The sequence below is a fragment of the Rhinolophus ferrumequinum genome, chromosome 16, assembly GCF_004115265.2.
Source record: "Rhinolophus ferrumequinum isolate MPI-CBG mRhiFer1 chromosome 16, mRhiFer1_v1.p, whole genome shotgun sequence".
Lineage (NCBI taxonomy): Eukaryota > Metazoa > Chordata > Mammalia > Chiroptera > Rhinolophidae > Rhinolophus > Rhinolophus ferrumequinum.
Genome location: NC_046299.1, coordinates 64,010,437 through 64,154,615, shown reverse-complemented (window position 1 = coordinate 64,154,615; position 144,179 = coordinate 64,010,437). Strand labels below are relative to the sequence as shown.

Below are 144,179 nucleotides of genomic sequence, written 5' to 3'. Positions count from 1 at the left end.
AAGGATGGTTTAACAGAACAAAATCAATCAATGTGATACACATTAGAGAATGGAGGAAAAAAATCCACATGATCATCCCAATTTGATGCAGAAAAAGCATTTCACAAAATTTGAAGCCTTTCATGATAAAAGCATTCAGAAAACTAGGAGTGGACGGGAACTTCCTCAAAACAGAAAAGGATATTTACAAAAAATTTACAGGTAACATCACACTCAAGGGTGAAAAACTGACACTTTTCCCCTAAGATTAAAAACAATACAAGGATGCCTGCTTTTACTACTGCTTTTCAACATTGTCCTGGAATTTCTAGCTAAAGCAAGTGATCAAGAAAAAGAAATTAAAGGCATCCAAATTGAAAAGGAAGAAGTAAAACTATATTTTTTTATAAATGACATGATCTTATACATAGAAAAATCCTAAAGAATTCATTTTGAAAAACCTCCTAGAGCTAATAAACAAATGCAGCAAAGTTGCAGGATACAAGATTAACACACAAAAATCAAATGTGTTTTTAAATACCAGCAGTGAACAGCATGAAAAGAAAATTAAGAAATAAATTTCATTTACAATAGCACCAAAAAGAATAAAATACATAGGAATAAATTTAACCAAGGAGGTGCAAGACTTGTACACTGAAAACTATAAAATATTTCTGAAAGAAATTTAAGAAGACCTAAATAAATGGAAATACATCCCATGTTAAAGGATTAGAAGACTTAATATTGTTAAGATCGCAATACTACCTACAGGCACCTACAGATTCAAAGCAATCCTTATCAAATTCCAATGGCCTTTTTGCAGAAATGAAAAAATTGTATCTGATTCATGTGGAATTAAAGAGGTCTTAAATAACCAATACAATGTTGAAAAAGAAGAACAAATTTTGAAAACTTACAATTCCTGATTTAAAAACTTACTACAAAGCTACAATAATTAAAAGAGTGTGGTAATGCCATAAGAGTAGACATAGATTAATGGAATAGAATTGGAAGTGCAAGAAATAAAGCCATACATCAATGGATTGTTGATGTTCAACAAGTATGCCAACACTGTTCAATGAGTGAAGAATAGTCTCTCTAAAAAATGGTGCTGGGACAACTGGATATGAACTTGCAAAAAGAATGAAATTTAATCCTTACATCATACCATATACAAAAATAAATTAACTCAAAATGGATCAAAGGATAAAGGGGATCAAATATATCGTGATGGAAGGAGAACTGACTCTGGGTGGTGAACACACAATGTGATTTATAGATGATGTATTACAGAATTGTACACCTGAAATCTATGTAACTTTGCTAACAATTGTCACCCCAATAAACTTTAATTGGAAAAAAAAAAAGAAGTACATGTAAGAGCCAAAACTATGAAACTCTTAGAAGAAAACACATGGGAAAAGCTTCATGACCTTGGATTTGGTATTGGTTTCTCAAATATGATACCAAAAGCACAAGCAACAAAAGAAAAAAAATAGATAAACTGCACTTCATTAAAAACAAAAACCAAAAAAACCCATTTGTACCTCAAAGGACACTATCAAGAATGTGAAAAGACAACCCACAGAAGGGGAGAAAGTATTTGCAAAGCATATATTTGGTAAGGATATAGTAGCCAGAATATATAAAGAACTCTTAAAAATTGAACAACAAAAAGACAAAGGGCCCTATTAAAAAATGGGCAAAGACTTTAAAATACATTTCCCCCCCAAAAAATATACACAAATGGACAAAAAGCACATGAAAAGATGTTCAACATCTTCAGTCATTAGGGAAATGCACATCAAATCCCACAAAGAGATGCTGCTTCGTACTCATTAAGATGACAACAAAAACAAAAACCCAGAAAATAGGAAGTGTTGATGAGGATGTGGGGTACGTTGCTCACGGGAAAGGAAAATGGCGCAGCCACTGTGGAAAACAGTTTGCTGTTTCCTCCAAAACAGAATCACCATATGACCAGGAAGCCCCCCTCTCAGGTATATACCCAAGAGAATTGAAAACAGGTACTCAAATAAGTATTTGTGCATAAATGTTCATTGCAGCACTGATCACAATAACCAAAACAACCCAAATGTTCATCAATGGATAAAACAAAATTCCATACAATGGAATATTATTCAGCCATAAAAAGTAATAAAGAACTGATGCATGCTACAATGTGGATATACCTTGAAAGCATTATGCTAAGTGAAAGAAGCCAGACACAAATGTTCACATGTTTTACAATCCCATTCATATGAAATATTTAGGCTAGGAAAATCCATAGAGACAGAAGGGAGATTGGTAGTTGTCAGGGTCTGGGGAAAGGGGAAAATGGAGAGTGATAGTTTAATGAGAACAGGATTTTCTTTTGGAGTAATGAAAATATATTTGCGTTTTATAGAGACGGTAGTTACACAACACTGTGAATGTACTAAATACTAATTTAAAATAGTTAATTTTGTGTTATGAGATTGCATTTCAACAAAAGAAGCTTTAAAAATGCGATTATATTTGTCCTAAAAGATCCACTTTTTGCTGTGTCATAGGGTTGTATTAGACAGGATAGGATATACTTGGTGCAGTAACAAACAAACCCAAAATCTCAGTGTCTGAATGCATGAAATTCATTTTTCCCTCCTGCAAAGTGCACTGCAAATCTGATGGCTCTCTAGGGCAACCCCCTTCTAAACTGTGAATCAGGCGTGCAGGCTGGTTTCACCTTAGATTACCATCTTACTACGTGGCCTCTGGGACTACCCAACACGGTGGCAAAGGATAAGGGGGCCAGAGGAGGGAGACGGGCTTTTCCTTGTTTCATCTATGTGTTCCCTTAGCCACTTCTGCGTACAGCACTGCCCAAAGGAAGGGGCACACAGATAATCCGAGAGCATTAAATCTCTATGCCGCTAGGTTAGATGGTAAGGACTGAGCAAGAACAGAGGTGGAAAGTTTAGTTAGGAGCCTATTGCAGAGGCCTGGACCAGATATGGTGGCTTGTGCCGGAGTAGAAGTGGTGAAGATAGAGAAGAAATTAGATTCGATATGTGGTTTGAAAGTAGTGTAGAGAGGATTTGTTGTTGGATTGGAATTGAACTGCTTGGGTTTTAGCCCAAGACATTGGAAGTACAGTGGTTACATTTATTGAGATGGGGAAGCCTGAGAGAGGGACTAATTGTGTGTGTGAGTAGGAGGATATCAGGATATTCGTTTTGGACATTTAAATTTGAAATGTCTGTGGGATATCATAGTGGAGCTGTTGAGTAGAAAGGTGAATGTACATGTTTGGTGTTCAGGAGATAGGTCAGCCTGGAAGGAAGAAAACAGGGAGTCATCAGCATTCAGATGGTGTTTAAAGACAGAGGATAATTGGGATCACGTTGAAAATGAAAGTGGACTGAAAAGAGAAGATGGCCAAAAATTGGGTTCCTGAGCACTCCAAAATTTAGAAGTCAAAAGAGGATAAGGAGACAGCAAAAATGCAGCCAAAGTTTGTTCACAATGTGTCCATTTTATCTAAGTTGTAAATTTATTGGCATAAAGTGTTCATAACATTCCCTTATTATCCTTTTAAAATCTGTAGAATCTGTAGTGATATCACCTCTTTCATTTCTGATATTGGCAATTTGTGTCTTTTTCCCTTCCCCCCTCATCAGTTTGGCTAGCAGTTTGCTTGTTAATCTACTCAGGAAACCAGTTTTTGGTTTCATGAATTCTCTCTCTGTCTCTCTGTCTCCCTCCCTCCCTCCCTCCTCCTCCTCCTCCTCCTCCTCCTCCTCCTCCTCCTCCTCCTCCTCCTCCTCCTCCTCCTCCTTCTTCTCTCTCTCTTTCTCTCTCTCTCTCTCTCTCTCTCTCTCTCTCTCTCTCTCAATTGTATTGATTTCTTTACTGGGCTTCATTATTTCCTTTTTCCTTCTTTGTATTTAATTTGATCTTTCTTTTCTAATTTCTTAAGATGCAAACTGTGATCATGGATTTGAGATCTTTTTTTTTTTCTAATACAGGTGTTTGGGGCTATAATTTCCCCCCTGAGTACTGATATATTGATTTTTCATTTTCATTCAGTTCAAGATACTTTCTAATTTCTCTTTGGATTTCTTCTTTGGATTATATAGAAGTATGTTGTTTAATTTCCAAATATTTGGCGATTTTTCAGATATCAGAAAAATATTGATTCCTAACTTAGTTCCACTGTGGTCAGACTATGTATTGTGACTCATTTTATAGCCTCGAATATCTTGGTAAATGTTCCATGTGCACCTGAGCAGAATGAGTACTTTGGAGCATTCTATAAATGTCAAACAGGTCAAGTTGGTTGAGAATGCTCAAATCTGTTGTATCTTTGTTGATTTTCTATGTGCTTGTTCTATCAATTATTGAAGGAAGAGTATTTAAATTTCAGAGTATAATATGAATTTGTCTATTTCTCAGTACAGTTCTATCAGTTTTACTTCGTATATTTGAGGCTCTCTTATTTGGGTCATAAATGTTTATAATTGTTATATCATCTTGCTAAATTGACCCCTTTATTTTTATGAAATGACCTTCTTCATCCCTGATATTACTTTTTGTTCTGAAATCTTTGTCTGATATTGATATAACCACTGAAGCTTTCTTTTGACTAACGTTAATGTGGTATTTTTTCCCTCACCCTGATGGTTCATCTATTTCTGTCTTTAGATTTAAAGTGCATTTCTTTTAGGCAGTATGTACTTTTGTTATCCAGTTTGACAATCTCTGCCTTTTAATTGAATGTTTAAACCACATACATTTAATATGATTTTTTGATGTGGTTAAGTTCAAGTCTATTATCTTATTATTTGTTGCTATGTATCTCAGCTGTTCTTTGTTCCCTTTTAATGATTTCATGCCTTCTTTAAATGGAATGTTTTATAATATTTAATTTTATCTTCTTTCTTAGTCTATTAGCTCTTTGCTTTGTTATTTCAGTAGTTGCTATAGGGTTTATAGTATATATCTTTAACTTATCAAGTCTACCTTCAAGTGACATTAAACCATTTCACATGCAACAGTGGTTTACAACTGAAAGTGATTTTGTCCTCCAGAGGACAGTTGGCAATGTCTAGACACCAGGGGCCTCTAGCGGGTAGAGGACAGGGATGATTCTAAAAATCCTACAGTGCACATGACGCTCCCTTGCAATGAAAAGTTTCCTAGTCCAAAAGGTCAGTAGTGGTGTGGTTGAGAAATACAGTGTAAGAACCTTATAATAGTATACTTACTCTCCTAGCATTTATGCTGTTCTTTTTGTCAGACATTTTACTTATACATGTGTTATAAATATTATAATACATTGCCATCATTTTTGTTTAAATCCAGTTATCTTTTAATAAACTTAAATAATAAAAAATATGTTATACACTTATCTGTATAGTTACCATTTCTGGTATTCTTTGTTTCTTTGTATACATCCAGATTGCTATCTGGTATTATTTTATTTATTTTTGAAGGATATTCTTTAACATTTCTTGTATTGAAAGCCTGCTCATAATGAATTCTTTCAGCTTTCATATGTCAGAAAAAGTCTTTATTTCATCTTTGTTTTTGAAAGATGTTTTTGTTGGGTGTAGAAATCTAGATTGTTTTTTTTCTATCAGTGCTTTAAAGATGCTGTCCCAATGTGTTCCTACTTGTATGGTTTTCAAAGAGAAATTGTCAGTTATATTTACCTTTGTTCTCTATACATAACATGTCTTTTCCCTCTGACTGTTTTTAAGATTTTCTCTTTCTCACTGGTTTTAAGCCATTTGATTGTGATATGTCTTGGTGTCATTGTCTTCATATTTCTTGTGCTTGGGGTTTGCTAAGCTTCATGGATATGTGGGTTCATTGTTTCTATCAAGTTTGGAATTTTTTCAGCCATTATTTCTCAGACACAATTGGCTCTCCATCCATGTATTCAACGAATCACAGACCAAAAATATTCGAGAAAAAAATGTTACGTTGTTGCTGTGTACTATGTAGTTGGGCTTACAATGGCTATCTCTGTACTAAACATTTATACACTTTTCCCCTTGTCATTATTCCCTAAACAATACAGTATAACAACTATTTACATAGTGTTTACAGTGTATTCAGTATTATAAGTAATCTACAGATGATTTAACGTATATGGGAGGATGTGCATAAGTTATCTGCAAATACTATGCCATCTTATATAAAGGATTGAGCATCTGTGGATTTTGGTATCTGCAGGTAGGTGGAGATACCTCTGTGGCGATGGTTCTGGAAGCAATCCCCATGGATACAAAGAGACAACTGTATTTTCTATCCCCTCCCCTTTCAGGGACTCCAATCACACACATACTAGGCTGCTAAAAGTTGTCCTACAACTCACTGATACTCTTTTCATTTTTAAAATGTATTTTTTCTCTGTGTTTCATTTTGGATAGTTTTTACTACAATGTTAACAAGTTCACTAACCTTTCTTTTGCAATGTCTATTCTGCCATTAATCCCATTCGAGGTATTTTTCATTTTATACATTGTAGTTTTCATCTCGGGAAATTAACAAGGGCCATTTTTAAAAAATAACTTTCTTATCCTCATTATAGATCATGTTTTCCTGCCTCTTTGAATGCCTGGTAATCTTTGATTGGAAGTTAGGTATTGTGAGTTTACTTTGTTGGGTGCAGAATATTTTTTATTATTATAAATCTTCTTGAGCTTTGTTCTGGGATACAGTTAATTTAGTTGAAGACAGTTTGATCCTTTCAGTTTTGATTTATTATTTGTTTGGTGGGTCTGGAGCAGTGCCTAGTCTCAGGTTAATGATTTTGCATTATTGAGGCAAGGCTTTCCTGAGTACTTCTATTATGAATTATGATGTTTTCCAGTTGGCCTGGTAGAAACAGGCACTATTCCAGCCACTGCAAGCACTGGGCATTGTTCCCTGAAATAGTTTTGGATGGTTCTTTTCCCCAGACCCGAATAATTTTCTTACACAAACATGATCGTTGATACTCTGCTAAATATCCAAGGGAGACTCCCTGTAAGTCTTGGTACTTCTCTCACCTCTGTGGTACTCTGTCGTCTGAATTCAACTGTTGTAGTTATCTCAGACTATCAGCTCCATGTTCTAAAGTCAGAGAGTCTTCTGGTTTTGTTTGGTATTCTCCTTTGTGTACTGCAGAACAGTATTCTGTGCTCTGTTAAATGCTCCAGGGCAGTAAGCTGAGGCAATTGTAGGGCTCATCTCAAATTTTTTCCCATATCTCAGGAATCCTTGTTTCATTGCCTCATGTCCAGTGAGTTGAAACCCATTGTCTCAACATATATTTTGACTGGATTTCTGGTTGTTCCATGTGGGAGGGTAAATATGGTCCTTGTTATTCTCTGTCAAAATATGGTTTGTTTTATTCTGAATTTCTCATTATTTCTGACTTCTCAGCATCAAGCACAGCACCGGGAACAGAGCAGGTATTGGCCTTTGGATGGGCAGGTGGGTGGATGGATGGTGTATGACGTATCGGTCAGTGAATTATTGCATGACTAAAGGGGAACATGGTCCAACTGAGCTACCAGGACCAGCACAGGGTGACAAAACTGAGAACCAAGGGCTAGGGAGAGACTCTAAGTTGCTGGGCAGTCAGTAGAATCCACTGTAATAACAGAGAAAAAGCCAACTCAGATTGAGTCTGAGAGCTGCATGGGCATGAGAAGTCGCCGGGGCAGCTCGGTGGTTCTTAACGAGGAAGCAAAGCCAGGGCAGTTAGGACACAGGAGTGTAAGGTCCACGTGAAATCCTGATTTGGTGGGGCTGCTTTTGAAGTTTTAGGGCCTGCTCCTTCCAGGGTGTCCTTCTATGTGCTTCCTTCCAGGGTGCCAGTTAGGTTAGCACCAGCAAGAGGGAACAACCAGCTACTAATTCTTATCTTTGGGCCTTAGCGCTTTTAAACAGATCGGATACTGGGGCCAGCTTGGAGTTTATGAGAATCCAAAATAAGCTGTACTATTTATTTGGGTTTTCTTAATGTAAGATCTTGTTCAACAAGATGGTGCTTCATCTGTAATATTAAATTTTAAAAGCCTATAGTACTTTGAGAAAGAGGAAGTAGAGAGGGAGAGGGGTGGGGGAGAAAGAGAAAGAGGAGAGAGAGACTTAGGAAGAAACATCAGATACAACAGTATTTCACACAGAAATCTGTCTTTCAAAAGATTGATTTATCCCCAAAGTAGATTGATTATCTCTGACTCTCTTTTGTGCTTCCCTACATACACTTACACACACACACACACACCACACCTAAAGCTCGTGGTTGTTGTGAACTTTTCTGGTGGTTTGTTCAAGACATGAAGAAACAGATGTTTGGACATGACTGAGCTGTTTTACCCTTTGAAATACTGGGTTTGTACTGCATGCTCTTTTATAAAATGCCCAAAATTACACACCACTCTGTTGACTCAGCTACTGTATAGATAACCCATTTTACCAACCAGTGAGCAGCCAGGACTAACTAGATAGTGTTTGGTTGCCGTGTCTTAATGAGGTTTAGAACAATCCTCTACTCTTTCTTTGGTAATACTTGTTTTCTGCGTCCTTGGTGACAATTCTGGTTCTCAGGCAGGATTTTTATAAGCTCTTCAGTCGTCTTTGTATTCTCCTCTGTCATTTGATCCTTCTGAGTTCATTTCATTGAAAGTGCCTTTTTACCCCTGATCACTACAATTTCTGTTGGACTTCATGAGGGAAATAGCGCTGTGATTGCTCTTCCTTATCTAAAAGTCACTGGCAACTCGGCACAGAATGGGCCACAGAGAGACACAGGAGCCTCATGAAAGCAGTAGGTCCTGAAGGTCAACAACAAAGGGCCTTTTAATAAGCAATATCATGGGATGGCCCACAGAGGATTTGATCAGTCCTTCTGGTGGTCATATGAAGTGGTGGTATAAACACAGTAGACCACTCCCTGCTTCTTGAAATAATCTCCTTTTTGTTTTTTACTTTCATGACATTCTCTCTTTCCCAATGTTTCTCCCACCCCAGTTTCTCTGTCTCCTTTGCTGGTTTATCATGCTTCACTTTTACATATTGGAGGCTTCAGAGCTTGGTTCGCCTTTTCTATTTACATATTGCCTCAAGGGGCTCTCATCTGACCTCATGACTTCACAGTCCACTTATGTACTGAAGACTTTCAAACTTATGTTCTATTCTGGACCTTTTCCTCAACTCTAGGCTCGTACACTCAGCTGCAAACTTGGAGGTCCAAGAGGTCTCTCAAACATAATCTGGCCAAAACATTCCTCCTATTTCCTCCCCACTTTCCTCCCCATCTGCTTCTCTTTCAAGCCTCCCCTTCTCAGTAAATGGCACCACCAACCAACCAGTGGCTCAAGCAAAAGTTCTTAGATGCATCTCTCATTCTTCCTTTTTTTAACCCTCCCATCAAATCCATCATCAAGATCTGTCGGGTTTATTCTAAAGTACATACCAAATCTGTCCCTGCTCTCTGTCTCCACTATTTCCATCCTAATCTCCCTTTTGGATAGTTGCAGAAGTTGCCAAATAGTCACTTGCTTCTACTCCACCCACCCCACTCCCTGCCATTGCCACTATCTACTCATCAGATGGCTGGCGAGGTGAAATTCTAAAAATGAAAATCTGATACCATTCTCTTACCAAAAACCATCCAGTGGTTTTCTATTGCAACCAGCAGGAATAAAATTCAAGCATGGAAGAGCCTGTAGCTCACAAGACCCTACATGATCCAGCCCCCACCCACGTCTTGGACCCATATCACCCCCGTTTCCCCTCATTCCCTCTACTCGCTGCCCTGCTGCCCCTCAAATAGGTGGAATTCACTCTGACCAGAAAGCTTTCCCTCTCACCTCACCCTAGATCTTCTCATCGCTGGCTTCCTCTTGGTTATCAGGCCTCATCTCAATGATCGTCTCTTCAGAGCAGCCTTTCCTGACCACTCGGTCCATGTTCCCTCCCAGCTGTCCAGTCATAGTCCCTCTGTCACATAGTACGGCATTCACCACTGGCTGACGCTATTGCATTTATTTATTTGCTTACTCATTTATTGCTTGTCTTTCTTTCTCCATTAAAATCTAAGCTGCAGGAGAGTGGAGATTGTATCTTTGTTACTTGCTGCTGTGTCCTCAGTGACTAGAACAATGCAGGCACAGAGTAGGAATAGTAATTATTCATTGACTGAGAGAAAGATGAGGAAACCAAGGCTCTGAGATATTAACTCAGTTGCCAAGATGCACATCCATGACTTAGCCAGAACACTGGGCCACGTGTGCTGCTGCCTTGCTCCAGAGCTCATGCCCTTTTATACACTCAATGGCTGTCATGAGGAAGAGTTTCATAAGCCTCTCCTTTAGCTGCAGGCATGGACAGGGAGCATGCACATGGCCCGGGAAACAGGGCCAGAAGTAGGCCCTGGCCAAAGACTTCTGGGACCAGCCACTTGAGGGAGGGGGCTGTGTGCCCAGGACATTGGATATTGCAGCAGAGTCTGTGGAGTCAGCCAGGTAGCCAGCGGCACGCAGCAGGGTCAGCAGCGAGTGTAGTGGGCTGCAGATCTCTGGGTGTGGTTTGGGTGCAGCGCTGGTGCGGTGTGGTGTGGTTTCTGTGGGGACACTGCTGCCACAGAACTTGGCTGTGTACAGTGGGGGGGCTGGCTGTTCTCTCGGGAGGCTCTGTCTCAGGAGGAACTGTCTCAGGCTCTTGGGCATGTTGTCCACTAACAAGATGGAATCAGTCAGCAAAGCAAAGTTGGGTTTCAGCGTTTTGGGTTTTTAAAGAAACCTTTCAAAATCAGGAAGTACCTGGGAAGGCCATGGTCGGCTTGCCATGTCCCCATGATTCCCCGAGGAAGAGGCTTGGCATTTTTGGCAAGGGTGGCAGGGGTGGAGACATCTGAGGTACTGAATAAAATAGACATCCCTCTAAAAGGGACTGTGATTTATGAGGCCAGCACCATGGCCTCCAGACTTTCCTTGACTGAGTCTGGGGATAATTACCAGGCTGGAAGGAAGGGACATGAACAGTTTTTCAGGCTCCAGGGAAGAAAAGGCTGTGTGTGAGTAGGTACAGATTCATAGCAGAAAGGAGGGGAGAATTATAGCTAAGGACTAGCGCACACGATCTGGTGACAAAGCGGGGTGGAGAATTGGCAGCTCGGTTGGACACAAAGCCATTCCAGACTCTCTTCTTCAGTCTTGAACCTTCAGAAGGTCCTGCCTTATTGAGCCCCTGTCCTGGGTGTGCTCTGTGACCCCCGTTTCCCAGTCTCCTAGAACCTGGTGCTGCATCCCAGGAAATCTTGGTGGATGGTTTGTTTGGATGGAAAAACAGCCTCCCTGGGAGCTTCATTTGAACAGAAAGAAGGGGGATCCTGAAGGGAGAAGGAGCATGAGCCCCCAAACCTTCATTTCCCCCCACCCTACACCCCACCCCAAGTGTCCTCGCAGAAACAGACCCACATAGGTCAATAAGCCCCCAGTGCAGCCATTTTTCTATCATTTCCCCTCCACTGGGCCTGATGTGATCAGGAGCTGCCCCTAGCTGTGCACCTGGGCAGCTCCCGTTTGCTGCTTCTGAGAGTACCCAGATCTGACAGGTCATAGCCTCATGCTTTCTTAGTTTTATGATGTCAAAGATGACTCATTAGGTCGATGCCAGCTTTACTGATTAATCTTATTTATGCACATGTCTTATTTCTCCCTGAAGGTTTGCTGGGAGCATTTATTTCTGCTACGGTAGGAACAGAGCAGCATTGCAAATTGCAGACGTCATCTCTCTGGCCCTCCACACTAATTTCTTTCAAATGACACCAAGGGGCCAATATGTTGCACACACACCTTTGTTTGGATGAAATTTTTGCTTCATTTCTAATCATGTGTGTAAAAAGCTCTGGTTTGGGTTTGTTCAGACCTTTTGGGCAGGGAATTGATCTCCAAACCATTTCCAAATTGCTTCCAGTTTGGAATCTTGCTGAGTCTGGCATTTTCTTCCCTGGACCGAAGGCCTCAATTCCTTTATCAGTCAGAAAACAACACACACCATACTTGCTATGAATCCCAACCCTCATCCCCAATAGGATTTTAATTTTTTAAAAATTAAAGCTGTGATCTAAGGCTGTGAGCCTAGTCCACCCTTCAAAGGCATTAATTGTTTGAGAAGATTTTGTATTATTTTCTTAAATTTTGTTTTGTTAAGTTGGGATTCTATCTGGGACCTTTGCTGAATTCTGTACTTTTCTCCTCACTCCCTACCTGTGTCACTTCTTAGTTGACTCAGGCTGGAACAGTCAGCTACAAATAAAATACCACCTTTCTTGAGTGGGAAATATGAAACAGTAACTTTGTGAAAAATATCACCACTGGACCCAACAATTGTTATTCTGGCATGCAAGACAGGTCAAGCTGCTGAGAGGGAGATAACCAGGAGGTGGAGAGAAACGTAAGGAAAGCTAAACCTAGGGGGACACTAAGGATGAGAATGAAGGAGCAAAGGAGCTTCCCCAAGAGGGGAGGAGTCAGAAATGCCTCCCCTAGTCTGGAGGTCCCAGGGGCCGCCTCTCTACCTGTGTTAGGTGCCCAGGAAAGTGGGGTGACAGGTCTGTTCCTGGCCCACTCCTCAGGACCTGGTTCTGGTGGTCTGAGGAGGGCATGGAATCTGTGTCCACAAAGCACATTGGACCAGGCTTTGAAAACCACCGTGCCAAGCAAAGAAGAATGTCAGGACTCCAGAGGCAGAAGAAAACTCTCTGGCAGACCTGTCTAAGGCCTCATGTGCTGGCCTTTCATCCATTCCATAAACACCAAACAGAATCACATCTGAGGCACTGTGTTAGGCAGGGAGGGTATGAGGTACAGCAGGTACTTTCTAGCTCGGCCCTGGGGCTGTGTTAAGAATGGAACACATACTCAGGCCTTATAACACAGTGTGACACACGCCCACACTGTGGGAGCCTCACGCTGTGTTTTAAAATCATTATTTATGGAGCATGGGAGGAGCGACTACTCAAGTGAAAAAATGAGTGCCATACTTACAAGGTTGGACAATTAAGTTCGTGAACTCACCCTAGGAAAAGTGTTACATACCTCATTGCTGAATATCACTATGGTCACCTTCCAAGTACTCCCCTTGGGAAGCTATGCACCAATGCCAGAGCCTAGTCCACCCTTCAAAGTAATTTTGGAACTCTTTTTCTGGAATGGCCATCAGAGCCATCGTTGTATTACCCTTGATGTTCTGAATGTCATCAAAATGTTTTCCTTTCAATATTTTCTTTATCTTTGGGTACTGAAAGAAGTCATTGGGGGCCAGATCAGGTGAGTAGAGAGGGTGTTCCAACACAGTTATTTGTTCACTGGCTAAAAACTCCCTTACAGACAGTGCCGTGAGAGCTGGTGCCCTGTTGTGATGCAACAGCCATGAATCGTTGGTGAAAAGTTCAGGTCGTTTTCATCTAACTTTTTCATGCAGCCTTTTCAGCACTTCCAAACAGTAAATTTGGTTAACTGTTTTTCCATTTGGTATAAATTCATAATGAATAACCACTCTGATATCAAAAAAGGTTAGCAAAATCGTTGTAACAAGTTCGCAAACTTAATTGTCAGACACACACACACGCACACACACATACCAGGGGTGTCAAAAAATGTATACAAGTGGACACTTTGGTCAACATTGCTCAAGCAGTAATTCGCCATAATCAGAAGTGTCTGGACACTGATGGTAACCACTTTGAACACCTCTTGTAATTGCAGAAGTCAAACGTGACTTGTATTCATCTTTTGTTATTGGTATATATGGAGTATTAAAATTTTAATACAATTTTTTCCTTTCTTAAAAGTGTATACATTTTTTGGCATTCTATGCATTATATGTATGTATGTATGTATGTATGTGTATGTGTATATATATATATATATATATATATATATATATATATATATCCCTTATTTACTGTGTTACCTTATACAACTGGAGGTGATTCTAATAGCTTACTTGATTGGTTGACTGAAACTTGGACTCAGTGCTGGCCTACATTTAATGAGGTTGAGATGCTAAAGCTGCTCTGGCATAATACAGAGAATGGAATTTAAAGGCTGGATAGGTAGGAATGTTGGACTGGATTTACCATGTATAACCTGTTCCCCACCCACGTTCCTGGAGAGGGCCTTGGAGACGCTCCCTTCACTGATGCACTGAGAACTACATTAGTGGTCAGAACACCTGCGCCCTTTAACAGCTCTGTGGTTGCTTTCTTTTGTAGATCAGCTATGACTGTAGGGGATACTGACATTGAAATGTGCTCTCTGGTTTCAATAGGGATGAGATTGCAGACCAGTAGAGGCCAAGAGGCAGCACTTAACTGTCAAAGACACATCCACTGTAAGGGGCAGCAGGAATGCACAAGCAATCAGAATTCCTTGACCCACAGAGGTCTTTGGCCGTAGCCAATTGCAGATGGTGTTTCTAAGAATGAAATAGATGGACAGTCTACTACAGTAATGCTTGATCTGTATAACAGGAAAATTTCTAGGTCTGGTAGCTAAAATCTGACTTGAGTCATAACCTTTCAACCTATTTTTAGATCTAAGGTGATTCCCACGCTGAGAGCCCCGTGAATGAAGAAGTCCCTTGAAGAAAACCCTGAATCATTGCCATAAACACTGTAAACATTACTCCAAGTCTTCTCCACAGACACCTACTAGAGTGACTGTGCATTTGGGAAAAGGAAATTCCCATATCTCTCTAGGAATACTATATACTGACTCTGGGGACCCAAAATACTATAGTGGCCCCACAGTCAGAGTGGGGGTTTATGGTGTTCAGGTGATAGAGAGGGAATTTGAGCAAAAGTCTGACTCACAGTGGGCTCAGTTGGCCCATGGACCAACTCTAGGGTTGTTTTTCAAGTTTTTGAATGTATAATTGGATTAGACATACTTACCCACATGTTATCTCTGACCTATGAGGAGAGGACTGTTATGATAAGGATGACTCACTCCAAGAGTAAACCAGAAGCCTTACTACATGCTTGGGAGGACTGCAGAGATGAATACTACCATAAAAGACTTCAAAGGAGTAGCAGTGATTATGACATCCATATATAACTTACCAGTGTGGCCTGTGCAAAAGTCAGAAGATCTTGGAATGTTGTAAACTTAATCAAATGGTGACTCCAATTTCATCTGCCATCCCAGATATGTGGCATTATTAGAAAAAGTAAACACAGCTCCTGGTATTTGGTATGCAGCTATTAACCTAGCTAGCACTTTTTCTCCATACCAATTTATAAGGATCACCAGAATTCATTTGCTTTTACCTCACAAGCTAAGGTAATACCTTCAAATTCTTGATTCAGAGCCATGCCAATCTCCTGCTCTCTGCCATATTATTGCCCACAGAGACTTTAATCATCTTGACACTTGACATAACACCACACTGGTCTACTATATTGACAGTATTATGCTGATCATATCTGATGAGCATGAACTAACAAGTTCTTTAGATGCCTTAGTAAGATATATATATATATATATATATATATATATATATATATATATATATATATATATATATATATCTTAGAAGGTGGACGATAAAAATAATTTCTGGTACCAATTCTGTATCAGTCATGGTTCAATCAGAAAAGAGAAATCACATTAATTTGAATACAGAGAGTTTAATATAAAGAATTATTTAACAGGAATGGCATGATAAGGGATTAGATAGTAAAATGAGTAGACCACTCTAAAGAACACAGAAATACTAGATATAAGGAACAGTCAACACTCCTAGGGATGCAGTAGTGCACCCAAGGAAGAGGTCCCCTATGACTGGGAAATCATCTTAGAGCTGCAGGGTCCATCCCGCTGGAGATGCAGCCTTGCCTTCAGTCAATGGGTTTCGGGTTCCAAAATTGGCTCGGGTGCAGAAACTGGGCAAAGGATTATATTATGAGCTGAATGTTTGTGTCTTTGCCCAATTCATGTGTTGAAGCCCTAACCCCCAATGTGAAAGTGTTTAAAGATGGGGCTTTTGGGAGGTGATTACTATTAGATGAGGGTGAGGCCCTCATGATGGGATTGATACTGTTATCAGAAGAGACACAGGGAGGAAAGGATTCTAAGATGGTGATATAGGTAAATGCTGAGCTTGTTGCCTCCCATGACCACATTAAAATTACAACTAAATTGTAGAACAATCAACCTTGAGAACCATCTGAAGTGTAGCTGAACAGAACCCCCATAACTAAGGTATAAAGAAGAGGCCACGTTGAGGCTGGTAGGAGGGGCAGAGATGTGAAACGGGCTGACCCTACACTGACGGGTACTGGTTGAGCATCAGGAGGGATATCTCTGTGGCAGAGGTCACCCCTGAAGAGTGAGGGGTCCCAGGCTCAACTACAACAGGAGAATACATGCAACACACACAAAGGACACTCCTGGAGCACATAGCACAGTCATCAGGAAGACTGTGCCACTGGGTCACACAGGACACTTACTGTATAAAGCCACCTGGTGAAGACTGAGAGATAGGAGATCTATCTAATACATAGAAATGAACACAAAGAGACAGGTAACATGAAGAAACAAAGAAACGTGTCCCAAATAAAAGGAGAAAACTTCAGAAAAAGAACTAAATGAAATGGAGGCAACCAACCTACAAGAGACAGAGTTCAAAACACTGCTTGTAAAAATACTTAAGGATCTTAGTGAGAACTACAACAAAGAGATTGTAAGCATAAAGAACATAGAAACCATAAAAAAGAACCTGTCAGAAATAAAGAATACAATAACTGAAATAAAGAATACACTAGAAGGAATCAACAGCAGATTAGATGAAGCAGAAAACTGAATCAGCAATTTGGAAGATAAAGTAGCATAAAACACCCAATCAAAACAACAAAAAGAAAAAAGAATTTAAAAAAATGAAGATAGTTTAAAGGATCTCTGGGACAATATCAAGTTTAACAACATTCACATCATAGGTGCGCCAGAAGGAGAAGAGAGACAGCAAAGGATGGAGAACCTATTTGAAGAAATAATGACTGAAAACTTCCCTAACCTGGTGATGGAAATAGACACACAAGTCCAGGAAGTGCAGAGAGTCCCAAACAAGATGAATCCAAACAAGGCCCAAACCAAGACACATTATCATTAAAATTGCAAAGGTTAAAGACAAAGAGAGAATCCTAAAAGCAGCAAGAGAAGGACAACTATTTACCTACAAGGGAGCTCCCCAAAGATTGTCAGCTGATTTCTCAAAAGAAAATTTGCAGGCCAGAGGAATTGGCATGACATACTCAAAGTGATGAAATGAAAGGACATAAAATTAGACTACTATCCCCAGCAAGGCTATAATTTAAAATTAAAGGAGAGCTTCCCAGAGAATAAAAAGCTAAAGGAGTTCATCACCAAACCAGTATTACAAGAAATGTTAAAGGGACTTCTTGAAGAAGAAGAAGGGGAAAAAGAAGAATGAAAAGAAGAAGAAAGAGTAGAAGGAGAAGAAGGAGAGGAGGAAGGAGAAATATGAATAAAAAAATGGCAGCAACTTCATATCTGTCAAAAATTGCTTTAAATGTAAATGGATTAAATGCTTCAATCAAAAGATAGGGTAGCTGAATGGATAAGAAAACAAAACTCTTACATATGCTGCCTACAAGAGACTCACTTCAGATAGAAAGACACACAGAGACTGAAAGTAAAGGGATGGAAAAAAATCATTTCATGAAAATGGAAAAAGAACAGGTGGACAGTAACACTTAATACCAGACAAAATAGACTTTAAAATAAAGGCCATAACAAGAGACCAAAAAGGACCCAGTAATCCCACTTCTGGGTATTTATCCGAAGAAACCCAAAACACTATTTGAAAGGGTCATGTGCATCCATATGTTCATTGCAGCATTACTTAAACAATAGCCAAGATATGGAAACAACCTTGGTGTCCATCAATGGATGAATGGATAAAGAAGAGGTAGAACATATATACAATGGAATAATACTCATCCATAAAAAAAGAATGAAATCTTGTCATCTGCAACAACATGGGTGGACATGGAAGGTATGCTGAGTGGAGTAAGTCAGACAAAGACAAATACCATATGATCTTACTTATATGTGGAATCTAAATAACAAAATAAACAAACAAAACAGAAACAAACTCGTAGATACAGAGAACATTTTGAGGGTTGCCAGATTGAGGGGGTTGGAAGGTTGGGTGAAAAAGGAGAAGGGATTAAGAAGTACAAATTGGCAGTTACAAGTCATGGGGATGAAAGTATAGCACAGGGAATATAGTCAGTAATATTGTAATGAGTATATATGGTGTCAGGTGGGTAGTAGATTTATTGGGGTGATCAACCTTGTAAGTTATGTAAATGTCTAATCACAATGTTGTACACCTGAAACTAATATAATATTGTATGTCAACCGTAATTGAAAATTTTAAAAAATATTTAAACAAGGAAAAAATATAAAATGCTGCTAAACAAAGTCCCAGCTTACTTCACTCACAGAGTAGTTGCATATCTGGAAAATTCCTTAGTTAAACTGTGTAAAAGGACTTTATGTTAACATGGAGTTCAGGTTTAAGCCCAAATAATTATGAGCAGGTTTTTCATGTATGATAATGTCTGGGGAAGCATCTGAAAGTCAAGTAGGGCAATTCTCCCTTTTGTGTCCTACATATTGAGAAAGTCAGAATTCTGGACCCCTCCCCACTAAATGCCCATAGTGTGGCCCCATCATTGTGCCCACTGCTCACCTCTATGAGGACTGGGACATTAAGGGGAGCCCTGTGAAAACATGCCAAAGGTAAGCAGAAAGTAGGCATCCAGCATGCTTCCAATTTTTTCCTTTTTTTGAAGGGCCAGAAAACTGGAACAGTTCGTGTAGAATTAGTTAATAAGACTCACCAAAATGGTGATTTCACCAATTTGCAAATTGCACCCGGGGAAGAGGAGCTCTCTGTGGCCTCGTTTCTGCTGGCCTTACACTTCTGCTAAAACATATCACTCGCTGTGTGACATTTTCATTATTTACTGCTCCGAGGCTCAGAGAGCAAAGCAGCCAGGCTGGTCTCCACTCACTCATTCATTAGTTTTAATTAAACCCTCTAATTTCATTTATGCTGCCACAAACAGATTAACGACTTGCCAGCAAAGAACAGGAAGACTTAAAATGCATCTTGAGGAGACTGTGGGTCTCTAAACACAGACCTCGCAGAAATGAGGTGAGCGGTTGAGTAGGGGCTCCTGCCAGGCTGCAGGAGGCAAGTGTTTGAAGCTTCACCACTTGGTACACTTGGGATTGACAATAGCTCTGAGGTCTGTTGTTCCTGCGGGTTGATTCATATCTCTATATCTGCAGTGACTGACAGTCCTAGTGGCTATGGGAGAGGGGACAGAGCAGAGTGGCATCCCGTGTCCCTGGAGCGAAAGAGCCGAGTGTGTAGGGTGCAGCAGAGATTGTGTTTCCCAATAGTAGGGGAAATGGATATTGACCCAGCCAGCTCTAAAACAGTCTGATGAGTGCAGTTAAGAACAGAGAGCAAGAAGGACTGACTGCAGCCTGAAGGTGAGTGTTGGGAAAGCTTTATGGAAGGCCTGGGCTTTGAGCTAAATCATGGAGGACCCATAGAATGTCATCATGCGGACAACCTGAAAAGAAGAAGGTCCTGGGCAGAGACTCAGACATTTATTTCTCCACTTTCCAAGGGCTGGGCACATTGCTAGCTCCAAGTATGAGGGCGAGAAAACTGAATGAGAATGAAACAGGCTGCATTGAGGAGGTTTGATCCAGCAATGTGCAAATGTGATTTTTCCTCCTCTAATAACCACTACCATCAACATTGCTTTTTCAGGTTATTTTTCTGTTCCTGAGAGTGGGAAGGAAAGAAAACTTGATCCCTTGCCAGACAATATTATCCAGGTCATGTCTGGTATTCTAATACAGGGTTAAAACCTTTGTGTCCCTTCAGGCAAATATTCAGCTTATTTGGGTGTTAGGATCGTCGGGCCAGATCTTCAGAAGCAATGAGCTGCTGGCAGGGGTGAGCACATGGCCTATCCTCCCTCCTAGGCTCCCCTTCCTGCCCAGGTTTCTGTGCCCATGCAGGCCATGTGCTGAGGTGGTGTGAGGAACGGTCCCACGTAGGGGCCACCTGCTTTTGGTGGAAGCCGGACTGGCTCTCTTTTTGCTTGTTCATTCCTACGTCTCCTTCGAGGGCTGGCAATCTGTGCTGACTTCAGAGTCCCCATGGATCTCTGCGTTCGTAGGGGACAGTGCAGTGACTGCTGGCTGCCAGTCTCTTTGTGTAAATGGCAGGTCCTTTCTGGTACCGTGAGCCCTCAAAGAAGCTATCTTGTCCACATCTCTGGCACTGCGCATTGTGACAGCCATCTGGGTCACGGTCCGTATCAGTTAACTTTTAGTACATAAGAAAGTACTCCAGCACACAGTGCTTGATACAACTAAGATTTATTAGATCTCACAATTTTTTGGGTCAGCAAGTAATTTCTGTGATCTGGGTCAGCTCCACTGATCCCTGAGGTCAGTGAAGGCTCAGTTCTCAGTTGGGGCTGGCTGGTATAGGATGACCTTACTCACATGTCTTAAGTTGGCCTGATGTCCACTGAGCTTATTTACATGGCAGCTGTCACATGATTGACAAGAAGAACAACAGTTCAAGCCCCAAGGCACTAGAAAGTTTTTAAAAATTGTTTTATTGAAATGTAATTCACACACCATACAATTCACTTTTAAAGTGTAAAATTCAATGACTTTTAGGATATTTGCAAAATTGTTCAACCATTGCCACTGTCTAATGTGTGTTTTTTTTGTGCCTAGCTTCTTTCACACAGCATGATGGTTTCAAGGTTCATCCATTCTGTAGCATGTATCAGTCCTTCATTCTTTTTAATGGCAGAATAATTTTCCTTAGTATGGATATACGACGTTTTGCCTATCCAGTCATCAGTTGAAGGGCTTTGGGATTTTCCCACCTTTTGGCTATTACAAATAACACTGCTATGAACCTTCGTGTTCAACTTTTTTGTGTGGACCTTTGCTTTCAGTTCTCTTGGTTGTATACCTAGAATTGCTCAGTCAGATGGTAACTCTATGTTGAATTTTTGAGGAACAGCCAAACTGTTTTCCAAGCAACTGCAGCATTTTACATTACCACTAGCAATGTATGAGGGTTCCAATTTCTCCACATCCTCGCCAACACTTGTTATTTTCCATTTTTTGATCACAGCCATCCTAGTGGGTGCAAAGTGGTATCCGTTATGGTTCTGATTTGCATTTCCCTAAGGAACAATGATGTTGAGCATCTTTTCACAGTTGTACTTGTTGGCCATTTTTATGTAACTTTTCATAAATGTTTATTCAAGTCCTCTGCCTACTTTTCAATTAGTTGTTCTTTTTGTTGTGGAGTTGGAAGAATTCTTTATCTATTCTGAATAATAGTCCCTTATCAGACATATGATTTGAAAATATTTTCTCCTGTTCTATAAGTTGTCTTTTCATTTTCTAGATAGCATTCTTTGATGAAGAAAAGTTTTTAATTTTGATGAAGTGCAATTGATCTATCTTTTGTTGCTGAGCTGTTGGTGTCATATCTAAGAATCCATTGCCAAATACAATGTCATGAAGATTTACTCCTAAATTTTCTTCTAAGAGTTTTATAGTTTTCGCTTTTTCATTTAGGTCTTTCAGTTAATTTTTGTATATGGTGTGAGGGGGATTCCAGCATCATTTTTTGTATGTGAATATCCAGTTTCCCAGTACCATTTGAAGAGACTATTCTTTCCCTATTGAATCGCCTTGGCACTCGTGTTAAAAATCAATTGACTATAGATATGTGGGCTTATTTCTGGACTCCCAATTCTATTCCATTGATCTATGTAACTATCCTTATGCCAAAACAATATTTTTAAATATAAATTTATCATGTCACTTCCTTCCTTACTTAAAACCCTCCAATGGATTTTTGCACTTGGAATAAAATCTAAATCCCATGCCTAACTTATAAAATTCTAGATATCTGGCTCCTGGCCACAGTGATCCAATTTCTAATCTTTAAATTTTCCAAGTTGTGCTTGCATTACCTTCTTTGCACTGTTTTCTGTCTAGAATCCTCTTCTGGCTGATCCCCATATAGCGATCTTTCTGTCATTCAGACTGCAGTTGAAATATCTCCTATTCAGATACTGCTTCACGTCTATTAAAGAGCCATCCCAGTTACTCTCTAACACGATATCCAATTTTATTTTTCTTAATAACATCATTACTTTATGTTTTTATTCAATGCATTTATTTTCCCCTCTTTGCTAGAATGTGAGTCCCAGAGGAAAAGGGACCTCGTCTGCCTTGTTCACCTGTGTCCCCCACATTCAACAGAGCACCTGGCTCTTAGTAGCCACCCAATAGAATGCATCTGTTGAAATGAAATTACCCAAAACCATTATGTAGTCAGTGCTTTCTCTAGTGGTCATTTATTGAAAGCATTTTCTTAGATTCAGCTGCTCAAAGGGAGCTACACTGATAATGAACCAACAAGTGAAATTGCCCCACAATGTACAGCATACTAAGATCACAGGATTCCACTTTCTTTCTACAATTTTTTTCTGCAATTATAATAGATATCCTGTAAACATATCCATGTCATCAGGTTATTCTTACTGTTGCTAAATTCTTTGTTATGTTCCTACTCTCTGTTTCCACTGACATGAAGAATTGATCAATAACTTTTCTTCTCATGTGTTCAAAATCATCATAGTTCCCTTTAAAATCTCCTTAATGTATAACTGCAGATGTTAGTTACAATGCTGGTCACTAATTGTACAATTACACAGAAATAGTGGAGCCTGGAGCCTGCTAAAATCAGGGCACACTGAGATGAACCTGTACCTTCTTCCAAAGTTTGAGCAGAGCTTTGCTCATATACACATCGGTTCTCTTCTTTTTTATATCAGCTTTGGAGAGCAAGGTGTTTTCTGGAGATTATCAAAATGACTATAGAATATTAGGGAAAAAGCAGTGCCAAAAATTAATTAGCAAGTGATTTGAGAAAAAGTCAGGACAAAGACAAAGTTGGACAGAATATATAAAACAATGAGATTACGAGAGGCACAGAACACCATGGTAGAGGTGTGACCCCAAAGTAAGGAGACTATTCCTCACCCACACCCTGTACTCCCCAACACACACACACACACACACACACACACACACACACACGAATGGAATCATATGGTTTTATATGTCCATTGCTTTTAAAATTATTTGCTTATTTATTCAATATATATTTAGCATTCGTTTTTCTTGTGGTTGGCAACATAATTCTAAATAATATGCTTTCAGCTCTGTTTTTAGATTTATCAATTTTGCACAGTATTCAGTGAATTTCCAATATATTTCTACTGTATTTTTTATTAGTTTTTCCATGTTTACGGGGAATGGAGAACCACATTGGCACATTGTCATTACTCTGAAGTTTTGAAAAGTGAGTCAACTTAGCTCTTCTGCTTTGTAAGGGTATGAGGAGAGTTTCTTACACTGAACTCCAAATAGAAAGTAAAGGCACAAGGACGATTCTAGTCATATGTAAATGAATTAATATTTGTAAAGCACTCAGGACAAAACCCAACTCACAGTAAGGGTTCTATAAGTGCTTGTTAAGTAAAATACATTTATTATTTTTCCAAAGCAATCAGTGCTATAGTAGAGATATTAGCAATACTGGTTTAGGGATGCCAGGGAGATGCAAGGGCCTAATTCTGTTTAGAAGGTCAAGGAAAGTTTCAGGGAAAAGAAAGTTTGGGCTGAGTTTGGAATTGGTAAGAGCATTCCAGGCAGACACCCATGTGCAAACTCACATAGGTAGGCCTGAGAATAACAGGTAGGGGTGTGCTGGGAAATGATTCACTGTCCCCCTCCCACCAAAAGCCCAGGTTCATAGTTTGTCCATTCTTGTAAGTAAATGCTCTTACAGGGTCAATTTCCAGGTACTAACCCGAGGTCACTGGAGGAGAGTTGGCTATGGACTGAATTATATCGTTGTCCCACTACCTGCCCCATCCTGTCAAATTCATAAGTTGAAGCCCTAACCCCCAATGTGACTATATTGGAAACAGGGCCTGTAGGAGGTAAAGTTAAATGAGGTCTTAAGAAAGGGGTGGGTCCTAATCTGAAGGAGCTGGTGGCCTTATAAGAGACACCAGAACTTTCTTTCCATCATGTGAATACACAGTGAGAAGGTGGTTGTCTGCAAGCCAGCAAGCGTCCTCACCACGATTGAATCAGCCAGTACCTTAATCTTAGGTATCCCACCCTCCAGAACTGTGAGAAAATAAGTATTTGCTGTTGAAGCCACCCAGTGTATGGTTTTTGTTATGCCACAGATGCCTAAGATAGTTGGGATGAGATGCACACAATATGCTTCTTAGCCAGTAGGATCTGACTGCAGAAGGACCACAAATAGTAGAATAGTAAGTAGTTTCTTAAATCTTGGGCATTGGCATCTAGGGAGAGAACAGAAATGATGCAAAAAAAATCAGATTGGGCAAGATAGTAAAATGGCTTGCCTAGCGTGTTATACAGCTTAGATTTTTACACTGTAGGGGTGGGTCTGAGGCAGAGGAGACATGATCTGAGGAGCATCTGAAATCCCTCTGGCAACTGAAAGAAATGTCTGAGTAAGGAAAAGAGTGGAGTTAGGAGACTGGTTGCAACAGTCAAGGCAACTCTTGAAGAAGGGATAGGTGGGTAAGAGATAGAGGCACAACAGATGGAACTAGGGGACTGAGCAGATGTAGGGAGGAAAGGAGAGGTCTTGGCTGACATCCAGAAATCTATCTAAGTTTGTAAATGAGTAATACAAATAAGTTACTAAAATCCGTTCCTTATATTTTGTCTTTGTCTGTTCAGGCTGATAACAAAATACCATAGACTGGGTGGCTTATAAACCACAGAAATTTATTTCTCACAGTCTGGAGGCTGAGAAGTCCGAGATCAAGATGCTGGCAGATTCAGTGTCTGGTGAGCCCATTTCCTGGTTCATAAGCGGCCATCTTTTCACTGTGTCCTCACATGAGGGAAGGGGCAAGGGATCTCTCTGGGGTCTCTTTTACAAGGGCATTCATAGGGCACAAGCGAAAAGGGGGGTCCTGAGTATTCAGGTGGGCACAGGAATCATCAAAATCTGAGTTAATGCTGCTAATGTGACCTTATTACTACTCTGAAGCTAAGGTCAGGAGAAACTTGGCTTAGAGAAAGTATGCAGATTCTTTAACTAAATACAAATTCACCTAAAAAGCTTTATTGAATTAATAGTGACTGAATCATCATGCCTTTTCTTAATTAGACGGATCCTAAAAGGGTAATTACAATTCTGTGAGGTCTGATGCATGTTTTGTTTGATGTTCCAGATCCACTCTCCATCTCTCACCCTGCCCTGTGCCCTAACAGGCTGAGCTGTATGGGTATCAGCAGGCTTTCTTGCTTTCTGGCTTTCAGTTGGTTTTGACCAGTGGGAGACACCAATAGAGGAAATAATGGGGGATATTGAGATCAGAGTATTTGTTTCCCCAGCCCCCTCTCGCTGAGTGGCCATCGGTTGGTGCCTATCTCTTCTCTGGTCAAGTGTTCTTTTCCATTCAGCTGTTCTCTTCTGAACCTGTGTCTTCCCATTACAAAGATTCCCATAACAGAGAATTCCCATAACAAAGATTGGGGGGCTTAAACAGTAAAAGTTGTATTCTTATACCTCCGGGGCCAGGAATCTGAGATCGAGGTGCTGGCAGGGCTGGTTTCTTCTGACCCCTCTCATTGGCTGGTGGATGACTGTCTTCTCCCCCACATGGTCTTCCCTCTGTGTGCATCTGTGTCCTTATCTCTTTCTTATAAGGGCACCAGTGATATTGGATTAAGGTTCACCCTAATGATTTCATTTTAATTTAATTAAAAGTATTTAGAGTCTTTAAAGACCCTATCTCCAAATACAGTCACATTCTGTGGTCCTGGGGGTTAGGATTTCCACTGAATTTGGGGGAATCAATCCAGCACACAACAGATGGGAACAGCTCCTCGCTTCATGCCAGCCTCAGGGGTACTGTGCTATCCTGAGTTTTCCTAAACCCTGCCCACGCCTTTGTAAAAAAATTATTAATTCTACTCAACTCCCCAGTTTGAGTGTACCACCTGCTTCCTGTCAAAATTCTTCCTGATACATGGGGGATTTCCAAAACAGTACACATTAAAAAGGGGACCTCATTCTCAAAATGGTTGGAAACCACTATGTATCTGGGGGAAATTCTGCTTTCAGATTTAAGTATGAAAACTAGTATCTCACCAACTACCTTTCTATTATCAGTATTTCACTCAAGAGACCAAGAGAATTCTCTATTCCCATTTCCAAAACAAGTTATATTTTCACGTGGGATAACAGGAGGCTTATGTACATCAGCTAACAGGAGAGAGACGGTGGTATTACTAAGCATTACCAACTCCACTGCCAGTCTTCAAAAAGAATCAGGCACTTCCCTACCCAGGCGCCAGAGATCCTTCCCACTATTCCCTTGTCACTCCCAGAGGACCTTTCTGCTTCTGGAGCCTAGAAAATCCACCCTCTCCCAGTGTTGGAATCCCTGGGCTGAGCGCTGTCATTGGGTACAGCTCCCACCCATTAGGTCTACTCCTTCCTCAGGTGAATATTAATTTCCTTCCTTTGTTCTGAACCTATGTGTGGGCATTTTGTTTCTTCAAATTCTCCGTACCTCTTTGATCTGAGGACAGATATTAAATGATGGACTCACCAATGCAATCACGACATTCATAAAAGCCCACTGTGCACATGCACCGCCCCAACTCATGGTGTGAGTGTGCCCGTGCGCGAGGTGAAGAGCGGGTAGAGCTAAGCCCTCCCCCTATTTTTCTCCTGCTCACAGCCGTGCCAGATGATCAAGGGAGGTCACAATGCCTCGGCGTGTGGCTACAGACACGTGCGGAGCTCAAGACAGCTCCCTTCCCTAAACTTATTTTCTCTTTGGAGTTCACGGTTAATTGTAAGCATTTACATTCGCACGGCCTACTCGAATACCTCTCTTTCTTTCTGGAAACACGTCTTTTAATCCTTATAGCCGCCTTACTACAGAGCCATGTTCACTAGGAGTAAAGTGACTGTCCCAAGCCACACAGCTGGTCAAAATCCGAGTCGTTACTCACACCCTGGTCAACAAAGGCGGGGCCGCATCCTACCCCCACGTGGTCTTGCCCGCGGTGCCAAAGCAACCCAGCAGCCCAGCGCATGCGCTGTAGGCTCCACCCCCGCAAGCCTGTCAGGTCACTGTTGGGGGCGGTGCTTACGACGGGCCCAAGACGCATGCGCCCTGGCCGTTCCCAGTCGAAGTTCTCGGCTGCGGGCTGTGGCGTCTCCGGGGCGGCGCTTACGGCAGGCCCAAGACGCAGGCGCCTTGGCTTCTCCCAGCCGAAGTTCTCAGCTGCTGCTTGTGGTGCTGGTGTCTACGTTTCCGTACCGGCGGCCGCGGGGCCCTGGGGTGAGTGTTGGCGAGGCGGGGTTGAATATCGGGCGGGGAATGTCTGGGTCTCGCTCCGGCTCCCCAGACAGCTGCGACCCCGCTTCGTGTCGAAGAGCCCGTCCGCGCGGAAGGCCGGGAGCCGGCTCTCAGTCCGGGAGCGCGCCTTCCGTGCGGGCCCACCTGCGGCCGGAAGTGACGATGCGGCGCACGCTCACCTGAGGTGGCAGGGCCCCCAGCCTCTGGCCCAGCCCGGGGCCGGCGAGCTAGCCACGAAGCATCGACTTCTTAGCTCTGCGTCAGGCCCTGCGCGCAGTGTCAGCTAGCCCCTGTTTGATCTACATTAAATACCAGAGTTGTTATTTGAAAGAGAATCGGACTAAGTACCAGTCAGGCGCGTTGGGCATTGATATAGTCAAGTAGGAGTATGTGAAGGAAGACTGAGCAGTCTGAATATGAAGGCTGTAACGATTTCCCATGTAGCATCCATCGTCACTGCTGCCATCCTCATCCACGCCGCTGTCACTTTTCACCCAGATCCTCTCCCATTATCTCCTTGTTGCACTGTTTCCTCCAATCCGTTATCGATACAGTAGCCCAGGTGGTCTTTTACAAACATCAGTTGGGTTATGCCACCCATTATTACCGTGTTCACAACTCTTCAAAGACATTACAGTTGCACCTGAAGTAAAATTCAGGCTGTGTTTTTTCAGGCTGTGTGTGATCTGGTCCCGGCTACCCCATCTCTTCACTTATGCCCCTCCCCGGCTATGTATGTATGCAGCCAAAGCTCCAAACCAGAATCTGTAGTCCCACGGAAACCTCAGTTCTCAAAGAGGACAATGACGATATTGGCTTTACAGATGATTTAAGCCTTGCAAAACATTAGAAGATATTTTGTGAGATTTGCACAATGAATGGAGTCCTTATTATGTCCTTTAACTTAGATATTTATGTAAAATAAATTGTCACTGTGCTCCAGCCTTCTTTTTTTTTCCCAAATGCACCAGCTCCTACCAGCCTTAGAAATTACACATATTGTTTCTCTGCAAAACGTTGACTTTTGGCCTGATTAACTACTATTCATTCTTCAGATACTGGCTCAGATATCACTTAATCAGTGAGGCGTCCCTGACCCCACACGTACCTCCAGTGTCAGGTTCCTCTGTTATTTTGTCATAAAAAATCCTGTACTTTCCTCTTTCACAGTTACATTTGTGTGTGTGTGTGTGTGTGTGTGTGTGCATACAGAGGGTGCCAAAAATATGTATACACATTTTAAGAAAGGAAAAAACTATTAAAATTGTAATACTCAATATATACTGATAACAAAAGATAAATACAACTCACATTTGATGTCTGCAATTACGAGAGGTGCTCAGAGTGGTTACCATCAGTGTCCAGACACTTCTGATTACAGCGAACTACTGATTGAACATAGATAACATCTCTTAAAATGTGTGTACATTTTTTTGGCACTCCCGGTATATAGTTTTAGTACATATTTATGGACTAAATATGTACATGTATACTTGTGTAATTCTTAAAAAATGGTCTTAGAGACTAAGCTCTTGGAGACAGAAACAGTTAACCTAGCACATTGCCTGGTGTAATTGACTCTCAATAAATATTTGTTGAATGGATGATTTATTTTACTTCTGACTCTGTTTACCTTCTGACGAGAACCAACTTGTTCTCAGCTCTCACTCCAGGAAACATTCTCCTTGGTCCAGAGTCTCTCTTCAAGTGGCTTCTTGATGTCTTCCTTTCTTTTTTTCATCCTTCCTTCCTCCTTTCACTCTCCCTCCCTTGTTTGCCCTTCCACTCTTCCTCCTCTCGTCTCTTCTGGCTGGATTATTTTTAAACCTACCCAGCTTGAACCCCCAGGTCAATAAGTTGAACTGTTCTCCTCTTTAGCATCTTTACTCCATGCCCCTTTGTCTCCCTCTGCTGCTTCTGCTATGAAAATCCCTAAATGTGACGTATCCCCTGGCCTGTTAATTACTGAAGGAGGAAATTTTACAGTCTTGGGGAGAGTTGGCAGTCTATGGTTTTGGAAGGAGCAACCGTAGGTAGACCCTCCATACCTGTCACCTATGTTTGTTTCCCATTAGCTTTTCTCTTCTACAGAACATTTATTCCAGAATCTTGTTCTTCTCAAGTTTGTCCCCCGATTCAGAAAATGCCCAAACTTCCTGCCTTATGGGATATTTTCGGTATGGTTCACCTCATCTTCTCTCCTCTGTAGCTACAAATTTGCTGGAGTCAGAGAAGGATGTATTGTGCCTTCTGTTTACTTCTATACTTGATCTTTTTCTGCTGCTGTTTCTTGTGTAACATTCCGTGTGGGTTACGTCCCTACTCCCTCTCTAGCTATTGCATTCTATAGTTTTTCTAGACCTGACTTTCCTCCCCCCACCCATTTTACTTTATCATCCCAGCTGTCTCTCTTCCATAGGCAAGCTCCTAGAAGAGTAGGCTACCCACGTGTGGCCTCTGTTTCCTCATCTACTACTTAACTCACTACTGCCTGATTTTTGTCCTCGTTGTTCCATTGAAACTTCTTTTACTAAGATAACCAGTGGCCTGATAATTTCGAAATTCGCTGGATCCTTTCTAGTTTCCGTGTGTGAACTTGCCATATCATTTCCCACTTTTAACCAGTCCCTCTTCTTCCTTTTCTTTTATTAGACGTTTTCTGCAAACATCATTATTTTAACCTCGTTTTATACTACAGTATTATTATTTCATATTTTTGGTTGAATTCATGTCTTTAACTGAATAAAAAATCCTTGCATATGTACAAATAAAAATGAAAATAATTATTAAATTCCAGCTAGTATTAAGGCTCTGAGCCAGAATCCTGCCCTCTCTTGAAAATGGAGACTAGTTAATGATAGAGCACTAAGCTGATCCTTTCTCCTGAAAATATTCAGAAGGCCCCCAAATGGAGGAACTGTCTTACTCTGTTCTCTTTTAACCTTTTCAGTGGTAGCTGATTCTTACCCTCTGAAAGGATCTCTGGTAGCTGTCATAGCCTTGGGGTCCCTGGGGCTGTCGGCTCTGGTGATTCAGCCACATCTCTTTCTTCTGAGCCCAGGTTTGCACTTCTGGGTCCTGGATGCGTTACTGGCGGTTCATAAGTGCGCCACCAGCCCATCTCCCTGCTTCCTATCTGCTTCCTTCCTGAGATTTCATTTTTGTCACTGAATTCACCAGTGACTCAGTTGTCCAGACCAGACTTGTTATTTAAGACTCTGAACCTGACTTCCTTTCAGCACATACTGAGCACCTCCTGTGTATCAGACCCTGGGCCAGGTGTTCAAATCTTAGCTTGTACATCTTTCTTGAACTCCAGACCCAATGCATTGTCCCTTCCTCTCTGTCCACGTGGCCTCTTGTCCGTGTCTCTTCTACAGATCTGCCCCGCTGTGGTGTTGCTGACACGCTTCTCCTCCACTAGAGAGTGAGCCACTCAGCTCAGGATGGTGCCAAGCTCCTGGCATCTCCACAACCCAGTGCTTGGCCACTGCGATCATTTTATTTAATGAGGAATGAGTGGGGCTTATTGGGGGGACTTGTCATTTCATAGAAATAAAGTTTCAGTGCTGAAAGCAACCTTAGTTTATTCACAGTTAAATTAACAGCAATGCTGTCTCTTGGTCATTGTGTTGCTTTTTAATCTACTTATTAGATAGAGTTATACAGGCAATATAGTGAATACATTTTCCTTCAAGGAGTTCCCGAGTACTTGGAGTAAAATGTGAAAGTTCCTTTTTATTCCTCCCTGCCCCTTCTGCTTTCCTTTCCCAATTATCTATAGATCACTTTGAATGCATTCCATATACACAGATGCAGATACGCATTTTTCAACATAAATGTGTTCATACTGTGTGGCTTTTTTCACTTTGATATCAGTAGCACTGAATATGCTTAATGCCTATATTAAGTTATTAAAAATGTGCTATAATAAACATGCTTGTACATATGTATTTCTCTGGAATAAATACCTCGTGCATTTTAAATCTTAATAGATACTGCTAAATTGCCTCCCCAAAGAGCTTTACTAATTTATATTCTCACCAGCATTGTGTGAGGGTGGATTGTCCTTGTCTATACTGGATATTATCCAGCTTTATGTGTTTGTCAACCTCCTGGGTAAGAAATTATATCACGCAGTGAAATGGAGTTATTTTTGAGAATATTTTTATTTTTCTCAGATTCTAATTTGAGTGGTAGTGTGATTATATCTTGTTCAGAGTTTTTGTTCCTTGGAGTAAATGTTCAACCTCAGAGTTTCTCGTGTCAGATTCCTACAGAAGCTCTCTCCGTACAGCACTAAATCTAAATCTGTACATTCCAGTTAATCATGCCACTGTGATGTAAATCATTTGTGCCTTAATGCAGTGAAGACACTGACTGGGAAAGCAGCAGTCAAAGCACTTCAGTTGATTTGGAGAAGACTCTGGGTGTCACCCAGGATGTCCTTTGTTGATGATACTGCATTTTTTTCTTCTTTTCTTTTGGTCAGTTTTTCTTATTTGTTGTCAGAACTCAAGAAGATAGATTGCTTTTAAGAAAAATAATACTTGGAAACTTGAGATTATTACTTTTGAGAAATCAGTCTGCTTTATAAAATATTTAAGAAATTATATAACTATCAATTTCATATAACCAAAAGGCTTATTGAAAAAATGTTTTCCTTTTAGATAGTCTGTAGAGGATGGCAAATGACAAACTGCCCCCCTCAAGTCAAACTCAGGAGCAAGACTGTTTACAGAGGCAGTATGTCGGTCACATTGAAGAAGCAACAATGAAAGAAGAAAATGCTGGCGGTGTGGGCATGGAGGACAGCCTCCCCTCTTGTTCCTCTGCTCATGGGCCACCTGCTTCCGCTGAGGGGTGTCCGCTGGAAGCTCTGAGGAGAGGGCCTGCCCCACTGCACATCAGCAGACGTCAGATCCAGGCAGTGGAGCCGAGTGCGCAGGCGCTGGAACTGCAGGGGTTGGATGTGGATGTGTACGACCAGGACGTGCTGGAGCAGGGTGTGCTTCAGCAGGTGGGCGGCACCATCCCTGAGGCCAGCCGTGCTGCCCAGCTCGCCGATGCGGAGAGGGAGTGCCAGTCAGTCCTGGATGACCTCACGTGAGTGTGGACCGTCTTCTCTCTGATTGCAGGGTGGTGTTTACAGTGATGGACAAATTCAGCTAGTAGCGGCAGTGTTCCTGAAATTGAGGAGAATCATAGGACCTCTTAGTCGGAGGATGGAGTCAGTAATCAGCAAGGGCAGTTCTCGACCTCATGTTCGAACCTCATCCCTTTCGCTTGGACCAGTGTTGTACGTGGTAGTTAGGGTCTCAGTGCAGCTCACGGCAGCCTGTCGATGTGTTGTGTCCCGGACAGAAAGAAGTGAGTGACCCAGAACCCACAGCGTGTGCACAAAAGTGTTCTCAGGAGAAGTGTACCTACAGTTCTGATAAGTTTTGCTCGAGATTCGAGGAACATATCTGCCCCCTCACATTTTTCTCTGTCCTGTAGTTTCTTTCCAGTTTTGTGTCCCTAAATTGAGTGTGCCAGTCTTTTGGTGATTTTTCAGATTTGTACTTCTAGAAATAATGAGAACACCTCCCTTCTTTTTCCTTTCTTCTGTCCTGCTTTTGACTCTGTAAGGGAAGATGAAGTCTCATGAAGATTTCCTTTGTGTTTTAGAGGAGAAACAGACAAGGGCTCTGTTGAGTGGAACACGTTGGTGGGGTGGGGGTGGGGTGGGGGAGGGCTGGACCTGGGCTAGAAGGCGGGTGGGAGGATTGAGCTCACTCCCTCCCCATTGCCAGTCTTCCCTGCCGTGGCCAGTGTGCTAGGCAGTGTCAAGCAATTAAGAAAGGGAAGGAGGGACTGGGTGGAAAGATGGTACAGTCTTAGAGGGACGCTGCTGGGGGAGGGGAGGCACTAGTATAGGTAGCTGCTGGCACTTAGAGGATATGTTTTTTGTTAACACGTTTCCTGGTGTGTTCTTTTGGCCTCTTGAGTAGCAGGTATTCTTGAATAGTTGAAGTCTAACCTTCAGGTGTGAGGACCTCAACTCTATAATGAACACACCTTTTACATTTGACTTTAGAAATGTGCTCACTGCTTGCAGAGGTGACAGCAGAGTCACAAGGCAGCTAACTCTAGATGGGTGGTGACACATGGTGCTTAGACTGCCAGTAACTAGCATTGATAACATCTTTTAGGCTGAAATCCATAAAGGATACAAATAGCAAATTACCCAAATGTGAAGATTGAATTTGTGGTTTGAAAATTAGGAGTTATAATTCTATGGTGTCTATTTTAGGAGAAAGGTACTATAAATTGAATTTTTTTCCTTCATGCTACAAAGTGTAACGCTACAGCAAATGTGTCTTCTAGTCATGTGGAAGAAAAATGTTGTCACAGGTGTCTGACTTATGTAAGAAAATGTTTAAGCATTTTTAGTACTTTTCCAAACTTCGGGAGACTTCCATAATGGGCTTTAAAAACCTTGTTGATAATGGGGGAGGCTGTGCATGTTTGAGGCAGGGGGTATGAGGGAATTTCTGTACCTGCCTCTTAATTTTGCTATAAACCTAAAACTGCTTTAAAAATCGTCTTTAAAAAAATCCATGTATTATGCATTTTTTTCATATAAAAGGGCCACGTATTCCACATTGTTCTAGCACAGTCTCTTGACTAAAGTAGACATTTAAAATGCTTATAGAATGAATGAAGCAGCTTACAAAGGGGAATGAGCTGCTTTAAATAAGTCAGATAAAACACCTTAAACTTCTAACAACTCTTCAAGTTCTATTTGTGGCCACCAAGAATATGCATTCTGGTTTAGTTTCTTTGATCTTTCAGTTAATAAATAAAAGGGACATGTTTTTAGTATTTCTCTATATTATGCTATAAAAAATGTTACCAGAGTGGAAAATAGACATTCTATCTTATTTTTCAGGTCATGTACGGCATCTCTAAGGCAAATCAATAAAATTATTGAACAACTTAGTCCTCAAGCTGCCACCAACAGAGACATCAGCAGGAAACTAGATTCTGTAAAACGGCAGAAGTATAATAAGGTGATTCCAAATAACACATTATTGCATTTTTGAAAAAGTCATCATTTAGGCTCATTTAATATTTAGGAAGTGTTCTGTAAAGTACTTTAAGATAATGTTTCTAATAGAAAATTTTGAATTCCTTTCTGTATGTTTACTTTTTCAGCTGTTTCCCTGTAACATCCTCTGTTAAAGAGTATTTTTAAAAAATCACACACACACATACTCCCTCATACATATTTGAGAAAAAGTTACTTTTTTGGCTTTGCGTCCCTCCTCACTGTATACTTTCATAGCCTTCCTAGCTTCACTGCTTTCTTCTAGCCAGCTGACACTCCTGGGTGTGCCAGCCTCCACTCTGTCACCTTGTCTTGTGTGAACTTTTTCCTGCTTAGCTCCTGCCTGCTCTGATTGTGTACAGTCTACTTCCTGTTGATATAGCCATCACCCCTCATATGCTCATGCTCGCTTTCTGAGAAGCTGGCCTTATGTGTTGCAGTCATCACTCAGCCTGGGTCTACACTTATAGAACTTAAGTTAAGGGTAGGGAATATCTGTTACTGATGACATTGTTTTCATGAGGTTTGAAACACTGTGTAGGATTTATGTATGCTTTATGAAAATACATTGCAGTAGATAGGAATGACTAGTTTTGATCATTTTGTTTTGATCATTCATCCAAAATGACTCATACATGTCCTTTTTCTTGTAATTGTTTCATTATAGTGAGTAGAGTCTCTGTATCTTTCATTTAAGCTCCACTAATGGGGTATGTAGAGACTCAGTTCCATCTCTTGCTTTCCACTCACCAGTCCTATTATCTTCCCCACCCCATCTTCTCTCACCTCCAGAATAGCAGCCCAACACACAGCTAGCAGTGGCTTGAGGCAGCCGGGGTCTCCCCAAATCAGAGAGGGGGCACCTGGCCGCTTGTGGGAGCCTGTGGGTTAATGTGCAGAGACCTTTTCTGACTCTGGGCTTCCGGTGGGCTGGGGTTGAAGGGAGAGGAGAAGATCAAACGAGGCTGCTTTCGGCAATAATCCAACTCAGTTCTGTATTGCTATCTTTGGCAGCTCTTTGATGTTTAGAGATAGACTGTTCAGAGAGAAAAGCTGTTTTCAATGAAATTTTCTTGAGAAAAATTGGAAGAGAAAATGAATGAACAAGTTGCCCCACAAGCATATTTGGTATTCAAACATTCTTGACCTTAAGAAGAACCAGGTACCACAGGCCTAGTTCATTGGGGAGGCCCTAGGAATGGCCCCATAGCTGAGCTCTGGTGATGGAGAGGATGACAAGTCAGAGAGGAGTCTGGGTGAGTGGGCTAGAAGGATATACCTAAATCTATGTTCGTTTTAAAGTTTTGTGTTTGGGTGGAATACTGTAAAGGACAATCATAAATATGGTAGGTTATCAAGGGGGACTGACCTTTTCAACTTTTGAACATTCCTGTTTATGTTTCTTATCTCTACAGCCTATTGAGCTCATAGCCCATTGGCTCTGAGGTCAGAAACGCAGAGAAGTGTGGTGATTTACCCAGCTGTAATTGGGGACCCAAATAGAGCAGTTCCGCCTCCCAAATCGGCAGTCAGTACATGTGAACGTCAGTGCTCAGCACATGGAAAGCTGTGTGCCGCCCAGTCAGGGGGGCGGCGGAGGCGGATATAGATAGATACCTGCCTGAAGGAAATGCTCTGCAGCCTGCTTCCTGCTAGAAAAATGGCAGTTGCTCAAATAAGGTTCTCTATAATAATTGGAGTGTATGAAATTTCTTTTATTTTTATATTGCTCTCAAAGTTTTAAATTTTGTAATGCTGTCTTTTGTGTTAAACCAGAAATCGCTTCATTGCTGTTTTCTGTGTTCAATATTTACCATTTAAGGAACAACAGCTAAAGAAGATCACAGCAAAACAGAAACGTCTGCAGGCCATCCTCGGAGGAGTGGAGGTAAAAGTTGAAATAGATCACGCCAGTCTGGAGGAGGAGGATGCAGGTGAGGGTTTTGGGAACAGTGTCTCTGTGTTCTTGAGAGGATGCCTGATGCCCGTAGTCAGTGGAGGGTCTCTCCTCAGTCCCAGCCTGGGCGGTGAGGACCATGTACATTTCTACACCTGCAGAACCAAATCCTTTTTAAGTCACATGGGGATTTTAGAGAACGAAAGTAAATTTTTAACTCAGCCTGCTATTGGCTGTTGGCACACATTTATTATTATGTTTAATAAATCAGAAATCTTAACATTCTTATATAATTTCATAAAGACAACTGAAATCTCGATTGAATGACATTTTGTAAGCCAAGCATCGTCAATCAGCATTCATAGAATTGCTTTCACACATCTTTTTGAGATATTAGGCAGGCTTTCTAAGCATCAGTTTTGTTATTTAAGAAAAGACACCTTCGTTCCAGTTATACTGTGGCATGATGTTTAGATCACTGCCTTGGATGGGCGTCTTCTGGGAAAATGCATCAGCTCTGAAGTGGAATCTCTGTAGTCAGTGTGTATGTACATGTATGTTTAGAAATTGTTGGTAGCTGTTCGGTCATTTACTACTTGAAATATAGATTAAGACTTCTTATTATTTAAGCTCTTCAAGCAAATATTTTCTACAAGCTCCAGAAATTTATTCAATAAGACAAGAGAATTATGAAGAATTAAGGCAATAGAAAAAATATCAGAGAGATAGATGTGCTTTTAAAGTTTAATCTCTCAGAAATTCATTGGGCCTATGGCTATGCTTTGTGCTGCTGAGGTACCATATTTCTCATTGGTAACAGATTTTCTTGTCTGGCTGCCTGAAACTTGCTGCTATCTTTTACCTCCTGTTGCTTCTTTGGTAAAACGTTGCCCAGGATTAATAGTTATTTCTCTAAAATCCAAAAGCCTCTTTCACCCTTGCTCCATTTGGCCTGTGTCAGCAACTGATACTTCTGTGCCTTCTGGGATCGCTGTCTCCTGGTTTTCCTTCTGGTTTTCTGACCATTTCTGTTCAGTTATTTTTGGCCAGCTTTTCTGGCTTTATCTTTATTTTTTTTTTTAAATATATAAAAAAAAATTTATTGGGGAATATTGGGCAACTGTGTTTCTCCAGGGCCCATCAGCTCCAAGTCATTGTCCTTTAGTCTAGTTGTGGAGGGCGCAGCTCAGCTTCAAGTCCAGTCGCCATTTTCAATCTTTAGTTGCAGGGGGCGCAGCCCACCATTCCATGCAGGAATTGAACCAGCAACCTTGTTGTTGAGAGTTCACGCTCTAACCAACTGAGCCATCTGGCCGCCCCCTGATTTTATCTTAAATGTTGATTATTCTCAGAATTTCTTGCTTATCCCTGTTGTTGGACCTCCCAGAGTAATCTCATCCTTTCCCCAAGGCTTTTGGGGGCACATCGGTTCTAGTATCTTACAAATCTGTAAACCTATGGCCTTGCCCTTGTTCTGAGCCCCCGGTTCCTATTATATCTCTACTCGGGGGCATCAATTTGTGGTCTCCCTGACCGCCTTCCTCCACCCTGTCCCTGTACCCTGCTTGGAGAGACAATGAGCAGAGTGTCCAGGAGCCCAGGCTTGGTGTGCCCCAGCCCTGTTGCCCAGGCATAGACCTTGTCTGCAGCCCTTCACATTTCCAAGTCTGTTCTGAACCCATGAGACAGGCCTAAGTATGGTAGGCCTTCATTTCTCTTCACATGCTTCCCTTTCCCATTCTCCATTTCAGAGGTGGTTGTGAGGATTATCTCATAAAGAATCCTTTCCTGGAAGTAGGTAGGATACACTTTGCAACAATTGGCTTTGCTCCTCTGATCTGCGATGAGATGAGGTACTCATTATCTCCTTTTCTGTTAAATATTATACTGGAAGTATAGTAATGGAAGAAAAATAAAAAGCATAAGGATTGAAATGAGGAAGTAAAACCATTATTATTCACAGAATGCATGATTGTTTATGTAGAAAATCCAAAAGACTCAATGGATAATTTATTGGAATTAATATGTGAATTTAGCAATATCACTGAATATAAGGCCAATATGTGAAAATTGGTTATATTTCTATATACTAGTAAAAACAAAAAATAAAATTTAATAAAGATGCTAATTATAATCAAAACCAAATACCTAGAAATAAATCTTAGCAAAAAATCTAGTTTCCTGCAATGCTTTCTACAAGAAAAACTAGAAAATATTACTGAAAAATTAAAGAACACTTAAGTAAATGGTGAAACACACTGTGGTAATGGATCAGAAGATACAGTATTGTAATGATTTCAGTTCTACCCACCTATATTTGGGGGGGGGGCACTGAGTAAAGGGTGTGGGATGGAAAGTGTAGGTTGAGGGGTAGGAGGCATTAACAAACTGACTCTAAAATTTATGTACAAGTACACTGGGCCTAGAATAGTTAGTTAAGGCAATTGTGAACAAAATAGCAAGACCTGTTATCAAACTCTAGTAATTAAGTCACTGTGGTAATGGCACAAGGAGAGACAGACAGACCAATGGAACAGAAGGGAGGGTCCAGCAAACAGACCCAGCTATGTATGGTCAATTGATTTATGACAGGTGTGGCAGTGCAGTGCTGTGGAGAAGAATCATCTTTTTAATAATTGTGCTGGCTTCATCCACGTGAATCGAAAATGAATCTTGGCTCATTACACCATTGCAAAATTAATTTCCAAATGGATTGTAGATCTGCATGTGAGTGGTAAAACAAAGCTTTTACAATGTAATGTAGGAAAACATTTTCATGATCTTGGGCAAACGCTTAATGAGACACAGAAATGCTCACTGTTAGGGAAAAGGTCTGTTAAATGAACTATATTACAGCTAAGGCATTCTGTGTGTCAGAAAAGAATGAGGCAAGCTGCAGAGTGGGAAAAGACATTTCCGCTACGTGTATCAATCAAAGGACTCAAATCCAGAGTGTAGAAAGAACTAAAAATCTTCCTTTTTTAAAAAGGCAGAATGCCTATGAGAAAAATGGATAAAAGACTTGAACATTTTCTTCAAAAGAAAAGATCAATAAATCTATGAAAAGATACGATAGTTCATTAGTCATTAGGAAAATACAAATTACACTGTTAAGTAGTACTGCTACATGCCTACTGGCATAGCTGAAATGGAATGGCAAGAATGGGGACTTATTGAAATTCTCAGATTCTGTTGGTGGAACTTAAAATTGATAGAACCATTTTGGAAAACTTTGGCAATGTCCACTAACACTTAACCTACCCAGAGAATTATATACATATATACCAGAATATTCATAGCAACATTATTCCTACTAGCCAAAACCTGGAAATTACCCAAATGTCCGTTAACTGTGGAACAGAAATGAAAGATTATAGTGTAGTTATATAATAGAATACTACCAGCAGCGAGAATCAACAAACTAACAATATTCAATAATAAGTGTGAATCTTACCAGCATAATGTTGACTAAAAGAAGCCAGACACAGGAATATGAACATTTCCATTTACATAAAGTTCAAAGTCAGGTGCAACCTGTCTATACTGTTTATAGTCAGGTCATTATCTTGGGGTGGGGTAGAGGCTTGGAGGTGCCAAGAAGGGCACATCTGGGGCGCTAGTAATTTCTGTTTCTTGATCTGAATGCTAATGCATGGGTCTATTTCTTTCTGAAAATTCACTGAGCTGTACATTTAGGATCTGTGCACTTTCTGATGTATTTCTTTCTTCAGTGCATGTTTAATGAGAAACTGGCCATGTTATTATTAGCCTACAAGAAACGTAGATTTCAGAATATGGATTTCTTCCTGTTAAGCCTTACTTGTTTTGGTATTTTGGTGATAGGTAAAGTAATCTTGCCAGGGATTAATTTTAAATAACAGAAGAGGGATGATTTCTGTGTGACTTTATATTACTTTGGCATAACTTCCAATTGTAGTCCATCTCTTTAGCCAGTTAAGTTCACACGCCTAACACAGGGCTGTTCAGTAGACCTTCTGCAATGATGGGGATGTCTCTCTCTGTTATCCGTTATGGTAGCCATTAGCCACATGGCCATTGAGCACTTGAAATATGACAGGTACGCCTGAGGAACTGAGTTTTCAACTTAAACTTCAATAGCCCCACAGCAACTATCATATTAGGCAGTTCAGGTCTAACATTTCTGTTTTACGTGTTTAGGTGCATGCTGATTCTTCAGATGTCTGTTTCATTTTACTGTCTCTTGAGTTTCACTCCACCTGAATGCTGATGTTAGCAGTGACATGGAAATTTGGGAGAGGGCTTCCTCCCAGGTTACTCTTTAATTGATAAGGAAACACAGCTAAATATATGTCTCTCTGTATGTTACATATAACTAAGTCTGTCTTTGGATGCACACAGAGAGAATGTATTTATAATGCCGTATTTTAGAAAAGGTTCTTGAGAAATCACTTTTTGGAGCAGGATTATATTACAGTGGCATGATGAATGCTGTAATAAATTTGACTCTATTTTTTATAGATAATATGCTTTAGTACATTGGTATTTTTTTAATATGAGTTATCTGTAGGTACCTACTGTGCACTGAACAAATCTGTATACTCCTGGAAGGTTTCACACAGGTGCCCTGTGCATTGTTGTTCCTCTTTCAGAAGCGGGGCTGTCCTGCCTTGGCAGCATGCTCATGCCTGTTCAGGAGACTGCGTGGGAAGAGCTCATCCGCACTGGCCAGATGACACCTTTTGGGACTCAGATCCCTCAGAAACAGGAGAACAAGCCTAGAAAACTAATGCTCAATGAAGCCTCAGGCTTTGAAAAGTATTTGGCAGATCAAGCTAAATTGTCTTTTGAAAGGAAGAAGCAAGCTTGTAAGAAACGGGCAGCTAGAAAAACTCCAGCCTTGGTGACTTCTGAACTCAACCCAATGCTCACTGAAAACGAACCAAACAAGAGAAGCAGAGTTCTCTCAAAAGCAGATAAGCGCTTAAAAAAGCACATCAGGAAGCTCCAGAAGAAGGCTCTTCAGTTCCAAGGGAAAGTGGGATTGCGGAAAGGAAAGAAACCCTTGGAGTCTAACGTGCGGCGGCAGGCGGAGGGAGACTCTGAGGGTGAAGAGTCCGAGTACTTTCCCACGGAGGAAGAGCTGCGGGAGGCGGCGGGGGCTGAGCTGTCAGATGGCAGCGACTCTGAATGGGGGAAGTGGCAGAAGAAAGTCAAAATGCAGTATATTGATGATGACTTTTTTCCAAGTTCTGGGGAAGAATCTGAAGCTGCCACAGGAGGAAGAGGCGGTCGGAAAGTAGTGAGATGCCGAGATGATGGAGATGAAGCTTCCTACAAGCAGCGGTTAAGGTCAGTCTGCAGAAATAATGAGATTGGACTGCTTGCTTTAGCTCAGGCTGCAGGTTTATTACTAAACAAGAGTTCTAGGTCCAGCTTCACATGTTAGATGCCCATTGATCCAAAGGTTGGATTTCCTGCGGCCTTAGCCTGCTAGAACCAGCAGATCCCTTGACTCCTCCAGAAGCTGACCTCACTCAGATCTGGGGGCAAGTCCAAGAAGAAGAGCCGGGTGGGGGGTGGGGAGCGCGGGCGCGAGGGGAAGGACTGGGGCAGGAGGCAGTGCGGAGGCTGGAAGCATGGGCTGTGTCATGTGCCTTTACACCCAGAGTGGCCGCCCTGTGACAGAGGTCAGCAGAAGGAAAACGTTGGCTTATGGAGTGTGTGTTGGGTGGTTTTGTTTTTTCTTTTGAAGCAGGAAAGTAATTTTAGAGGACTTTCTTTCAAATAAGAGCTGAGATTTAAGCTTTAGCATATGCAAGAATAAACTTGCTTTCTTAAATCCTCCCTCCTTGTCTTGAAAAAGTTGTTGTCTACAGAATTATAAAGCTCTCTCATGCCAGAAATGTACTTCATATGTACACCTTTCTTGTTCACTCTTTTTTCGTGCTAGAGACTTTCTTTGGCTTTTATTTCCGTGACTTTGTCAGTGTATGATGCAAGTAAGGTGTAAGACAGAAAGGAAGATGAGCACGTCGCTTGTAGAGTCAGCATGATGCTGCCACAAACCTTCTATGAGCCAGGAACAGTGTGTGGTGCAGGTTTTTCGACCTTGTCTTCCCAGCACAGCAGTGCCGTGGCTTCAGTCTCACACTTCAGCTTACCAAGAACGCCTTTTAAATGTTTGCTCCCGGGATGGCTTTTCCCCAATTCTCGACAGGTTTTTCTTGTTTCTCAACGTAGGGAGACCTAGTTAATTTATTGTGTGTGTTTTAGCTTTCCAATGACCTGATCTTGATCTGATCCTTTTTCTTCTGTTACTTAACTGCAGATGACCCACATCGACTGCCATATACATTCCTTTTTATATTTTCGCTGTGATGTTTGACCGAAGTCGAATGATATTTCCATGCTGCTGACTGCGGCGTTCGACTTGACCCCACGAGCTCAGTGTTCCAGAAAGGAAGTTTAGGAAAGCAGATGTACATTTTTCTATATTTTTGTGTTTTTCAAGAATGAATAACAATAGGAAATTTTTATACTTTAAAGTAATCATTTATTTTAATAAAGTGTAGCACCGTAATTGTATTTACTTAAAAATACAAATAGTGTAGTTATTTTCTGTGAATTTTTGACACATTTTGGAGAACAAACTTGAAATTAGTTAACACAGTGAAAAGGTTAAAGAAGATGCAGCATAGTTCTTTTCACAAATAATTTGAGGACCTATGACCTAAATCCAGTTGTTAGAGCTGTTACACTGACATTGTAGTGGTATCTTACGTAGTAATACGTGGTTGAGGAGTGACTTAAGTTTGCCACTTCTCATTGCAACTTTAAAGTTATTTTGCACGTTGAATATCTGAAACTTTTTGAGGGATACTGCTCAATATTCTTGAACAGTGAGCGGTATCAGTTTTTTTCTTAACTACTGTAGAGAATTAATAAGTGTTAATCTCAACATATTGACTATAAATGGAGCAATATATTTTTCCCATTAAATTGGGTCAATATTAAGTATATTTTAAATATATCAGTATTTTGATCAAGAGCAATTTATTTTGATTGAATTTTTAATATGGATTTAGTTTAAATTTTAAGGTTTTCTTAATAATGTTAAGATTGTAAAACAATTTATTATTTCTAAAGCCATATCATAAGTCAATTTTTTGCTAAAGTTACAGTAAAACCTCAAATGAATTTCAAAAATATCAATAATGCTAATCGCCACCAAAATACTATAGCTCTTAAAATTTTATAGCTACAGTTATTAAGGCTGTTAGACTGCAGATATCCACGTTGAAATGTTTGTGCTACATCTCCTCTGGTACTCTTTGTATTGGGGGACGTTAAAAGAAAATAAAATACTCACCATTGAGAAGTATATTAAGAACATTTTAGAGCTGCCAGTCACTCTTTATATTTTGTTACTTCTTGTTGTTGATCTTTGTAGACAGATTGAAATTGTAATGGCATTCTCTTGGGTGAAGGAAAAGACTTTAGGATTTCTTATTTTAGCAATGGTTTGATGATGGATGATCTGAATAAAGCCCCATACATTTTACAACATAGAAAATGAGTTTTTCTTAACGGTTAGAATTTTGGCCTATGTACCCAGGCTGTGCATCTGTTTTGAACTTAAATATGTATTAGTCATAGCCCTGTTAATTATAATGTTCTTTACACTCTTTGAAGTGAAAGTGGGTGACATCCCCTTTACATCTCATCCTATACATCTCATCCCCTTTATTCTCTCAACGTGAAAGTCATAGGTTTTTCATCAGCTCTAGGTTAGTCCTAACTAGATATCTTTGTTTTTAACTAATGCTCCGTGGAAATTTCCTACTAGTCGTTTTTTAGAACGTAACCTTTTCTGGAACTGGATAATAGCACTTAGATCCTACTTTCTGATTTAGCTCAAGACCTCAGATCAGTCTTTGAAGTTTTAACCATTTATTAAACTTCCCATGTATTTTCCCTTTCCCACATTTTTGTCCTGCTTCCTTCTTTGTACTAAATTGCATTTAGAGGCTGTCTCCTCAGTGTGTCCCCTGATTTTCATACCTCTGATAATGTACCAGGACGGCTGAACTACTTTTTAGAAGTAAGTATTCTGTCAGTTCTTACATGTTAGTGGTATGCAGATCTTACAAAACATCCATTATTTTTTAATTTTAATTTTGTGGTACCAAACTTTCCATTAGATACCCTAATATCTCGTAGTAATGAGGTTAAGCTCTTAAAATGTATTGCTGCTTTAGAAAGCTTGGGTCTGGGAGCCCTAGGAGCCAAGTAAAGACTTAACAGAAATAACACATTTTCAGTGTTTGAGTGATGTGTGTCTCTGATGAGCACTTACATGTCACTTATGTCGTCCAGTCTGTACAGCCAGGACAGCCCAGAGATGCCTAGAAGACCAAACATTCCACATGTTTGATCACATTCACCGCAAAGTGATCAAAGATCAGCGGTCCTTGCTGCCTCTGTTCTCAATTCCCAGTTGAGACAGGTCAACTGCCATTGCTTTGTGTTGGCTCTCACTGCATGAATGCATGTCTGCATTCTAGGACTGGCTTCTAGGGTTTCCGGCAAAAAACTTGCAGTCTTTTAGGGCACGTGGACACAGAGAGGCCCTAACCAGTGTAAAGGGAATAATGAATTCACACGGGGTGTTTGGGGAAGACTGTGGCGGCGGTTCATCCCAGCACAGGGCTGTGTCTGTTGGCTAGTTCTGATGTGTTGTTAGGGACCTTAGGATGCAGGTTTAACACTTGCCACATTTGTCTAAAACTTCAGGTGTGTCATTGACAAGGAAAATGCTTGTTTTCCTTGGAGGTACATTATTTCTTCAGGGGTCTCGTTTGGATTGCCTTGGTTACTGGTGTGGTGGCAGTGGCCTGCAGAGGCCCCGTTTCTAAGCTGTCTGCTTCAGGACAGGGAGCGCATAAGCCCCCGCCTCGTTCAGTTAACCCTGGGCAGTGGTAGTCTGTTCAGGGGGAGACAGAGGTCCTGTGTGGGTTCCCTGGGAAAGAGTGCACCTCTGGTCCATGAGTGATGTCTGCGTTGGGCAAGGGGGTCCTGGGGGAGGCATCAGTATTCATGCCAGCTGTTTGCCAACCTTGAGATAGAACACAAATAAATGTCACCCACTCTGGCTTCTTTCCCAGCAGTGGTCAGTGCTGCTTGGGTCAGACTTGGGGTGTAGGTAGGGTTACATCCTGAGTGAGAGGGTGCACTTCCAAATAAGCTTTGTCTGCTGCTGGCACAATTTGGGTTAATGTTTATAGTTTGACTTAAACCATACCCTGAACCACTTGCTCTTTCATTAGCCAGCCATATTGTTTAACTTGCTAACCTAATAGCCTATATTTCCTTGGCAACAAGCACAGACTAACAAAGGTTCCCAGCCTGCAGGCTGGCTCTGCAGAATCACCTGGGAGCCCGGCCGGTGCAGGTGTGGAGCTTAGAAGTCTAGCATGGGGTTATCAGGTGGCAGTTTTAAAAGGTGTTCCCAGGTGATTCTGATGCACTGTCAAATTTGAGAACCAGTTGATGTATTTAAGTCGACGTATACATTCTTTTCCTTTCTGAGGTTGTAGCTTTTGGCAGACTTGGTTTGTACGTGGTTTTCAAAAATCCGCTTTTATGTACCCTGTAAATTGTGTTTACATAGGAGAGGGCCTGGAGAGGAACTTTGGGTCAGTTCCCTCAGTTACATGCAGTACTGTCGTGCGGGGACCCTGCTTGCTGCGCCATTTGTTGTGCAAGGCGGCCTGCAGGGTCTCTGGTCCCGCTCCCCACATAAGAACGCAGGACATGGTGAGGCCAAAAAGGAACACCCACGGAGCCATAGGTAGGGGAGTCATACCACTATAATCTCACTAGAGTCTGGAGCCACACGACCTGCAACCTGCTGTCTGCTTCTCTGCCTGCCAACCGACCCACTCGGCTCAACTCCCGATTTCTCACCAACCAACGCAGCCGCGGCATTTCTATCAGTGGCTAATGGCTAACTGGATACAGCTGATGGCCAACTAGTCACAGCTGACGGCCATCTACTACCCGAGCCAGCACCTTTCCACGTGAGGCCGAGAGCCTGGAAACTGCTCTCTGGGGCTCTGTCCCCACAAGTACCTATTAGATCATCTGATTCCTATTGGGGTGTGTGCTTCTGAATCACCGGAGGAGTGTCTTCAGGGCTCAGCCTGGGGCGTCTGAGGCAGCAGGTCAGGGGCGGGTAGAACCGGGCTCTGCATTTGCTCTTTGACCGTGTGCCCACTGATTCCCACTGATTCTGAGGTGAGGTTGATGGCACCCTTCATTGTCATAGGCCCTTGATGTTCCCATTTAGGAAACCTTTGAGGCGGTTGGAGTGAATTGTTGGTAAGGATGATGGGATTTGAGAATGTAGTGCTTCTTTTCTGTTCTAGTCAAAGTCAGCTTGGTATTAACCTTGGACTCAGTCCCCCCTCCCCTCGCCCTACCACCATCCCCAGTCAGTGAAACACAGTAGAGTTCAGAAACAGACTCACAGACTCTTCATAGATGGTACCGGAGTCTTCTCAGATTTTGTGGTACTTTGGGCCAAGCAGCGGAGGTCACAGCCTGAAACTGAGTTGAGTTGGTACCTCCGAATGGTTTGTAGGCTTCCCTGCCACCCCCTGCCCCTTTCACATTGATGAGTTCTTGTTTTTCTATAGTAAAATTGTAAGATGAAAATACTGTCATCTCTATTTGTTATTTTTCTGCCTGCATTCCAGTCTTTGATCCTACCGAGTTTCCCTGAAAATAAGACCTAGCCGGACAATCAGCTCTAATGCGTCTTTTGGAGCACAAATTAACATGAGACCCTGTCTTATGTTATATTAAGACTGGGTCTTCTATTACAGTAAAACAAGACTGGGTCTTATATTATAATGTTTGCTCCGAAAGACGCATTAGAGCTGATTGTCCGGCTAGGTCTTATTTTCAGGGAAACACGGTATGTACGAGTATACATATCTCTTGTTTACGGCAGTTACAGTAGGCAGTACAAACCCTGTATGTTGGCCATTTCAAGTTGATCAGCTTGCCCGTGATTGCACTGCTAAGAGGTAGAACTGGGACTGGGATCCAGGACTGGGTTGTGTCAATGTCATCTTGCTTCCATCTGTGGAATTAAGTGGAATGTGCAGTATCTAGATGTGATCACAAGGTGGTGCCAAGAATCAGCACGTAGCTGCCTCCGCCTCCCGGGACAGGACACCCAGTGGAAACCCTAAGCCAGTGAGGGGGTGTGGGGAGATTGCTGGGAGTTCAGACCTGACAAGTGTGGTGTGGATGCGGGTAGAACTGGCCTCAGGGTCTGGTGTAACCTGAATCCATAGTCATGATGCCTGTTGATGTAACTGGTTTTTAATACATTTTTGACGTGAAAGATTTTTTTTTCTTCTCCTCTATTTTTTACTTTGTTTTATATGAATTTAAAGATTAAGAAGGCCTGATGACCCCATTCATTATGTAAATCTTACGGAATATCTTCTAATATTCAGCAAGGCTTCATCATTTGGGAAAAACGCTCTGCACTGTCCTCCCCCTGAGCAGGGGGGCTTCTGTGGCCGGGGGTGAGTTGGGTCCTGATTTGCAGGGTTGCATTGTGTGTGTGCATAATTCCAGAAGAAGGCTGTCAGTTTTCAGATGCTGAGAGGGATCAGGCCAAGTAGGATAAATGTTGAAAAAAGTCTTTTGGCTTTGGAGCTTTGGAGGCCTCAGTGGCCTGAGCAAGGGTGGCACTAGTGGGGGATGGGAGGAGGTCATATGAGAACAACAGTGATAGGTAACATTGAGTGCTGACCACTTGGCAGAGCTTCAGGTTATGTGGGTTCATTGGTTTAATCCTCACAGACCCGTAGGAGATAGGGACCTGAGCCCAGAAACATGAAGTAATTTGGAATCTGAAGGTGGTTTGGGTCAGGGGGAGCATCTGTCAGCTTGGTCCCATGCCGTGGACTCAGAGGAGCATTTGTGGTCTCAGCAACTGGTTTCGCCCATCACTTGATGGTGACCAGCTGCACTCTCTCTGCAGGTTCCATTTCTCACCTGAAATACTCCTAAAGGCTGTGCCCCTATAGAACCACTCTCCTAGTTGCTCTCTCCATTTTATTGTCTTCAAGGAGTCCCTTTCTCTTCCTTTCGCCCATAGCTGCCTCCCTTCACACTGGAATTGTCCCTTTTGTCTTTCAGTTGGGTCTTTGCACTGGATGAAGACCCAGCACCTTCAGGTCACACTTAGGCAAAGGCCAAATTACGCTGGAGAGCTTGATTTGCTTGTACCTTAAAAACAACACCAAAATCATTTGATCTCTGAAAATCTGAACTTAGTTGAAGTTTAATCTGGATTTGATCCAGAAACCTAAATATAATGATTTGAAGATTGTTCTTATGATCAGTTTCTGGGAGTTAACTTTTTTCTCAAGAAGTAAAACTGTGTTCCTTTTTTGTTTTCTTCTACGAATCTGTGTTTTAAAGAAAAGAAAAAGTGACTCCCTTAAGGAATTTTCTTAGAGAGCATCTTGGCTGCTTTTAAATGATGAAGCTGAAACACAAATGAAGACTAATTCTGCTCTGTGCTCTGCATACACCTCATTCTCAGCTCCAGTGCATAATTGTCTGCATCAGTCTTAATTTACTCTGTGAGATCGGGACTCCTAAGTGAGGGTATTTCATCTGCTCAGATGTGCCAATTAAATCCACCCAGATAGACCATAAAAAGACAGATAAGAAAAGTAAAACACCGAGTATCTCAATTTAGCAAATTAGACTAATCTGTAAGGGATTCCTAGCTGTCTGAAATAGAAAACCATTGCACTACAGAAATGCAAACTATATTAAATACCCAGCTTGGTGCCTTGAATATATTTTTAAAAATCAGATTGTACTCATTGCGCTTCTGTTGTAGAAGTTCTTTCATGGAGTGGAGAATGATAAGTGGAGAATGATCTTCAGGTTGAAATTTCACCCCATGTTACACACGATTTAACTTTATAATGTGTGGCTTTTCCCTCACGGTCAGTATAGACCTGAACTGCTCCAGGCTTAGTGGCCCTTGCAACGTAAAAACAAAAACGAAGACAGAGCAGTAAGGTCAGTTTTGAATTTCAAACAGCTCAGTATGTGACTTCCTTGAAGTTTTGGAGAGGGCATGTTCATTTTATTATTAATAATATGTGATTTCAGTTTACTAATATTTGACAATTCCTGTTAATAGGTATAGTTTGCATTTTTTGTGGTTTGCATAAGCAGTTGAGTACATTGGTTTGTTTGTTTGGTATTAAATATATCTTATGTGTTTGTTCAGCCCAGAGTATCTAGTAAAAAGAACTGCTACACTGATTTTACTGTTATGTGGAAGAGTTGGCAGGTGTCCAGTGAAAAGTCAGTTTTGACTCTACCTGCATAATATTGAGGCAGGGAAGAAATCACGTCACGGTACAAAAATGGCCATCTTTCTCCTCCTTAAACTTTAGCACTGACATTTTTTGAGACAAATTTGAATTGAAGCTTTAGAATTTGGTGTGCTCTTGTACAGTTTTCATTGTATAGCAATTAAAGAGGTGATTATTGACATATGAGAAAAGAGGTCGTTGTAGGGAGTTTGAAAAATACTGTTTGAGAGGCAAGATTATGTAACAGTACAGACTCTGGAGCTCGATATCTGGGTGTGAACTTTAACATCGGTGGCCTCGGGCAGGCTACTGTGGATCAATACTACTACCTGCCTCACAGGGTTGTAGGGATTAAATGGAGTAATGCATGGAGAAAACTTAGTGTCCAGCACACAGTCGGCTTCAGTAATTATAAATCATTTTAGTATTTTCTGACTCTAAATTTAAAAAATATATGCATAGTGTGGGTATATGGATGAGTAGTTTCAAAACACAACTTGTCCAGGGCTAACTTATGTTACTTAAGGAGGTGATGTTTGGCGTAGGGCTTAGAAATCACAGGTCATGGACTCAGAATGCCAGTCTCACTTGGTAGCTCTGAGATCTCGTACGTCCATCTCCTCATCCATAGTATGAGACTCATAGCAGTGCCATCGTGAGGGCGACATGAGGATCACACGCGATCATACCTGAGGTGTTTGGCACGTGTCAGGCACTCAGTAAATGTCAGCTGTTCGCATTATTTGCATGCCCGCTAGGCACTACAAAGATTCCATCAAGCCAGTCAGAGGGTCCATGAGAATCATGAAGAAGGCCTTATAAATATTGATATATATGAAAAGGTGACTTCTCTCCAAAGTAAAAGGCAGTTTCACAGTCGGTATTAGTATGCATAGCTAAATCATTAGCTGTTATAAACTTAGTTTTGTTGATGTTTGGCTTTTCGTACCTTTCATACATTTTTTATTAATACGATCAAGTCTCCACTTAGTGATAAAGTATCTATACTTATAGGTACATTATCAACAGTTGTTTGGGGAGAAATAACCAGTTCTATCTCCTTTGACACACTAGGAGACACTGGACACCTGCCCAGGGGGCATTCTTCAAACTTCACATCGTGTTCATTGGTTCTAAGTGAGGGTAGGCCAAGATTACACTTTGGTTCCTCACAGTTCTCTCTGTTCTAAGGTCAGTGTTCCAGATCCTTCTGTTGTGCCTTGTAAGGCTTGATTTTCACACTCCTTGCTGTCCTAGACAGAGAGCATGTCCTACCCAGAGTGGTCTATGGTAATCTTGATCTTGGCTGACAGTAAGGGTGGAATAGCATGATGGCCTTTAGACTTGGGGCCTGCAATTGACTCCTGCCTGCCCAAGACTGCAATAGGTATTTTGCCATTTATTTTTCATTCACATTTAACCTACAATTGACTAAAACTTCTCAATTTTACTTTTTTGTGTAATCCTGCCAATAATTACAAGGTAGTATCTGTCATGTATGTAGTATAAAAGAAAAAAAAGTTTCCAAAGGGTATAATACATATATGATAAATTTAGTTCTATAAGAATTTAATATTTAGCTCATTTTGTGGTCAAGGAGACAAATGCAGTGATTGTTAAATGATGTTTCTTAAGTGTGGACCTCGCCTTACCAGTTACAGACCTGTAATGCAGCTCTTTGCCTACATCCAGTGTTCACTTCTCAGTGGGTATCTTAAGTCTCTGTTTTTTACTGGGTTCTCCTCTAGTGGCTGCCGCTGGAGACTATAGGAATTAGAAAATCCCCCAGCGAATAATACACTCATGTCATTTTATTTGGTTGCAGCTGTGACTATTACCTGTATGGATTAAAGAAAAGGAAGGTGGGAACATCAAAAACATTTTTTTCTTTCTACTAATGTAAATATAGTTTAGGGCTAGTTAAACTTCTTTTTTCCTCTATCAGAAGACTAATTCTTTCATAGAAAGTTTAATCTTTTGCCTAGCCTTTTCCACCTGGTTCTAAGGAAGCATGGACCCAAACTCAGGGCTTCTAATTCTTCCCATCAGCTGGTATGCAGAATCCAGTTTCAAAGTGAATCCACTGGGAAACCCCCAAACAACGGAGCTCAGGACTTGAAAATAACTTGAAAAATTTGTTTCTTATAAAACCTACATTAAGAATTTCTCTGACTTTGCAGTTGCCCTCTGCCATGGCTGTCTTTGTAGTGGACCTGTACCATGTCTATCCAGTGGACATAGCCAGGAGTAGTACCTTAATATATGTAGGAGGAGTAGGAAGTACAGCAGGAGGTAGACTGTACATGAGATAGAACAGGAAGTTTCTTGAATCCATTTCAGATGACCCACTTTGACCATTTTCAAGGCATTCTTCTCAGACCCTGATGTTTTCCTTATCCCTAGCCCAATTCTGAACCTCATTCATTCATCCATTCATTCATTCAGTATCTGTGGTGAGGTGGGCATTATACTAGTCTGTAGGGATATAAAAATGACTAAGGAAGTCTCTAATCTCAAGTGGCTCCCAGTCTTAGAGAGAGACAGATACGGATTTCAAAAGATGCTACCACTTGGTGAGCATTCTGGTGGACACACCAGATGTGCTCAAGGTGCCAAGAGGCTGGGGAGGCACCTCGAGGATAGGATGCCTCACTGGTCAGGGCTGCTTGGGGGGAGGCCTCAAGGATCCACGGAGTGTGTGGATGTGTGTGTTGAGGGGAGGGAGGCTGAGGACAGCACAGGAATGCAGATGCACAGAGATGAGGAAGCCACGGGGTATGACATGATGGCAGTTGGCTGTGTTTTCCCGCTTATGTATGTTGAAACACCCTTGACATGCTTGAAGTTCTGTTTTGAACATAAATTAACTTTAAATGGTGGCAACTGGCTCTCAGGTGTATTGCTAGGGTTCCACTGACGAGCTACCCCAGTAGGTTACCACTGGAGGACGTGGTGTTCCTGATGTGGTGCAGCTGGGTATGCTGTGCCGTGCTGCTAGCCGTCTGGCCCCAAGTCCAGGATGCTTCTGATCGATCATTACAGCAGGATCAGCCCCAGGCCCTGCGGCCTGGACCAGGTTCTCGTTCCTGCGCGAATGTAGCGAAGCCAGGGAGTGTTTCCTCTGCCTACATCTGATTGGAACGGAAGTTTATGTTTATTACTGGGTTCTCTTCTGAGTGGCTGCCAGTGGAGTGAGCAGCGGGCTGACTGCCGTAGTTGTGTGAGGGAGAGACGCTGCCAGGAGCACCATGCCCACTGGTTTTATGTGGCTGCAGCTGTGACTATTACATGTGTGGAGTTTTTTAAATGAGAGCGTAGAAAAGAGGAAAAATTTATTTCTTTTCCAAAAACGTAAATATTGGACTACTTACTGCCTCCTTCCACTTTTAAAATTAGTCATTTGGCTTATTTATTGAAATAATAGAATTGAGACATTTTAGCCATTTATGATTTTTAAGATTTCAGATCACTTGGGCCTGAATCTTATTTTTCCAAACCACCCCAACCAATTTTAAGTCATTCTGTGTCTAATTTTTGTTATATCATATAAAAGACAGCCATATTTCATGATAGTTCACTGTTTATAAATCTGTTGCAGAATTTTTAAACTGAGATATTCTAGCAGGTACCTTCTGATGGCTGGTTTTTAAATTCATGGTGATCGTGTTATTCATAATACTTTACTGAGCATCCATTGATGAACCTTCCTCGTTTTTGTACAAATATCCATGTTCCGAGCGTTCTCTCAAACTTTGCGGTGCGTTGCATTACCACATGCGATTGTTCTGGAGTGTGTATTACCTTTGCTTCCTCTTCTGTAAGTGATCCGAGTCATGTTCCTGCCTGGGGTTGTGTGAGGACTTCACACCTACACGTCGGATTACATACGATACATTAATTGGTGTAGCCCTTACTATGTTATAAGCTCCCGCTAATGAGTGCTTTACATGTGATGATGCTTCGTGTAACCTCCCCAAGGTCCAGTGAAGTGGATGCTGTCGTCCTCCCATCTCACAGTTGAGGAAACTTAGATGCTAAAGACATTATTTACTTGCTTGGGTTAAGGAGCTGAAAAACGGCAGTCAGGATTTGATTCCAGACCACCCGAGTCCAGGCTTTGATTTTTTTGGCCTGCTTTTACTGCGTATGTCAAGCCCAGTTTACTCATAGCACAGAATCCCCCTTTATACCTGCTGGCCAGACAGATCACGCAGCCTGCCAGGCTGTAGGACGAGCGGGTTAAGCACAGTACAGAGAGCATAAGACCCTTGATGACATCTAAGGTTGGAGCAGCAACTGTTTCTCTCAGAATTCAGGTGAGTCTGGCTCAGGTGAGTCCTCCACACCCCAGTGTACCTGCCCTGTGATCCTCGTCAGCCGCGCTTGGCGCTGCTCTGCTGCAGTGGGCGACAGGCAGGCCTGTATTTGCTGGCAGGCACAGGAGCGACTGCTGCTCTGTCTAACACAGCAGCACAGCCTGAGCCCATAGGCATGTGATTTCATAACCTGGTCTTTTCTGTCTTGAATATGTGTATGCGATTCTACTCGGGCGATTTGTCTTCACAATGATACAAATACTTGTAGGCAATAATGATTTTTGCCCACCACCTTTAGTCATCCTTTACCCAAACTGAATAAATGTTTGTCTCTTTTCATCTTTATGAAGCGGAAGACACTGAAATGCAATCGTTTCTGTAGCGGCTTATGTGGTTTCCTAGGTGCTGTGTGTTCTGTGGTGATATGATGCTGTATATTTTAGGAGGGAGGGAGGCAGAAGGAGGAAGCTGAAACCCTGTTGATGCAGAGTGATGCGGTGGGAAATTTAACAGCCACAAAGATTTACTGGCTAAGTCTAAGGAGGCAGCTGTCATCTATCAATGAAGTTTACTACGTGACCTTGTATGTAATACATTTAATGACCTGTTGTGCCAAACTTTGAAAGACAGTATCTTCCGGTGTGTTTCTTTTTCTCCCTGTAAAAAGTTATCTTAGAGTAGTTGTAAAAGGAAGTATTTTTAAGTGGCTGTGCTAGTTTTTGTGATTTTTTTCCATAAATTTTTATTATACATAAATTTGCTAAATATAACTACCTTTTGTTATGCAGATGTTTGGTTCTGAGCTCTGATAGTAACAGTTTGGTTACTGAGGAATATCTCATCTGAAATTGCTTGTTTGCTAAATTTCAGATAGTGAGTAGCAAGAATTCAGATACATACACACACACACACACACACACACACACACACATACATCAAGAAAATATATGTACATTGTTTTGGTTTCTCAGTTCCACCAGTAGGTACCTATGTATCCAGGTGTCTCGGCTTTGGCATTTGAGACTGTTGACATTTGAGACGAGGTAACATTTGTTGTGGAGGACTGCCTGGCACATCGTAGGGTGCCTGCAGCATCCCCTGCGTCCACTGCTAGATGCTAGTAGTATATCTCCCCTCCCCCCGCAGTTGTAACAACCAAATATGTCTCCAGACGTTGTCAGATTACCCTGGTGTTGTGGGGGATGGCGGAGGATGGCCACTTTGCCCCTGGTTGAGAACTGCTGCCGTAGGCCATTGCACGTAATTAAATTTGTAGGTAATGTGAACCTCAGAAGAATAGCAAAGACTGTTATAGCCACCTAGAGGTACTTCGTTTCATCAATTGCATGGAGATGATTTTTAAGGAAGAAAAATACAAATAAAAGGAAGAGATTGCCTTTAGAAGTTAAGCACAAAAAGGTCATTCAATTTTTACATAAAAAGACTACCACATATTAAACCTTGTAGTTATATGAAAGCTATTTCCTTAGCCTTGGCCCTAGGCTGCCTCTTCCATTGGCTGTCCTCTGGAAATTACCAACACTGCTTACCTATAGGTCCTCTTAGTATCTCGAGAAGTGGTTTTAGATCATCAACTCGTTTTTCCTTATTGGTTATAATTAAATTCAGCTAACCCTTCTTTTTGGTACTTTGAAGAGATGGAATTTTCAGCAAGGCAGGAATTTATCAGAGGGTGTGCTTTACGGTCCTCCAGCAGCTTCCTGGGTGTGGTTGCCTGTCACTCTGTGTTTGGCCTCCACTGGCTTGGTAATCAATCCTGGAAAACACACCATCCGTTTAACTGGGCAGTGTGTGCCATATTATTCCTCCATTTTCTCCGTTACTTTCCCTCTATTATTCTTGCATGATGAGTGACGGATGGATAAATGCCTTCTTAATGTTGCTGTTCTCGTTCCCTTCCTGTGAGCTTTTTACTTCAGAGGCATTTCTCTGTATTACTGCTTTAATTCATTTCTACCATTTTGTGAAATTCAAAGTCACTTGCATGCATACTGGAAAAAGTCATCCTTTGATTTTGGAAGTTAGTAGAATGTGAGGCTATTGACTTTTTTTTTTTAACTCGTGACACAAGTGTCCATTATAGTTACATGAATGCAGAATTAGTCTGGCTAAATGGCTGCACCTTCCCAAAAACCTTGGTGTGTTGCTAAGACTTTCAGATCTTTAGACATTTTTTTCTGTTATACATACATAGCATTACTCCTCTGAAATATAAATGTTCATTTTATTTTATATCTGAAAAACGTATTGCTAAATTTATGAATTAGATTTTATTTAGTGAACACATTTTTTTCCTCAGTGATATAATTATTAGTTCCTTTATATATTACCATTAAGTAATCAATATGTGAATCTGATATATAGTAATTTTGACCAAAAATTTGCTTTATGTTTAAGATACTGTGCTGTTTTATACTATGACTATCATATCTTTAGCACAGAAATAGTAATTATAAATAAAATCTGTTGTTTTGTTATATTGCCCTTTTGGAGATACTTAGTTATATTGAAATTTTCATTGAATCTTTTCTGGAATTAAGTTCATATATTTTAGGAACTAACAGAGAAATTTTCCCTTAGGGTGTGCCAGAGGAGGAGCAAGTAGTTTTGATAATGAAATGGGACCTTACAAAAATATTTCTAGTACAGCTATAATAATTCAAATAAGAATTGAATTGAGAAGGAAGGAAAAGAGAATTCTTCTTTTTCTTTGAATATCAGTGTTTTGGGTAATGATGGCAGCAGAAAGCTAAAAGACCTTTCTAATTTGCCTGTGTTTTCCCTGTGCACTATCTAGAATTATCTATTTTAATCTGTTTTGTAACCAAAGTAATGGAAGTATGATTTTTATTTTTATGGTAGGAGATGGAACAAACTGAGACTGCAGGACAAAGAGAAGAGTTTGAAGCTTGAAGATGATTCTGAGGAAAGTGATGCTGAATTTGATGAAGGTTTTAAAATGCCGGGTTTTCTTTTCAAAAAGCTTTTTAAGTATGTGTCATGTGTTCTTTCCTTTATATCTGTTATCAAGCCATTGTGTACAAATTACTATTTTAGGAATTACATAGCAGTTACCTGTGGGCCTTAAGGTACTTGCAGCAATTTATTGCAGATACAGATCCTGTCAAATGAAATTGTAGCACATGCCGTTCATTACAATTAGATGATAATAAATTGCCTAAAGTGCGCATTGGGTGTGTTTGTAAACTGATGAATCTGTATGGACCTGTCTCAGCAGACTAAAAGCAACACATTTAAAAACCATCTACATTGAGTTGTTTTTTTGTTCTTAGTAATTTTAAGGAACCAAACCTCTCATTTCTTAAATCAGCTTAATTAAGAGAAGTTGTACATTCAAATCAATATTGGGGAGGTTTTTTGTTACTTCTACGTGGAAATAAAAAACTGTTGAGATTACTTTCTGAGTGCCCTATATTGTACCTAAGGGTATAATACTTTTGAGCTGACCAAATGCGCATCTAAATATTTTATGTAGATGTTCTAATGTCAAAAGAGAAGGTACAGGCAAATACCTTCAGGATTAAGTTGCTCTTTGAAACGGACTGTGTTTCACATGTGAAGTGGCCGGGCCTTCCCGATAGCGTGATACATGCATGCCTGTCGCCTGCCAGGCCCGGGCTAGTCGCCCATGATGGATGTGAAACTGGGGCACAGCTCCAGTCTCATCACTCCTGAGACTTACTTAACCAGGTGCTTGAGGAAGTCCTCTTCACTGCACATAGGAAGGTAAACCATTAAATATCTTCTTTCTGCCGCTTGGATCATCACTTAGTTGGGTGCAGGATGCAGATTTCTTCGAGATGGTTACATTTAATCTCCTTCATAGATTCAGCTGTGCAAGATGTTTGTTTAAAAATAGCATGCTTTTTATATTTCCTCTCAAAGAGCTTTCATTATAGTTTTAATTTTTCTCCGGGTGGGGTCGAGGGGAGACAGGGAATAGTTATTTTATCCCACTAAACATATAGGAAAGTTGAATTCTAAAGATATGAAGTGTCCTGATTGGACAGAAAAACTGTAAAGAAATTCAAGTCTGAATCTCTCCAGTAATTTTTGTAGATATTTTATGGCCCAGAAAGGTGGCTACTTTGTTTATTGCATTTCCCAAATGAAAATTAACTGTGGAGAGATAAATAAATACAACATTTATTGCCAACTCTTCATCTTCTCTAAAGTGATTGCTTATTAAGGAATAGGCCAAACAATATCAGTGTTGTACTAGCAGAAGGAATACCCAAGTTGTAGATTAAATTTATTTATCAAAGAAAGGATACTTCTACAAGTGATTGGGGAAATATCCTTAAGACTCAAGTTAAACATGCATTTTTGTATACACGTGAAATGTTCTAGCAAAGAAATTTCAGTTACAACCAAACTTTACTTACTAAGAGTATATATGACTCAGTATATTGACTGTTAACCTTATTGTAGTTAATGTAAACATGTTTTTCTTTTAATTTATCTTAATTGCACATTCTTGGAAAGTATTTTGTTTTCATTTTTCATCTTTCAAAAACAGGATTTTAAATATTTCATAAATGTTTTAAAACTTCTGTTCCTTTTCTTCTGCTATATGAAAAAAAGTAATAGGATTGGATAGTCTCCATTTTCCTTTTATGATTAAGTTTTAGCCAGGCCAATTTAATTTTAAGCTGTAGATATATTTTTACTGTATTTACCGCACTCTGTGGAATTAAATTAACAGGGTATTGTTGTACACAAGGGAGTCAGAAGGTACAATTATCCATTTAAGTGCTATTTTCTGCAAGATCATGTTTAACTTTTAAAATTCTGTTTTGAAAGTTTGCCCAGCAAATGCATTCATCTGTGTAATTTAGCAATCAAATGACAAACTTCACTCTTTTGACCTTACTTTTAGCTGCATCAGTAAATGCAATCTTGACTTAGTGTGACAATGCCAAGATATACCAATTACCTGTGGTTATTTTGTGATGCTTTGATCGCAAGGGTAGAGCAGATTATAGTAATTTCTTCACTATGGTACAATAGTTTGTAAAAATCTTTTAACTTTCCCTGAAGAGTAATTTTTATATGCTTAGCAAAGGTTCTGAAAACAGAATTTCATAACCTGCTTTCATTTAAAGTATATAATTGTTTTACGATGTTTGTTATTAGGAAATTAAAGCAACGAAAGCTAAGTCAGTCAGTCAGGGGCACTGCTGGAAGCAGAACTCAGGCGCCCTAAATTCTCATCCAGTCACACGCGCCTGCCAGCCAGTGTGCTGGTGCAGTCTGCGGGCCTTTAGGAAAAGAAAGAGTCATTCCTGCCATCTTCGTACATTGTCCCCGGTTGTTTTAGGGGATTTCCATGTAGCGATGTGACTTAAGGGGCTGCCTAGTAGATATTTTTCCTTAAGTCATTTCTTTAGTGTTAATCATCTTCTTACAAACACACAATGCTCTGCGATTCGAACACCCTTGGAGATTACATTTGTTAGACAAGGAAACACCTAGCACATTGTTACTGCCTCTGTTGGGTCACATAGAATCCAAATGTCCTAACTCCCTCCCATGTTCCCTCTGGGATAACAAACCAGTCACCCTTTCTTCTTTCATGTTTCTCCATCGCTCCTCTCCAGACTCTTCCCACTTTATGTTGATTGGCCCCAAACAAAGAGAGGTGTTGGACCCATGTTGGGGGGAGGCAGTGCAGTGCAGGAAAACACTGGAATGACCCCTGGGAGATTTTGGTCCCTGCTCTGCCCAGGGAGCTGGCTCCGTAGTTGTTCTGTACCTTTGTAAAAGGAGGTCGGTCCATTGACTAGAATTTGGTGATTCTGGAAACTGTACAGTAGTCTCTCTCCCCTTATCCCAGGGCCATATGTTCCAAGACCTCCAAAGGGTTCCTGAGACCACAGATAGTACCAAACGTTCACCTTTTCACTTAAAGGAAGCACTTTACAGCTTCTCTTTGGACTATCCGAATTGCCAGCCAGCATCAGTTGTTAAGTAAAATCAGGGTGACTTGAGCACAAGCACTGCGATACCATGACAGTGGATTTGGTAACCGGTAAGGCTACTGAGTGACTAACGGGGAGACGCTGGACAAAGGGATGCTTCACGTCCGGGTGGGATGGAGTAGGAAGGCACGAGACTTTATCGCGCTACTCAGAACTGTGTGCAGTTTAAAACTTACGAATTGTTTATTTCTGGAATTTTCCATTTAATATTTTCGGACTGTGGTTGACTGCAAGTAATTGAAACTGCGGAAAGCGAAACCACTCATAAGGGGGGACCACCGTACATCATTTTTTTTGGGAGAGTTTTTTGAATACGTCTTTTTCCAAAGCTGAGATTAGGCTAGTGTAGCCAGTTCACAACCAGCTTTTATTCTAGATGTGGGTTTCTCATCTGTAGCACAACTGATATTTGGGGTTGAATAATTCTTTGTTGTAGGGACTATTGCTGTGTATTGTAAGATGTTGAACAGCATCTCTGGCCTCTACCACTAGATGACAATTGCTCTTTCCTGGTTGTATCAACCAGAAATGTCTCTAGATATTGCCAGATGTCCCCCAGAGAGCAAAATAGCTCCCTCCATTGATCAAGATTATCTCTAAAATGGTTTGGAATCAGAAGTTCTGGATTTCATTTCTGGCTTGCTCATTTTTTTTTTTTTAATCAGTGTGACCTTTAACCTCTCTGTGCCTTTGTTCCCCAACTATAAAATGGGCTGAACGTCTCCCCACAGAGTGGTTTTGAGGCTCTATGGGCCTGGTCCCTCCTGGCAGTAGGCTCCTTAAGTGGTAGCCTTTCTCCTCTGATTACATACCACTTGTTAATAGAACGTGCCCTTCTTCCCGAAGTAAATGATCTTTTATCCAGACTACACTTACTGTGTTTGGATTTTTATTCCTTTTTTTCCAGGATTTGTATTTGAAGTGTGCAGTATAATGAGTAAACTTAGTAAAGCAGCAAAATTCTCATTCAAAGTGTTTCTTATTTGATAGATAATAATGGCAACAGCTAGAGTAAAACTTTTGGAATTGACTTTGAAGAATACTGGGGGAAAGTTAATTATGACACATTTTACTGTGAAAAGATTAAATAAAACTAGTTCAACAAGGACTGAAGTCCATCATGAGATTTTAGGTGGATGTCCCATGTACCAAATAGTAAACATTTGGGCAGTAAAACAGCAAAACCACTTTCTTTTAAGGTGGAAGGCTCATTAGTCTTGGTATTTTATTTAGAAAAAAAATCCTTTGGATTTCACTGTCTTTTAACTTAAGTGTTTTCTGCTTTAGATTCCGTTTTAATTGTGCATACAGTCTTTGTACCAGTGAGAGTTAAAGCTTTCACTCTCAAAAATTCTTTTTGCATTATTCCTTTTTTAAACTTTATTTTTAGATTATAGACTAAATATGCTATTGGCAGAGAAAGGAAAGGAAAATACCAACTTTTTTTTTGGTAGAGGGACTGTGTTATTTCTCTTTGACTTGTATTCCTTATTTAAAATTTTAATACCTCTGATGTTTTTGTATCTATGAAAAAGTCCTTGAATCAAGTTCTGTTTTAAAATATTAAAAAGACCTTTTGTATTCTTGAGTCTTTAATCTGTTCTTTTTTGCATCTGCTAGTAATATGACAGAATCACCTGTTAGGTACTAGTTTTGCGAGCAGCTCTTTTATTTAGGCTTGTTTATGGCCTTAAAGTTTAATTTAATTTTCCTGTAAAAAGATAATATGATTACCAAGTGACTTTTCAGCAATATATACTGTAAATTGTGGTATTCTCTGTCCTGCTTTTTGATGCTGTTTACACCTTTTTTTTCATAGAAAAGTTATTGGAACTTAAAAATCTAAAAATATTTGAGATTTTTTTTCATAAATATACTAAATGAAAGATAATAAGTTATGCTTGTTTACCAAGCTATTTTTAATGTTGAAAAAGAAATGAAATAGTCCTTAATTACCCCATCTATCAGTTTAATTAGAAATGTGTTAACATTCTGTAAAGAAAAATTTGTGATTTTATGTCTAGGTAATCAAAAATGTATGACCTTATAAATATAATACTCATGTAAAACACACATCCAGCATGTTTCTCTGACTGGTACTAGGACCTAGCCAAATGATTAATTCATGAGTACTTTCTGTTATGATCTGTATTACCCACCATTTGCCATTTTCTTTTTCTTGTTGGTGTTTGTTGTTGTAGGTACCAGCAGACAGGTGTTAGGTGGCTGTGGGAATTGCACTGCCAGCAGGCAGGAGGAATTCTGGGAGATGAAATGGGATTGGGCAAGACCATCCAGATAATTGCCTTCTTGGCAGGTCTGAGCTACAGCAAGATCAGGACTCGTGGTTCAAATTACAGGCAAGTGCTCCTCTGCAGACTGTCAGTCTGTGGAGCTCAATTAATATTTCATCAGATGTATTGCTGTGGAGGAGGGTTTTGTGAATTATTGATGACATTTCAATTACAATATTCCTTTAATTCTTTTAGTGGGGGACATCAAAGGAAAATTTTTACGAGACAATGGAGCTGTAGGGCAGGAGAAATTAAACATGTAACACTTTTAATGAATTCCAGGCATTGATGCTTCATTTTGCAGATGAGCCCCACTAGATATTTTGGGTCAATACAGTGTCTAAGGTTAGCTTCTGCAAATGGATTGTTTACAAACTCAATTATGTTAATATCAATAGTTTACACAATATGGAATTTTAAATTAGACATAATACTTTTAGTCCCATTTATTAAATTTTATATTAAAATATTTGTTCTGGCAGGAGACCAGGTGAGCATTACAGTAAGTACAAAGTCTATTCATGGGGAAGTTGGAGCTTTGGAGAAGCCATTCTCCCAAATTTCTTTTATAATCAGTATGCATGAGAGTGTTTATAGATAGCGCTTTTTTTTTTTAATGAAGTTACTTGTCTGCTCGCTATGCTTTCTACCCTCTTCCCAATCTTTAAAGATTTTATATAAATTCTAAGGCCAAAGCCTAAATGACTATCTAAAATGATAGAAAACTATGTTTAGATTTTAATCTTGATTCTCTTTAGGAATTTAAATAAACTATTAAAGCTGTAGTACTCTGAAAGAGTAAGCATTTAAACTGTGTTAGTTCGGTATGGTAGGACTGAAGTACTTTATTTTGAAATTGGTACAGTGACTGTTTCCATATTTGAGCTGGACATTGGCTTTATGCAAATCAGTATTGGTAAAAATAATGCTAGGTGAATTATGTGGGCTATTTAATCTTGAACCCAGTTAATCTGAGAGCTTCTTAGATTCCAGTAGCCTTATCTCATGAGTAACAAAAGGGAGATGTTTAGCGGATGATTATGTCCTAGAAACTTCAGGCACTCCCTAGATAGGATTGGGACCCGCCTTTAAAATTGTGTCAGTGAGCCTGAGGTCAGCGGCTGCAGAGAGCTCCTGGGCCACACTCTGCTTCATCGGCTGAGAACTGCTTAGTAGAGACCATAGACTGCTGAGTGAAGAAGTTTTTTTCTTAATCTTCAGAGTTTAATGCCTTTTATTATTCCTTACTCTTTTGTTAATTTAGCAGATCAACAGTTCTCATGAGGAGTACTGAAGTTTTGGAATATTTTAGGAATATTTATATAAGTGTAGGAAGGAAAAGAACAGCATATTACATGTGGTTTGGAGATTTTAAAATACTAAATATTTTGTTGTTATTACAAGGAAGTTGTATTGAAGCAGAGGTTTTTCTTTAAATATTAGAATTCTGTTACATTTTGCCTAGAAACATGAAAACATTTTAGCTCAAAAGAAAAGTCGGAGTTGAAGATGGGCATTTAGTGTTTTCTGTGACTTCATTAGCATTTGTAGAAATGCTTCTCTATCCTAAATAAGCTCTTCAGTTAGCTTGGCTCTGGAACTCTACGTGGGTTTTTCTTTCTTTCTTTCTTTCTTTTTTTAATAACTAGAAAGTCCCAGGCTGCCCCAGCTAGTTTCTAGGACTGTCTTTCTTTCCGTAAATGATTTCTGGGATTTTCTTATTTCCCATCTCTTTCCTCCCTTTCCCTTCCTATTATAATGAAACTTGTGCCGAATCTAATACTCTGGGCCTAGGAAGCCTAAAGTCATCCCTGCAGTGTAGTTTTGATCTAAAAATTAAAACATGCTCTCTTGAGTAGTGACAACTCTACTAGGAGTGAAGTCAGGGCTAATAATGAGCTGCTGTAATCAATTAACTATCAATGCTCATAGCCTCTTTCCATAATGAAATGGTGTGGCATGTTGGCCTGTAGCCCAGATTGTCTTCATTGCAATAGTCCTGGTACAAGAGCTTCCCAGAACGAGGTCATACATCAGCCAAACAACTGGGTTTCTTATGAGTAGAGGTGTGCCGAGGAGCTTGGGCCCTCCACTTCCATGTGCCAGAGCAAACTGTGTCACCTTTTCTAACAGTTTTATAACGTGTTCTTCTCTGAAACTAAGTGAACTTGGAGTTCTCCTCTATGCTTATGTCCTAAAGAAATAGTCAGAAGAATACTCAGTGAGGTTCAGATGAAACCGAATAGTCAAGTGATGGGAACCTGCATTGCTTCACTGGCAGTGTTTGTTTCCTCTGAACTCTTGCAAGCTGTAGATTTTGGGGTCCTAATTTGAGATGGTTTTAGTGTTGCAATTTTAAAATCTCTGAGATACCAAGAAGAAACTTCATGGTAAAAGAAAATTTTTTTTTTTAATGTATTTTCTATGTGTGTGTGTTTTTAAGAGGGAGAAGCATATTACATGTGGTTCATAAAAATCTATGCTGGTTATTGTGTTCCTAGTTTATAGTGTACACACTATACTCTTTTCACTTTGCCATTCATGTTATAACGATGAGCCCCCTAAATGTTATGGTGGAGAGGAAATAGGTGATTTATCTTTCAAATTCCAGTTAATACTTTAGAGTCTTGGATATCATTTAGTAAACTCCTAATTATAAATAAATGATCTGAGAAAAGTTAAATATGTCAAAGGTAAATGTTTTATTTTGTAATGCCTGGTAAGTTCTGAGCTATGATAGATTTCCATCTTGCAGATTGAAATATTTGACCCTGGAACTATTGGCTTGTCCTAAATTCATTAGATAATCAATGATAATCAGAGATGAAAGGAGTGGTAGCCAGTTTGGTAATTGATGCTAATCACTCCAGTACAGTTAGCCATTTCTTTTTCTACCCCCTTTCTTCTTTCCGCCTTACCCCCACTCCGGTTCAAGCCGTTGTTTCTCAGTCTAGTGGTGTAGAACACAGCTCCCTGGCCCATTATGAGCCTTGCGCTCCCCCTCACTGAGGCATTTGGTCGCCAGTGGACCGCTCACGGCAGCTCTCGCCGGCTGCCGGCCGCTCATGCTGGCCACCCGCCACTCCTGGCAGCACTCGGCAGCCCACAGCAGCACACAGCAGCTCATGATGGCTGCTGGCTACTCACGCTGGCACACAGTAGCCCACGGCAGCACACAGCAACCTCCGGCTGCTCACGGCAGCCCAGCTCCAGGGAGAGCCGTTGTTCACAATCTTAGCTGTAGAGGGCGCAGCTCACTGGCCCCTGTGGGAATCGAACAGGTGACCTCGGTGTTAGGAGCACAGGCCCTCCAACCACCTGAGCCACCCGGCTGGCCCCAGTTAGCCATTTCTAATGGCCATGTCATCAGTATTGAGGGTTGGAAAGCCGGGGGTGGGGGGCGGGGGGTTCAGCTGATGTGACTGTTAATGGATTTGATTGTCCTTCTGTGGTTCAGAAACAATGCAGGTCTGCTCCCAGATTCCCACTCAGTGTGAAAACCTCCTTAGTCTTCTGTTGGGGGAGAATGGCAGAAATTAAAGGTCGTAATAAGGCCCAATAGATATTCAGCCAGAATAAAACATTGGCCTTAAATGGCAAAGTGTGAATCATCATTGTAGAAGTTTGCAGAAAGCATGTCATAAAAAAAGAAAAAATGCTGTATAACCTGAAAAAAGCATATATTCATACTTATTTGAAAGTGAGTTTAGTTTTAACTATTTTAGCCAGGTTTTTTTGTTTTATTTGTTTGTTTTGTTTGTTTACGTTCTTCAGGCATGCCTTTGTTTATCAATTGTCAGAATAATGAATTGGGGCTCTAGCAACTTCTACTGGTGGTCACCAGTGAGCTATTCGCTACTGTTTTGGGGGTGGAGGACATCTTTTTTTTTTTTAAATTAGTTTCAGGTGTACAAAGCAATGTAATAGTTAGACATCGAAACCCCTCATAAAGTGATAACCCACCCCCCAAGCTACTACCCCGCTGACATCTTATATAGCTGTTACAGTACCATCGACTATCTTCCCTATGTTGTACTCCACACCCCATGACTATATATAACTATACATTTAGTTACAGTTGACATTCAGTAGTATTCTACTTCAGCTCTTTAGGTGTGCAGCACATTGGTCAGGCATCTACACAGTCTGTGACGTGATCCCCCTGATAAGTCCAGTGCCCATCTGGCACCTTACATGATCTCTACAACATTGTTGATTATATCGCCCATACTGTATTAACTATCAATTTGTATTTCTTAATGCCTTCACCTTTTTCACCCTGCCCCCAACCCCATTCCCCTCTATCACTCTGATAGATCTAACACCTCTCTGGCACCATACCTAGTTATTACAATACCATTGATTATATTCCTTATGCTATAACCTACATCCCCCTGACTACTGTCTAACAACCAGTTTGTACTTCTTAATCCCTTCCCCTTTCATCCATCCTTAACCCCCCTCCTATCTTAAAGAAGTCCCTCTAAGAGTCCTTGTAATACTGGTTTGGTGGTGATGAATTCTTTTAGCTTTTTCTTGTCTGGGAAGCTCCTTATCTGTCCTTCAATTCTAAATGACAGCCTTGCTGGGTAGAGCAATCTTGGTTATATGTCCTTGCTTTTCATCACTTGGAATATTTCCTGCCACTTCTTTCTTGCCTGCAAAGTTTCTGTTGAGAAATCAGCTGACAGTCTTATGGGTTAGCCAGGTTTTGATTGGTTGTTTCCTAATCCCTGCTAAGCGCATATTGATGATAACTTTGTTCCCCTTAGAGGATATGGAGAAGCTGGTACATTTAATCCTTTTAGAAAGGAATATTGTCTCGAAAGCACCACTGGCAGAGTAACGCTCTCCCCAGGAAACATCGAGGGGACCTGTCCTTGGAGAGGGGCAAGCAGGGCACGGGAATTCTGCTGGAAGTGTCGGATTCTTTTGCATCCTCTGGCTTGTGTAGTCTAAGCCCTTTCTGCAGAGGAGAGGGCAGAGACTGTAGCTGGAGGTTGAGACAATATGGAAGTAAGTGGGTGTATTTTGTCTCATTGGAGTATGAGGGTAAGCCTCACATAAGTTAAGTCTCATTTTTCTGTTAGAACTACAAGATGTTTTTCAGTTGTGCAAAAAATTATTTTTAATATTTCAAGCACTCTTTGACTTACTCGAAGTTAACAATTTTTTTTAAGTTCAGGAGTCATTTGTAGGTGTAGCAAGAAAATAAAAATCACCCATGATCCCCCAACTTAGAAACACTCTTAACATTTCCATGTGTTTTCTTCCAGCACTTAAAAAACTGTTTTCTTTTAATAAAGCCAATACCCATTGACTGTGGTTTAGGCATTGAGATCATTTGAAGAAAAGGCTGTCTCTGCACTCAAGGAGCTTAGGAAGGACCTAACACACAGTGACAGTAAGGGTGATATGTGCTATGATAGGGTTAGTACGGGGTTCTCATAGTGTGGTTGTACCAAGGAAGGGTCCTTAGCCCATGTGGAGAGAAAAGGAAAGGGAACACTAGAGAGGAGAAGCCGAGGTCTGAAGGACAAATAGACAGTAGCTGAGACCAAAGGGTAAGAAGGAAGTGAAGCCAGAGCTGGCAGGCGGAGTACTGAACCTCAGGGGCAGGTATTGGAGAGGTGAGGCTGAAGAGGTGAGCAGAGTTCTGATCCTATGGTCTGATAGGCCAGGTTAAGGTGTTTAGATTGTCCCAAGAACAGTGGGCAAAACATGCAGAGGCTTTTTAAGCAAAGGGGTGAAGCATTCACATTTTGCATTTTTGAAATGATCATGCTAGAAAGGGCAGTAACCTAGGTAAGAGATGACAGTGGCCAGAACTGGAGTGTCACCAGTGCAGATGGAGACATAGGATGGTTTTGGGAGAGATTTAGGAGGTCAACGTGACATGAACTGTATAGGTTGGGTAGAGTGGAGTAAAAGAGAGGCAGACCAAGGATGAGATCTGGATTTCCAGTTTGGGCAGCTGGAGAAGAGGTGACAATTCTTTCCTTTGTATTAGGAAACATGGAAGGAGGACACGATTGGTGGGGGTGGGAGGGTGAATGACATGTGGTGCCGTGGGGACATGTAAGTGGATTTCAGCCAGCAATTAGACATCCAAGAATATGGTACTTTGGAGTTCAGGAAAGAGATGTGGACTGGAGACTGGGTTTAGCATCATCAGTGTAGAGAGAGTAATTGAGACTGGGAATTAACGAGGTAGCATCGGGAAAGTGTGTACGGTGTGCACCTAACTTCAAATACTCAACATCCGTGTTGGGCAGAAAACAGTCAGGGAGCAGGAGAATGACAGTTTAAAAGTGCCAGTGACTATTCCAGAGTGAGCGAGGGGTAGGCCTGTGGGTCTGCAAGTGTCCTCAGCCAGTTGCCTCCTACAGCATGAGCTGAGCGTAAATCTCATGTTGTAGAGATTCCCAGAGTCATTGTGACATGTTTAGCATTCATCTTATGCGCTGACTGGCACCCAGCTTCCCACAGGACTGCAGCTGAAGCAGCTAGAGTCATGACTCACAGCAAGGCAGAGGGACACCTATCCCATTGTAACAGAAAGGCAGGGGAGGACAGATGGCACAGACTTAGTCAGGCACCTACTGTGTGCAACACACCAGGGTATTTTGACTGCAGGTAAATAAAACCTGGCCTCTAATTAGGTTAAATGTTCATAATATGTGTGATACACCTAGAAACTTACAGAGGAGGTGGGCTGTAGATGCAGCATGATTAGTAGCTTAGCAGTGTCTTCAGGTACCAGGTACTTAAATTCTCTCCTAAGGCCAATTGTCCTTGTGGTTATAATATCTCTCTTTGCACTGTAGCCCAACTGCCCAGCAGCCACTGGGCTGTTTCCGTGTTCACATGCAGCAGGACAGACCAAGAGAGAAAACTCCCCAACCTAAAATGTACAGTAGTCCCCCTTTATCTGAGAGGGGTGCTTTCCAAGACCCAGTGGATGCCTGAAACCTTGGATAGTACCAAACCTTATATATGCTGTTTTACCTGTGATAAAATTTAATTTATAAATTAGGCATAGTAAGTGATCAACAATAACGAAATAGAATAATGACAACAATATACTGTAATAAAAGTTCAGTAAACGTGGTGTATCTCTTCAAATGTCTTACTGTACTGCATTCCCCCTTCTTTTTCTTGTGATAATGTAAGATGATACAGTGCCTACATGATGAGGGGAAATGAAGTGAATGACATAAGCATTGTGAGGTAGCGTTAGGCTATTCTAAGGGTGACCTGAACAGAAGCACTGTGATACCACGACAGTCAGTCTGATAACCCAGACGGCTACTATGTGACTAGTGGGTGGGGAGTGTGTATAGTGTACATACACTGGACAACGGGAGGATTTGAGGACGGAGCTGGATGTCGCGAGACTTCCTCACGCTACTCAGAATGGTGGTGTGCAGTTTAAAACTTAGAAATTGTTCATTTCTGGAATTTTCCATTTAATGCGTTTGGACTGAGACTGCAGAAAGGAAAACCGAGGGTAAGGAGAATACTGTCATCCTCCCTTGCACTGCGCGAGCCAGTCTCCCAGGCTCCTGAGTGGACTAGTGAGCGTCACCGGGGCCGTGTGTGCTGACAGCCCTCTGTGTCTCCCCACCTCGCTACAGCCAGACTGGTCAGAGTCCCATGCAGCTCACGTCTGGGAAGGAAGAGGGGTACCTGCACAAAGTGGGGTTCTGTTAGCAGGGAGAGAGAGGACGAGAGGGTGTGGAGATGGTGGCCATGAGCAGTCTGTCAGCTTCCTGTGTGTAGATACATTAGGGTGATTCCATCGGTAATCTTGTTTTTTAAAAGACTTATTCTGAACATTTTCCCAAGTTTTTAAATACTCTCCATTGTATTTCACAGACCCTTGTAGTATTTACTGTATGGTACTGTTGTAAGCACTTTACAGATATTAACTGATTTAATCTTTATGTAGCCCTCTCTGGTCAGTGCTGTTATTATTCCCACTTTAAGATGAGAAATGAGGCTCAGAGAGGTTAATGTGCCTAAGTTCACAGTCTGTGTGGGTTCAGTCCCGGGCAGGGCCTCTAACCACTAGCCTGTGCTGTGTTAAAGAATGAGATGATTTAGTCAACCCTTCTCTTATTTAAGGATGTTTAGATAGAAATCGCTCATCAATAAATAGGAAAAATAGACCCACTTTTCCCAGTGTCAGGAGTGCTGTGGTATGAATCCAGTACATAAGTGTTTCTTTGGGATTGTGAGCGAGCATGTGACGGCCGTTGTTGCGGCTCTTGCTGTGTCACGCTCAGCTGCTTTCTACAACGTGCAGCCTGCACTCCATGGGTGGGCTTTCCACTAGAAGCGGCCACTGTGATGCTCCTCCCCTTGCTTTTTATCACGTGGAGAAGAGAGTGGCACCATACGCGAAAGAGCAGGCTACAGCTTTCAGGAGACTGGCTCTGGGCATTGGTCCAGCTCCTGGTATAATCATGTCGCCTTGGACACGTCACCCTCCAAACCTTGGCCACGGCATTTCAGTCCTGCTGACTTCCCAGGACTGTGAGATTGAATTGAAATTAGTTGAAATTCTGTGGGTGAAAACTCTTGGTAGACTGTAAAGGCTCAAACAAATCGAAGATCTTATGTTCCCTTAGGTGAAGATACACTATGTAATACCCTCACTAATCTGCAGTAAAGGAGGAAAAAGTATTTTTGTCGCATAATTTTTGTTTTTGTTTTACTTTAGACATTATATTTTAATGTATTTTCTGGTATTTTCTCTTAATACCTGCGTTTACTAACAGATGAATGGGATTGAAGACATTTCTCTTGGTTGTATTAACCTCAATACTTTTTCTTTAAAGAAAATATCAATAGATTTCCATAGCTAGGATTCTCTTTTTTGAGCTGTTAAGTTTTGTTTGTTTGTTTCTTTTTTGTTTTTTGGCACTTAATCATCTATATGCTGTCATTCATGGTTGTGTTTTCTTCTTGGGTGTTTTGGGTGCAGGTTCGAGGGGTTGGGTCCAACTCTAATTGTTTGTCCAACAACAGTGATGCATCAGTGGGTAAGGGAATTTCACATGTGGTGGCCTCCGTTCCGAGTGGCAGTTCTACACGAAACCGGCTCCTGTACCCACAAAAAGGTAACATTACGACACTTCAGAACCTTTTCGTTTGTTTTGTCTTAAAGCCCTCCATTTTACATGTGTTTTCTTTCATCCATGTATTTCTCAAATGTATGTTTCTCGTCTGCATTGAAACTTGTTACTGATTTAATTAATAGCTCTGTATTTTGAAAACAATTATGAATGTAGGCTTTATCATTCAGAGTCCCTAGTGGTGCTGAGACATGTTTGTTGTCCAGTGAAACCACTGGGCATGGCCTGAGAGCGTGAGTGGGACCGTGAGTCAGGGGCCTACATAACAGTTAACTGGCTAGATGGGGGCACTAGCAGCTTTAAACAGTTTTAGGAAGGTGGATATAAAATGTCATGTAATAACTCTTAATTGGCAAATGCATTTGTTAATATGCTTTTCAAACATACTTTTAATTAATAAAAGAACAACCTATCATTTTGAGAATTTTACAATTTGCATTCATTGCTTTTTAGTTAAGTTGTTTTTTGTTCTCTGAAATCTTGATCGTCAGAGAACTGTATCACTGTGTTTTCATAGTTGTATTTCCTCACTTATTCATAGTTTTAGCCACATTATCTAAAAGGAGGTTTAATCTATGCTCTTGTGGATAACATAGATATATTGTATTATGCTTTTTTATTTTCATCTCTGTCTCACCATCTAGACCACAAGCTCCATAGAGTAGGGATTGTGTTGTCCGCATTTTTGTATCCCAGGTGCCCCCTAAGCATTTGCTGAGTGAATAATAATTACACATTTTTACTGTGGGTTTGCAGGTTGTTTTATTGACAAGAAGTGGCAGTTTATTATGAGTTCTTTCTTTCCTGCGTGTTTGGAGCTCTTGAGTGAGCTCTCGGGTACCCTATGAAAGAGCTCGTAGTGAATGCTGGCCTCGCTGAATTAGACACGTGTGAGTCGCTATCCTCCAGTGTTCCTTTAATTTTGCCAATACTCCTTTCCTCCAATTTCCCATCTGTTTTGCTATTGCGAGTAAGCAGAACTTCGATAAAAGTGAATCAGGAATATCTATAATTTAGTAGCTCAAGTTTGGTGAGATGGAATCTTATACTAGCTGTTGTCAAAACCACTGACTTTGCCCTGAATTTTAAATGATAAATGTAAAGTATACTGAGTTAAAATATAAATGCTGTGATCAAAAAAAAAAAAGATGTTTTGAGCAGCATAGTAACAGTTTAGATTTTTTTTCTAGTCAAAAGAAATTGTTGTAATCATCCTGTTATCACCCTTGTAAACATTTTTTATTCCGTTTTTCACTTCCATTCTCTGTTGACATCTTTTAATTGTATTGTTTTGTATTGTAAATTCTGTAGCTCGATTTATTAGTTGATGTTGTCTTTAAAAGGCAAATTTTTCCTATGTTCTTTATCGTTTTCTTTTGGGCTAGTGAAGTGTGTATATTTCACACCTTCACTTGGAAGTGGCTCACCTGCATTCCCTCTGTAATTATAACCTGAAGAACTACCTTCGTGTAGACAAAATACATTGACTTGTTAATGGAAATAGACTGACATTGGTCAGTGTCTCTGTGATGCTTCCTTAACTTGTTTAGGGGGAAAATCTTAGCAAACAGATATTTTACTCTTGTTGACAATGATTCCACCTTCTGAGGTTGTTTTGCAGACACAGACACATGGATGCACATGATTGATTGCTCATATTTTTTTTTCAGTGCTTTACAGTTCACCAAGGACTTTAACTTGAAGTTTCCTAACTTTTGAGGAAAAGCGGTAGACTTGTGTTTTTACTCTCACCCTTAACTCTTTCTACTGTTCCTTTTCCGTTGTAAAATATGTCAGATCTCTAAAGATGTAAGCTGTCAGGCAAAGGATCAAGATGATGTTCTCTTGCATCATTCAAACTATAGTCTCAACTTAGAAACACAAGCAGTTTATTGTTTATTAAGAATGCTAATGTCATTTTAGTAATTGTGATGATGACACATCAAAAATGTGTTAATTCCTTTGCACAGACCTTGTTAGTAACACTTCCAAGATCAAAACTCTGGCTTCTGGATTCAAGCACCAAAGTGCTATTTGATCCTTCTGCTCTGTCCCTTTTTATTTGTATGTATAGACCTTTGTCCCCACCTCCTGCTCACCTGTTGGCTCACAGATGTGTGTTAGATTGCAATAGACTATGTTTCTTAATCATATTTCAAATATTCTGCCAGTGTCAGTCTGGCCTCGGAGCCGCGTCTAACGTCTGACTTCCTTTTCATCCTTGTCAGCTGCGATTCCTTTGCTTCGTGGGAGCTTCCTGTGCCTGCTGGCTGTCCTGTCTCCATGTAATAGTGGCTCTGGCATAGGGACTTTCAGTGCTGGGGAAGTAGAGAAGAGGATTTCTCTTTAAGATACTTAAAAGAGCAATAATGCCAGAATTGTTCTGCTTATTATTCAAGTGGGTTATCTTTGTTATCCTAATGATTTATTGTAGCTGATCTGACTTAAAATTTTGAAATTTTTGCATTTAGAGACCATATCAAATGATCAGTTTCTGAGTGAAGCTCATCTATCATTCTGCTTCCCTAAATAGCCTTTTAGCTTGCCACCTCTTTTGACACTTGATCTTATGTTATCTTTGTTAATATTCTCTTTAGAGCAGAATTTAGAATTATCAAATAAACACCCAGCAACCATGCAAAAAATATGTGGCTGGTATTCCCAACCTACCAGTCAAATCAGATAAAAGACATCTTAGTCTTCTGAATCTCCTTTTATGATCAGTTGAAATCTCAGTTAACAGGAATCAAAGATTTCCCCTTTCTTGTTATGTTTTGTGATCCCTTTTTCTAACATAGAAAAACTTGATGTGTGAGTTAGTTAATACCGTGCTTCCCCGAAAATAAGACTTGGCCGGACCATCAGCCCTAATGCGTCTTTTGAAGCAAAAATTAATATAAGACCCAGTCTTATATTATATTATAGACCCGGTCTTACATTATAGTAAAATAAGACCACGTCTTATATTAATTTTTGCTCCAAAAGACGCATTCGAGCTGATGGTCCGGCCAGGTCTTACTTCCAGGGAAACACGGTATTTATTTGTTGCATAACTGCAAACATAATATTCCAGGTGTTTGATGCTGTTAGGGCTCTAAAAACACGGATGTGTTGTTTTTAACTGACCTTGAAAAGCTAACTGTTTTCTTGGGGAAAGAAACAGTTGTCATTTTATGTCCCTCCCACCTTTTTCTTCTGTGTAGGATATAGAATAGTTCAGATAATTCAAAGAGTTTTATCTCGTTTTTATTAATTCATGGCATTTAGAGGCTTACAAGTGGGAAATGTAATAATGGCATAAAGGTTTAAAGCATAGATTTTGTAACTACCAGACCAGGGTTTGAGTCCCGGGTATGCCATTTTACAGCTTCATGACCTTGGGCAAGTCACTTGGCTTCTCTGAGCCTACTTTGATCTCCTGCAAAATGGGATTTTTTTGGTAATTTTATTGGGATTTGTTGGGTTAATATGTGTGTAGGAAAAGGTTACGTTTACTCAGGTAATTTTTACTTAGAAACAAAGAATATTGTAGACCTCTTCATCTTAGTAGTTGAGAAAAGAGGCTCCGACATTGTGATTCATTCAGTATAAATACATTGCGGATAGAAGGTTCACACCTGCTTTATCAAAAATGTGCATGGTGAGTTACATATAGACCTTTTTTCTCATGTCCAGATATATTTGGCCCCAAATGGAAACAATGAAATAAAATGTTAAAATTCTTTTGGGGAACTACAAGGTGTGATAAAAGAAGAAACACACAAAAACATGGGCATCTAATGAAACTATCATTGTGTGTTCTTTAAAAAGGCCTGTTTTCTGAAGCACTAAAGTAACAAGATTTGGCTTTTAAAAGCTGGAATGAAGTCAAGTAAAAACATAACAGAAGTAGGAAAGGGCCACACGGTCCCTCAAGCATCCTAAATATTTCAGACCCGTTCCAAGTACACAAATGACTACGCAGAGTGAGGTAGTTCCTATTAACTTTAGAGATGGTGTATATACCTAATAGAAGAAATAATAGATGCTGCGCTCGTTCTGTGAGGTGTATTGTAAAATTATGTTGCTGGAGCCCGTTTTTCTTCATCGTCAGCACAAATCCTTGTTTATTAAAGATTTAGCTTGAAGGAAATTTTAATTAATTACAGGTGCAGCAAATCCTGCCTGGGAAGCTGCCGTGCTGTTTGCGTGAGTGGCCTTCGCATGCCGTGCTCCCTGCGCTCCCGCTGCCTGACAGAGTGATTTATGGCTGTGTTTTCCACCAGTCCACTGTTTGCCCTCTAGGAGCGATTGGTCTCCTGAGCCCCCGTAATAACAGCAGTCCTTTCACAGACATCTTTTAGTGACAACAGCACTGCATTCAGTAAGTCAGGCTAATTGCAGATGTACCCTATTAATTGCAAAAGCTAGGAGAGGTTACATATTTTACAAGCTTTTAATTTGAAACCGCCCGAGATGATTTGTCTTAAGTGTTTAGATAGAGACGTCCATAATATTCAACAATTCACCATTATTGAAACTCCAGCCTGGGCAGTTACAGAATTCTGAGATTGAATCAGGTGAAAACAGTCTTAGATGTGTGTTTACCCAATGGCTGTTAAGTAAGTGGAGGTTATCTTTTCAATGGGGACATTTTCAAAATTTTCTTACCCCTTTTTATAAAAGTGTCTTCTTAATTTTTGTTCATCATTATCCATCTATAGCGAACATTACAGAGTTTTTCAAATAAACTTCAGTCCTTAAACATACAAGAAAAGCTGAACATCATTCCACTGGTATGTATTCCAGAGGCTCCGTATCTCACTTGTTTAACTTGGTGAAGTGATGTCCGGAATCCAGCTCAGGGTCATGTTCCTGGGAGGTCAGTTGCATGACCACGGTGAGTCTGTGATCCAGCAGCTAGGAGTTCTGCGGAGCACATTTGCAGGGTTTGGTTGTGACTCAGTGGATATTTTATAAATAAGAGTGGTAATTTAACTTCTGCTATCTTTCAAGCCACACACAGTTGGAGTTTGCATCTCCCCTTTCTCTGTGCATACAAAGAGCTCTGTGCCTGGAGGAGAATGGGGCATGGAGCATTCCGGGTTTCTTTCTATCCTCTCATGCCCTACCTGCTTCATGGCTTCTAGCAGCCACTGCTCTTCTGGAGGAGGCATGGGGTAGAGTTGGGCTAGCTGCCTGCCCAGCATCTCCATGGAAAATTTAGATGTGCAAGAACTACTGAAATCATCACCGGCTTCTAAAAGTCCCAGACTGGTGTGCTGAGGGGCTTGGGGTACAGCAGTGCACCTCCTGGCAGCCTGCTTTCCGGCGGGGCCTGTGGCGGTGGGGTAGCGCTGGGGGCAGGGAGGAGTGACGCAGGCCAGTCCTGTTTGTGCGGCTGTGAGCCCTGAGGTGTTTACAGCTGCGTTCATCATAGATACAAAGTCAGGTTAGATAGGTGTATGGAGCAGGCACTAGCATTGTGCACAGGGAGGTGGCAAAATGGCGGTCCTAGTAATAACGCAGCTCTCACCTGTCGGGCCTTTCCTAGGTACCAGGTAGCGATGGCAGCTGCTCTCTGAAGTGTTACTGACTGAAGTGTCCAGTGCATTATGACATGAGAACACAGTTTCCTCCTCTTTGTTTTTCTCTTTCAAAAATTTCCCGGCCCTTGTCATACTCTTTTTTATTCTATTGAATTAAAAAATATTCTAATCCTAGTTTGTTAAGATAATGTCATTTTTGAAGATGATGGAGTTTATAAAATTTGTATGATTGTGATTACATGAATTATTCTATTGGGTATCCTGATAGTTATATACTCTTATATTCCTGTAATAAGCCTTACTAGGTTAATATATTGCAAGATTTTATTATAAAGTAATGGCTCTCTAATGTGTTGTATCTGTCAGTTTTGAAAACAGGCTTTTGCTGGCTTCATATTAATGATTTGGAATGCATTTTATCCTTTTCTCTATTTTGGAATAGTTGAAATAACAATCAATTCCTCCTTCGCTCATGAAATCCTCTGGGTGTGGTAGACTTTTGGTGGGAAGAGCATAACATCTTGTCCAAGTTCTTTAGTATTGGTCTGATCGGGTTGTCTCATTTTTCTTGAGTCAATTTGGTAATTTATTTTTCTAACAGTCATCCTCTGTCAGATGTTCAGTCTTTGGTTAGACTGCACGTGGTGGGGTTAGCATTTGTGTTCTCTGCACCGCCATGGCCCTCCTTTGACAGCTCTCGTGCTGTGCCTCTGAGTCTCTGTTCTTTGGGCTGACTTTTCAGAGGTTTGTCTGTTCTGGTTGGTCTTTTCAAAGACTTACTTAGTTTTTTGCTTTATCAATTCTACCAGGTTTTTTTCTTTAAGATTCACTAACTTTTGTTTTTATCTTACTAATTCTCTCATTTTCCTTTTTTCAGCAGCTTGCATTGACTGCCGAGTTTGATGTCAGCCTTTTTGAATAGAGTGTAAAACATGAGTATTCTTTGTGTGGGCTGAAGCTCTGCTGATAGCTAGGAAAAGGTGCTCACTAATGGTGATACTTAGATCCTTTGCATCTTAATTTTTAAATATTTTGTTTCCTTTAATGTTACTATCTCTCTTCTGATTTGTCAGACTCTGAGAGTCAGGTCCCGTGAAGGCGATGGCTCTGCCACTTTGTCAGTGCAGCTCTAAGGAACTTGCTTTTGTTTTGTTGTAGTGCTTTTTGGTAGGTAAAGTTTCACAGCTCTTCTTTCTTTGTGTTGTCTCATTTAAAATAGAAATCATCCCTCTTTTTTCTGTTTCCTTCTTTTCGTCTGATATTTATTATTTCTAATCCTGCCCTGTTTTTGTTTGCATTTCCTTGGTATATCTTTTGATAATTCCCATATTTTCTACTTTCCTTGCCAGTCTACTTTGGGTTTCTTTTAATTATGAGACTGTTTTTACCATACTTACCCAGTGAAAAGTCTAGCTGCTGGTAACCCACTGTCATATGGCGACCCCTGACATGTTTAGTCTTTTTTGCCCTGTCATAGTTTAATAGTTCTACAATCTATTTATTTTTTCATATTTATGCCAAAGTAGCAACTGTTAATCAGTAAGTGGGCATGAATGTTTAGCAAATATCTTTCAACCAATTGCGGTTAAGAATTAAACACTATCTGTCATCCCGTTCTACACCTGGACAGGGTGAGATTTTTAGTTCTCTTGTATTTTCCCCTATTTTCACTCTAGGTTTTGTTAAACAAAACCGGAATTATAGCAACACTTAAAAATATTTCCCTTTTTAGATTTTGGATCCTTTCTTAGCAGTGTTTTAATATTTACTTAATTATTGTTTTAATAATTTATTTTGAGAACTGGTGTATATATTACGTGTAATTTTCCCTTAAGTTTTTTTTCTTTTATAGTAAAGTAAGAGGCAGTGTTGCCTAATATTTAGTTAATACTAGCTTTGGAGTTGGCTGCCTTTCCACATTCAAGTCCTGACTCCACCACTTACCAGCTGTGTGACCTGATATATTATTTACTATCCCTAAGACACGGTTTCCTCATCTGTAAAATGGGAGTTAGTAACAGGACCCCTGTTCTCTCTCAGAGTTGCTGTGGCTGTGACGAGTTTCCTGCTGAGGAGGTCTGTTATCTGCGGGCACAGCTTCCGCTCATGGAAAGGGACCATGTCCTCTTCTTAGTGACCGTACCCGCTGCGCCCTCTGGGTGTCCCATACTGTACCTCGCCCATCTCCTGCTGGTTTATTTTCTGTCCTTGCCTGTCTGAAGGTAGAGTTTGTTTTTCCTTTCAAGCGTGACTGCTATTGTAGTTCGGATCAGTGAAGAGTTCCAGGTTCACTGCTTCCCCCAGAACTATGGAAAGATTTCCCTTTGAGTTTTGACATGTTTAGTGTTACAGAAAAGATGTTCAACACTGATAGAGCCTTTTTCCTCTCCAGAGAATCTTTTTCTATTTTGTTCTGAAGTTATAGCATTTTCTCTTGTTTTTCTTTATTTTTGGAATTCAGACAGCTCGTAGGTATATGCCTAGGTCTATGTCTTTTCAGGGTTTCTGCCTGACACTCGGGGATATTTTGCTCTGTAGACTCAAGTCTCTCCTCAAAATTTTTTTCTGCGTTGAAAAAAATCATTGCTTTTAATTGTTTTTTCTCTATCCTCCTGGAATTCATGTGATAAATCGTTAGAGCTCCAGTATTTGTCTTTCTTATCTTCTTGGCTTTTCTCTCATTTTCTTGCTTTTGTTTTCAAATAAATCACTTTCCATCTACCTTGTTGTTCTAAGTTTAACAAGGATTGACACAAAGGATGTTTTGGAAAAATAAAAATTAGGTAAATGTTTATATATTATAACTTTTTCTGGTCTTCTTTTGAGCCCCCTTCCCCGATAGTGGATATGTTAGTCAGTGTTTGCCATTTAGAGATACATGAAACATACAGCAAACTTCCATTGCTGATAATGTACAATTGTAGGTATTATGTTTGTATACATATTTATGAAGTGCTTTGGATTACATCACGATTGGAAGATTGTCATTTCAAGACTCATGCTTATTAACTGAACTTCTTATTTAAAACTGGCTTTACCATTTTAGGAGAAACTAATTCGAGATATTGCTCATTGTCACGGAATTTTGATCACTTCTTACTCCTACATTCGCCTGATGCAAGATGATATTAGCAGGCATGACTGGCACTATGTGATCTTGGACGAAGGACACAAAATCCGAAACCCAAATGCTGCCATCACCCTTGCTTGCAAACAGGTATGACCTCGTATAACAAGGGGGATTTCCAGGTGGATCGTAGTATTTAATTGAGAATAAACTCCCTGATTTTAGTAAACACTTATGGAATCTTTTCTTATGCCTTTGCATAAGGAATTTGAAATACACATTTTGCCTTCATGTAGAAAATTCTTTATTCTTGCCCTTAATCATGTTTTTTTAAAAATTCTAATTGTTCACATTACCTAATATCTCTTGTAGGGATCAGTTGTTAGAATGTAACCAAATCCAACTCTAATCCATTGCATTCAGCTTGAACAATAAGAAAAAATTCTTCCCAATTTTTTTATCTGTATGGAATTGAAAAATTTAAATTGCATAAAATGTTTATGTTTTGGAGGAGACCAAAATGATACGTATTAAATAACAAGATTGCGTGGGAGTGTTTTGGGGTAGGGTTAGTGACCATCTGTTAAGAGGTAAATTTAATAAAGAAATATTTTCTTTCCCAAAATAGTTCCGCACCCCTCATCGCATCATCTTGTCTGGCTCACCGATGCAAAACAACCTCCGTGAGCTGTGGTCGCTGTTTGACTTTATCTTCCCAGGAAAGCTGGGCACATTGCCTGTGTTTATGGAGCAGTTCTCGGTCCCCATCACCATGGGGGGGTATTCAAACGCCTCCCCAGTACAGGTAATGTATTAGGCAGGTAACACTTTCGGCATTTCAATATTTCAAATGTTCCTGCTCAGTACTATATACTCTGTAGCCAAGTTATTCAGAATATTAGGGAGATGACCTAATATCTGGTAAAAATCACAAAATTATTTTTGCTTGATAGCTCGGATTTTTCCAGATAAGTTTTTAAAAATCATGTGAAATATTCAAGAGCAGTCAGAAATTATGAGATAAGAGCGAGTCAGTTCTGGACAGCATATAACAGTGCGAACTGGGGTAGTGCATCTTATAAAGTAGTCTGAAGGCTTAGAAAAGAGGAAACTGGAGGGGGATTATTCAGGGAAGAGTTAATGAGACACGTATTCCTTATTCTGATTCTGGGAAAACAGGTGGAGGAGAACGATGACATTCTAGATTAGGGTAACAGTGTGGAGGCAGCCGCTTTGTGTGGCCATGGGCAGGAAAGAGACACACTTGACTGGACTAGAGATGCTGGTGGGGGAGTAGAAGGTGAGTTGAGGGTTCCGGCAGTGGGAGCCTTGAGAGGGAGGTAGGGAGCTCAGGCAAGGAAGTGTCACTGAGGGTGTCTGAGCAGGACCCTGGGACAGGGCTGTTCTCAGAGAGTCACTCAGGCTGTGGGTAGTTGTGGGAGGGAGGCTGGTATTGAGACACCTGCAGGAATCATGAGGACCTGCACCTGGACCTGGGTGGTGGTCCTGAGAACGGAAGTGAAGAACAAGGACCCTGGGGGGAGAGCAGGGACCCTGGGGGGAGGGCATTTTTTTTAAGACAGAACAAACAAGGTGTAGAGGCTGATAAGATAAAGAAAATGGGGTAGGGGGTCATGCTCTTACTGCAGCTGACGCCTGAGGTTTCAGGCCTGGGTGATCTGTAGCATGCGGCTGTCACAGACAGGAACATCAAGAGGTGAAGCCGACCTGAGGGCAGAGTCCAGCCAGGGTGAGAGGCAGGGTTTCTGCACAGCTCTCAGGGGGCCTGTATCTGCCAGGTAGTGCCTGAGCCACAAAGCTTTTCACCAAGAAAGACGTTCACATGTTTTGAGGTACTTAATTAGAAAAATAATTTTAGGCATTTATAATTAGAGGATTGTCAACAACAATTTTAATACCTTTTACATTTTGAGATTGAATGATTTTCAGTTAACTTTTGTAGGGTCTCTCTTCCTCCACTGAATCACTGTTGTTCTGCATTTATCGTGTTCTTTTTTTAAACTTTTTATTTTAAAATAATTTCAAACTTAACAGAAAGTTGCAAGAATCATAAAAAAGAACTCCTATGTACTCTTCACCCAGATTCACCAACCGTTAGCATTTTGCTAACATTCTGCTACATTTGCTCTAGCTTTCCTTCCCTCCCTCACCGCACCTCTGTATATGCACATAAATTTATAGTATTGTTTTCTGAATCACAGTGAGCATGTTGCAGATGATGCCATTTTCCTCTAGATCCTTCAGGGTGTGTTTCTAAAGAACAAGGACATTCTCTTCCATAACTACAGTGTAAACATCAAAATCAGGAGGAAATTTAGTATCGATATAATTCTGTGATTGAAAGTATATGTCATTTATATCTACCAATTCTTCTAGTAGTATCTTTGTCTCTTTAGTCTCCTTTAGTCCGGGACAGTTTCTCTAATCTTTCTTATGCCTTCCAATGACCTTGGCAGTTTCAGAGACCATAGGCCTGTCATTTTATAGCATGTATCTCACTTTGTTTTATCTTCCATTCTTTGTGATTGGATTCAGAGTATGCATTTTTGGCGAGAATGTCACAGAAGTAACCTATCTTTCTCATTCTTCCTATCTGGAGGTACATGCTGTTGGCTTATCCCTGTTGGTGGTATTAATTGATGGTGGTCTAATTACTTGGGTGAGGTGCTATTTGCCAGATTTCTAAACTCTTCAGACATACCATGTCTCTTTTGGAGTTAATAAGTCATTTGTGGGGAAATACTTTGAGACCATGTAATATGGCTGTTTTTTCCTTGAGGTCCTTGTTTCAGAAGTTTGTGCACTTTTTCCCTTTTTAGATTATAAGGTCCTTGGGAGCAGAGGTGTAGTTTTTATTTGCTCCTTTCTGTTTAAGTCCATGGCTGCCACACATTATTGAATCCCAAGAAGATAGTCTGTCAGCAGATGTTTATTGTGTCAGGCTGGGGCTAAAATGATGGGAGATGGCCAGCGACTGGAACCTTTCTGTGAATAGTATTCCCAGTCCGTTGCGGGGTTCGTAGAGGGAAAATAAACATGATCATAATGCAGGGTAATAAGATCTGTTATCAGCGATATACAGTATCAGACTGTGGGAGTCAGAAAGGCTCCTGAGGCCCAGACGGCTATGCTAGGACCTGAAAGGTAGGGGGAGGTGAGGAAGAAGAACAGTAACTATTATACCACACGTGGGGACTGCTGCTTGGGTCTGTATGTTAAGCTTGTGCAGAGGATTTTAGAACTAAAAAGAACCTGAGGAGTCATCTAATTGAACCTCCTTATTTCATGCTCAAGGTTATTGAGACTCAGCATTTTGGTGACTTGCCTAAGATCACACAACTCTGGAAGGAGCAGAGCTGGGTGCACTTAGGACTCTACCTTGTCAGGAATCGGAAGAAATCGTGGGCATGCTCAGCTCGGTATCCATTTTCCGCAGCACTGCGGAGTTGGAAGTGACAGAGAAATAAAGCTGCATTCCCCCTCCCATGGTTTTTTACTCACAGAGACAAGGACAGGAGAATCAGCTTTATTGCCGGAAGCACGGGATTCTCTAGGAAGGTTGGACTGGGGAATGTGGCTTGACATCAAGACTGAAATAAGGTTTCTTAGTCTTTCCTGAATTCCTATCCTCACCCCAGCCTAGAGCTTAAGATCTTCCTCTGGGGAGAGTTGGGTGTGACACACAGACCCAGACCTGTCCCCAGCTGTGCTGGGCTCTGACCCTGGTGCGTTCACCGCAGTGGCTCAGGAGCAGGGGAGCTCCTAGAGGGGTGGACGAGCAGGAGAGAATAGGCCGCCCAACAGCCCTGTCCTGGTTTTCCAGCATCACCAACCAGCTCACTGGCTCTTCGGGAGGAGAAGTGTGGGTAGAGGTGAGGATGTGAGGACAATTTCCTTAAAATACTGTGCATATTTTTAGGAAGAATTTAAACAAGTACTTGCTTCTTTGGTGAGACTATAATGTCTTGTTAAATTCTGAAACTTAATCCTCTCTGCATTACAACCCATAATATGTACCTGTCTTAATGGTAATTTTTATCAATATCTGAATGATACATTTATGGGGTTACCTGTAACTAAAAGTTGTTGATTAATTGAGCTTCTTTATTATTGTCTGCTATTCCAAGTACAACCTTTTTTTTTATGTTTACATACGCACATACACATAAGATAAACCACATGTATACATACTTGAAGTCTTCTTAGGGTCTTTTAAAATGTTTCTTTTTTACCATGTTAATTCTGTAACGTGATTTTTTTCTGTATTACGATCAAGCTCTTTTTGTCATTCATTTCGCAGCTAACTTGCTTAAGATTAAACTTTGGTTGCATTTTTTCTTGTTCTATTAAATAGTAATTTACTAAGTTGTTAAGCCTATTTAGATTGTTTTTTAAAGTATCAATAATTTATTGAATTCTTTGTTTGCCCTTAAGTGAATTGCAGAGGGAGTGGTTTCCTGCGCTGTGGGCCTTTGTGTTTGTATGTACAGTTAATACCCATCTCCTGTGGCTGTGCTCCATTACAAAACCAGCTGCTCCATTGTAGGCTGGAGTGACCTTTCATTTCTGGACTCACAGGGCTTTTCTTGATCCTACTCTTCTAAGTCTCCAGTGGGCAGTGATCTCTGCTGATTATCTGGTTGCGTCCATTGCTGCAGCTTCCCCCAGAGTTGGCTTTTGATCTTCAGTCTTGCAGGGTTGCAGTTCCTTTGTAGCTTTTGGAGAATACAAGATTATAAGCAAAGATTTGTTTGAAAGCATTATTTTTTCCCTAGAGGGTGGTTGAGAACCAACTAAATCTTGACCTTAGGGTTTAGCTATGCAGTAATTAAAGAAAGTATAGAAAAATAGGGCACAAAATTACCAGTGTTTTTTTGTTGGTACATTTTGGTTAAGGTTTTTTTTTACTGATATTATGATGAAAGCTACCACCTCCTGGAGTATATTTAACTTACACTAATTTTTGCAAAATGGCACCATTTTGCAGCCATTTCCAACTACAGTCATTGGTGATTCTTTTGAAAATTCTTTTTTTAAGCATTGGAATCAGTTGAGAGGTAAGAACAAACACATTCCTTAAACATGTGGTAATTGTTTCTTCTTTTCTCTTACTAAAGGTTAAAACTGCTTATAAGTGTGCGTGTGTCTTACGGGATACCATAAACCCATATCTACTGCGCAGAATGAAGTCAGATGTCAAAATGAGTCTTTCTTTACCGGATAAAAACGAACAGGTCTGTAAATCCAGGAGTTACCAAAACACTCCTAAAACACGGGCGTACCTGTCTATCTGCTCTGCTTTTCATATGCAGACTTGGTGAGACTAACTGGTGTCTCAGGTGCTGTGGGGCAGGCCGATCTACATCCCTATGTACCTGTATGTGCCAGGTGAGCCCGCTGTGGCATCTGCCCTCAGGAGGACTCTTCTCTCATCCACAGGCTTAGCTCTCTCTTACTACCACACGGATTCCCACAGCTACTCTTCTTGAACTTTTCCATTTGCCTCAAGTCCCCAATTCATTCATGCTACAAATTGTACTAGGTACCAGCCACATGCCTGGGAGATAGCAGTGAGTGAAGCAAACACTTGTTCTCATTAAACTCATGTTTATTTTTGAGGAGAGACAGTCAAAAATAAATATATCAAGTGGCCGGTGGTGGTAAGTGTGGAGAAAACAATGAGGCAGGGTAAGGGAGATAGATAGGGAGTGCTGAGGGCAAGGATTTGGGGAACCAGGCTGTTATAAGGGACGGTCAAAGAAGACCTCTGATAAACTGACATTTGAGCAGAGGCCTAAAGAAGGTAAAGGAGGGACTTATAGGGGATTTTGGAGGAAGAGCATTCTAGGTGTATGGAAAGTAGGGGTGCGTTTGTATGTTTGGGGACCAGCAAGGTGGCCAGTGTAGCTGGAAGGCAGCAGCAAGGAGAAGGCTCAAAGGAAGCGGTCAGGTCACCCGCCAGATCACCAGAGCCCACAGGTCGTGGGGAAGACTGGAGGAGATTCACAGGAAGATACCGAGCAAAGCAGTGATATCATCTGACTTCAGTTTGCAAAGAATCATCGTTTAAAATTCCACCCTAGTGCTCTATGAATAGATGAGTGCACCTCCTATTCAGAATCTAGGAGAGAATGCACTGCAGATTTTGAATGCTGAAACTGTAAAGGACCTGGGAGCTCTGTCATCCAGGCCCCTTTCCGCACTGCCTCTTCCCTCCCCACCAGAACTCACCTCCACGTTTAGGCCCGGGTCTTAGCATTCCCCCTCACGGGTCTTCCCTTCCTGCAGGTTCCTTAGGACACAGCCCTCTGAGCTGCGGCTAATTCTCAGTCAGCCAGCTGATGTGGTGTTTATGTGTCCTTTGTCATCTCTCACTTACCTGCTTCACATCCTCATCAGTTAGAGCAGTTTAGTGTGGCTGGTCTTCCAGCCACGGGCACCCTCCTCTCCATTCAGCTTTGCACATCGTTGCTGGATTCATTTTTCCAAGGCTTGTTTCCCTATCAGCATACCTTTGATGTCCCTCTCCCCACAAAGAAGACTGATTTAGCTGTTTGGGTCGACTTATTTTCACTGGAATTCCTGAATGCCTCTTCCTCTGTTCCATGCAATAGCTGTGGTACATTGCTTCCTGTTTTTAAACATGAGGCACTTTTCCCTCCCTTTGCATATGTTGTTCCCTCCAGCAAGCACATACACACACAAGCTCCATGTGAAGACCCCACAGGCTCCCCACTGGAGCTCCTTGAGGTTAGCATTCTGTTTTCAGACTCGGCATGACACCTGGAACGGTGATTCACAGACACTAGGTACCTGGTGAATAACTTGTCCAATTTGCTTGGTGATTGAGAGGAGAGGCTTTTCTGTTGCCATTTTTAAAGGATTGAAATGTGAATTTAAGAAATTAAGAGTTATAAACACTCAGGTTCAGGTCAGAAAGATTACTCAGGGAGCATCTGAAAGCATTGGAGGGAAAGAAAATGGAGGCAAGTGGAATGAGTTAGCCAGTCCCTGTAAATTCCTCAGGAGAAAAGCTGTGGACCTGAGCGAAGGCGAAGATGGGACTGGCAGGAGGAGGCAGAGGGCCCAGAGACTCCCAGGTTTCTCACGTGGATGCTGGGACGGCTCTGTTGCAGCAGAGGCTTCAGAAGGACACACAACTCAGAGGAGACAGCTGATGAGTTTAATTTAGCTTACTATATTTGAAGTGCGAGGGAACATCTCCTTGCCCAAAAGGCAGTCATAAATGGGTTCAGGACTGAGGAGAGTTCTAGTCTGGGTGTCGCTATGACCTGTGAGCAGGGAAGGTGTTCAAGTTACAAGCAGGGGTGAGTTTGCCCAAGGAGTCATGTAGAATGTGAAGAGAAGCAGCCCAGGGAAAGGGCAAAATTAAGGAGAAGGTAGAAGAGGAGTGAGCTGGGAGGACGAGAGGCCCAGGTGGAGACGCAAGGGGTGGGTCAGGGAAGTGGAGCCCGGAGGCCCTGAGCACCCAGTGTGGCAGCTAGGAAGTTACAGTGACCTCGTCCATCACAGTCCCAGTGGCACCAGCGGAAGTGCCCTCCTGGCTTGTGCTGGGTTCATGAGTGGCTAGAAGGCAAGGAAGTAGAGCTGGTTATTGTACATGATACTTTCAGGAGTTTTCGCCCTCGAATATTGGAGAGTGTAACGGGTGGAGCTATGTCCTAAGGAAGGTGAGTGGGTTTTCACATCTGGTGGGAAGGTTGAAGGATTGCCTTTGATTCCATATAGGAACCTATTCCTTTGAGACTAAAGGAAAATAAGCTGAGGCAGATGAAGAAGTAGATAAAAATTTTAGGGAGTGAAAACTATAGAGAATCATGCCTGATAGCTTCAGTTATTTTTGTTGTTTTGTTTTTGTTTGATTGTTTTTAAGTAGAGGTTGAGACAGAGTTGGGTGGGTGGCTTGAGGGGAGTAAGGAGTGTTGTCACAGCCATTCTGGGTTTGCAGAAGGTGCTGGACAGGGAGTGCATAGAGGGTTCCCTTGGAGACCAGGAGCAGGCAGTGGCAGGACGCCCCCCTGGTGGGTGACATTCTCCAGCAGTGCTCAGTGATTAACTGGGAAGGAGGAGAGAAGGCAGGTGGTTGAGTTAATCTACATTTGGGAGTTTCCAGGGCAGTGGCAGTGGGTGGCAGGGGTGTGACTGAAGGACAGTTCCTTGGGAGTATGACTAGCCAAGGAGGACAGTTGAGCCATGAGGTGGCGGTGGTGGACTTGGAAAACGAGGAAGGTTGAGAAGCAGAATCAGAGCACAGACGGCATGGAGTATTTGCTGCAGTTGGGCTGGCAGGGTGGGGTTGCTGCCAGAGAAGAGTCTGGAAAACCTGTGGACCTGCGCTTAGAACTCCAGGAAAGGGGGCGTGCAGGCGGAATCACGGGCCCTGGTCAAGTTTGCACATGGGAGACAGTTGGGCGCTTGTTGGCTAGGGTGGAGGAAGGTCTGTCTGCGCACCTAGCCCTGAACTTGCCTGTGAGCAGGAAACCAGGCTTCGGGGGCTGTGAGGACTGTGGGGTGCGGACCAAGAGATGGATGGATGACAGAAATGGGAGCTCGTGAGAGGAGGGCGCTGCGCTCACTATTCACCTCACAGATGTGGCTTCATTTGGGTTCTTTGAAACAAGAGATACATTGTTAACATTGCGTACATGGTGCTGTTTTGATTAGAAAATTTTGTGGGTATTTTAATAATTTTATTCTGTTAAACTTCTTTTGAAATGACATAGTTTCTCTCTCTTTTGCCCCCATAGGTCTTATTTTGCCGTCTTACAGATGAGCAACATAAAGTCTACCAAAATTTCATCGATTCCAAAGAAGTTTACAGAATTCTCAATGGAGAGCTGCAGGTCAGCCTACTGACAGAAGCCAGAGAAATGAATTGTGGACCAAGGGAAGTGGGGAAAGAAAGGAAACTAGTACTAGTCAGGGTTCACTCTTATTCTTGAAAACATTACAGTGCGAACCTTCACTTAGTTTGGAGCCCTTCCAGAAGTGAGAGAACCCACAATTGAATTTCAGCACATCCCCTTCTTGTCTATACTGCAGCTGTTACACTTGAATCCAGCACTGTGTGGTCAGGTGGAAGAGCAGTGCTGGACAGCAGGCAGGGCCTGTAACAGTGAGTCCTGTGGGGCTACCGACCCTGTGACAAATGTCGGGAAGCAGCCATGCACTGCTGGTGTCGCAGGCGCAGGGCGGAGGAATTAACGTCATAAACTTCTCCGTACCGTCATTTCAGTTATTGGCAATAGTCAGCCATCTATGTGGGTACATGTCTGTTCAGTAAGTATGCGTAGTAGGTTTTTAATCAGCATTTAAGTCAAAGCTTCATGTAAATTATTCAGCTTCTTTGTGTTCCAGTATCTTAAAATGGGAATTGTGTTTTACTTATCTGACATGTAAGAAAGACTCTCGTAGTCTTTGATCTGTCCTCACTGGAGGTATAGCTGAGAATGCTCCAGGATACACACTGTCCTGCTTGTACACAGACGTAGATGAAGAGCTAGATGCGGGTCACATGAATGCCACCTGTGTTTCATGACACCTGCACGCTTTTTCTTCCAAATGAAGTAATTTCAATTCTTTTAACCATCCCTCACAATTTCTTACTTTGTCTTTCATTGGCATCTATAGGAGGTTTTTAAATCATTCACATCTATTCGTCTCCTAAATCGCCCCTTAACTTATCTTCTTGTGCCTCTAAGTCGTGCAGCCCTAGATGGTCTAGATCAGTACTATCCAGCAGACACAGAATGCAAGCCACATGTGTGATTTAGTATTTTCTAGTAGTCATGTTAAAAATTATAGAAAAGTAAAAGCGTGAAGTCAATTTAGGTAATATATTTTATTTAACTGGATATATCCTAAATATTTTAATATGTAATCAAAGTTATTGAGATATTTTACTTTCTTTTTTTCGTAGTAAGTCTTCAAAATTGGACACAGTTGACCCTTGAACAACTCCAGGATTAGGGGAGCCACGCCCCTCCCCACCCCCCACATAGTCAAAAATCTGCTTTTAACTTTTGACTTCTCAAAAGCTTAACTATAGTCATCTTTTGGTATTGGTTCCACGACTCCCCACAGATGCCAAAATCCAAAGATGCTCAAGTCCCTCTTATAAAATGACGTCGAACATTGCATGCAGTCAGCCCTCCACATCCACTGGTTCCCAGCCTGAGATCAAAAATACTGTTTTCAGTCAGCGGTTGGTTGAATCCACGGATGCTAAACCCATGGATATGAAGGGCTGACTGTACATGTGTTTATTGAAAACAATTCAGGTGTAAGAAGGTCCTCGCAGTTCAAACCTGTGTTGTTCGCGGATCAGCTGTGCTTGCCATTTGTGCCCCATGTCAGTTGGGCTTGGCCACACTTCCTGAGCTCTTAGCCGCATGTGTTACTGGGTTGGACAGCACAGGGCTGGGGGAGGAAAATGAGTCACAGACGGCTCTTTGGGGAGTTTTGACAATGTTCCTGATTTATTCAGATCTTTTATTGTCTGTCTGTTTAACTGTTGTTTACTGGTTAAAACTATCATACGCTTTGATTCCTGGCTTAATTTATGATTTATATTTTTCTGCTTGAGCTTTTATGCTGGTGAACTTGATTTGGTCACACTTTGAAAGCTGGGAGAGATGCAGTCCTGCTGGGCAGGGATGGTGGGCTCTCACCCCGTCTGTGTCCTGCTCAGTGAACTCCCCTTCAGATCTCTCCCATTTGTGTATTTTCCATGCAGATACATTTTCTGAGATTACATTGTATTAATGTAAAAGTAAGTGGAACTTCTTCATCTGTGTTACAGACCGAACAGCCTCCTTCTCTTCCTTCCCGGGGAATGTGATTTTACATGGGATAATCTGAGTGCACATAATTCTTTTATACCATAGATTTTCTCTGGACTTATAGCCCTAAGAAAAATCTGCAACCACCCTGATCTCTTTTCTGGGGGCCCCAAGAATCTCAAAGGAATTCCAGAGGATGAGCTAGAAGAAGACCAGTTTGGATACTGGAAACGTTCTGGGAAGATGATAGTTGTTGAGTCCTTGTTGAAGATATGGCACAAGCAGGGTCAGCGAGTGTTGCTGTTTTCTCAGTCAAGGCAGGTGAGCATCAGTCTCAACAAGTTGGTTCTTTATGACTTACAGTCATTAATTCAAAATATGGGCTATCGTCTAAAATGAGGATCCAAAAGCAGATCTTCCCACTGATACTGAGGTAGCAGCCTGCAGGTCTCTTTGGGAGCTTGGATCCTTGTCTCGAGTTCGTGCCCAGAAGTTGGCTTTTAAAAAAGGCTTACTTTCCATGGAATTCTGAGCTGTGGTGAGTTTGGGCCTGAACTCAAATCAATGCCCAGCTATTTACAAAACATGTAAGAATTAACAATAGGGAAAAATAAAAAATACTCTTGTAGCAGTTATATTTATCTGCTTTAAAGCAGTTATATTTATCTGCTTTTCATTTACGCCTGGTGGGAAGTTGTGACTGTTTACACAAATGTAGAAGCACTCACTGGGGTGTGTATTTGATTTTTAAACTCTTATCCCCCATCCTTTCCCAAACAGATGTTGGACATACTTGAAGTATTCCTTAGAGCCCGAAAGTATTCCTATCTCAAAATGGATGGTACGACCACAATAGCTTCAAGACAACCACTGATTACGAGATACAATGAGGTAACGGGGACGTAAGAGGAGAGTCTGATGGGGTACTGCATGCAGTGGGCGGGAAGGAGCGTGTCCACACACAGTGCTTTCTTCTGGACTGGTCTGTGCGGTTCGGGATCATTGGTTGTGTGTGTGTGTTTGTGTGTGTGTGTTTTTCTTGAAACCCAAACTTTTAAATATTACTGATACTGATAATAAAACTAGGAGCTGTGAGATGGGATCTTGACTAACGAAGGTCTCTCAGACATAACCCGTTCCTTACATTGGGAACATTTTCCATGTGTGAAATAGGGAAGGGCAGTGGTGAAGAACTCTGCTGAGTCTTAAAGGTGCATATTAAGTGTTGTATGTTTTACCTCTAGGACACATCCATATTTGTGTTTCTTCTGACCACTCGGGTGGGTGGCTTAGGAGTCAACCTGACGGGGGCAAACAGAGTCATCATCTATGACCCCGACTGGAACCCGAGCACCGACACACAGGTCTGTTTCTTTTTAAAAAGGAGTATATTGGTGACATACAGTTAACCCTTCACCAACATGGGTTTGAACTGTGCGGGTCCACTTATATGTGGATTTTTTTCAATAAATACAGTAAATGTATTTTGTCTTCTTTATGATTTTCTTGGTAACTTTTTTTTCCTCTAGCTTACATTATTGTAAGAATACAGTATCTAATACATATAACATACAAAGTATGTGTTTATCCACTATTTATGTTAAGCTTCCCATCAATGGTGGCCTATTAGTACAGTTTTGGGGGAGTCAGAGGTTATACTTGTGCATAGAGTGTGACTGTGCAGGGCTTGGCGCGTTGCTCAGGGTCAGCTGTAGTTTACGGGCTGGCACTTGGGAGTGGCCTTAGTGCTCGTGCTGGCTTCACCATGCACTTCCCATCTTGGCAGTCGACTCATCTTCAGCGTGAGGAAGACACCCTCCAGCATCACAGACAGGAAGAGCCCAGCAGTCTGTCCATAGCATCCATTGCTAGTTGTGGGCTGAAAAGAATATGTGACCTTAACAAACACACATGCTTTTTAGGTGGAGATATTGGTACCTCTTTGTCACCTGCCTGTGTATCTTCCTTAATAGGCCTCAGGTGGGTTTAGCCTCATTAGCCAAACTTCTGACTTGGGAGTGGAAGGAAGCAACCAGCTCCCTATGTTTCTTTTATTCATTGCTTGTCATTAGGAAGGGCCCTTGTTGAGATGTGTCTCTCTGTCTTAGGCCCGGGAGCGAGCGTGGAGGATAGGCCAGAAGAAGCAGGTGACGGTGTACAGGCTTCTGACTGCGGGCACCATTGAAGAAAAGATTTACCACCGGTCAGTACACGTGTCTGCCCGCTCCTTGACTGACGACTGCTTTCCTGGCTGCAGTGTGTGCAGGATATAGAAAGACACCACCAGGAATTTTAAAAAGTCTTTCCATCTTGGAGCAATTGTTTCCATAACTTGAGGGATAATGTGCTTTTTTAAATTTTTGATTTGTTTTTGTATTTTTTCATATTAAAATAAGCCTAGATGGCTTATTGTAAGTTTTTATTTTATTTATTTATTTATTTATTTATATATTTTTAAATAAATTTATTGGGGTGACTGGTGGGTAAAATTATATAGGTTTCAAGTGTACATTTCTATAATACATCATCTGTATATTGCATTCTGTGTTCACCACCCAGAGTCAGTTCTTCCATCACCATATATTTGACCCCCTTTACGCTCTTACCAACCCCCCTCCCCCCTTACCCTCTGGTAACCACTAAATGTTGTCTGTGTCTAAGAGTTTGTTTATTTGTCTTGTTCGTTTGTTGCTTTCAGTTTTATATCCCACATATCAGTGAAATCATATGGTTCTCTGCTTTTTCTGTCTGACTTATTTTGCTTAGCATTATAATCTCAAGATCCATCCATGTTGTCGCAAATGGCAGTATTTCATCTCTTCTTATGGCCAAGTAATATTCCATTGTATGTGTACCACATCTTCTTTATCTAATCGTCTATTGCAGGACACTGATTGTTTCCATGTCTTGGCCACTGTGAATAATGCTGCAGTGAACATCGGAGCACATACATCTTTACAGATAAACGTTTTCAGATTTTTGGGTCAGATACCCAGAAGAGGGATTGCTGGGTCATATGGTAATTCTGTTCTTAATTTTTGAGGAACCTCCATACTGTTTTCCATAGTGGCTGTACCAATTTACATTCCCCCCAGCAGTGTACAAAGGTTCCTTTTTCTCACAATTAGCCTCCACAAAGGGCTAATATCCAAAATATATAAAGAACTCATACAAGTCAAAAACAAAAAAACAAACAATACAATTAAAAAATGGGCAGAGGACCTGAACAGACACTTCTCCCAAGAAGACATACAGTCAACAGATATATGAAAAAATGCTCAACTTCACTAGCTATTAAGGAAATGGAAATCAAAACCACAATGAGATATCACCTCACACCTGTTAGAATGGCTGTTATCAACAAGACAAGTAATAACACGTGTTGGAGAGGTTGTGGAGGAAAAGGAACCTCATACACTGCTGGTGGGAATGTAAACTGGTACAGCCACTATGAAAACAGTTTGGAGTTTCCTCCAAAAGTTAAGAATAGAATTACCATATGACCCAGCAATCCCTCCCCTGGGTATCTACCCCCAAAATCTGAAAATATTTATCTGTAAAGGTATATGTACCACTGTGTTCATTGTAAGTTTTTTAAAAATGTTTTTGACCCTGATCATTTTTCTACCTTATTAAACTTCAAGGACTGCTTATGTGTAGACTTCGTAGTATTAGAGAGAAATGTTCCTACCTACTATCTTCTTTCAGAAAAATTTTAAGAAGTGACAAAATTGAAACGCTAACATATTGGTATTCAAGCACAGCACACAATTGTGGTTACTCTGGGTGTTTTATTGGCTTTGGCTCAGATGCATCACGGAGAAAGGTTGACCCGGACACCAGTTGTTTTCCTCCGTCTTTCTCTCTATAATGACTAGGGGATTTAAGCAAAGGTAACTTCAACAGTAGAATGGAGATATTGCCAACTTTGCCACCTCCCCTGCTGAAGACTTTACTGTTGAGCTGCATCCCAGCTCCTAAAGGGAGGCCTCTGCTTTCCACCATGCACTGGGCCACGCGTGGGATGGTTCATGTTCTTCAAGGGCCTTGTTGTGAGAGGGCTGGAGACAGGTCCTTAGAGGGAGAGCTTCCTCTTAGAGATACGCGCCTTAGCCTGAAAAATAAGTAATTAGGAAGGGGCAGGACTACTTTATGGAGATACCCAGGCAAGTGATGAAGGTGTAGTGCTTCAGCATAGAGTATGGATCAGCCGGTGGAAGCTGGTGAGGTGACTCCAAGGGAGAACTTTGCAAAGCCCAGGTAAGATTTCCTCATCACAGGAGGGTCCTGCTAGGGCAGGGCAGACGACCCTTGTCCAGGCGTTAGGAGGCTGACTCCTTCCAGCTCAGAGAGGCTGAATCACATGAATGTAAGTGAAAAGGTATTTCTTGAAATGTGATTAATCTTGGAAGTTGCAAAACCCCACTGGGTATAAATACTAATACAAGGCATGATCAAACAGTATGGTGAGTGTTTAAATTAAAAAAAAATGTATTATAGTAAAAGAAACATTGCCATTAATGCCCCTCAAAATACTCCCCCTTGCTTTGAACACACTTATCCCATCGTTCTTGCCACTTTCTGAAGCAGTTCTAGAAGTCCTCTTTCATGAGTGTCTTTAGTTGTACTCTCATGGCTGCCTCGATGTCCTGAATCAATTCAAAACGTTTACCTTTCATGGTCATTTTGACTGGGGAAGAGCGAGAAGTTGTATGGTACCAGATTTGGTGAATAAGTTGGATGAGGACACATCGTAATGTTTTTATTTGACAGAAATTGCCATACCAGAAGCCATGTGTGACATGGAGCCTTTCCGTTGTGATCACAAAATACGGTGAATGCTGCTGCCAAGTGCCATTCAAAGGACAGGCAAGGATCTTCAATATGGGAAGTGGCTCATCGAACCTTAGTAACAGTGTGTGACAAGTTTCAACTTGTTCAGTGCAGTCAGCTGTGTGTGAACTACAGTTGAGAGGTGGTGTGTTTTGAAGTGTGCCGTAAATCATCATCGTGAATATGCTCCGTGTCACACATTGCTTCTGGCATACGGCAATTTCTGTGAAATAAAAATATTACGGTGTGTCCTGATCCATCTTATTCACCAGATCTGGTACCATATGACTTCTGGCTCTTCCCCAAACTCAAAATGATTCCGGACATTGAGGCAGCCATGACAGCACAACTAAAGACATTCACAAAAGAGGACTTCTAGAACTGCTTCAGAAAGTGGCAAGAAGGATGGGATACGTGTCTTTGAAGTGAGGGGGCGTATTTTGACAGGAATTAATGGCACTGTGTCTTTTACTGTAATAATTTTTTTTTAATTTAAACATTCACCGTGTTGTTTTATCACACCTCATAATGTATTATTTCTAACTTAAATTCTGTAAAACATGGGATGTTTTATGTACTTCCTGCATTGCAGTTTTCTAAGAAGTGTTGGGGATTCTTTAGACATCCGTAGAGCTCTGGTTATCATCTCTCTTTTACATTGTTGTATAATTAGAATTTTGAGGTAGAGCTAAATATTATTTCATACCAGTTTAATTTTTATTTTTTAGACAAATCTTCAAGCAGTTTTTGACAAATAGAGTGCTAAAAGATCCAAAGCAAAGGCGATTTTTCAAGTCCAACGATCTTTACGAGCTGTTTACTCTGACTAGTCCTGATGCATCCCAGAGCACTGAAACAAGTGCTATTTTTGCAGGTATTAACATAAAATAATTTAACTTAAAGGAGTAAATTATGTAAGAATTATGCAATGTAACATTAGTGTGTTTTTCCCCTTTGTAGGAACTGGTTCAGATGTTCAGACACCCAAACGCCATTTAAAAAGGAAACTTCACCCAGCCTTTGGAACAGACCATAATGTTCCAGTATGCAAAATGTTCCCTGATTCTAATGCATATGCAAATGATGCCACATCATTTGAAGAGAAATCTACAGCTATAGGAACTGACGTAAATGTAGTAACTTCTAATCAAGGTGACTCTTTGAGAGATGCCCCTCTAATACCCAGTTCTCCAATTAGCAGTGTTAGACTTGGCGAAGAGACGCATGTTGTGTCTAGACAAGAGGACTCACCGGTGCTGAGTGGGAATGGGGAGTGCTCAGATTCTCCAAGAATCAGCAAAATGTACAGGACATCTGGTGAGGAAAGCGTTGATGAAAAAAAAGGTTTTTCTGATCAAAGCGAAAGCTGCCAAGTTCAAACAGAACCCCTTTGGGAAAATGAACAAATTGAAAATAACTTTTATAAGCACAAATCAAAAACAAAACACAGTGTGGTGGAAGAAGAGACCCAGGAGAAACATCTGAGGCCAAAGCAAAAGCCTAAGAACTCCAAGCGTCGACGAGACGCCAAGTTTGAAGGAACTCGAGTCCCACACCTGGTGAAGAAAAGGCAGTACCAGAAGCAAGAAAATGAAAACGAGAGTGAGAACAAGGAACAGAACAATGATGATTATGTTTTGGAAAAGCTTTTCAAAAAATCAGGTAACCTTTTTGCTGACTTTGCCACAGGTGTGCTAGGAGCAGACTTTACTGACAGTGCAGGGTGGGCTCTCAACTGGAAGGATTCTTCTAAAATTCCATTTTGAAATGTGTAATTGACATTTTTGAAAATTATATTCACCCCTCTTTTTTGAAGACCTAGAAGAATTTGAAACTTTGGAGAACAATAGTACTTATCACCATATGCAGGAGAGGTGCGATGCTTTAAATGGGTCCTGCCTGAATGTTAGTAGAAAGTTTCTATACGTAGTGTACTGATCTGGTTTTCCAACCACAGGAGAACAAGTAACATCATGGGGACAGAGGCAGGGGTATGGCCAGGGGTGGGTACTCTGGAAGCAGGAAAGCTGATAGCTAATTTCAAGGCAGAAAAATTAGGAAAGCAGACTCAACGATTGCAGGGGACCCTGGAGGACAGGCGGTCCTGTATGGTTAGTCATCCCTGGGAGAGTCATGTTGCTCAGTCGTTGGCAGTCATTGTGTCCACAGTGTGATGGCCTCGAATTCCAAAAGATTGCTGCTTATAGGTCTCTGTTCAAGGCAGATTTATGTATGCATTCCAGAAAGAAACCATCCGGGCTTGATGCTTTCTTGTGAAATAGTTTATTGTTAACTTTCTCTATTTTTTCCTGCACTTACTGGTCTGTTTTCCTATTTTGGAAATTATCTGTGTTGTCTAGTTTTCAAATTTATTGGCATAGAAGCATAGGAAATACTTCTTGTAGTAATTTTTTTTTAATTTGCTTCTGTTTCAAGGTAATTTCCCCCTTGTCATTTCTAATTTTATATATTTCCCCCATTTTCTTCATCAAGTTAAGCTAGTGGTTTGTTTTGTGACTTTTGTTTTTAACAAACCAGGATTTTGATTTACTAATTAGATCCGTGATTATTCTCTACCTCATTAATTTTTGCTTTTATCTTCATTACTTTTTTCCTTGTGCTTTTATTTTGTATTTTGGTGAATTTTTTTTTTTGGCTTTATTTTTATAAAACTTTTTGACTTGGAAATTTAGTTCATTTTTATTGATACAAGTATTTAAGGCTAAGAATTTTCCACTGATAACTGCATTAAATTCTTCTGATATATAGTGTTTTCATGGTCAGTTTTTAGAAATTCTATAATTCTAGTTTAGATTTTTCCCTTCAATAAAGAATTTATTGAAGGCTTTTGAAGTATCCAGATAGTAGGGAAAAGGTTATGTTGAAGTTGTGATCAAAGCATTATGCTTCCGTTATTATAAAACGGGTGGTAATAGTCTCTACCTCATCGGGTGGCGATGAAGGTAAATAGCAACAACGTATGTAAGTTCCTGGGTCATGGTGGTCCGTCGTCGGTAAGTAGCAGCTAAAAATAGTCATTATTTTGTCCACCCACAACATGCTGGACTGTACAGAAGAAAAGATATGATTGTGTTCGATCTGAAATAAATAACATGCTTATTGTTGCCTTGTTGCTAGTTGGCGTGCACAGTGTCATGAAGCACGACACCATCATGGATGGAGCCAGTCCCGATTATGTGCTCGTGGAGGCGGAGGCCAGCCGCGTGGCCCAGGAAGCCCTGAAAGCGCTCAGACTGTCTCGCCAGCAGTGCCTGGGAGCAGTGTCTGGGGTGCCCACGTGGACCGGCCGCAGGGGGCTTTCTGGTGCGCCTGCAGGAATGAAGTAAGAGATGCCCCACTCCCCTGTGAACTGGGCTGTGCTCCAGGCTTGGCCTAAAGTCCGGGTGGGCGTGGCCACCTTCTGTTTTTCTGCAGCAGTAGAAGGTATTAGGGAGGGATTGGGTCAGCCTACTTGCCTGACTTGGGAAACATTTTTAATCTTACTTCTTACTCACTTTCACCCCCTGCTTTCTAAAGCTGATTTTTCGAAGAAGAAGTGATCTGTTTTGTTTAAAAAGATGTTAAAAATAGTAAGAGATACAGCATCACGATTAAACTTTAATAAGATGATTAGCCAGTTTTCAATAATCAGTAATTACTGAAGGAATGCTGTTGTCTAGTAGCAGTCAGTAATTATTGAATGCTAACAGTGTACTCTTTCAGGAGGGTTTTCCCACCTGGGATTTGAGGGTAGTTTCCACATCATGTTGAACAAGGATATGGAATGGTTCTTACGCCAGATGCAGCAGTTACTTCCCCGGAGAGTAAAATATAGGAATCGAAGGGGATAGAACAGAAGTATCATGGCTACGAAAGAAGAACCATGCAACAGAAAAGTTTTCCAGGAAGAGTTTAGTTGTTGAAAAGGCTTTTCATCTCTTAATCACAAAACAAACACTTAACTACTGTGATTCTTTCTCTTATTTAGGAGTAGATTTGGTCAGAAAAGGAATTCCAGCTTCTCTGGACAGCAGCCTTCGACATCGCCAAAGGAGAAATGCCAGGTAATGTGATGGCCTGTCCGCTTCTCCTGGGTGAGGCTCATTGGATGGAATCACCATAAAAACTTAACCCGATTCCGATGTGAGGAAAGTCGCCAGCGTGATGACACCTGTTATGTTGTGTGCTCTGGTTTCCTATGTGCTTTCCTTTGAATCTAAAGGGCAGCTAACTACATGAAAGGAAGTCTTTTACTCAAGCAAGTTCTGTACCGTGTTTCCCCGAAAATAAGACCTAGCCAGACAATCAGCTCTAATGTGTCTTTTGGAGCAAAAATTAATATAAGACCCGGTCTTATTTTACTATAATATGAGACCGGGTTCTATATAACATAATATAAGACCGGGCCTAATATAATATAATATAATATAAGACCAGGTCTTATACTAATTTTTGCTCCAAAAGACGCATTAGAGCTGATTGTCCACTTAGGTCTTATTTTTGGGGAACAGGGTAGCAGACTCTCCGTTTTACCCTCAGAAAGTTAGCACAGGGATAGGTGACACGTAAGTTGCTGCCCACACAGCCTGCCCTTTCCGGTGGTGAAGTGCCAGCTCCAAAGACCACTACCCTCTGGAATACAGGTCTGGAAAGTCGTCTTGACTATTTACAGTTCACTGGCTCCTGGAGCATTTTACCATCTCAGTCTGTCCTGTCACTGGCCGTGACTGCCAGGCCAGGCTCCTTCTGTATCCCTTGTTTGGTCTTTTCTGGGTTAGGATTATGTTACTGATAAAATGTGAAAACTCCCAGGTGCAGACTCCAATTTCAGATTACACATATTCCTGAACACATTCAGGAATACAGAACCTTTGTTGTTTTAAGGAAACACACATGAGGTATGACATGGGAAAGAGTAAAAAGATTGAAAGGTGAAGAAGAAAAAGAAGTGCAGCTGTGACTTCATTCCTTATTCCACAGTGCCTGCCTAGGTCACGGTAAATTTAGGAGGAAGAGCAAGAAAAGGCCCCCGAGCTCGTGCCTCCTAGAGACCATTTCCTAGATGCTGTCTCTGGAAGCCTGGTCCCCACGCATCTGCTCTCCTCCATTCATGTCACTCAGAAGGTGACCAAGTGAATAGTGGAGTTTTGGGTTTTTTAAGGACATATTCTTTAGTGGCGGCTGGATTTAGACGCTTGATTGTCCTCCTGCCCTCTCTTAGACCCATCTCATTCTTTCCCCATCAACTTCACCGCCCTGGCCACATGTGTTGTTTTCTGGGCTTCAGAGCCTCTGAGGAACCGAGTGGGACTGCAAACTAGAATCTAAGCATATCAATGCAGTGGTCTTCTTTCTTCAGGATGGCACCATGAAAAAAGATGGAAAAGAGAATGTTGTGGAGCATTTTAGTGGAGGAGTGGAAGATCCAGAGTCGACATCCGGGGCTCTCCCCTCATCCTCACTGTTGGCTAAAATGAGAGCTCGAAACCACCTGATTTTGCCAGAGCGATTGGAAAATGAAAGTGTGCAGGGTCAGGCCTCTGTCCCCCTGTCCGCCACCACGGAGCACGACGCCCTTCTGGTAGAGATGAGAAACTTCATTGCTTTTCAGGCCCAGGTGGACGGCCAGGCCAGCACGCAGGAGATCCTGCAGGAGTTTGAGTGCAGGTTGTCAGCTTCACAGTCTTGTGTCTTTCGAGAGCTACTGAGAAGTCTGTGCACTTTTCACAGAACTTCTGGTGGTGAGGGGATTTGGAAGCTCAAGCCGGAGTACTGCTGATCAGCACTTCTAAACTGTTAATTGACTTTTTAACGGACATTTCTGATTATTAACCTGTGCTTAATAATCATGTTTGTCCACAGGTTGGCTACATTTGCTACTTACTTTGAATGATAATCTACCTCATAATTAAAACTTTAAGGAAGAAGAAATTCTTTGAAACTTAAAAGTTTTAGAAAGACTTGGGTTAATTTTGTTTTGATACTGTGAATTATGTTGTAAAATCGGGGGCCTAACAGTTAATCCTTGGAACACATTTGTTCCTTTTCCCAAAAGATGTTGTCGGAACACATTGCTGCTCATGTAGCAGTTTGTAGACCAGAAATCTCAAGAATTATTTTTATTGGTGCTAAAAACGTCTTACATTCAGTCAGACTTGTTCAATAAATTAGTTCATCAGTATCTGAAAACAGCATTATTTTTGCTAGATAGCTTCTTTAAATGTTTAAATTTATCATTTGCCACCCCAAAACGCTCAGATTTGTTATCTTTTAAATCATATTATTAATTGCTTTTAAATAATCTTTTAAGGTACTGTTACAGTGGGAGGTATTTATGTTAGGAAAGTGTGAAATAGCTTGGTAATAAATGATAAGATGTGTTTGCCGCAAGTTGTAATGTACTCAGTTTACACTGGCTTTACTTTAAGCAAAATCGTTTTCCCCCCTACAGTGACTTGGTTTTAGGAAAATGAAATGTGTTATCTTAAAGAACAAAAAAAACAAGCAGAACCAAAATTACAGATAAAACAACACATACACACGATCATCCAGATCTACGATCATTCCCACCCCGTGACCACTATTCCAGCACACTCTCTGCTTCTATGCTGGGAGGTAACTTTGACCATTTATTATTTTATTCTTGGTTTGCTTTCCTAAAGATGCTGATTGCTTCATATTAGGCAGCACCATTCTCCTTCTGTATTATCTTCTGTCCTGTTGTTTCCATCTCTCTTTTTCGTTTGCATTCACTATGACTCCTGTTTAAGAAGTTTGGTGTTCAGTTGCATCTGTTCTGTTTCTGTTATTTATGTATTTATAGTTTGGTGATGGTAGTGTTTTGATTATCAATTTTTCTGAGCCCTGTTTTTCCTGTTTCCTTCTCACTTAAGATCTCAGCTCTGAAGTCTTGTTTTCTTACATTTATTGTATTCCTTACATTTTTTCTAGAGCTGTCACAGTGCATGCAGTTTGTTTCTTGGATTTGTTTTCTCTGGCTTGCTCTTTGTCCTGTCTTTGATTTTTCCATGTCATTCCTGCCTTCTTCCCATGCCATTTCTTACCTCTTGCTCCTGCTGAAAGTGGGCAGCTGCCTCCAGATCTGTATGCTCTTCCCCAGGACCCAGAGAGAAGGGGTCTGGGCTGGGGGTCGAGGAGAGCCTCTGCTGGACAGCACGCAGCTCTGGTTGGACGACTTGGGCTTTACCTTTCCATCCTGAGATTGTGTTCAATAGCTTGGGCCAAGGATCCTTCCCCTTTGGCACGAGAAGTCAGAGTTGGAGTCGTGATTACCACCAGGGTTTTCTCCTGCTTTTTTTTTCAGATTCTGGCTTTTTCTTTTTTTTTCCTTTTTTCTGTTTTTAGAGTGACTTATTACATATTAGAAGAGGAAGATAACTATTATTTTCCTCATTTTGCCATCATTATCTAGAAGTCATAGAAGGGATTTTTAAACAGCTCAGTAAATTCTAAACTTGAGTACTTAGGCTCAGAACGGAGTCAAACTCATGACTATTTTGTTTCTGGGAAGTCCATTTTTCATTTTTATTTTTGTAATCATTAGCCTTAAGAGATTGTGTCCCCCTTGTTCAGATTGAAGTACTGATACAGGTCACAACTGTCAAGGGTTTGGACATCATCTTATATTGTCTGAAGTCTAAACTGTACAGAGCTAGAGAAGTTATAACCTTCTCGTCAAGTAGCAAATGCCATTAAAAGTTATGATGCAGTAAAAACAAGGTGGTCCTCACTCCAGTTCTTGCCTCAGCCTGCCACTGGCAAGCTGTGACCATGTGTAGGTCACTGCCCTGCGTGTGTCTCGGTGTGGCTGTCTGTAAACATTGTCATCATTCGTCCGGGTGAGGGGTTGAGTGCGTGGGGGTTGGGGGGGCGACTGAGAGAAAGATGCTCTAAGTGTAATGGTTTGAACAATATAGAGTACCTTATCCATTTAGATAAAATCTAATTTTAGTCTAATTAAAGCTTTGTAGTGTCAGTAGATTTAATGAGTTTAACATATTTATCAAGCTACAAATAAAGGATCTTAAAATGTGAATTTTTTGTAATTCAGTTAATACATAAATAGACTAACATTTAAAAATTTTTAGTCACTGTTCTGCCTCCCCCCATTTTTGCTCCTGTTACAGAAGTAAGTACTAGATTTGGTGAGTATTCGTCTCAGCTATTTTCCATGCATTCACACAGATGTGTGGCAGAGACTGCTGCTGTAATGTTCATTTTCTCCTCCTTTTGCAGACAGGATTCCCACATTTTATATGAACACGTGGCTGCTCAGCTAAGGACTTCTTCTCAGCCTCCCTCATCGTTCACTGTGGCCACATGACCAGGCAGTGGACATGCATAGTTCCAGGTTAGGCCCTTAGCTAAGGAGTCGGTGTGCTCTCTTCCTGTCATTCCCCTTTCTTGCTGGCTGAGAGGCCAGTGGGAGCTGGGACAGAGACATGGGATAGACAGAAGCTGTGCTGAGGATGGAGAAATTGGCCTGCCAACCTTGAACTGCTTTCCTTTCAGCTTCTAAGAGCAAAATAAATTCCTGACTTGTTTAAACCACTGTCTTTTGGAGTCTTTTAAAGCAGCTAGCTTTGTTTTATATGCATGATTTACATAAGTGGGATTGCATCATTGTTTTACAACTAACTTTTCACTTAATGTTATATGCATGATATCTTTTCATTCCTGCAGTTGTAACTCTACCTTCATAATTGCTGGATTAAAAATTATGTGGATTTTTAATTTTAATGGCTGTAATGAAACTTTCCTTCAATTCACACTCCATAAAAGGACCCATTCTCCACAGCCTTGCCAACAGTAGGTAGTATCTTGGGAGTTTTTTTTTTTTTTTTTTTTAAACCAATCAGTGGTTGAAAGTATCTTGTTGTAACTTAAATTTCCCTGATGACTTTTAAAAGCCAAACACTTTATGTTTTTGGTCATTTGTAGATCCTCTGTTGTGTGTTGCCTGTTCATGTCATATTAGCTTAGTTTTACTACTGGTTATTTATATTTCAGGGTTCCTCCCCCCCAAACAAAAATGAAAAGGCAAATTTCCCAACTATTATTCAATAACCCATTCTTTTTTCCACTTCTTTGAAGTGCCAAGTTGATCATATGCTCAGTGGCCTCTTTCTGAACAATGGATCTAGATGTCTGATCTACCAACTACAGATGTCACTGTCATTTGACTTTGTACTGTGTTTTGCTGTTTGTAGGCAAGTTCCCCTTCTTTTCCTTCTTCATTGTCTTATTCTTGTACATTTTCTGTTGCAGGTGAATCTTAGCTTATCAGCTTATTAAGTTCCACTAAAATTGTGTTGCTCTTTTGATTGACATTGCAGTAGTTTACCCGTTAATTCGAGGATAATGGACTTCTTTATAATTGATGTGACTTTTCCTATCGTAGTGTTACGATAGGCCTCTGTTAAAATAGTTTATATTCTTGCGTAAAATTTTAATAACGTCATTCATAAAGGTCTTACACATTTCACATTAGGCTTATTCCTAGGTATTTTATAGGTTTTTAGTTTTGGTTGGGAATCTTTAATTTTACATAAAAATCTGAGGAATTAGAATATCCATGTATTTACTTTGTTTATGATGGCATTTGTTATACAGAAGTTTTAAATTTAAATATAGTAAAATTCAGCCTATCCATGTTTTGTTTACTTATTTAAGAGCTCCTTTAATAACCTGAAGTCATGATTACATTCTCATAAATTCTCTTGTAAATTCCATATGGATAGTTGATTTTCCTAGTGCCTTTTAAAAAAATAGCTCATCCTTTTCCTCCTGATTTGTAAAGCCACCTCTATCATTATATCCAATTTCCATGTAATTATAGCAATGTTCCTGGGCTCTGTTCTGTTAAATACGTCCACTTACCTAACTTTGCCAGTAACCCACTGTTTTAATCAATGTGGCTTTATAATTGGCTGTCATATGAGATAGAATGATTCCCCTCATCTTTCAAAAGTACACTAGTTCTTGCATCTTTGTTCCATATAAATTTTGGGATCACCTTGTCATATTTGGATTTTGTTGTTTTCAAAATTGTAATGACTGTACAGATTGCTTGGGAAACATTGTGATACTGAGTTTATCATCTATGAATAGGGCATATCACTCCACTTATAATACATATTTATTACAAAGACATAATTCCATTATGTCTTTCACTTACATTTTATAAGGTTCTACACAACAACCCCCCCTCCAAAAAAAAAATTAGTTTCCAGAAATAGTCTTAAGGGCACATTGCAAATGAAGAGACATTTAGTCATGAAAATATACTAAATCTTGGTAGGAACAGTTAGAGTCTGGGACTTTTCAGCCAAATCCATTCCTCTCCTCACTCCTCTCCGTCTCAGTGTGATGACTGATGCTGTAATCCAGGTGGGTTTAGCCAAGAAAATGGGGTTCCCTCCCTCAGTCCCCAGTCAAAGGATACAGCACCTCACTGGCAGGGGCATGCCACCAGCATTTGTCATCCTCTCCAGCTTCAAGGTCCAGGAGCTAAATTCATGGAGTTAAAAAGTATAATGACAAAAATTCACTGGACGGGCTCAGCAGTGGATTTGAAACAGCAGGAGAAAGATTCAGCCAACTTGCAGACAGATTGATAAAGAGATTATGCTATCCAAAGAAGAGAGGAAAAAAATACTGAAGAAAAATGTACAAAACCTCAGAGAAATGTGATACACCATTAAGTGCACCAATGTATGCATAATGGGAGTACCAGAAAGAGAGGAGCAAAAAGTAGAAGAAAAAATATTCAAACAATGGCTGAAAACTTCCCAAATTTATTGAAAAACATCCATGAAGCTTAATGAACTCCAAGCAGGATAAATGCAAAGGGGCACAGACACATCATAGTAAAAATGCTGAAATCAAAAACAAAAAGTCTTGAAAGTAGAAAGTGAAAAATTGTGTATCATTTCCAAGGGAACCTCGACAAGATTAATAGTTCTCAGAAGAAATGATGGAGGCCGGAAGGTAAGGATAACACTGAAAGTCTCAAAGAAAACAAACTGTCAACCAAGAATCCTGTATCAAAGGTGTCATTCAAAAATGAAGATTTCACCTTTCTGAGAAATAAGACTTTCTGACATAAAAATAAAATTTGTTGCTAGCAGATCTAATGACATACTAAAGGAAATTCTTCAGGCTGAAAGTGAGTGACTTCAGATAGTAAAGCAAACCCACATAAAGAGCTTTAGTAAAAGATTTTGTAGTAAAAATGTCATTATAGACAACACTATAAATGCATGTTTTTCTCCTCTAAACTGATTCAAACAGCAGTTGTATAAAATCATACATATATATTGTATTGCAGGGCCTGTATACATACAGAAATGTAACGTGTAACATTTGCCAATAACAGCTCCAAGGAGATGGGTGGGAGCAAAGCTCTAATGAGCTAATGAAATGACAAATGATAAAGTAATATAACAGTGTAATGTTGGATTTGTAACACTAACATGTATCACTATAATACCTCAAAAACCAGGGAAAAGGCAATAGAGCTATATAAGAGTATTTCTATACATTATTGGGGGTAAACTAGTATAAATCTATAATAGATTCTGGTAAGAGCTATATGGTAAACCCTAGAGCAACAACCAAGAAAACAACAAAAAATAGTGGATAAAATAATGAAAAAACTACATTGGAAAGTATTCCTTCAGTGTGAAAGAAAACTGAAAGAGGACAAGAAGAACAAAAAAGTCATGAGACAGAACAAAAAATAAAGGGGCAGATATAAACCCAACTATATCGATAATAAATGTGAATGAATCAAACTCCAAAAGTCAGATTGGATTAAAAAAAGATCCAACTCTTCTGTTGTTTACAGATGCACACACTAGATTCAACAACACAAAAAAGAATGGAGAAAGATTTGCAAACAGCAACCACAGGAGAGGTGAAGTGTAATACTAATATCAGACAAAATAGACTTCAAAATGTTAGTAGAGATAAAGAGGGACATTTTATAATGGTGTGCACCTACATAACATGAAAAACAGCACCAAAACAAATGGAGTGAAAACTGGCAGAAATGAAGGGAGAAATAAATAATAGTAGTTGTAGACTTCAATACCAGATCTTCAATAATGAATAGAACAACTAGGTAGAAGATCAACAATGAAATAGAAGATGTGACCAACATGATAAGCCATTGAACCTAACAAATCTATAGAACATCCCACTCAACAATTACAGAATACATTCTTTCCAAGTACACATGGAACATTCTTCAGGATAGATTGTATGCTAAGCCATAAAACAAACCTCAGTAAACGTAACAGGATAGAAACATGGCCTAAAACAATAAAACTCTTAGAAGAAAACATAGGACAAAAGTTTTATGACACTGAATTTGGCAATGATTTCTTGGATCTGACAGCAAAGGCACAAGAGACAAGAAAAAGACATTGTACATGAAAAAATTTAAATTTGTGCTTCAAAGACACTACCAACAGAATAAAAAGGCAACCCACAGAATGGGAGAATACATTGTAAATCATATATCTGATAAGTGATCAATATTTAGAACATATAGAGAACTCCTAAAACTCAAAAACAACAACCAAAAAACTAAAAAATGGGCAAAGAAATTGAATAGACACTTTTTTCCAAATGGCCAGTAAGCACACAAAATGATATTTAATATCACTTAGGGAAATGCAAATGAAAATTACGAGTATCACCTCACACCCATTAGGATAGCCATTATCAAAAAAGAAAAAAAAAAAAGCATTAGCAAAGATGTGGAGAAACTGGAACCCTTGTGCCTTGATGGGAATGTAAAATGATACTGCCATTATGGAAAGCAGCATGGCAATTTCCAAAAAAAGTTGAAAATAGATTACCATATGATCCAGCAATTCCATTGTTGGGTATATATCCAAAAGAATCGAAAGCAGATTCTCGACATATTTGTGCACCCATGTTCATAGCAGTATCCACACTAGCCAAAAGGTAGAAACAACTGAAGTGTCCACTGGCAGATGAATGGATAAACAAATGTGGTATATGTATACGGTGGAATATTACTCAGCCATGAAAAGGCATGGAGTACTGATGCACACTACAACATCATTGAACCTCAAAAATACTTTGCTCTGACAGAAACCAGAGACAAAAGACCACATATTGTATGATTCCATTTGTAAGAAATGTCCAGAACAGACAAATCTATAGCGACAGAAAGTAGATTGAAAATTACCAGAGACTGGGAGTTGGGGAGTGGATGCAAAGTGACTGTTTAATAGGTACACAGTTCTCTTTGGGGGTGAAGTGCTTTGAAACTAAATAGAGTTAGTTGGTGTTTGCACAACACATGAATGTACCAAAGGCCACTGAATTGTACACTTAGAAAAACTTTCCAGGTGTTCAATAATGCTTTAAGTCAATTTTGGTAAATTAGATTTTTCTAGAAAATTGTTCATTTTGTCTAAGTTTTCGAAGTTGTTCCTTTGTGGATAGCATCTGTTTGTCATTAGTGGTCTGCATTTTCTCTCAGATTTGTGTGAATTTATTTTATTCTGTATGGAACTTCTGCTTCTGAATCTAAGGATTCATGTTTTTCAACAATTCTGGAAAACTGGAGGAATTATTTCTTTGAATATTGTCTCTTCCAGGTTTTCTCTACTTCCATCCTTCTGGGACCCTTTCTTTCGAATCTTCTGTTTAAGCTATCCATATTGAATTTAATATTTTATAACTATAATATTTATTTCCAAAACTGCTTCTTCCCCCCACCCCAACTTCCTGATTTTGTTTCACAATACTTTTTACAGAATTTTTCTTTTATGGCTATAATTTTAAACATAATACCCTGTTTCCCTGAAAATAAGACCTAGCCGGACAATCAGTTCTAATGCATCTTTTGGCGCAAAAATTAATATAAGACCCGGTATTATATTATATTATATTATACCCGGTCTTATATTAATTTTTGCGCCAAAAGATGCATTAGAGCGGATTGTCTGGCTAGGTCTTATTTTCGGGGAAACACGGTATTTAGAGTCCCCATCCAATTATTGTCTTGGCTGAATTCTTAGTATGCATCCTGTTCTTTGTTGTATCTGTTGGCTGTCACTCATAGTGGATGTTTTGTGTGTGTATTTATAAAGCTGATGTGAGTACCTGTGGATGTAAGTCTTCCTCATCAGCATAGTGGTTTTGCATTTGCTGATGTCCTGTGGTATTACCAGCCTGGGGCCAATTTTTGTCTTAATTTCTTGACTTGCAACTTCCTGGATCACATGGTGGTGTAAATTTGAACCCTAAGCCCACATGAGCTAATTATAATTATGAATTCCCAGAGAGTGGGTGTGGGAGTGTGGAATGAGGGGGGTAAAAGTCCCCACTAAAAATCCAGGCCCAAACAGAAACGCTTCTTTGTCCCAAGAGATAGATCCTATTCTAGCCTGTTGGTTTCTGAGGATTGTGGCTGCAAATGGAAGTCCCAGTTCTGACACTTTTTCCCTTGTCTTTTATCCATGCCTTGGTGTGAAATCCAAACTATTAGATTCCAGAAACAGCACTTTACAGTGAGCATGGACCACGCCGTTTTTCAGTTTCTTTCTCATTGGTGGCCTGTGGCAAATTACTTTGCTAAGATCTCAGCTTTTTCTTATGTTATATATCATTTCTGATTGTTTACAAGGACTTTTAGATAATCTTATCTCTTACACTGCTGAAATAATTACATTTTCTAGTTAGGCATGTTGTGTAAAGGGCTTAGAATAGTGCCTGGCACAAAAATAAGAACTACGTGTGTTAGCTGTTGCTATTTTTATTGTCGCTGTTGTTACGATTATTGTTACTGTTAAATTAACTTTATAGTTCTAAGAGTTTGCCAGCTAATTCACTTATATTTTCTAGGTATAGCAAGTGTCATCTACAAATAATGACAGGATTGCCTCTTGCTTTTTGATATTATACCTCTTTTTGATATTATTACCTCCTTTGTCTTACTGTGCCCGATGTTTTCTTACTTAGCTCAACATTAGCCAGGATTGATGAGAACCATGGCCACCTGTGTCTTGTTCCTACATGAATAATGCTTCCCATGTGACAAGCAGATTTTCTGTAAGTTTCTGGTTGATACTTTTCCCTGTGTTCCTAGCTTGCAAATTATTTTTATAGAATGAATGTTGCATTTTTCATTTACATTTACTGAGATGATAATACTTTCCTTCTTTAATCTCCTAAAGTTCTGAATTGGATTAATATAGTAGATGTAGTTTTTGCTGAATGTTTTCAGTCCTGGGGTGGAGTTGGGGATCCCTACTTGGATCATGATGTATTTTGCTTTCAATACACTACTGGTTTTATTTGGCTGATACTTTATCAGATTTTTAACTTCTAGGTGCATAAGGGAATTTATTCTAGTTTTTTTCTCTCATCTTTTGATGTGTGTGTATGTGAGTGTGTGTGTGTGTGTGTGTATGTGTGTGTGTGTGAAGGTTATTCTCTTTTTGGAAAATGATTTAGGAAACTTCCCACCTTTTTATGTTCTAAAAAATGTTCATGTAACATGGAATTATATGAACATTTGCTAGAATGCTGCCTTTGGGAAAATGTTTCAGCTTGGTCTTCAGGCTCACTAAGTTGCTTTTCAGCAGTGTCAATTCTGTTACTCTGTCTATGCTTTGCTGTTTTTCTTCTAATTTTATAAAACGCATTTCATTTGTTTCTAAGATTTGTCATTGGTCCTTGTTTCATAATACTCTGTTCCTTTGTCTTGGAGGGATTGGGCTTTCTTATCCCTCAATTGTGTTACTGATATGGAAGATCTCCTGTGGCTTCCTCTGGTGGCTTAATTTTCTTGACTCCTGTGCCGCAGTTTCACCACTTTGGTACTTCCTTCTTCTGGTGATGGTTGTCCTCAGCTCTGGTGGTTCTTAGTTATGTCCCTATCGATACCTTTGAACTCCCTGTTGGCCTGTGCATGATGCTCCTGTTTATCCCAGCGTGCCTCCAGCGCTGTTGAGAGAGCTGGACTGTGCTGCTGGGAAGAAGTCCAGAGGTGGGTCTCAGGTGCGTGGGGGCTCCCCCTTTCTCCAGGTTGCTTCCAGCCCGGAGGCGTGGCAAAGCCCTGCTCTCCAAGCACCATCCCCACAATGGCTCAGTGGGTTGGGCAAAGGCAGGGGAAGGATGGGAGGGATGGGAGGCGGGGAGAGAGGACCCAACCCCTGGCTGATCCTAATGCAGTGACCTCTTGCTGCCCTCAGAACTGCTGCCTGTGGGCTCAACACCCCTCGCCCTAACTCGTCCCATCTTGGCAGCCGCCACCTGCTCCATCTGTGCTTCCCTTCTTGTCCTATCCCAGTCTGTCCATCAGGGACACTTCGTAATTTGTGATTCACAATGGCATATATATATATTGTGTGTGTATGTATGATACATATGTATATACAGAGGGTGCCAAAAAGAATATGCACATGTTAAGAAAGAAAGAAACTATTAAAATTGTAGTACTCAATATATACCAATAACAAAAGATGAACACAAGTCACGTTTGACTTCTGCAATTACAAGAGGTGCTCACAGTGGTTACCATCAATGTCCAGACACTTCTGATTACAGTGAACTACTGCTGGAGCATAGGTAACATCTCTTAAAATGTGTGTACATTTTTTTGGCACCTCCGGTATGTCATACACTGTATGTGACTATTTTTATATGTGTCTGTATTTTGTCTGGAAGGGGAATTAAGCTTTTATGCTCAGAATGTCATTTGATCCAAACTTCCTATAATGACACTGATTTAACTTCTTTAACCTAAATGTATTAACATTTAATTCATGTGAGTAAATTTTAGAACATACTTCTAATTTCAGTCTTACTTTATGGCGAAATGGCAAAAGGTGTTTTTCAGAAGTTGAATTTCACTTTTCCATTCAGTGTCTTCCCTTGCTAAATCACTAGGAACAAACATTTATGCAAAAGGAGAAGAGGAGGTCACCTCCTGACAACCAGGTCACACCAAGGGGACATTTTATATTTCCAGTGACACAAGTGTCAGAAGTGAATGCAAACAAAGTAACTAGAGACAAAGAAGGACACTAGCATTTTTAGCCTATTGGATAGGTTTTAATCCTCAAATTAACGGTTGGAGTAGAATTTTGAAATTTTTTTATTTGGAGAATAAAAACTGCGTTTTCCTGAGCAAGTAACCTGAGTCTAAAATGGAGAATTTTTTTTTTTACTAAAAATAGGAATGAAATTTTGGAGGTGAAGAATTTAAAGCATTACCGCATTTTGCCATGTATAATGCACTCCCGTGTGTAATGCACACCCATGTTTTTGGCTCAAACTTTCAGGGAAAAAAATCTTTCACTTTAATTTTTTAATTCAAATTTTTATTTATTTATATTTAGGCACTGTTTTTTTGTATTATAAAGGAATTTTGGCATTTTTTAAAACATTATGGTATAAGAAATTTTATGTAACAATTGCTAAACACAAGAACAGATACAAGGCAGAAGACATTATATGTACTGGGAACAAATTTACAATATTTATGCATCTGTAATGATGAGCGAGGAAAAGAAAGAGGAGGACACACTAGAGTGGGATTAATTTGTTTAGCAATATCTAATCTAGCAATATGCAATAGCAAAAGACAGGCACTTAAAAGAATGTGCTGATGACAGAAAGTAAAGGTAGTTAATACTAAACTATATACATTGATAACAATGTCATGTCAAAGGAGTACTCATACATATACGTTTAAGAGATCCCATCATATGTTTACTATTGGTCAAAAATCACTTGGCTAAATACACAAATAGCAGCAGTAAGGAGTAATCAAAAGCAGTAATAAACTCTATAGGATAGTAACTATTATAGTAGATGCCAAAGGCTCACCAAACTGTAGTATAAACAACAGTGGAAACAGAAATCAAAACCTTGCCAGGTCTGCAGCTGGGAAAGGTGAGGCATCTCTCACTGCAGTTTGCTAGTTCCCAAGAATGCTGCTGCTGTTGCCGTTGTTGTTGCCATTGTTGCTGGAAGTTAGGGCATCTTCTGATGTTGCAAGTTGCAAGCTGCATACAAGTTTTCAAAATGCTAACCAGTTCTCAAGAAGGCTTACCATGGGGAACAACACTAGAGAAGTTGGGAACCAGCCAGACCTCACCAGGTCCGAGGCTGGAAGTTAGGGCGTCTCCTGGTGTTACAAGCTGCATGTTACGTACAAATTTCCAAGATGCTGGAATGATGAAGAATCACCAATGACAAAAGATGAAATTACACTGCCAACTGAGGTCTGTCTTATATATTTTTTCAGATGTACCTTAGAGCCAAGCCTCTTGTTCCTGCTTCCCCCTCGGGGAATGGCCAGTTCCGGAAGGGTCTGGCAGTTACTGTGAAAAAAATACTGTTTATCCGACTGAAGGGCCAGTTCATTCGGACAAACAACAGCTGCTGCTCTCTCCTGGGACCATTGGTCCAAGGCCTTCCAAAGTCTGGCAACATGCCTGTCACGTCATTCTGATATAACTTAGTTACTTCTCCACCTCATCTGCTGATGTGGGCGAAATAGAGCAAAAACCAACTGAGAGTTAGTCTGGGACAAGCCTCACATGTAGTCTTCTACATGTGAGAGAACAAACAAATCTCACATGCAGTCCTCCACTTGCGAGGGAACAAAAAGCTAACCAGTACCTCATGTGCAGTCTCTCATGTGAGGGAACCCCACATGCAGTCTTTCATGTGGGGGAACAAAAGCTAACAGACAAAAGATAACAGCCAATGATGGCAAATTTTCTCAACATCTTCCCTACAGCATCATAGAAGGCCAAGAACTCTGTTGTTGCATGTTAGTTGTAAGTTCAACAAAACCGATACTATGTTCCAGGAATCATTATTGATTTATAGAGTTACACTTTTAACTCATAAGCCTAAATAAAAGAATTAAAGACATTTATATAGACACAGAATTAGTACTATCCATGTATAATGCGCATCCTTATTTTTCCTTCACAAATTTTGGCAAAACAGTGCGCATTATACACGGCAAAATACAGTATGTGGTAAAGGTGAATGGAAAGTAATCTCGGTCCGTCTTAACAAGACCCTCTTCCTACTTCTGTGACCACCTGCCCCGAGCATGTTCAATCCGCCTGGCGCTGTTGCCCCAAACCTTTGTTCTGCGTATTTCCCCTTACCTGTACTGTGGACTTCAGACTTGCAAAAAAGGCTGGAACCAGCCTCAGTTGAGATTATTGCTTTGGATAGTCTCTGAATTTAAGACAGAAAAACGTCTGACTATTCATCTCATTAGCTAATTTCTAAGTTGCTTCTTATAACTTTCTTCTTCTTTGGACAGAGAGGAAAAGCAGCACTTTAGCTTGTACCAGTTATCATTTTCTTCCTCACAATGAATTTGATGCCCCCAGACGTGGAAGTATGTATTGCACAAGGCAGTCCCACAAACTTACCTTTTGTTTCTCAGGACATTCAGGGTTTTCGGACAGGACGCCCAGCTCAGCATATCCACCTGTGCACAGGGCAGCACGAGGGAAAATGCCCAGAGGGGCGTGGTCCAGTCTCTGCCAAAACTGTGACTTGGGGGTCAGTGAAGCAAATTAGGAAAACGGCATTTAACTCTTCTGCTTGAACAAAAACAAACTAGACATTTGCAACTCTGGAGATTCAGTTTAGTTTTCCCGGGAGAGGGGAGAACCTCTGGGGGAGGAGTCCTGCTCAGATACAAACACCCTGGGCTGGGGAAGTGCTAATGCCCAGAGATGGCCCTTCTGAAAGGGAAGGAAGCCCTTCAGGTTTTCCTCTCTCCAACGAGACTTTCCTGGCTTAGCTCACAAGACAACGTTTTACTTTAAATTTTAAGCTCTCTTTCCTTGTATTTCCTTTGTTCCTTCCTTGAGTTCTTTCAAATCCCTGCCTTATTTCCTTTTTGTTTTTAGTGGATGATAACCAGTAATTAAAGAAAACAAAGCACCGTTTTTATACCTATCCAATCGGGAAACACCTTGTAAAATGGTGTTATGGCCGGTGGACGGCCTCACAGCCCCAAGAGAGCCCAGGGGTGGACAACCCGTGCTCTTGGGCCGCACTGGGCAGTGCCTGGAGGGGTAGAGTGTGCCAGGGAGAACGGCGGCTGGGGCCTAACACGAGTTATTGTTAAGAAATCAGAATGCAAAATTGTACTGTGCAAAATGAGCTTGTATCAGGATAAAGAGGCCCACGTAGAGGGGAAGAGGTAAATAGCTGTTGTGATTTTACCAAGAGGGCAAAGAGGGTTAAACTTCTTTGTTTTCATTACTTGTAGTTTTATGACGGTCACATTTTAGAATAGTTTTAATTTGCATTAGAAAGGAGGCTCCCCCTTTCATTTGATAGCCACCGTTTGGAACCTGAAATATGTCCAGGTAGGAAGGCAGTATTCTTCACAGGGTTTTCCAGCTGCTTCCGGTTTCCTCCACGCCCCGCCCCCTTACCTACCTCCCATCCTGACTGCTCACCAGTTTCTTCTCTCATTGATTTCAGCCCCCACCCCGTCTAGTTTCTTATTTCTGAGGATAAATCTTCATTCTTACGATGCTTCCCACCCTGTATTTCCATTTTTAGTGAATTTTTACTAGTTTTCAGTGAACTACCTCTTAGGTTCTGTTCTTTCATGAAGGCAGAATTAAGTCATATTTTATCCATGTATCTTTTGCCCACCTGTGGCAACTATCAAGATTACGCAAAATTTGTTCCAAATCTTTTTCCTCAACAAATAAGTTTGAGGAAAAGTTATTTTCAACAAATGTGACCAAAAGAATTAACCATCCCAATTCCTTTTCACTTCCTCTCTCCCTAGAGGAGAGTAGGTACCTAAAGTAGATATATATAAATAAATCTTCTAAAATTGGCATATAATAATCCAGGCATATTTTTATTCACTGACTATATCTATGTACATATCCATACACCAAATAAAATACTATTTAGAAACATTTAAAAATAAACAGAATAATATCATACTGTGCATATTTATTTTGCATCTTGCTTTTTCACATACGATGCTTTTGAGATTTAGTCCATGTTGGTAATGCATAGCTTTTGTTTGTTCATTTTAACTGCTGTATAATATTCCATTGAAATCTAATTCTCTCCTGAGACAGGGATCTACATTTTTTTGCCTTTACCAAGAATAATGCTGTCAACAGTATGACGTGTGCACACGAGCAAGGGCTGCTGGATGCCAGGCACCTAGGTGGGGTTCCATTTTCAGCTCCTCCAGGAACCGACAGATTGCTCTCTATGGCACTGACTTACCCCCCACTAGCAAGTTATGAGAGCTATGCCCTTGCCAGCACTTAATTGATTTAAAAAACATTCACACATTTAAAAATATATATTTTAAATGGATAAATAGTGAAATTGTATCTCATTGTTTTATTTCTCTGATCACTGGTAAGGTTGAGCATGTTTTCATTTGCTCAGGAGATCACTCATGTCCGTTTTCTGTGAATTGCCTGTTTATATCAATTGTTTATTTCTATTACCCTTTTATAATTGATTTTAGGACTTACTTACATATTCTAGATACCAACCTTTTATCTGTATGTTGCAAATGTTGTCTCCGCGTGGCTTGTGTTTTTACTTTCTATAACATATTTTTTATCAGAGAAGTTTTCGGGTGTCAGCCTTCTTATTTATGGTTTGAGCATATTGTTTTATGTTTATGAAATCTTTCCCTTTCCCAATTGTCATAAACATCACCTATGTCTCATCTAAAAGTTTCAAAGTTTTATTTTTCATATTTAGATTTTCAATCTTGTGCAATTTGTTTTTGTGGATGTGAGGTAGGAATCTAATTTTATTTTTTTCCATATGGAGAGCTGATTGACCTGGCACAATTTCTTCCGTACTGATTTATAATTTTACCTCCGTGGGGTAAGTTTTATACATATGTATTATATTAGAATATATACTCTCTATACAAAAATACTGTTTCAATTTCTGTAACATTATGATGAGGCTTGCTGTGTGAAGCAGACTCTCTACAATCTCCATTTCAGAAAGGACTTGGCTTTGTATGTTCGTCTTCGTGGGAAGAGTTTTAACTATTGATTCTACTTAAACAAATAGATATGAATGTATTCTGCATTTCTATTTCTTCTCATATTACTTTTATTAACTTCTGTTTCTGTAGAAAATGTTTAACTTTATCCAGGTTTTTAAATTTATTGGCATAAACTTATTCATCTTATTCTCAAATGGTTGTTTAAATTTTGACTGTACCTTGTAATCATTACAACTTCTAAGATTGTTCTGTGTCTTTCTTCATTTCCATGTCATGCTGGAGGTTTGTCTCTTTATTAGTCTCTTCAAAGAACCTTTTCAAAGAAAGAATTTAGATTTTGTCTTTCTATTATTTCTTTGAGTACTATGCTATTACTTTCTAATGGACATCAGGTGCTCAGAATTGCATAAGTGAGAATTCTTGGCTCAGGATTTCCGTTATTTTCCTTTTGTGACCTGTTTTGTTGTGTTTATGTATGTAAGAATAAGCCCATGGGGACCCACTGCTCAGCATGAGAGAGAGGACACCTCCAATATCACATCTACCTATTTATTCCACCCCACCTTCCCCAACTGGTAACCACTATTCTGGTTCTTGTGCTTTTCATCCTCTTGCTTCTGTTTTTGTGTGTGTATTCCTAAAAGTACATTACTTATTTTCAGTTGTTTTTATTAAACAGAGCATCTCACAGGACATAATATTCTGGGACTTGTGTTTTAAAGTCAACATTACACTGCTGTATTTCATCACGTTACTGCATATACCTGGACTTTAATTTTTATTAAAACTGAAAGTGTGCTCCACCAACAGGGATAAAGCTGGCTTATATAGAGAATTCCCATTCCTGGTCCCTGATTGGTCCATTCTCATGCAAATGAGAACTCCAAATCTTCATAGTTTGATTGGTCTAAAAAGCACTGTCCTGATTGGTTGGAATGCAACCACTCTGATTGGTTGGTGAAGATGCAAATGATAGGGCTGTGGAGTCCCGATTAGCTGGGGCATGTCTTTAGCCCATTGGTTGATTTATGATCCTAGGAGCTCTTTATAAAGGTCAACTAAGATGGCAGGAGTACAGGGCAGGAAGCTTGGCAGCCCAGTCTTTCTCTGAAATGTAGCTTGTGTGAGGGACCTCTGGTCATGAATTTGAGTCCAATTAACCATGAGGTGTCCTTTTTGGCTAGTATATTCTTCTCAGAGTCAACAAAAGACATTCAGTTTTTATATTATAATACTATGGATATCAACATTGTGATATTTGCTTTCTGGTATACATGAGTAAGACTATCTCTTAGACATCTTTTACTGGACATATAACTAGGAGTGGCATTGTACCAATTGTACCAAATATCACCCCTTCAAGCAAAGTATAAGAATTCTTGGTGATTCATATGAATACTTGATGCTATTGATTTCTTAATTTTTGTGGATCAAATGAGTATAAGATCTCTTCCTGATCTTAATTTGATTTCCCTATTCACTAACGATTTTGAACATTTGTTCATGTGTTTGCTTTCCTCATCATTTCTTTTTTCTGTTCATTTTTTGTTGGGTTGTTTGCCCTTCCAATTGATTTGTGGGGCTTCTTCACATTCTTGATACCAATCTGGTACAGGTTACATACACTTTGCAAATATTATCTCCCAGTTTGTAACTTGTTTTTGTTCTCTAAGGTGTTTATTGATGAACATAAATTCTTAGTTTTGATATAGTCAAATTTATCAAACTTTTATTTTAATGCTAATGCTTGCCGTGTCCTATTGAAAAAAAAATTTCCTAGTGTGAATTCAGAAAGGTATTTACTTATATTTTTTACTAAAAATGTTACTTTTGCTATTTAAATACTTAATCCAGCTGGAATTGATTTTTATGCATGGTGTGAGGTAGAGGTTCAATTTCATTTATTTCCCCCAAAGAACATGAGCTTTATCATTTATTTTATAGTTTTAGAGTTTTAGCCTGTTATTCTTTTAATAATGTCTTGAATTGGACTCTTATTTCAGATTTTTTGGTCTTCCTTGTTTTTTAATACATTCATTTAAAGCTATATATTTCCCTCTAAGTGTCTTTTTGGGTGCATGCATTCTATAGTTTCTACACTTGATCTGAGCCAAAAGGTCGAGAAGCGATTGCATCCTATAGTTTCTAATGTTATGTATTCATCATTATTTAGTTCTAATTTCCAACTTCCAATATGATTTCTTCTTCACCTCATAAGATGTTTAAAGGTTTTGAATTTTCAAATACATTTGCAAGGTTGACTATCTTTCTGTTATTGATTTCTAGTGTGATTTTACTGTGGTCAGAGAACATGGTCTGCATGGTATTGAGTTTTGGCATTTGTGGAGTACAGCTTTGTTGTCTAGAAACTGGCCTGATTATGCTGACTATCGTATATACTATAAATCAGGGGTGTCAAAACTTTTTTCAGTGTTTTTCACCAAGGGCCATATGCGGTAAAATACACACACAGCCGGGCCACTCACTCGAGGTGAAGTACGTATTGCCTCGCCTGGTTTATGTAAGTAAACTAAATATATTTTTGGAATTTGCTGCGGGCCAATTAACAATGGATTGTGGGCCGCAGTTGGCCGGCGGGCCGCAGTTTTGACACCCCTGCTATAAATGTTTATTAGGGTCAGACCTATAAACTGTGTTGTTTAAATGTTCTGTGACCTTATTAATTTTCTATGCTTAATCTATCAGTTTCTGAGTGGGGGTTTATAAAATTTCTATTATGATGTTAAAAATTACCTTTATAAATCTATTGACTTTCACTTTATCTGTTTTCTGGTTGTTTTATTAGAAACATACAGATTTGGATTTTTTATCTTTATGGTGAATCGTTCCCATTATCACCATACGATAATCTTTTTGACACTAATAATGCTTTTAGTTTTTATGTCTATTTTGTCCAATGTAAACATAAGTATAACTGCTCTTGTTATTTTTTTTTCTAGTTAGTCTCTTCAAAGTTGCCTTTTCTCATATGGTTTCTAATCTCTTTAATCATTTAAAATAGTGTTACTTAATTTTTTTCATAATGTTTCAAATTTGGTTGTGGTAGGGAAGGCTTGTTAGATAGTTCTGCTAATTTTTACCCATTATATCGTATTTCCGTGTATATTTTGGAATTTTTGAACTGGGACCTCATATATATAGCAGGGGTTTTATTTGTTTGTTTTTAATGTGGGAGTCTTTGGGGTGGGAAATTGTTCCTAAAGATTGGTTTTGCTTTTGATTCCTCTGGGATGCCTGAGGTCTCACCCAATTATAACCAATTCTCATGTTAATTGTTTCAGTTTAGAGTTTCCAGACCTCCATGATTGTGTACAGGTGGATTGCAAACCTGTGCATGATGTAAGCTTAGGTTTTCAGTTTCCCTTGGGAGAGTCTTCCTCCTTCCCCACCCCATGTGGAGCCCCATTATAGAGCCCTGGCTCAGTTCCAGCTCTCTGGCTTAAAAGGGCACAATGGTTTTCCTCCTCTCTTCTTGTGAGGTGTTAAAGCATAAGAATAATGATCTTTGGTGAGAAATAAAATGTTCCAAATACAGGTATGAATCATCTTTGATGTTAAATCAGTGGTGAAGTGAAATGTATACTCGCTCTAATAAGGGGACAGTCCCACAGGAAGATCACCAACAGAGTTGTGGACACATGCCTTTATCCCAGGGTGAGTCCTTGGAGGAAAAAGAGGGTGGGAGTGTAGGTAGAGCATCTAAAGCTGTGCTTTCTAATACGTAACTACTGGCATGTGTGACTATGGAATGCTGAGATGTGGCCAGTGCCCCGTGAGATGTGCTCTAAATGTAAAAGATTTCAAAGACTTAGTATGAAAAATAATGTCAATACAGAAATAATATAAAGATAATATAAAATGTTTTGATACATTTTTACATGGATTACATATTTTTTTCATTTGGTTATTAGTTGTTTTTGTGTTTTTTGGGTGGAGATATTGGGGAACAGTGTGTTTCTCCAGGGCCTATCAGCTCCAAGTTGTTGTCCTTCAATCTAGTTGTGGGGGACGCAGCTCAGCTCCAAGTCCAGTCGCCGTTTTCCATCTTTAGTTGCAGGGGATGCAGCCCACCATCCCATGTGGGAATTGAACCAGCAACCTGTTGTTAAAGAGCTTGTGCTCTAACCAACTGAGCCATCCTGGCCAGCTCTGGATCACATGTTAAAATAGCATTTTTCATGTATTGGTTTAAATAAAACATAATTTACCATCCTATCTCCTTTTACTTTTTTTGATGTGGCTATTAGAGAATTTATAATACAATTTGTGGCTCAAATTTCATTGTTGAGAGCCTTTATAGTCAAAGTGAAGTCCTTGGGCCAGCAGCATTGGAATAATGTGAGCCTGTGAGACATGCAGGATCCCGGGTCCTGGAACCTGCATGTTAACCAGATCCCCAGGTGATCTGTGTGCACGGTAGAGTAGTGGCTCTGAAACTTGAGCAATTGTCACTACCCACATTCCTGATTCAGTCATCTGGGTTGGGGCCCACAGTCTACATTCTAACAAGATGCTGGGTGGTGCTGAGGCAGTGTCTGAGGACCTCACTTTCCTCAGACACTGGGAACCACTGCTCTAGACTGTGGAGGATAAAGGCCTAAATTAGATCTAAATTAGGGCTTAGAGCAAAGGCCTGGGAATTAGCCATTCTGGAACTTGTCTTCCTGGAGTGGGGTGTGGTCCTCCTTCCTCTCCTTCACACCAAAGCCCTCTAAGAGCCAATTAAGAATTTCTACTCTTTCAAATGGATCAGGAGCATAAAAGTCCTTTGAAGGTGGATGTGAATATCACAGGAATGAGAAAAAGTCTTTCCTTTACCCAAAGGTGGGGAAGGGCTTCCCAGCCTCCATTTTCATCTGTTCCTCCACCATTTACCATCCACATCTGTTCACCTCCATTCACCACTCACCTCCACTCACCATCCACCATCCACCTCCATCCTCCACCTGCCATCCACCATCCACCATTTACCTCCACCCACCATTATTCATTGATGTCCCTTAACTCCCATGGTCCTTATAGCCTGCATGAAGTTTCTCTCATTAACACAAGGATGAGGAAGCTGAGGCTCTGAGAGGTGAGTGGTCCACCTCGTGCAGGCGCAGAGTGGACATTTGAGCTCATGAGAAGAGGTGTTCTTTCTTTCCCTCTTTTTAGAGCCTCCCTTTAGTAGCACTAGTGAACCTCGGTTGGACTGTCTTTGCCCCATGCTGTCACTTTGAGTGCCTCACTCTGTGATGAGTGAGGGCTTGCTGTCCCAGAGACCATGCTGAATCCTGACCACGCACCAGGACACGCGGGTCATCAAGCACTTTGAGATCTTACCGATGCCCCAAACTGCACATCCTTGGCTTACAACGTGGTTACTCATGACCGGAGAGGTTAAGAAGCATTCTTCAAAATGACATAACCACTTAGAAGATGAACCAGAGACCTCCAGTGAGAAAGGTGGATTGAGGTCACAGTTACCTCTCCTCCTTCCTGAAACCATCATGTAGACCCACAGGGTATGAGGACAGAAAAAGAAACTGTGCATGAGAAATACCACAAATATTTTCAAATATTTCCCTCCAGATTCTGGGAAAGTGATTTACCAGAATAAAGTTGAAGGGGGAGGAAGACAATATGTTGAGGGTAGCTGGAAAGGACTAGATGCACAGGCACCCCTGGAGGCTGGACACAGGGGAATTACCTCCAGGTCTGAAATCCCACATCCCCTCTGCCACAGAGGAATGCTGACCCTTTCCAGGAACGAACTGGGGGAGCTGTGCGCTTCAGGCACCAGGCACAGTAGGTGCTGGGGTGCAGAAATGTCATCAAAATGGAAATCAAGTGGACCTCTGTGTGAAAGGTGAGAGCCAAGCCTCCTTCTCCAACCTGGAGCCTGAATCTCAATGTCCAGATTAAATCCCCGAGGCAGGAAATTGGCAGATTCTAATCTGGAAAACCCAAATGGCTCAGAGGCAGGAGCCTCCTGGGAGGCCCAGCAGCCAGCCAGCTCTGCTCCTGCACACAGCCACCCTCACTGCAGTGAGGACAGGCTTGGACATTTGGAGACACGTGTGCAGCTGTGTACCCCTACCCCAATCCAGGCACAAGGTGGTGGTGTCTAATTATCAGCTTTAGAGTAGAATTTGTTTTTTAAAACATATGCATACTGGGGGTGCCAAGAAATGTATACACATTTTAAGAGATGTTATCTATGCTCAAGCAGTAGTTTGCTGTAATCAGAAGTGTCTGGATGCTGATGGTAACCACTTTGATCACCTCTTGTAATTGCAGGAGTCAAATCTGACTTGTATTCATCTTTTTTGTTATCAGTATACATTGAGTATTACAACGAATACAGTTTTCTCCTTTCTTAAAATGTGTATACATGTTTTTGGTCCCCTCTGTATATTGCTTTGTGAAAAAAAATTAAAGACAGCTAAATTAAAGAAAGTTCCTCTGAGGGACTCTCTCATCACCTCCAACCACACACCCACTCCCCGGGGTGAGTGGCCCTGATCCACCTCTAGTCTCCATGTCAGAAACCCCCAGGGCCCAGCAGAGGGAGCTGAGCATGCTTGGAGGATGGAGAAAGGATGTGGTGTCCGCAGTCTCACTTCCTTTTGCACCCGGGTCAGATCTCATGACCTTGGTGGGACCAGTGGGGAGGGTTGTAAGGGAAACACAGGGGCAGTGGGGTGAGAAGCCAGAGGCTTGTTGGTTTGGTTTTAATCCCTAATGGAGGTTGACTGTGCGTGGAGGAGCCAACAGAGCCCACCGAAGACTAAACTGAAGGTGTTCCTGTGGCCAATTGCTTTTCTCCTCAGCAGCCCCTTCTGCCTAGGCTGCTGTGAGTATGACCTGAGTTGGGCTGTCAGGGAGGGTGGAGAGGCTGGGAGTGTTTCCCACCCTTGGGAGCTTGGGGTGGGCAATCCTAGGCCTCACGGCCCCCTGCGCTCCTACAGGCGTCTTGACAACCACATTCTGGAGCCAACTTGGGGTCCTGTGGGAAGAAGGCCAGGTGGGGCTCAGACCAAGGGGCTTGGCCTCTGGAATCGGAGGTGGGGGATGGGGGCAGGGGAGAGCAAAGCCCAGGGCTACTTCTGGGCTGGATGATTTTCTCAGCTGGCTTTTAAGGATTCTTGCTAAGAGGCCTGGTGTATAGCAATGAGCACACCGAATACCCAGATATTGGTCTCTACATATCATCTCCCCTAAAAGGAACAAGGCTCTCTCTAGGGCTGGGGCAAATTAAATACATGATGAGCTTGTAACATCTTGTGCCAGAAATAAGGACATGACCCCAAAATATCAGGGACATGTTAAAGGGACAGAAGAGCTAACATAATGGGTCTTCCATTACCAAATCTGGGACACTCAGCATCCAATAAATAACGGCAGTATGGATTATAATCTATTAGATAAAAAAGAATCTATGAGTCCATGCAAATAAATAGATAATAAATAAATGGATTAATAAATCGGGGTCAAGGGAAAGTTCTTCACTACCATAGAATACCAACTAATAAATGTAGATGGAGTTGGAAAAAATCCCATTTGGCAAGTATCATAGTAAAAATGGAAGAACCATTAATGGATGCTAAGTCTAGAGGGTCTTTATGTAGTCTCAAGTACCTCTCCACAAATTCCTTATTAATTGTAAAAGACAGAATCATAACTGCAATGGAGATATCAGCCCCTCCCCCACATCTGTGTGTGCAAACCCACACGGTGCTGTGCTGAGTGCTTCCTGAGTGGGGCTGGCACGTGTGACCTGCCTCTGAGTCCTGCTGTCGGGCTCAGAGCAATTACCTGGGAAACATCTGTTAAATGAATGAATAAATGAGGTGATTGATTATGCTTTCATTGAGTGGACCACAGTGTTTAGATATAACTGGATTCAAACAGGTAATTCAGAAGCCAAATCCTGCTTACTGTCTGGACATTTATTCCTTCATTTCTGAAAGATTTGCTAAGCAGGAGCCCTGCAGCAGATATGGGCTGGGGCCTAGGGACACAGGCGTCAGCTCGAAGTGGCATGGCGTGGGCCCCAGCGTGGGAAGATCACACACTCAGAAAGGGGCCAGAAGGTAGGTGGCAGGTGGGGTGGGCAAGGGCGATTCCCGTTACAGAGGGGACCAGGGGGCCATACTGAAGCTGTGGGCCACTGCAAAGACCTCTGTTTTTAGGGTAAAGGGGAGGCAAAAGGGGTCTGCTTTGGATTTGGAAGGAACTCGGAGACCAAAGAGCCACGACTGGAGTTGCCTTGCTGTGAGACCATTTAGGAAGAGGCCAGGCTGGCGGATTGCCAGCATCACGCTGAGGGAGGCGGTGAGATATGATGATGAGAGCAGGCTGTGACAAGAGCAGTTATATGTCAGCACATCACAGGTGCTGTTCAAATATTTTCCAAATATTGCCTTATTTAACAGTCAAAACAACCCTATGAGGTAGCTATGACTGTTGTCCCATTTGACAGGCAAAGAAACTGAGGCACAGAGAGATTCAGACCGTGCCTAGTGAGAGGTGGAGCTGTGATGAGAACCGAAGTAGTTGGGTGATGGACAGGATGGTGCGTGAAGGAGTGGAAGGGGCGCCCCCTGACTCCCAGGGTCCCCCTTGTGCAGCCACTAGGGCTGGGTAATGGGAGCAGTGAGGATGTCCTTACAAAAGAATGTGGCCTGGAAAAGCCAGTGGAGTGAGGAGCAAGCCCTGAGTAGAGCCCTGGGGGGAGGGGCCTCTACCTGGGTCCTGCCAAGGCAGAGGGGAGGGGTCTGGCTCAGATGGGGCGGGGTCTCTTTCAGCAGGAGGGACCAGAGATGGTCCTGATGGGGGTCAGGAGCCCCTCACTGGGTGACCTGGGCAAGTCCCATTTCCTCCCTGGATCCCAAATTGTCCTCAGACTCCATAAAATAAAAAATTCAGTGTTACTGGTTTGGGCAGTATCCCCCGCGTTTCAGGAAAGGTGTTTTGCCTCCTTTCCCACGTGGGCGGGGCTGCCTGGCTTTGGGCTGCTTCCTCTGGGTGTGAAGACAGATTCAGGCCTCTGGGGATTAAGTGGAATTATACTAATTATCAACTACCCATTGATCCCCTGGGACTGAAGGATGGCAAGGGGAACCACCACCACAGAGATGGGGGTGCCTGAGTCACAGACGCTGCAGGACAGATGGACATTAGCCATGTGGTCTTTGCGAAGAAGACCAGGGAGGGGACCAGCCCCACCACATACAAAAACAGAACACAAAGCTAAATAATAATAATAATAATAATTAATAAGTCATTGGTGCAGTAAAAAGATAAATATATCAATGAACCAGAACGGAATCCAGTAACAGCCCATATATGCATGGGAAATAGTGTACGATCGATGGGACCAGAAAGAAAAGGCTGAATTATTTAATAAATGATACTGGAAACCTAAATATACATTTAAAATATTGTGGATAGTTGTAGATAATCATGTAAAAATAAATTTCAAATTAAGGAACTAAAAAAACTATAAAAATATTGTGAGAAATTGTTCAATAATTTGTGTGTATACTTAGAATGGAAACAGCCTTCAAAAGCAAAAACACACCCCCACACACAAAAGAAAATACAAAAACACAGAAGAAAAGGTTGATAAACTTGATTCCTTCAAAAATTGAAAACTTTGGAGCCGCTACAGACACTGTAAGCAAAAATAAAAGACAGGCTGGGGGGACACATCTGCGACATCTAGGACACAGTATCTGTATCCAGGACATCAAAGTGCCTACAAAACCATAAGAAAAAGAGGCAATTACGAGGCAGTTCCTGGAGGAGAAAGTTCACACAACCAAGAGTGTAAAAAGATGTACATCTCAGTGCTGATCACAACCAAAATAGCCCACAACAGCCAACGGTCTGCATGCATTAATAGTTACGTGCAAAAAAATAACAAAAAATGGACAATGTCCCCCCCGGTGGGAAGGGGTGCTCTCACCATCTGTTGAGGGAAGTGTAAACTGACGTGGCTCTTAGAGTGGTAATTTTGCTACGTCCATTTAAATGAAAAACAAATATACCCTTTGGCCCAGGAATTGCAAGTCTGGGTTTCTATTCTTCACAGTTATGTACACAAAAAACACGTATACAAGCATTTATCTTAAAATTGCAGCAACCAGCTACCTGGGCAGGAAGGGTCCAGCAGTGGTTCGGTCACACTGCTGAGTGCTTCATTTCTTATACACTGAAAGCTGTTTAAAACCACAGTGGATATTTATTTACTGATGTAGAATTGTTGCAAAAACATACAGCTAACGTTACATACTACGGGAGCCTGATTCAAGGTGGGAGACCAGCCCCAGACACCTCAACACCCACCAAGGCGTTTGCCCAGCGTACTTGGAGCCCAGGGAAGTGACTGTCTGGAAAGGCTCATTCCTGAGAGAGCAGAGACAGGGACAAGGGCTCTAATGAACCAGGGAGCTCTTCCTGGACTGTCACCAGCTAGAGGTGTGGACAGTCCCAGTACATCAAGGCAGAAGCCTGGGCTGCAGGAGGGGCCCACAGCCCTCTCTCCTATCAGTCCCTAAGCTGTGGGAGACACACGGCTGGAATGAGTTCAGTATTCTGAAAAACAACAGGGTTGTCACCCTAATGAAATCTCCGAACCACTGGACTTGTTTACTTTACTGACTGGCTTTTCATGTTGAATCTCAGATGCGGGGGCTGCATTTTTGGTTCAATCCTCAGGGCCTCCGAAGTCCTCCTGCCAGGGGGTGGCTGTTGGGAGGGCTTCCCAGAGCCCATCATCCTCTCTGGGATTTCCCACGGAAGGTGGGTAACCTTGGGCAGGAGGCACCCAGCACCAGGCCTCCCACAGAGCCCGTGAATGGAGTGATTTTGATCACTAATCCCGGTGACAGCCCTTGCAGGGGACCTTATCATTCCTTGTTGCAGATGACGAAACTGAGCAAATAAAACTGCACCTGTTTGCACAAGTGGCAGAATATACAGTTAGGTTTCTCTGACTCAAAACCATGTTCTGAACCCAGTTAGTGCAAGAGTGACATCCTTGCTCTTGTATTTCCCCTGAAACAATTTTCTGAGACTTCTGGATTTAAAAATATCGGGGTCCAACCAGGTTTACCGGTCTCGGATTTTGTCCAGGCAGGAATCTGAAAAAACTGTGGGGTAGGCAGAGCTGGGTTCTGTCCAGCGGGGTGGTCTGGGTGGGCTCACATCCTCGTTTTGCTTCTTGCTTCTTGCAGTCCTGTGAAGGAAGTGTTAATCCCTGCTTTGGGCAACGTGTAGTGATTTGATTGGCCAGGGTTCTGGCCTTCCACCTGGGTTGAGAGGACTCTCTCCAGTGGAATTCTGTCCTGGGAGTAGGTCCTGTGGGAGCTCCACCTCTGCCCCGGAGAGCGGGGGGAAGCAGGTGGGGATTTGTTGGCAGGATCTGTAAGGACCTCTGGAGGCCCCAAACTCTGAAGTTAATGCTCCTTCCCTACCATTCACTTACAAATAAAAACGATACTAACCTGAAACATGGGGAGGCCCCACAAGTACTGGTTTGCTTCCTGTTCACTTTTTGGATTTTTTTTTTTGAGGTTCGCAGTGTGAAATCCTTTAAACTAGTTAATATTTGGTGGCTGTGCTTTGCTGGCAGCCTACTCACAGCCTCAGAGTATCCTTTGTGGCCTTATAGGACTTTCAGGTGCTCCTTGCAGATGGGGAAACTGAGGCTCAAACACAAGGAAGGCCCAAGGCCACAGAGCATGCTCCCTTTCTTCCTTCAGGAGACCTTCCTTCTGGGAAGGGTTGGCTGGCCCCTGCTAGTCCCTCCACCTTTGTCATACCGTCTCCCTGGGAATGACACAGAGAAGAGGGTGCCCACCCACCAGGTGTCCTGTCCCAGGGCCCAGAGAATATAAGGCCCAGAGTGTGGCTGGCCTGGAGCTGCTCACAGTGGGGCAGCCATGCACTGGGCCGGGAGGTGCTGGCAGCCAGGGACGATGTCTGGAAGAAGTGAAGCTGGGGGAGGAGATGGAGCATTTGTCTCCCATGGACGAGCTTACCATGCATGGGGCCCACTCCGACGTCTGCTCCGCTTCATATTGGACCCCTGCCAGAGGGTGGCCGACGCCAACGGGATCACCAAGGACCCCTACTCCCTCAGGCAATGTGGTGCTGTGCTTGCAGGAGAGGGGAGAGCTGGGCTGCCCCAGGGAAGCTGGGGTTACTGGGGGGTGATGGGAACATGCAGGGCAGGCCAGGAGGTAGAGGGTGGGTGGGGGGGTGGGGACACTGAGCAAAGGAGAAGGAGAGTGAAGAGTGAGGCTGGACACCCTCACTTTTGGGGCACTGAACACCACCCCTTGACCTATCTCTTCTCTTCCTTGACCCAGCCACATTCTGCCTTATCCTTCTCGTCTCCCAGCCCCATGAAAAGGTGAGAAGCAGAGGCCTTGGATTGCTGCCCACACCCCACCCTTCCGGGTCTTTGGCAGTGCACGTAGACCAGTCCCATTTTTTCTTCAACATCTCCTGGGTGGGCACGCATGAGAAGCTTCCGAGAGCTGAGCTCCATGTATTTAAATTCTACCATCTGCCCAGGACCGCAGCTCACTACAAGGCCCAGCATTTCCACAGCATGAGCGGGGCCTGCTAAGGAGCGAACCCGCCAGGGACAGGCCAGGACGCTGCTTGCTGGTCTGCACTGGTCCCAGCTGAGCCCAGGTGGAGGCCTGGGAAGGGATGACCCCACAGATGCATTTCCGCTGAGTTCCGCTTGCCACAGCTGGTGGGCACAGAGGCAGCTGGACCTAGGTTTTGGGCTCCCGGCCTGGCTGAGGGAATGCTTTCTCTCTCTGGACTGGGGAGGCCTGTGGGAAGAGTGTGTGCGTGGGGTGGAGAGAAGCCGTGGAGGCAGCCCCTCTTCTGCAGGGCCACCCTGGAGGAGACAGGAGGGGCATCCCCAGCAGCGGGCATTGATGGCTCAGGGCAGGGCCTCTGTGTTACAGGGGAGAATTCAGCAAGTCCCCAAAGGCACTCTTTCCTTCCTTCCCTATCCCCCTCCACTGCTTCCCCCTCTGTCTGTCATCGGTCATGTTTCCTGTACCATTATTCTGTTCTCTGGGGGTCAAGGACATAACGGCTGGCTCTGTTCCCAAAGAGACCCCCTCCTCGGGGTGGGGGGTGGGGGGCAGGCTCTCAGTGAACTAGTAACAGGCAAGATGTACCAAAGCTCTGGCAGGGACTGCAAGACACAGACGATGGATTCCCACAAGGATTCCAAGAAAGGCTGGCACGGAAGGCGGCATTGCAAAGTTTATGCCATTGCCATTGACAATGACTGACAATTAAGTTCGCGAACTCATCCTAGGAAAAAGTGCTGCAGACCTCACTGCTGAATATCACTACAGTCACCTTCGAAGTACTGCCCTTGGGAAGTTATGCACTGATGCCAGGACTTAGTCCGCCCTTCAAAGCAATTTTGGAACTCTTTTTCAGGAATGGCCATCAGAGCTGTTGTCGTATTTCCCTTGATGTCCTGAATGTCAGCCAAATATCTTCTTTTCAATATTTCCTTTATCTTCGGGTAAAGAAAGAAGTCATTTGGGGCCAGATCAGGTGAGTAGGGAAGGTGTTCCAATAAAGTTATTTATTTACTGGCTAAAACCTCCCTCGCAGACAGTGCCATGTATGAGCTGGTGCATTGTCGTGATGCAAGAGCCATGAATTGTTGGCGAAAAGTTCAAGTTGTCTAGCTTTTTCACGCAGTCTTTACAGCACTTCCAAATAGTAAACTCGGTTAACTGCTTGTCCAGTTGGTACAAATTCATAATGAAGAATCCCTCTGATATCAAAAAAGGTTAGCAACACTGTTGCAACAAGTTCGCAAACTTAATTGTCACGAACTATTAAGGCATTGTATAGGGCACCCACGCAGTGTCCCCAGAAAGGTGATTGCCGTCTGTGCCGGCCTTGAGAGACACCTGGACATTGCTAAGCAGAGAAGGGAAAGTATTCTAGAAGGGGAACAGAGAAGGCCGTGCTGGCACATGAGTGCTGGTGGGTTGGAGACAATCCTACAAGACCTGGAATGACAAGGAAGGAGCTGGATTTACTCCATGGATGATAAGGAGACATGACACATGCTCACTGGGGGACATTTAGAAGTCTGTAAAGTATGAAAAACTAATTAAAATATCCGTAACCATACTACTCACGGACAACTATAATTAACTTCCAAATGTATTTTCTTCCTGCCTTTTTCCTTCTGAATATTTTTCCATAATAGATTATATTTTACATATATTTTTTTCATTTGTGTCTTTAATCAGTCATTCTTATGTTAAGAATTCTTTTGGTCACATAATGTAGTGTCGTGCAGACATATCACAATTGACTGGGTCCTCGTTTTTTCCTGTTATAAATGATACTGGTGGACCTTCCATGAACGAAGGTCTTCTCCCCGTTCTCATTTCTGGAAGGATTCCCGGGTCAGAGCACGTTAATCTTCCCCAGAAAGGAGGCCAGTTCCTGGCTGGCATGGCAGCCATCGCTGTGGCAGTTCTCAGCATCTGGGTCTCATTTCTCAATGGTGCTGAGTGCAGCTTTTTTCCTTCTCTTTTGCGAATGAGGGCTCGACTCCTTTCGGATTGCCATGACTCTATGTGGAAGTCTATGACATCCTGGGATCAACCCCAGAGCCAGAGCGAAGGGCCGTTCTGTCAGCCAGGCCCTTGCCTCTGACCTCCCAAGGATGCCTGGTATTTGATGTCACCCAGAGGGGCAGGTGGGAGGGCCTCAGTCCCCTGGGCTGGGGGCGAGGGAGGCAGTGGAGTTGGGTGCCCACGGTGCGCCAGACACTCAGTGCTTCCCCTGCATCATCTCAGGTGAGCCTCCTCGGCCGTCCCCAAGCTGAAGCCCAGGCTTCCTGGCTCCAGTTCCGAGGTGGCGAGGTCAGGCTGGAGCGGCCCAGGTCACCACACACAGGTTCTGGGCTGCAGGGTGATGTCAGCCACACTGCTTTCCACTCTGATGCCCAAAGCAGAGGATCTGGGTCAACACACAAATACCTTTAATTGAAAAATGTTTCTATTTTGAAATACTTTCAAACTTACAGAAAAGTTAAGAGAATGGCAGGGAACTCCCATGTGCCCTTGACCGAGATTCGCCAATTATGTACGTCTCTGCCCCATTTGCTTTGGTGCACTTTCCCTCCACACACACACACACACAGCACCTCCACCCTACACACATTCCCCACTCCCACCACACATACACCCTTCACACACACCCACACACAACACATGTGCCACACACACATACAAACACACACTACCCCCACCCCCACACACATATTACTGACCACGTACACAAATAACACACACACCACACATACATACATATGCCACACACATGCCACGAGCATGCCACATGCACACCACACACAAAGCACACCATACATACACACACCACACACACATTTTTGTTCTTGAACATTTGAGAGTAAGTTGCAGACACCATTCTTCGTTACCCCAAGTATTTCAGTGTGTTTTTCCTAAGAATGAGGATAATCTCTTAGGTACCCACAATATAATTATCAAAGTCAAGAAATGTGATATGGACATAATACTATTGCCTGATTCGAATTCCCTACTTAACTGTTGTCAGCTCTCCCACACTGCCCTCTGCAGACCCCGCCCACCTGTCCAGGACACACACTGCTTTGGGTCGTCCACCCTGTTAGTCTCCTTCAGGAGGAGACTTTCTCCCGCTTTCCTCACCTTCATGACCTTCACAATTTGGACTTTGCTGGATGTGTCTTAGTTTGGGTCCATGGGATGTTTCCCCACGATTATTAGGGTTAGGGGAGGCATTTCAAGCAGAGATGGTGTGGTGTCCCCTGAGGGCATGGCCTTGGCAGAGACCATAAACTTTTGTCCTTGTATCTGTCATGCTGACGACCTTGATCCCTGGGGAAGGTGGGTTCCCCCAGGCTCCTGCACTCTACATCACTCTTTCCCCCTTTGAGCTCAGTAGGTGATTTGTGGAAAAATACTTTAGAGATTATGTGGCTATCCTGTTCCTCATCAAACTTTCGCTTACTGGGTTTTACCTTCATTGATGAGTTTTGCCTGAATCCATGATTACTATGATGGCTGCCAAAGGATTTTCTAACTCCATCATCCCTTCCACACTTATTATTGGCATTTACTGGAAGGAATAGCTGTCCATGCTTACTTACTTATATTATTTATATCAGAATGGGCTCATGGAATTTTATTTTGTTCAGTAGGTTATAATCCATTAGTATCATCATTTCTTTTGATGCTCAGATATCCCCAGTCTTGGCCAGGAGCTGCCTTAAGTGAGCTCTTGTGGCCTTTTGACATATTCCCATAGCTTTTGGCAACTTCCTTACCTCCTGGCACAGCAAGATGGCTCGGGCTCATGCTGCGCTTCGCCAGCCGATCTGGAGTCGGGCACTTCTCTGAGGAGCCCTATTGCTCCTAGCAGGGCAGAGCCTGCCACTCTCCTGGTTGGCTGGCTGCTGGATGGTGGATGCAGTCCTCCTCAGAAGTGGGTAGGCAGTGGAGCTTCCGAAGCTTCGGGAAGGAAGCAGGTCACTGGCACATCAAGGGAAGTCAGGCACACCTGTATCTGTGCCGCTGAGACAGAGCAGTCAAGAGAAAGGCTTCTCTGCTCCTACCCTTCGTCCCCTTGACACACCCACCTGGATCCCAGGTGAGACCACTGGAGGTGTAATGAGGTCAGAGCAAGAGTCTTACCTTGAGAGTAAGCTGCCAAACAGGTAGCAGAAAGAGAAAGATATCTTCCCCTGTGTTCCATTGTAGACACATGGCATTTTTTAGATAAAAGTGAAGCGAATGAGAAAGAAGAGACCACTGCCAGCAATCCTTTAGCGTGTTATCAACAAAAAACACTTAAGTGAAAATTTTAGAACAGATGTGAATTAAATATCCATCTATAGTGAACTAACCTGTGAATAAATGGTCATCCATCTATTCATTTTTTTCTTCCTTCCTTCTTCCCTCCCTCATTTCCTCCCTTCTTTCCTTCCTTCCTGCTCCATCCACCATCCCTCCATCTCTCCATCCATCCCCCTACCTATGCATCTACTAATCTAAGTTATGGAGAAGGTATTGAAGACGATGTTCATAGCAAGATATTGATAACATCGTGGAATTAAAACAAAATAAAACTGGTTACTGAAGATTTTACAATACGATCCTATTTTTGTTTACAACTATTTGCATAGGAAAAGCACCAGAAGGAAATGCTTTACAGCCGACACTGTGTTTTCTCTGGTTATTGAGATCTTGTAGGATTTTGTTTTCTTCTTACTTAGCTATGTTTTCTACAATGAAAATATATTATCAATAGGAAAAACCAACTAAAGTTATTTTTAAAAGAAAACAGATGTGCTTTCGGATTTGGGCAGCACGGAACACCGACTGGGAGCGAGGTGTGCCTGCTGGGGGAGCAGGGACCTCTGCAGGCCTCGCCAGCCAGGCTGTGGGTCCGCCTGGTCAATAAAGTTATGCTGACCTCTGAGGCCTCTCACCACTCGGGGCTCCCAGACCAACCTAAGATTCCATTCAAGGACCATTTCTTGGTGTCCTACAGACAAGGAGATGAAGGCAGGCAGGTCTCAACCCTTCACACATTGAGAAGGGTTTTGAAGGAGACACTCACGTGTTTGAAGGAGATACCTCCTGTGTGTGAAGGAGACACTCACGTCTAGTGAGGGCGATGAAATAAACACTAGTTCACATCCAAGGTGGCAAAGCAGGTGGTGCGGGGCCGGGCTGGGAGCGTCTAGGAATGGGTTTAGCTGGACCTTCTGCAGTGCCAGGCCTGGTGCAGGGCTGGTGTTGGGACATGTCTGCTACTTAACGAAGACACAGGGGAGATAATGGGATCAAGGGGAGGGGGGAGCAGCCTGCGTGAGGTAGGATCGGCGTGTCAGAGGGGACGGCAGAGCAGGCACACAGTCGGCACTAGTAAATGTGTAGAATGAGGGAATGGATGAACGAAGAAGCCTAGGACCGGGCTTCTCCATCTCAGTACTGCTGACATCGGGGCTGGATGAATGTCTCTTTACTGGGTTGGGGTGGTTTCCTCTGTCTGCTTTGCAGGATGTATAATAGCATCCTTGACCTCTCCCACTAGATGCCAGTAGCAGTTCTTCACCTCTGACCCAGTTGTGACAACCAAAAACATCTCCACACATTACCAAATGTGCCCTGGGAGCAAAATCACCCCAGTTGAAAACCGCTGGTCGAGAGGGATGAGTATGAGCTCAGGTAGGTAGGAAGGAAGTGGCGTGCCGTGCGAGGCGGGCAGAGCTGCTGTTTGAAGGAGCAGGACCAAAGGATGGGTGTGCTGAGCACTGGCCTAGACAGGGCAGAAGCTACACTCAGTTCTTCCACAGCCAGGCCCGGACTGGGCCCCTCCCCTTACTCTCAACCACTTCCCAGTGGTACTCTCTTTCCGGTGGGGTCCTGCCTGCCGAGCCAGCAGGAGGCTGCTTGGGCTGCATTCACACAACTCCTGAGTTGGCAGACCTGGTTCCAGGCCTCGCTCAGTTTTTCCATCAGTCCATCCTGAAGGGGTTGGGGGAAGAAGTGGCAGTGCCTCGTCTGGCCCCAGCTCAGTCCCTCCACGGCTCTGTACTTTTACCCTCCTCTCCTATTTTCTGTGGGTGTGGGGTCTGCAGATCAGCCTGGCAGTAAGAGGCCCTGTCCCTTGGGTCCCCCAGTTTCCAAACACCAGTGTCCTGAACCCCCAGCCCAGACAGAAGCTTCATTTTACAGTGAAAACCAACCACATGCACAGGAACTGGGTGTCTGCAGGACAAAATGGGAATGGATTCCTTAAGAGACCTGTGGAGCCTGCTGCCGCTGAATGTGGAGGTTCCTGACAGCAGGCCCCCCAGACATGTCTGGGGCCCTCCGGCCTGGTAATACTGTGTTGATTGAAGAGACGGAAGCACACGGAAGACCCCTTTTCTTCCAATAACCCCCAGGCCGTAGTTAGGAGCCAGACAAGCCCCTCACTTGCCTCTGCTTCCCTCCAAGAGTGTGTGTGCTCAGGGCCAGCCTCAGGTTGAGCCCAAAAGTCCTGTGAGGAGCCTGTCCCTTCCTCCCAGCGCTCAGCTCTCAAGGGGAAAGGGCAGCTTGTGAGCAGCCCGACGTGGCTCTGTAGAGCCACCTGAGGCCTTGCCTGTGTCCAAGGTGCCCCCACCTTCTCTGCAGCCAACACAGCCTCCCCAGGTCCCACCATCAAATACTGCTTTGAGGGATGGTGCATGTGGAAAAGAGCCCCCACTTGTGGCGTGGACACCGCCGCGTTTAGAAGTGTTTCTGTGGACACACACAAGTGAAGACAAGCTGTCGTGTGGAGTGCTCTCTAGGGCTCATCTGTGTGCTGCTCTGGACATTTTCTTTCCCCTTCATTCTCTGACTACTGCCTCAGGGCTATCTTCCTCCCCCAACCCCTCCCTAGGCAGAAACAGATTCGAAGGAGCCAGGAGCCTAAATACAAGACCAGAATAGAACAAGTGTTTCTACTCCCTAAGGCTGAAAAAGCAGGGATTCAGGTATGCAGGGTGGAGGAGGGGCGGAGGGTGACACGGGTGAGATCAGGGTCTTCCCAGGAGCTGGAGAAAAGAGGTCCCCCTTCTTGGGTAGCCAGAGAACCAGCTCCCGAGTGAGGAATGAGGGCCCTGCCTCCTCTGACTTGTCACGGGGGCTGTGGAGGTGAAGCCCCTGTAGCCGCCAAGGTGAAAGGGCAGAACAGTTGCAATTGTCCTGTAAGTGGGCACACAGCCCTGTCACGCAATAAACTATGAAAAAGATTTGCAACATAGATAGCAAAGAGTAAAATTTTATGGCACATGGAGCTCTCATAAATCATTACTCATCCAATAGTAACCGAGAACCCTCCTACAGGAAAATAGGCATAGAATAAGAAGATGCCTCCTCCCCGAACGCCGAAATACAAGTAATATGTGTATAGTAAACTGTTTAACCCCTTAAAAATGAAAAAGAAAAGATAAAACAAGACGCATTTATTTGTGTGGTTTGTCAGACTGTCAGAAATTATTTAAAACGTTGTGTACTGCCGTATGAGCACGGGGGACCCAACCCAGCGCCTGGCCCATAGAGAATTCCGTTGTCCCCTGGTCTCTGGGTTCCTGATTCCTCTCATAAGGCAGATATCCTCCGGGGCAGCAGGCCTGGAGCCAGAGGGATGAATAAGTGATGGGTTTCTGGGCACAGGGAGGAGCGGGGGTTACGGTCAGTGAGACCTGAATGGGGGCTCTCACCAGTGCCCTGCACCCGCACAAACGCGGAGTGATCTCTGTGCACCTTCGACTAGTATCATTACGGTCCAGTAAGCGGTGATAATGAAAACAAAATCGATTTGATTTGTTTATTCTGGACTTTGTAAGGAAAGGAGGTTTGCAATGGTGGTGGTTCAGAGCTAGCACCACAGGACTGATAATTAGCGGGGTGATTAAGGAGAAGTTGCCTTTGTGGCAAAAAAGTGTACTTCTCAGGGCTAATGAACTCTCCCGGAGGTGGGGAGTCCTGGCTGGGGGTAGCCGAGGGGACCAGGGGCTGCAGGAAGCTGGTCCAGCCAGGGAAGAGCTGGGGTTTGTCCAGTCAGTAAAATGCGACGTGCCACGAGCTGTTGTAGGCAGTGGGATGCAGCTCAGCTTGCAGGCTGGCAGGGAGTCGGGCGCTGAGCGTGCGCCAACACCGTGTGAGAAGGTGCTGATGGCTACGAAGGAAATTAAAGCTGGAGAAGGCCAGAGAGGTGGGGAGAGCGGGGGTGGCGGCCCTGGAAGTCTCTTGAAGAGATGACTTTGAGCTGAGGACAGGTGAAGTGAGAACCAGAGCCTTGATGCTTTCCCAGACAGAGAAGAGCAAGGACAAGGCTGGGGTGGGGACAAGTGCACGAGTGGCTTCTCTGATTGTCCAGGTGAGATGCCGGTTAGGACAGACTTAGGACCCCTTTGACCTCTTGCTTTTCACCCCCACTGTGGATAGAGCTAGTACCCAGACGTTTGTGTAAAAAGGACCCTCTTTGCAAGCTGTGGACCCAGATGGCGCCAGAGGCAGAAACACCTGGGAAGGCCTGTGCTTGGGCTGGAGCGGCTTGTGAGGTCCAGGGCACATCGGCAGCTCCATCTTAGGGCCCACTAGAAGGAGAAGGGGTGCACAGCTCCTGCAGGGGGAATCCATCCATCTGTCCATCCGTCCGTCCGTCTGTCCGTCCATTTGTTCATCCTGAAGCCAGCAGACATTTTGAGCCCTCACTTTGTATGAGGACCTTGGTGGGAGTGACAACGCCCAGATAAATCAGTCAGGGCTCCAGTTTTCAATATGAAGCTGTATCTACATTTCCTGCTGAAGAAGGAAGGAGCTACTTCCTTTGCAGTTTGGTGCCACCAGGTGGCAGTTGTTGGCTCTGGCTTAAATCGATGGGGGCCTGATTCTGGATTGGGGGCGCCTTGTGCCTTCAAGACAGCGGCAGCCCCTTCAGAAGTTGCTCAGTCAGTTGGTACCTTTTTCAGCCCAACCTAAGGAAATCGGGCTGGGAGAACTGGGGACTCAGAGACCGCTCCTCCCTCCACTTCCCTGCTTCCTAAGATGGAGTTGCCTAGGGTTTCCCCTATCTGCTTCCCTCCCATTTTCCCTGTTCTCTGTTTGAGGCACCAGTTGCTATTCTGAATTTATATTTTCATGGTGTTTACACGACTGACCTGTGATCCACTCTGTATTGGTGTAAGCAGAGAGACCTACCTGCTGGTGGCAGCCCCCCAGAAGGCCTCCCCGCCAAAGCTGAGTGGGTTCCTGAGAACCATGTTAAATGACCCTGCCTTGGGGAGAAGTCAGCCTGTGGCCTGGCATCTTGACTTCCCTGCAACTTGACCTTGTGAATGAATGTCTTTCTCCTTAGCCCTGGAAAAGGACACCCTGTTTATGCCTGTTCCAGGACCTACCTCCATAGCATTCTCGCATCCATCCCAGTGTCCTTTTGCCTTGGGTTTCCTGATTGTGACATCTGTCCCCAACCACCCTCTGTCCCTAGGGATCTGTCTGCGGGATCAGGGGCTTCCATCCAGACCTCTGTCCCCTGGCCTGTGTATGGGTCCTTACCAACAGTACTTGACATTCCAGACCATCTCTGAGATTCTGTCTGGTTCCAACTTTGTCACCCCCAACTAGAGGGGCTGACTCAGGCCTGTGGGATTTGCATTATGGACCTAGTTTTCAGTTTGGGATTATGCTCATTGATGTCTATGCTCAGTACAGCCTGGTCCCTTGTTGCACGATGGAGAGCTGAAAGGAAGGCAAGAAGGAAAATATTTAAGTGGTATGGACTTTCACTGAAATGGAAAGAAATGCAAATGACTCTCAAGAATCTTAAATATTGCTTATTCTTTGATCAAATAGTTTGTCTACTAAAATTTTATCTTAAGAAAATAGCAATAGGGTACAAATGTTCCACAGCACTGAGTTGTCCCCCATTTTATCCATGTTGGCAGATACTGAGAGCTGTCCCTTAATATCCATTCTCCTTTCTCTCATAATAATAGAAACCGATATTTGTCTGGACAAATGGATGCCAAGATAGAAACTGTTTCTAAGCCTCCCTAATAGCTGGATGTGACCACAGTTCTGGCCAAAAGGATGAGAGCAGAGGGAACACGTGCAACTTCCAGACCTTGGAGGGGCTGTGCCCTCAAGGCTGGGTGTGCCACCTACCCCCTCCTTTCCTAGCCTTGGTGGCTATGCAGATATGGTGGCAGTGCAGATATGGTGAGGAGTCCTCTTGGGCCATTTGGAGAAGGACCATACCAGAAGGATGGTGGAGAAAGCACATTAAAAATGGAAGCCCTGCCAGCTCATGGACAAGAACCGCCATATCAGACTGGACATTCACAAAAGAGGGAAATGAAAATAAACTGTCTTGTTTAAGCCACTGTTGTGGGTCTGCGTTGCAGCAAACAGACATATATCCTAACTATGTGTAGAACCTCTAAGAATATTATGGAAGAGCACTTAATGACATGAAAAGATATTCACAGTATATTATTAAGTGAATAAGATACTACAAAACCAGGTAGTGGTACGATCTTTTTTTCCTTCTTTCAAAAGTATATATACAATAAATTCATATAAAAATTAGTAAACTATATAATAGAATGTTAATAATGGTTAACTTTAGGTTGTGATATTATGGATGATTTTAATTTTGTTGTCTTACATGTTATTTAAAAAAAATATTTCATCATTTAATTCATTGATTGATTTATTTTTTCGCTAGATAGCTTTTTCTGAAGAGCACAACAACAGAAAAGTCAGCCATAAACCCACCACTATATATATAAAAAAATCTATCCAAGGATTGTAAATTCAAATGTCTTCAGACGTCAGGCCAAAATCATCGTGTGAAAGGGCAAGATGTTCCAAAGGGGCGGGGTGTGGACCTTGGCCAGTTGTGTTCTATATACTTGTTTTTACATTTTAAACATTATCAAACAAAGCCAATATCAATTCTGGTCAAACAAGAAAATGTCTACCCTGATAGCAGGTGGCAAACTCTGCACCCTCCACTTTTATCTCCCCATCCAAACACTGTTTCCTGGTTACAGGGTAGAGGCGGTGAGAGGTCAGAGTCAGTGGAGAGGCTCTTGGGAGAGCTGCTGCAGAGTCGGAAGGAGACAGGCTGCCTGGGACAGAGCAGCGCTGGGCTGCGATGAGCAGGGCACAGGCCTTTCCGGGTAGCGGCTGACCTGGGGGCCGGAGGGAGAGCAGACCAATGCCAGAGAAAGGAGGCACGGAGAATACGCCAGAATACGGCAGGAGCAGAAGTGGGAGGGCTGTTGCCCACTCCCCACCTGTCCCCCCTTAAGTTTTCTGGAAGGGAAATCACACATGTTAACAACCACCACATCTATGGGGCACTTTAACTTTTCCCAAAGGACTCCTTCTGAGGTGGGGATCAGTTCTCTGTTGAAGGTGGAGGAAATGATGTGCAAAAAGTTCAGTAGCAATGAGGACTTTGGACTCGAAACACCATTTCAGGCCGCACAGTGGGCAGGGAGAGGCCCAGAAGGGTCTGTGGATAAAGCGGGGCCACCAGGTTAGGCTGTGCGCTCTCACACTGCTGCGCTCTCTCCTGTAAGATGGTCCGTGTGATGCTGGTGATCCTCTTGGAGGTGACTGCTGTTGACTGTTCAAATGCCTCAGCAGCATTCAATAGGAGGTTCAGGAGAGAGGAGACGATTGATTCGTTCTTGATTCATGTGTTTCTTTATGCCCTGACTTGTCCCAGAAAACATCGAAGGACATACGACCCGCATTGCCGGGAGAGGCATTGATCACCAAATGCTCTGCTCACATCTGTGTCCTCTAGCCCTTGAGCAGAGAGATTTTGTCTTCTTCCATGTATGCATTCAACTAAGTGCCAGGCATTGGGCTAAGCGCTTAGAATATCCTGATAAGCCTGAGCTGAACTATTCCTCCTGTCACGGCATCATAGTCCATTTGGGAAGATGTATTAGTAAAACAAACAAACAAACAAACAAACAAACAAACAAACAAACACACAAGTACATTAAAGGTTTTTAAACACAGTGGAAGAAAAGACATCTTGTTTCTCTTGCCCCCGCATGAGGTTGGCACAAACATGGTTCTCAGTGAGCATCTGTGAAAGGAATTGGAGGGTGAAGGAGAAGAATAATGTGCAGGTACAGGGTGGGCATCTGAGGGGCTGTGCTGGGCATCTCCACCCCCCAGCAAAGGGCAGCCCTCGTCCATGCCAGCTTTAGCTGCCCTTCTGCCGCAGCTGGGGCTCACCCTCGCAGGCTGAGCCTCCATGGGCCAAGCTGTTGGTGGGCTGTGGGGCAGCCTTGGACAGCTGGGGTCCTCTCCAGGTATGCATCTTTTCGCTGGAGACCTGGCTTTGGTGAGCTCCTCTGCAATGGTTATAAGAGGCTTTCCTGACAAATCAACCTTCTATAGTCCTGGGATTTTGTTTGCAAGTGCATCCCTGAATGCTGCAGGCACAAAACTGGTGCTCTATAGCTTTTTGTAGAGTGAATGAAGAAATGAATGGATAGACAGGTAAATGGCAGATGCTTTCAGTGTGTCAGGAAGCGGTGCTGAGCCACGCCCCTCCAGGCTGTCCTCTGTGGGCTGTGGGCTGACTGGAGACCGGCCGAGTGAGGGGAATCGCCTGGCCAACCTTGCTCAGACATCAGTCAATTTCATTCAATAAATATTTATGTTGTGATTCAAGTGTGCTCTGAAAGCCTCTGTTGTTGGGTGAGGCTGAGGTCAGCAGGAGGGAAGGGAGGCTGCCAGTGCCTGACCGCTGGAGGGCGCTGAGAAGTCCTGCTGTGCACACATGACCTGTCCATGCTAGCCAAGACGATGCCAAAACAAGTCACAGAGAGAACCAGACAGCGGGAGAGAGCAGTGGAGTGGGTGGGGGTGGGCACAACATCCTGGAGAGGGAGACTAACCACGCATAGGAGTGGGCTGTTCAGAAGGGAAGAGAAAGGGTCCTACACATCCAGGTTTGCAGTGATGAAGTCACAGTTATGAACACCTACTGTGTGTGTGTGTGTGTGTGTGTGTGTGTGAGAGAGAGAGAGAGAGAGAGAGAGAGAGAGAGAGAGGGAGAGAGGGAAAGGAAATGAGAATAAGCTATTGGTGGCTTGGTCAGGTATTGAAAGACAGGCGTTGTCAATCTCACTTTGTAGACAAGCAAAGGGGGAGGTAAGAAGCCATATTTGACCCCAAGTCCACCTGTGGATGTTTACATAATTCAAGTCTATTAGAAATTGGAAAGCTTTTATTGTGTTTACTCATTATTCAGTCAGCAAACTTATTTCATTTCTTGAACAGTCATGTCAATGAAATCCTGCACATTTATTGAACACGTAGCATGGGCACTCATCTATGCATTTGTTTCAGCAGAAACATGTCTTAATAAAGAGAGTACAGTGAAGAGTGTTGAGCTTAGGGTTGAGAGGTTTGGATTCTAGTCTTGCTTCTGTGGTTTACTAGCTCTGCAAGTTGTCATCTCCCCACTCCTATTCTTAACCTTC

The 144,179-nt window shown here is 41.8% G+C and overlaps 1 protein-coding gene across 2 annotated transcripts; it reads left to right on the top strand.

The window, feature by feature from the left end:
- The first annotated feature begins 27,326 nt into the window (after window positions 1-27,326).
- Window positions 27,327-104,784, top strand: ERCC6 (ERCC excision repair 6, chromatin remodeling factor). 2 transcript variants are annotated; one of them, XM_033130526.1, is made up of 21 exons: window positions 27,327-27,538; window positions 32,231-32,662; window positions 34,491-34,611; window positions 36,472-36,583; window positions 41,178-41,877; window positions 57,149-57,277; window positions 62,490-62,648; window positions 71,572-71,707; window positions 80,297-80,467; window positions 80,946-81,122; window positions 85,456-85,572; window positions 89,107-89,202; window positions 91,246-91,461; window positions 91,921-92,031; window positions 92,385-92,504; window positions 93,249-93,343; window positions 96,702-96,847; window positions 96,934-97,635; window positions 99,112-99,316; window positions 99,962-100,037; window positions 101,333-104,784. In XM_033130526.1, exons 2-21 carry the CDS (start codon window positions 32,241-32,243, stop codon window positions 101,750-101,752), a joined length of 4,431 nt encoding a protein of 1,476 aa, XP_032986417.1. In that variant the 5' UTR covers window positions 27,327-27,538; window positions 32,231-32,240; the 3' UTR covers window positions 101,753-104,784. The 2 variants fall into 2 exon arrangements, with proteins under 2 accessions (XP_032986417.1, XP_032986416.1); XM_033130525.1 differs by having other exon boundaries at window positions 32,227-32,662.
- Window positions 104,785-144,179: the final 39,395 nt, after the last annotated feature.

Bases quoted from the DNA above. Each gene is read 5' to 3' on its own strand.
- ERCC6 (XM_033130526.1), top strand. From the start codon at position 32,241: ATGGCAAATGACAAACTGCCCCCCTCAAGTCAAACTCAGGAGCAAGAC. The intron at 81,123-85,455 runs GTAATGTATTAG...CTCTTACTAAAG, and splicing joins CAAACGCCTCCCCAGTACAG to GTTAAAACTGCTTATAAGTG. The intron at 99,317-99,961 runs GTAAGAGATGCC...TCTCTTATTTAG, and splicing joins GGTGCGCCTGCAGGAATGAA to GAGTAGATTTGGTCAGAAAA.